Source organism: Myotis myotis, unplaced genomic scaffold (genome assembly GCF_014108235.1).
Source record: "Myotis myotis isolate mMyoMyo1 unplaced genomic scaffold, mMyoMyo1.p scaffold_m19_p_16, whole genome shotgun sequence".
Taxonomy (NCBI): domain Eukaryota; kingdom Metazoa; phylum Chordata; class Mammalia; order Chiroptera; family Vespertilionidae; genus Myotis; species Myotis myotis.
Window position 1 is genome coordinate 50,888,919 of NW_023416320.1, and position 142,575 is coordinate 51,031,493.

Consider the following 142,575-nt stretch of genomic DNA (forward strand, 5'->3'; position numbering starts at 1 on the left):
GCCCCCCCTCCCCCCCGAGTGCACAAACTTTTGTGCACCAGGCCTCTAATATATATATATATATATATATGCCTAAGCAACTATGCATTTTAAACAAGTGCACCTCCATACATCTGCCAACAGTATCTCTGCAGGTACTGGTGATGTGGCGCCAACACGGGACAGCACCGTGGCAGAGTGCTCAGTCATTTACTCAGCCTTTCGTTTGGAAGTAGAACTTATGGAAACAGCTGTGATGACGGATATAATCCTAAGTGATTAGTCCAATCAGGGACCATTGTGAGGTTGGCAAATAATGGCAAAGAAATTATATCTGCAGATGCTGTAACTCTGAAAATACTGCAGCTCTCCTAAGTCTGGGTGGAAAATGCTGGGCAGAAATCAAAGACGTAGACTGTAGATCATCTTCCTACTAAAAACAGACACAGTGTGCATCAGCATTCCTATTTCTTAGAACCCTACTGCCAGCTCCTATGCACTGGCCACTCGGTGGCTGTGGGAAGAAATACCCTCTTGAATTATGGGAAATTTTTGTTACCTTAATGACTTTCTATTAACGAGGTAGCTACATTCTTGGACTGCCTCTCTTCTGAGTTCATCTGCATGGGGCCTTTCAAATAAACTCAAGAGCAGACCAGGAAGAAGTGTGTTTCTGTGAAGTGTCATTCTAACAGGGAAAGAGCTTCATGTGAAAAAAATGGTCTTGGCCCGTGCGCTCGCCGTTTTGAATTTTTAAATATCATAAACCAAACACCAGACAGCCCAGCGTTACTCAGGGGATATGCGTACACAGTTACTCGGGCTGCTGTTTGACTGAACAGGAGATGGAAGTAAAGAATGTGAAGAGTCCAGGAGAAAGAAAAGCCACTTGGTTCTGATGTCATGCACACACACATACAAATAAAAATGAGCCCAGCCACAGGGGCTCTGTGGTTGAGCCTAAACCCATGACCCAAGAAGTCACCAGTCTGATTCCTGGTCAGGGCACATGCCTGGGCTGTGGGCTCGATCCCCAATGGGGGGCCGTGCAGGAGGCAGCCGATTGATGCTTCTCTCTCATCAGTGTTTCTATCTCTCCCTCTCCCTTTCTCTCTCTCTCTAAAAAAAAAAAAAATAATAATAACAATAAAAACATATTTTAAAATAATAATAAATAAAAATAATATACAGCAGGAGATGTGAAATACAAAAATAAATGACCTCGTGTGCTTTGTTTTGAGCAGCAAGCATAGACCTTCTAGGCCACGCTCGCCACTCTCTGAGGACCGCAGCGACAGGCTTGCTGAGGACAGCTGGGTGATGGGGAGGAGGGAGCTCGCTGGCACCGCCAGGACCTCGTGGCCTTCTGAGCACCATGGCCACTGGCATGGGGCAGATTCAGGCCGTGGTTACAAAGCAAGTGTCGTTCAGGAGGCAGGAAATACGGGGGCCCCTCTTACACCGTCAGAGTCCAAGACCGTCAACATCGTTCACACTGTGAACAGCAAATCCTCTTAGTCTGTAAAACTAGTTGAGAGTACAATGGCTTCATTAAAAAAGTGATATCGCAATATGTAATCCTGGCCCAATACATACGGCGAGCTCATAGTTACAGAGGTGAAGTATCCATTTGCAGACATAAGTTATCTTGGAAAACGATGTCCATGTCTCTATGCAGAACCCACCCATCAAATTAAGAGACTATTTGATTTGTCTCAGAATGCTTCGTTTTCTGCCTAAATGACCATCTCCGCCCCCTTCTCTGCAGCAGTAAACACTGCGCTTTTGACTGTTTATCGAAGGAAGGGATATGACAGGAAAGGCATTGCTTTGAAGACAGGGACAGCCTGGCACTCAGCAGCTGGATGTGCAGTTTCCTCAAGTTCAAGTTCCTGAAAAAGGAAATGAAAGAAACTCAACTCTTGAGAAAGCCCCAGTGCCGGCTTTGATCTCAGTTATAGAAGTTCTTGACGGAAAGTGCCTGTTTATGCTCAGGATTCAAACAGGATACGCTGTGGAGTGTCTCACAAAAGCCGAGTGCAGGGCAACGGATGGCTTTGTACTGCTAATGGGAAAGGACTATCTTCTTTTAATATTTGTTAAACTGATTTGAGAGAGAGAGAGAGAGAGACATTAGTTTGTTGTTCCACCTATTCATGCATTCATTGGTTGCTTCTTGCATGTGTCCTGACTGGGGTTTAAACTTACAACCTTGGTGAATTTGGATGATGCTCTAACCAACTGATTACCTAGCCAGGGCCTGTCTCTCTTTTGATTTATTTATTTTTAATATACTTTTATTGATTTTAGAGGGAGAGGGGGAGAGAGAGAGAGATCTTTGTGAGAGAGAAACATCGATTGGTTGGGGATTGAACCCACAACCTGAGCATGTGCCCTGACTAGGAATCGAGCTGGCGACCTTTCAGTGCACAGGACAATGCTCAACCAACTGAGCCACAGCGGCCAAGGCCTGCTCTCTTTTAAGCAACGGCAGAGATTGTTAAGATTGATGTGTCCCAGGCGTTAAAAGGCTCCCAGCCCGGGGGGCCTCCAAGGGGAGCACTGTGGTGGGGCGTCCCCCGGGAGGCCAGGTGGGGGTCCCGCTCTGGCTCTGGGCAACCATGTGGTGTCGCCTCCGGCAAGTCCGTCAGTCCGCCTGGGCCCCAGGTACGTGCCCCATCGGAACATGGTGCATCAGCTGGATGTGCCTGAGGTGCCCTCTGCCCACCCCCATTCCTTAGTTCCTGTGGGCTGAGCGCCGCCCCCGGCCAGGAAACACCGCTAAGTCTCAGCCTTCTCAGAAATAGTTAATAAAAATGAGTAAGAAGAGCCAAATAGAGCCACAGGCCTGTTGCTCAGTGGACGTTGCTGGGGTTCCGCATTTAAGGGAACAGAGTCCCGTTCCAGCCGCCTCTGGGCGCCGCAGGTGTAGGTTCTGCGAGCGGGTCCTCTCGCACTGCAATGTTGTCCTGGCTGCCCTCTGAGGCTTCTGCCGGGAAATGTTTTATTAAACTCGAGGATGGAATTTTTTCATATTCTCTAGGCAAATACTTCTGAGGTAATGGAAACACATCTCAGGACAGTCCCGAGCAGCAAAAGGAAGAGAGAGAGAGAAATAATTCATAAAGCAAAACTCTCCTGCAGACGCTGGAGCGGAGCCTGCTTCTACGGCGCGAGGACAAATCAGAAACAAAAGCAGCCAGTGACTAAGGCAGCAGCCGACCCAGAGGCCTGACTGCTCGGCGAAGTGGTAGGAGACGCGTTCCCACTGCTGCCTTCCCTTTCAGAATCTTTTCTCTGTTTTTGAGAAAACATATGCCATGTCAGGACCATCTGGAAGGAATAACCTTATTCTTGCTTCATCTCATTTTCTTCTCTAGTTCTTTCCTGTTCTCTGCAGCCCAGGGAGGTGGCAGGCCCCGCCGAGGCGGGGAGCGTGCTCACTGCACCCTGCTCCCACCCCACAGGCCCTGGCCCTCACCAATAGGCACTGTGCTGCCCAGCCCCCAGCCTGGAGGCAGAGGCAGGCCCTGGAGGCAGGGGCAGGCCCTGGAGCCCAGTCTCCTACCAACTTAAAGCTATTCAGTTTCATCATCACACTTTTTGTGCATGGGTATCAACTATGCTACTATTGAGTAAATATTTTTCTATAAATGGCTCATTTTTCATTAAAAAATTTTAAATAACAAATGGTATTTTACAAACCAGTTTAACAAAAATAGAAGTTAAACATAAAAATCCATACAATGAAAGCAATACAGCATTTGTTAATTCCCTGAAACTGTGGCCTGATCCTGGCCTCTCTCTTTGCTAACCAAGAAGATTACTAAGATGACAAAGTCATATTCATTTGGAACTGGCTCACTCACCTTGACACATCGGCGGGAGTGAAGAGACTGGGAAGGAGGAATTTCCTCACTCTGTGATCCAAGGTAATTGAATGTCCTGCCTAGGAACCATTAGCGAGCTTCCCAGGCTAAGCAGGGGTGAAACCAAAATGGGAATAGGGTGGCTTTTGCTGACATCATACAAAAGAAATCCATTTCTTCCTCAAGACTCATAATTTAGGAGACACATTTGCAAGCCATCCAGTCCTTCTCCTCACCCAGCATTTACTCCAGCTTCTGCATTAAACACCTCAAGAAGATTCAAGAATAAAAACAAAAATCTTTGTCCTTCATGAAAATCTTAGTTGTTTTAGGAGAGGAAGCAACCACGTTTCAGCAGAGATCAGAGTAATCATTTGTTTGGACGTCAGCTAACTTAGCAACGGCTGCCTTGTGCCCTTTAATAACCGATAGTGGGCGCCTGTGGGCCAGGCGCGGTGTGGCTGTGAGTCCCACGTGGGGCTCGTGCCTTACAGACATTATCGTATTTCTCTTCCTGCCAATCCATGAGGCAGGCACATTGTTAGTCTCCATTTTGGATGAAGGAACTGAGGCTCAAAGAGGAACATAAACAAGCCCACGGTGACACGCCTGGTCACAGGCCTGGGTCACACTCAGGGCTGCGCTCCTACTGGGTGGGGTCACAGAAGTCTGCAGAGGAGCTGAGGACTTAGCCCCTGGGCTGCTCATTCCTCCTGGTTCCTGCCCAATACAGGTTCGTCCTTAGAGAAATGATGGCACCTTCCAGGTTCCCAGCATTTAGGGGCAGTTTTAAGCCACCAGCTGCCTGGATTGTCAAAAGAGGGCCTCTGAGCCCCACCCCGGGTCTACTGTGGGCTGGCGCGGAGCCGGGCAGGGCAGTCAGCAGAGAGGACTGGGGGAGACCCTGTGGACCTGGAAGGAGGCTCTGACCCTGGCCCAGCACTGAGTTCTGAAAACAAGCCAAAGGCCTTGGCGGTCACCGCAGCCCAGCCGCAAGGAGGGCCAGCAACGCACATCATTCCCAGGCATCACCATGGGGACCGAGGGGCAGCTGTGTCCCCAGACCCCTGGCTGGCGCTGAGATATGATTCTGAGTTGAAGGAACACTGACATGAAAAGTGTGGGCTAAGATGTCATGAAGGGAAGGTTAGCAAAAGAGCCCGGACGGCTGGGGAGAAAGTTCAAACGGGGGCAGCAGCCGCGGCTGGAGGCGTCGGTGGAGTGGTGAGTCCGGGGGTGCTCACGCAAGCTGCCCTGCAGGTACAGTCAGGGTTGGAGCAGAGCAGGTGTGGCCTTGCTCCCGGGGACAGACCCTCTGAGCCCTGCAGGCACACACTGCTGTTCCGTGCACTCTCTCCCCACCTCTGAGGCGCACACTGTGTAGCCCACAGCCATGGGCGAGGGAAGGCAATAAATGGGCACACCCACTGTTCATCAGGCAGCCTAGCCCGTGCCCTAGGCTAACTCCTAGCCAGGAAAGAGCAGTGCTTTTAGAAATGAGAGTGCAAACCAGTCACAGCTGTTGGCATTCATAGGTTGTTGCCACGAAGGAGCCAAGAAGATACAGTGGGGCAAGGGTAGTCCCTTCAATAAACGACGCTGCCACATGCAAAAGAATGAAACTGGCCCCTATCACACACCACACACAACCTCCACTCACAGCGACGAGAGGCGGAATGCGAGACCTGAACACATTAAACCCCTAGAAGGAAGCACAGCAGCGAGCTCCCTGGCTGATTCTTGGTGAAGACGTTTTGGATTTGGCACCAAAAGCAAAGGCTGCAAAAAAAGAAAGAAGCCAGTGCGACTCTGTCCCGCTGAAAGCCTCTGCGCCACAAAAGCCATCGTCAACCAGTGAAAGCAGCCGCCAGGAGGGAGGGAATACTTGCAAGCCAGGCGGCTGATAAAGGAACTCGCTTCCCGAACAATTCGCTTCTCAGCCCGAGAACCTTTCCTGCTGACACCTGTGCGGTCAGTCGCGTGTCTCTCGGGTGACAAAGGGGAGAACGCACACATGTGAGTCAGTTCCCCACTGCTAACATCTCAGGATCTTGTGCTGTGAATATTCTTGTGTGGGTTTTTATTTTTATTTTTTTGCTTTTGTTGCTGCTTATAATTATTGTTAAATTTTCATTTTTTTACTGTACATTTCCTTTTTGTTAAATTTTCATTTACATTCCATGTCCTTTTTGTTTTTAAAGTGTTTATTTATAGATTAAACAGTACAATAGACATGTACTGTGTATAAGAAAGGTTAAAAACGGGGTTGTTTGGGGGTCTGGAACGGATTAATTCCATTTACGCTGTTTCTAATGGGAAAAGATGATGCGGTTTGCAAACAGCCTTCCGGAATGGATTAAGATTGCAAAGCGAGGCTCCACTGTATAAGGAACGTGTACAACTCAAAACAAAAAAACAAACAACCTGATTTTTTTAGATGGACAGAGGATTTTAATAGATTTTTTCCGAAGAAGGCAAACAGGTGTCCAGCAGGTATAGGAAAGGTGCTCAGCAGCACTCACCAGCAGGGAGGTGCCAGTCACAGCCCCTGTGAGAACGGCGTCCTCAGGAAGACGGGCATGGCAAGCGCTGGCGAGGATGTGGAGCCAGGGAGCCTGGGCCCTGCGGGTGGGACTGTAAATGGGTGCAGGGACTGTGGAAAACAGTACGGAGGTTCCTCAAAAACTAAAGCTAGAACTTCCACATGACCCCGGTATTCCACCTCTGGGCACTCATGGAAGACAAGAAACACTAACTCAGAAAGGCATGTGGCCTCGTGCTCAGCAGAGCCAGGACTTGCTTCTCCCATAAGAAAGCGGGGAGGAAGTCTTGCCATTTGAACGGCTGGACCGGCCTAGAGCATATTATGCTAAGTGGTCTAACTCAGACAGAGACCTCAAATGTCACATGGTCTCACTCAGGTTGGAATCTTTAAAACAAGCAAACAGACAGCCAAGCTCAGATGGAAGCAGCTGGGTGGGTGAAATGAGTGAGGGGTCAGCACACTCCGCTTATAAAATCAATAGGCCGTGCGTATGTAATGTGCAGCACGGCGACTACAGGAGATAACGCTGTGCAGCATTTTCAAAAGTCACTATGATCATAGATCTTAAAAGTTCACATCACAAGAAAAAATGTGTGTAACTATGTGTGGTGCCAAATAACTAGACATTATGGTGATCATTTCACAACCTATGCAAATATTGGATTATTGTGTTGTACACATGAAACTCATGAAATGTTCTATGTCGATTACATATCAATTTTTAAAGAGGAATATGTCTGTTTTCCAGTGGCTGCCATGAACCCACTGGAGCGCGCGCCCTCAGGACCAGCAGGTGGCCTGCGCCTGCTGTGGAACCCACACCTGACGCTGACGTCAGGCACAGGGGCTCAAGGGCGGGGACAGCTGGGATATGTGAGCCTTGGAAACGGCATTTTTTCCTTTTTAAAAATGTAATTACTGTTGCTATTCAATATTGCTTTATATTAGTTCAGGGGTGCAGCACAGGGGTTAGAGGGTCATATACTGTACACAGTGTCCCCGTAAGTCTAGTGCCCACCTGGCCCCATACTCAGTCATTACAATGTTAGTGACTGTGTTTCCTGTGCTCTACTTTACACCCTGTGACGATTCTGTGACCACCAATTAGTATTTCTCAATCCCTTCACCTTTTCTCTCTCCCCGCAAACCCCCGTCCCCTCTGGCCTCTGTCAGTCTGTTCTCTGTGTCAATGAGCCTGTTTCTATTTTGTTCATTTATTTTGTTCTTTAGATCAATATGTAAATGAAGTCATATGGCACTTGTCTCCCTCTGTCTGACTTATTTCACTCAGCACAATGCCCTCCTTGTTGTTGCAGGTGCAGGATCTCATTCTTTTCTACGGCTGAGTCATACTCCATTGTGTACATGCACCGCTTCTATCTCTGCTCCTCTGTCTATGGACACTTAGGTGGCTTCCACATCTCAGCTATTGTAAAAAACACCTTTGCATTTTTTAAAAATATATTTTATTGATTTTTTAACAGAGAGGAAGGGAGAGGGATAGAGAGTCAGAAACATCGATGAGAGAGAAACATCCATCAGCTGCCTTCTGCACACGCACCACTGGGGATGTGCCCACAACCAAGGTACATGCCCTTGACCGGAATCGAACCTGGGACCCTTGAGTCCGCAGGCTGATGCTCTAGAGATCCACTGAGCCAAACCAGTAAGGGCACCTTTGCATTTTTATGTTTTTAATTAACATGCTCTTATACTTATTTAAAATCACTCATGGTGACATGATCATTGATCTACAAAAATCAGTAACATGTCTGGCATGAAAGCAGCCGTCTCTCATGTAATCAGCCCTCAGCTTGCGGAGACACTCAGATCCCGCTACCGAGGCTCAATACAGACATGGCAGTGACCCCGAGAAATGTAAAAGGGGGGGTGCTCAGATCCTGGCCCGCAGCTCAGCTGTTAGAGCGTCATCCTGATGTGCCAAGGTTGGGGGCTCCATCCCTGGTCAGGGCACGTACAAGAACCAACCAATGATGCATAACTACGTGGAACAACAAATCCATGCCTCTCTCTCAAAAAAGTCAATAAAAGTTTTAAATTTTTTAATGAAGCTGGCAGTATACACACCTCCCAGCAGGCCCCTGACAGGAGGAGCTGCCTCTGCTGACCCCACGCCTGGCCCTGGAGACACAGGGAAGACACAGACATTGGACACGCGTCTCATGTCAGTGACCCCCATCCTCTCCCACAGGACACAGCTACACACACCCAACACGGCCCGCAAGGCCACTCCCGGCGGTATCTCAGACCTCCCTGCTTCGGAAGAGAGTCATGGTGGAAAGTAGTCTGCCCTTGGACAGCGCTGTGTGCAGCAGCGGTGAGGTTTCCACAGGGAGAGGTGTCAGCAGCTGAGACATCGGCAGAGACAGGCTGAGTTCAGGGAAGGGAAGGGCGAGGCCTCGGGCTGACTGGTATGGAGATGAAACGCACGGTCATCGCAGCTGGAGCCAGGCGCTGCCCAGAGGACTTCTACTGATGAGCCCGGTGCCAGGGGCGGGGAGAGCAGGGCCCAGGCCTCCTTGTCTGACTGGTTCCCGTGGCCGTCTGCTCACATGGAGCATGAGTCGGGATTGCTGTGGAGCTGGGCATGATACCAGCTTCATGGACAAGGGCAGAGTGTGAAAATGCTTTTTGCCCTGGAGTCTGAGAATGCACAGGTAGGGAAGCACCCGGGAGACAGGTGCCTGCCGTGCTGACACCCCACCCCAGGGGCAGGGGAGCAGGCCGGGCACGGACCTGGTGCCCCCATGGCTTCTCCTAGAGGCGGAGAGTTAGGTGTTCAAGATAGAAGCCTTTTCTTTTTTTAAGAGAGAGAGAAAGGGTCGAAACCAGTTTGGCTCTGTGGATAGAGCGTCGGCCTGTGGACTGAAAGGTCCCAGGTTCGATTCCGGTCAAGGACATGTACCTGGGTTGTGGGCACATCCCCAGTGGGGGATGTGCAGGAGGCGGCTGATCGATGTTTCTCTCTCATCGATGTTTCTGACTCTCTATCTCTCTCCCTTCCTCTCTGTAAAAAATCAATAAAATATATTTTTTAAAAAAAAAAGAGAGAGAGAGAGAGGAAGGGAGAGAAAAAAATCCATATGAGAGAGAATCATTGGCTCGACTGCCTCCTGCACGCCCCCCACCAGCATTAGCCTACAACCTGGGCATGTGCCCTGACCGGGAATCGAGCCAGCAACCTTTCTGTGCACCGGACAATGCTCAACCCACTGAGCCACACTGACCAGGACAAGATGGGATCTTCAGGGAAACCCAGAGCCCTAATGGATGGTGTTTGTGGCTCTCGCTGTGTCACTTGGGGCGTGTTCGGGAGTCCATGCTGCCCATCCCCTTCGAGCCAGCAGGCACAGTGGCTGCCAGCTCGGGGCTGCTGGGCCGGCCGGAGCTCAGCCCACGCTCAACCGGCACAGGAGACACTCACCCACAGCCAAGAACCCAGAGCTGGCGGAAGCCCGAAGTCCTCAGCCCCTGAGGCAGCTGTCACCATCCTAACAGAATTGGCTCAGCGATCCCCCTCACGTGCGTGTTAATGTGTGTGAATCCTCCACCAGCAGGAGAGCCGGCCTCGGCACCTGAGATCGGGACTCCTCTGCCGCCTGCAGGCTGCTCACTGGGCACGCTGCTCACCTTCCTGTTCCTTCTTTTTCCTGTAAACGGAGGTAAGAATGTTACACACTGAGAGGATTTCAAGGAGAAATAAGTGGGAAATATATGTAAAATTTACAAGGTGGAATGCCTCATTCGCAATCGATATTCCCTAAATGTTTGCCCCACTTGGAAAGCTTCTATAAGGTTCCATTAGGAGAGGAAACTGGCTGGAGTTAAATGTTCCTGGTCTGCAAGTACCAGCTCAAGATGGAGCGCCTGGGCTCCAGCCAAGAGCTCAGTTTCCCGGGCCAGGCCGAGCGTCTGGGAGGCACAGCCAGGGCGCTGTTAGAAGGTCACTCTGGCTACTACTAAACCCGGGACTCCATTTATTTAGCTTCTAATCTTTATTCTAATACCTCTTAATTGGGTGATATTGTTATTTACTTATTACAGTGTCTCAGTTTCCTCATCTATAAAATAGGATCGTTTTGATAATTATGTCATAGGGTAGGCTTTTGTGTGTGTTTTTATTGATTTTTTAGAGAGAGAGGAAGAGAGAGGGAGAGAAAGAGAAACATAGATGTGAGAGAGAAACATCAGTCAGTTGCCTCCTGCATGCACCCCGACTGGGGATGGAACCCTAAACTTGGGTATGTGCCCTGACTGGGAATCGAACCAGCAACCTCTGGTGTGCAGGAGGACACTCCAATCAACTGAGCCACAGCTGCCAGGGCCTCGGAGGGTAGTTTTAAGGGACTGACACATAGTACAGTGTTTTCCCCCTTATCTTCGGGGGATTCACTCCAAGACCCCCAGGGGATGGCCGAAGCCTCGAACAGTGCTGCACCCTGTGCTAGTGCGTACTGTGTCTGTTCCAATTCCTACACACAGACGGTGCAGGGTCGGCTGCACTGAAACCAGGGGCATTGCTGAGTGGCCTGAACACAGCACTGGGCAGCACAGCAGCCCACCTGAGAGCACAGACAGCGTGCAGCCAGAGGCCCCGGGCAAGGGAAGGATTCGGCCTCAGCGGGACAGAGCAGGGCAGCCATCACACGCCAACTCAGGGCAGCACACGATCTAAAACCTCTGAATTGTTTATTCCTAGACTTTCCCATTTAATATTCTTGGACCAAGGTGGACCACGGTCCCTGAAACCTCACTAACTGGAACCACGGAGCGTGAAGCCCAGGGCGGCTGCACTGGAATTGTCACTGTGGCTCTGCTAGAGTTGTTAGTAGTGATTACTAGTGACTTTCTCTCTGTAGCAGATAGAACAGCTTAGGTCACATTGTGTACCTGCCGCACCCAGGGCTTCCGTGGTTAAACCACAGCGGTTTCTCTGCTGATACCGTGACCATTCAGGTGGGCGAGACTCTGCTCACCGCTCAGGCCACAGTGGTCCAGGGAGCCAACCTCAGGGTGGACGCCTCCTGCACCTGCTTCTACGGTTACCATGGTAACAAAAGACCCCCTGGAGGGTCTGATCCTGGCCATTAAATGTTTAGCTATGGGTTGACCTCCCTCCCAGTCCACTGGCTGGAATGGGTCGCAGGACCCCCTCAGATGCCTAGGGGTTGGGGAGCGGGGTCCCCCAATGCCTGGTGAGCAGGGCCTTGGCGCCGGTGAGTAGTGGCACAGTCTGCCACATCCCAAGTGCCTTCTTCAGGAGCGCCCTCCCTTCATGCTGACACAGCGAATCAGCATTGCGGGGGGGGGGGGGGGGGGGGGGGGGGCAGTGTTATTTCACCTCAGAACCGCAGGATGAGCAGCCCTAAGCACAGCGCGGCAGGCGGAGCGGACAGGGCTGGCATCAGCTGGGGGGCGTGTCGGCACACAACAAGGTTGCGGTTTGATTCCCAGTCAGGGCACACTCCTAGGCTGTGGGTTTGGTCCCTAGTTAGGGTGCATTTGATGTTTGTCCCTCTCTCCCCCTTCGTCCCTCTCTAAAACTCATTCTCTTAAATTAAAGAAAACATAACTGTAATTGAGCTCTCTGTATCCTTAAGCCATAAAAAACTTAAAAATAAATTATCTTAAAATCATCTTGAATAATGATACTATAACAATAAAATGGGAGCCATTTCTCAAAAAATCATTTCAGAATAGCTTTTACCTTAGTCATCACAGAAACTATAAATTTGCCATTGATCCCGTTTTATAGGACAAAAAAATGGTTTCCTCCAAGATGAATTGGCTGTCCCGGGTGAACCAGCTGCTTCTCCGTGTCTGAGACTGTTCAGGAAACTGGCTCCGTGGTGAACACGTCTGTGCTGATGGCAGTGAACACGTCTGTGCTGATGGCAATGAACACGTCTGTGCTGATGGCAGCGAACACGTCTGTGCTGATGGCAGTGAACACGTCTATGCTGATGGCCTGCGACTCTGTGTCAGGGTCCTGGAGCCTGGCTGGCACCACAGGACCAGGGAAGCGATCGTTTGCAAACCGAGACCGTCTGCGTGTGCAGCATTGACCACTGCCTGCTCCCTGGCTCTGCGGCTGAGCCCTCAGCACCAGAGCACAAATACCAGGGAGCCGTCACCAACTCCGCCCACGCCCCTTCCCCCGCCGAAAACTCTCCGATGGCGACCGCCCTCCTGACAGAGAACGGTTTGGAACTTCCACAAGATATGTCTTTTCTCTTAACAGCAATGAGCTGCAAACATTTTCCATTTTGCCTTATTTCCTAGCTCAATCTTCAGAAACGCTTGCAAAACTGACTGGGGGGACCCGGCATCTCTCCGACCCTCCTCCCATCCCGTGTCTGCCTGATGAGCCAGGTTTGCAGCGGGGCCTGAGGTCTCCCACGCCCGTCCTTTCCACGCGGAGTCACTGGGCAGAGGTGGCAGCGCTGTTCTGCTGAGGGAACCGGCCCTTTTTCTCGTTCAGCCATCACCACGTGAAACCACTTTAAAGACTTACACATTTTTAAAAATCGCCATTAGAGGAGTCCTGCTGTGCTGAGCTTTGCCGCCCAGAGCCAGCAGCCTCCGTCGCCGGCCTGGGCTCCCGCTCCTGTGCAGCTTGGGTGGCATCTGCTGCCACGGGGGTGCTGGTGCCCCCGACCGCCCTACTTCTCCTGTGCCCCCCTCAGCCAGGTCGCTAGATCTTTTGTCCAAAGTGCACTCACTGTGTGAAGTTAGGGGCAGAGGCCATGTGCATGTGCACCAATGCCGTGTGCATTTGCACACATGCCGTGTGCACAGATGACATGTGCATGTGCACCGATGCTGTGTGCATGTGCAGATGCCGTGTGCATGTGCACACATGGTTTTCTGCAGAGAGGGATGGTGGATCTCAGACGCTGCTCCTCATAGATCGATGACCCCCAAAATGTCTGAGCCCTCGACACCTGCCTGGCTCCCGCTACAGGGCCAGCCAGGGCTCTGCGGTGTCTCCGTGGGCAGTGGAGGGACAGACCTGGACTCACCCAATAGGAGGAAAGAAAGCCCTGTGGGCGACACGCCCGTTACTGTGAGGACAGAACCAGGCACAACGGCCCACAGCAGGACGGAGCGTCTGCTCACAGCCACGTCCGCCCGGGCGGACGAGCGGAGGCGCTGGCTGAGCTGGGCAGGGCCTCTCTCTGAGTGAGTTGTCACCGTGTGGACGGCCGAATCCCTCGACTGAGTGGGATCAGGACCGTTAGGTTAGATACTTGCTTTCTACATGTTTCTCAGTTTTTCCTATTGTCTGGGCCCTCGTGTATTTGGCCTCTTTTAAGACAGAGCCGGAGTGTCCAGGCGCCCTTTGCTCGGGGCCCCGGCGTTGTCCCTGAAAGATCGCTGTGCTGGTCTTAGGTGCTTACGTCTGAATCCAGAAGAGAGGCCGGAGCCGCGCGTTTGTCCTGATTCTTCTATCAGAATCTCAGCTGTTCTCTGGACCCTGAGGACTGAGCATGCTCAGTCCTTCCTGAAGCGATGGAGCAGGGGCCTCCTCTTCCTTGGGCTCCGCAGCGTTTCTGAGCTGTGTGGTTGGAGCAGCTTCCCTGAGCGTGAGCCCCTCAGGCCGGGCAGCCCTGCCCTGGGGGCGGCCCGGGCAGCCACAGTCCCCCTGGAAGTGGAGCCGGTGCCAGTGGTGGGCCTGCTCGCTGGTTTCGGGTGCTGGCTGGGTCCCACGCCTTTCCCCAGAGTTCGCCTGGACGCGGCCTTGCCTATGGGCGTCAGAACACCTCTCCCGGGCGCCTGGCGCAAGCATCTGAGATGCAGGCGCTTAGCACAGACTAGTGGGGCTTCGTCGTCGGTGCATCTAGAAATATCCGAACGTTTCGCACGCAGTGGCCTCACAGGTGGAACATGGCCCTCGTGGACTTGCCTGGCCCTTCTCGGGGGTGTGACCCCTGTACCCAGGCCGCAGTCCTCCCAGCCCTGTTGTCTGATACCCACCGGCGTCACCCGGCGGGGTCACTCTGGTGTCTGTGAAACTTACAAATAGTTTATTTTCTTTCTTAGCCTCACAGATCCCTCTCAGCCAGGAGGAATTGGACTAGATGGCCTTAGCATCCTGTCAATAACCTTTTCCATACACATGCTCAGGAAGCACGCAGCCCGGGTCTTCAAGGAGCCACGGCAGCATCTGGGGGAGAAGCCAGCCGCCTTGCTCTGTGCCCCAGGCAGGCCTGCTGCTGGCTGCTGCCAACTCCTCAATTTACTGCTCCACAGACCAGACGGAATCTGATAAGAGGAGAGAGAGGTGGAGGGGAGGGAGAGGGGGGGAGGGAGAGAGAGAGAGAGGGAGAAGGGGAGAAAGGAAGAAAGAGAGAGGGAGAGACAGCACACAGGAAGTGGGGCTGGAGACTGGAGCACCAGAGGCGATGGGTGTGAGTGGGCAGCAAAGTCATTGCGAGAATAATTTGTTCCTTGCCAGAGAAAAGCAGAAAGTATTTCTTTGGGTAATAATGAACTTTGGTTTATTGATGAATCTATGAGTGTGTGGGCTGTAACCAGGGTAACCGAGTGGGCAGTCTGGGAAGTTCCTGGGGAGACGGAGAAAGGACTCATCTGCGTGTGCGCCCCCACATCGCAGGCGCCTGCGGGACCAGCTCACCTGTGGGCCAGGGAGGGCTGCGGGCAGCTGCAGAGTGCCGCCCCCTCACCCCAGGAGAGGGGCGATGAAGGCAGAAAGGAGAGAAAACGTGAGGAAATGCTAGTGAAGGAGGGCTGCTGGGGAGAGCCTGGGTCTGTTTTTGACGCACACACACACAGCCACACAAGAATCTGTGCGTGACGGTGCGGGGTTGTTCGAGACCGTGGCTCCTCAGCCCCTCATCACAGCCAGTGCTCCGGCACAGGGTCTCCCTGACACCTCACCCTTCCACCGCCCGGGGGCGTCCTGCTGCAGCGGGAGAAAGCCGCCAGCTGCTTAGGCCGGGCTAGCACCGCCATGCACTGCGGACCGACGCGGGCGACCCCGATGAGAGGCGTGGGCTGCTGAAGCAGAGGTTTCCGGGAGAGAACCGGGGCCCAATAGGACTAAACACGTTCCTGGTTGTCACTGACCGACACCTATAGCTGCCTTCCAGGAAGGCCCAGGTGGCCAGCCCGGTGGCCGCTTTTCTGGACAGCCATGACCGACTGCGTCTACGACTCCACCATCCCATTCACTTTAATTCTGTCGTGAGTTCGAGCTCGAAGCTGGAACTTTAATACGACAGGGCTCTCCCAGATTACCTCCTGCAGATGAACTCAGCTAATGATAAGACGGCTGATGTTCGCAGTCACAGTTTCCCGTCCACCGTGGGCGTCATGCTGCAGAAGTTCACGCTGACATCCTCGGAGCTAAAAACGCCAGCCAGCGTGGCTCCTGAAATTCAGGAAAGGTTCTGTCCACATTCTGGCAAAGAAACTTTTTAAAAAGCAGAGAAAAATGTAATATCGGAAGTGGCGGAAGATCTTAAAAAGTGGGTCCTTGGGAACGGATGCCTTTCGTATGTTTGTCGATCTCCACCCCAAGAACAATGGCTCCTCCGTCCCTCGTGGCCAGGACACAGACGCTGGGCTTTCCCAGTCAAAAAGGCCCTCGTACGGTTTAAGGGTGTTTCTGATTTCACCCCTGATCACACACAGATGCGCTGAGGAATCCTCATTGCAACGCCAATTTGAAATACTTTGCTTTCAACTTCACATTCACGAATTCAAAGCCCAGAAAGGAGGCACAGACCAGCAGTGCTGGGTAACAACGCAGCAGACACAGCTACTCCAATATGACACTGAATTTGCTCTTAGCCAAGAGCATGACCAAAGATGAGACCGTGTCACACTCACAGCAGACTTAACTTTACACAAAGGTGCCACGCTGTTCACATTGGTGAGCAATCAATAGAACCATCTCAAAATACAAAAATGGAAACTTGCCAGGAACACAAGGAGGGAGAGAACTCGGCGGCCAGGGAGGAGACGTCGGCTGGTCGTTCAAGAGCCCCTGTGACGCAGGTGTCATTTTAACACAACGAGCTGTCTCCTGCAGAGCGTGCCGTTCAACGAGCTTTGACAGGTGGATGCAAGACATTCTGTCTCCACAAGTTCTCTGATGCCCTGAGCTGTCCATCCTTTTCTTGACAGGACTTGGGCAACCAGGAACCCACTTTCTTGCCCTTGTAGATCCGGCTGCCTTTCCTAGCTCTTACACAGCCGAACCCTGTGGTCCATTGCCTTGTGTCCGGCTCCTCTGGCTCAGCAGGTGATTTTTTAAAATACATTGTATTGATTTCAGAGAGGAAGGGAGAGGGAGAGAGAAACATTAATAATGAGAGAGAATCATTGGTTAGCTGCCTCCTACATGCCCCCTACTGGGGATAGACCCCACAACCTGGGCATATGCCCTTGACCAGAATCGAACCCGGGACCCTTCAGTCCACAGGCGAATGCTCTACCCACTGAGCAACACCAGCCAGGCTCCACAGGTGGTTTCAGGCACCTCTGCTGTGAGGTTCGTCAGCAGGTCGTTTGTTTGTGTGTGCCCGCCATGATTTGTGTACCATTTACCTGTTGATAGACATGGGAGGTATTTCCAGTTCTTTGCTCCCCAGAGTTCCCTTTCCAGAAAAGGGGGACTGTGATGGGGGAGAGGCGCACAGGACTCAGCGTGGAGCCGAGTTCTCCGGGGAGAGACTGGGTGTGTGTCATTATTTCTCCCTAAAGTTTGCACACAGGTTACATTTCCCTTTTGTCAGTATGTTCGGTTTCATCAAAAAGGAAGAAGAATCAAGATAAAGCACCTGAGGCGCATCTTCGGGAAGTGGCGCAGTCCTGGCTCACGGAGGAAGCCAGCTCTGACCCGTGGGCAGCTCTGCTCGCCTCTCCACCCTGCGCCTGGGAAGTGAGGGCAGGACTGTGCCATAGCCCCAGGCAATGGTATTATTCTTGTTATCATTATCATTATTATCATCATCATCATTATTATTATTATAAAATGACAGAAGCAAGTTTCTGCCTTGCCTGAGGCCCTTTGCCCTGGATGCCCGGTGGCTGTGCGCTCTGCTCAGCCGTCAGGAGAACCTGCCCAAGGTGCAGGGGGCCGGCACCTGCAGTGGCCGAGTGTCAGTATCGGCCGTGTCGTGCGGCCCCGGCGGTGCCCCGACGCGGAGCCATTCTGCCCAGCGCGGGACTCCTCGCACCAGGGCCCAGCCAAGGCCTCTGCACCGCGCTTGGGTTCTTCCTCCCACTGGCCCACCGGCCCACCAGGCCCAGCACACTGTCTGCGGGGCCCGCCCCTGCTCCCGCCCTCCCTGCTCCCCCCGCCCGCCCCTCCGCTTATCTCTCGTCCAGGACTCTCCCCAGTGCTGGCTTAGCGTCTGCTAGGACCAGAACTGACTACCGGCTTCGAATGGTGCTTCTGATGAGCAGAACTATGAAAACTAAAAAAAATCCAGACAAGAAGTTGAATGAGATATTTGCAGACACTGAGATTTCTCACTTGAAAACAAAAAACCTCACACAGACCATGCAACCAGACCAGTTTGTTAATATGTTTTTATTGATTATTAGAGAGGGAGAGGGGAAAGGAGAGGGATAGAGAAACATTGATGAGAGAGAAATAAAATCCATCGGCTGCCTCCTGCATGCGCCAAACTAGGGATCAAGCCTAAACCTGGGTGTGTGCCCTAACAGGGGATCGAACTGGTGACCTCTGGGTTCATGGGGCGACACTCAACCACTGAGCAACACTGGCTGGGCACAAACAGTGTTTTTTTTCTATTCGATTCCATTCCCCCATGTAAACAATAGCCAGAGACATAAGAAATACACATTCCTATCCCCAAAAAGTCACACATAGAACAATTAAATCTTCAGAAGGCTGTGTATTTTGCATAGTAAACTGCACATTCTTTCTCTCCTTTACTCATTTCTTCGCTAGATCCAAATTCTTGGTGAGATAAATTTACAAAGGCCCCAGGCATCGGGGCTTGCTGGCGTCTCTCTCGGTCCTGTGTTAATTTGGAATTTCCACGCCCTAAACGGCAGGAGTCGGGTGATTCAGAGAACTCGGGGATTACAGTCAGCAGAGTATCTTTAAAAATCTCCGCATCCATATATTTCATTTATGTCCCAAATATTTACCAAGCCAGCAGCCAAATTACAATGATTTGTGCATAATGGTGTCTGCTCTCAGGCGCTTTAGCACCCAGCTGCCCTGGGACTGTTATAATCACCCGGGTGGCCTGCCGTGGACAAAGTCTGAGGCCGTGCGGAGGATTTGGCTCGGATCCCACGTGTGGGGAGCGGGAGCGCGGGGGTCTTTCCATCACACTCCAGCCCTGGCCGGTGGCTCCTGCAGTTAGAGCATCGTCCTGATCCGCCAAGGCTGTGGCCCCATCCCTGGTCAGAGCACATGGAAGATCAACCAATGATGCAAAAAGAAGTACAGCAGCAAGCTGATCTCTCTCTCTCCCCCTTTCTCTCTCTCCTTTCCTCTCTCTCTAAAATCAACACATAAAACACTGAGAAATAAAATAACTCGCACCCCTCCCCACTCCTGCTTACGAGGCTGTCCTGATACCCGCCGGCTGAGTAGCTGAGGGCCTCAGCCCTCCCTCCCCCTCCTGGTGCCATCGCCCTCTTTCCCAGCAGCTTCCTACCTGGCGCCCAGGAGGGAGACAGCACTGCATTGCAGAGAGAAGGAGGCTGTGCTCCCCAAAAGCAAGTGTGAGCTCAGAGCCCTCCCGTGGCCTGGCCCAGGGACTCCCCCGCTAGGCTGGGCGATAACATCATCCCGCTAAGCTGCACACAGCCACGTGTTTGCCTTTGTGCTGACCTTCAGGCCGAGATGTTGTAAAGCAAACAGCACGTTGCTGGTGGCCGCCCTTCTTCCCCTGCTCCGCGCTAATCTCTCTGACAGCTACTTAACTACTTTGCATACCCGTCATTTTTCCACATTCTCAGCAACACTGTCTCCAACCTTTAAGAAATGTTTGCCTCAAATATTTCCTCCTTGTCTGTTGTTTGACTATTAGCGTTGTTATGGTAACGGGAACTTTGTAATTTGTGCAGAGTTAAAGTATGATTATTTTTCTTTATGACATTTGCATTTTGAATCTTGATGAAATGACTTTGCCCACCCCAGATTTATAAACCTATCCCCCCATATTTTCTCCTAATTCTTTGATAGTTTTACATTTTATTTCACTCTATAATCCACCCTGAGTTCACTTTTGTGTATATTGTAATTTGAATGGGTACTATCGTCCCAAGTGGAGAGCCACAAAATCATTTACTGAGTGGCTACTACTCTCCTCTCTTCCAAAGAGAATGGATACTATTAGTATTCCCATTTTACAGAGGGAGAAACTGAGGCAAACAAAAACAAAATGATGCCCAAAGGCAGGCGAGCGCTAAGGACACGGTCTCTGTGTTGAACAAGCACTGGCTTCCTGAGCCTGGACTTTCCTAATTGAATGCACTGGGGTGACGCTGGGTGATAACATTTACAGGTTTCGGGTATGCAATGCCACACACATCATCTGTACATTGTGTGGTGTGCTCACCACCCCAGGTGGACTTGGGCCTGGACTTGTAACAGTTCTTCTCCAGCTCCGCCAACAGCACCTTTCTTAGGCGGGAAGATCTTTCGGGAGGTGCAGTCACACGCACCTGTCTAGCTGCTTCATGTGACAACCTGCTGTCTTCCCAAGGTCACAGTTAGAGGTACCGAGGACACAAATTGTGTCAGGGCTTGTATTTAAATGAAAGGGACAGTGAGTGATCGGATTTGAGATGCCTCTTGGACTCCAGTGTTTGTTCAAATTCTCCTTCTTCTCCCTGGAGATGTGCAAACGTCCCAGCATCCTGCATGTCTTTGGGACAGAAGCTCCTGGAGTTAGAAACATCCCTCGCATCACTTCCCCTTACTCCCCCATCGGTCCCTTACCCTCTGCACCCGCTCCCTGCCGTCCACATCTGCTGAGCAGACATAACATGTGCCCTTCTCCCTGTTCTTAAGCTGCCTGAGTTTTTGTGCATTTGAGGTTTGAGTAGGAGCTACCCAAAGCCGGCTGCTTTGCTGGACACATGGAGGTCCAGCAGGTGTGTGTGTGGAGGTGTGTGGAGGGAGGTGTGTGTGTGGAGGGAGGTGTGTGTATGTGGAGGGAGGTGTGTGTGCGGAGGTGTGTGTGGAGGTGTGTGGAGGGAGGTGTGTGTGTGTGGGGAGTGTGTGGAGGGAGGTGTGTGTGGGGGTGTGGAGGTGTGTGGAGGGGGGATGTGGAGAGAGGTGTGTGTATGTGGAGGTGTGTGTAGGGAGGTGTGTGTGGGGGGGGAGTGTGTGGAGGGAGGTGTGTGTGTGTGGAGGGAGGTGTGTGTGTGTGGAGGTGTGTGTAGGGAGGTGTGTGTATGTGGAGGTGTGTGTAGGGAGGTGTGTGTGTGGGGGAGTGTGTGGAGGGAGGTGTGTGTGTGTGGAGGGAGGTGTGTGTGTGTGGAGGTGTGTGTGGAGGTGTGTGTGGAGGGAGGTGTGTGTGGAGGTGTGTGTGGAGGGAGGTGTGTGTGTGTGGAGGTGTGTGGGGAGTGTGTGGAGGGAGGTGTGTGTGGGGGTGTGGAGGTGTGTGGAGGGGGGATGTGGAGGGAGGTGTGTGAGGATGTGACCCTGGGTTCGAGTGGTTGGGGAGCTGATGAACTAGCACCCTAAGCTGCACTGGGAGGCTGTGGCCCGCCAGCCTCGCCCGGGAGCCTAGCGCAGGATGTGGTGACCCTCTCACTGCAGTCGCCAGAGCTGCCCGATCTGCGCTGGGACAGTACAAAGCGCTCCCGTCTGCTCCCCAGACTGCAGTGGGGGACAATCTGATCAAAAACATCCGTGCAGCCCTGGCCGGTGTGGCTCAGTGGGTAGAGCCTCCACCTGCGGACTGAAGGGCCCCGGGTCTGATTTCTGTCAAGGCCACTTGCCCGGGTTGTGGGTTGGATCCCCAGTAGGGGGTGTGCAGGAGGCAGCTGGTCCATGATTCTCTCTCATCGCTGATGTTTCTGTCCCTCTCTCTCCCTCGCCCTTCCTCTCTGAAGTCAATAAAAACATATATTAAAAAAACACCTCTGTGCCTACACGCTTTGGGGTTCATCTAGGGCGGGAGAAAGAAGTTATTGCTGATGATGTTTTCACTTTTGTGAGGACGTACCCGGCCACACTGGCTTCAGGGGAAAGCCATCTGGGAAGAGCTGTGTGAACTCCAGCTCCCGTGGAACCCTCGCGGCCACGCAGAGCCGACCTGCACGCCCGAGCTTTTGCTTTTGCCGATGGGGCAGCGGGGCATCTTCTGCTGACGGCACGGATGGTCCTGGTTTTAGTCATTGGCCTCGCTGGGGTGACAGTGGCACCGGGAGCCCCCAGGCTGCAGGCAGACCTCTATGCTCCGTGGTCCTCTTTTCAGACGCGCTGGTCCGACGGTGATTCCCGCCAGGTGCGCCCGGGAGCCCGGCCTTCGAGGCAGCGAGTTCAGACCCAGCTGCCGCTGCCGCTGCCACCAAGGACCCGCTGCTTCCCTCACGGAGGCCTGGCTTTTCCTGCCCCGATGGTTCTCTAGGGATGCAAAGCGGAGGAACCAAAAGTTCAGCAAGTAGAACGGAAAAGGGGAGGCAACTCCCCTCTTGTGCCCACTTGAGATATTTTCCTTCATTAGAGAGAGAGACAGAGAGGAAGAGAGACAGAGAGAGAGAGATACAGAGACAGACAGAGAGGGAGAGAGAGACAGAGAGAGACAGAGACAGAGAGAGAGACAGAAAGGGAGAGGGAGAGAGACAGAGAGGAAAAGACAGAGAGAGAGACAGAGAGAGACAGAAAGTGAGAGAGAGGGAGAGAGATTAAAACCCGTTGGACACGTGGTTTGAAGCTTGGCAGGAGCTCTGGTGCTGCCACCAGCAGCGACCCCCCCCCCCCTGCCCCCAGGCTCCTGTCCGTGGAGAGCGTGTGCTCCTGGGCAGAGAGGCGTGAGCGCTCGTGCTCAGAACCGCCTGGCACAGAACAGATGCCAGATGCCAGCGCCCACCCCAGGGCCGAGGGCTGGCTGCCGGCCTGCGTCCGAGTCACCTGGTCCCACAGCGACAAGCAGTGGGTGCCTCTGAGTGACGCCTCCTGTCTCAGCTGACGGGCCCCGAGTTGGCGGCCCCTGCTGCTCGTGACGCAGGAGCATGGGGCTCCACCCGCTCCGGTCAGCCCCACCAGAGGCCGGGCCGTCCACCCTGGGGAAGCGCAATGTAGCCACGGGGGCCCCAGGCCCAGCCAGCCGCGGGAAGGGAGGCCCAGCCGCGGGCCCGGCGTGTCCAGTGCGGCCGCTGCCCCCAGCGGCCCGAGCGCCCGGCCCGACCACAGCCACCCTGCGGGGAGGATCGGTCAGTGAAGAGAAAGCGCACGGCGCCGGGTCAGGGATGGACACAGCGGCTGGTGGCGGGCACCGCGAAGACGCCGTGATTCCCACCCTCGGCCCCAACTGCCACGTCCCAGGCCAAAGGCCACAGGCTCCCAGGCAGCAGACACGTGGCGGGGACAGGGCGCCAACCGCGCAGAGGCCACACGTTCCAATACCTTCGGCATCACCTGTTCTTGTGTTTATTTATAAATATGATTTCATTGATTTTAGAGAGAGGAGGGAGGGAGGGTGGGAGGAAAAGAGAGCAAGAAACATCAATGAGACAAAAGAACCTCCATGGCTGCCTCCCACACGCCCCCTTTTGGGGGTCAGACCAACAAACCCCGATGTGCACTGACCAGGAATCGAGCCGTGACTCTGACGCTCAACCACTGAGCCACACCAGCCACGGAGCCTGTTCCTTCTAATTGACACTTATGTTCCCGGCGTGTCCCTGTCTCTTAGGTACCGTGACCCGAGGTCAGGACAGGCCCACTAACTGCCTCTCTAACTGCCTGCCAATGCCGCCTTTCCTCGCGCACTCAGCACGCTCCCACTGTGTGTGCAGCCTGTGCCCCTGAAGCAGAGCTGCCTTGGTGCAGACCCTGCCCCGGAGCCGGCGTGGCCCCACAGCACCCAGGGGAGGCCTGTGCAGTGTCCCTTTCCCAGAAGCAAGTGACAGTTGATATTAAATCAGGGCGCCGCCTTCCACTCATCTCTCAGCTGCACGGCAGCTTTCATGGCAAACCTCACAGTCATGGAAAATTACCTGGGGACATGAGGAAAGGAGGTGGGAGGCGGGAGGCAGGAGGCCGGAGGCGGGAGGCGGGCAGGAGGCCGGAGGCGGGAGGCGGGCAGGAGGCATCTGGCACATGTGCCTGTGGGGCATGCGGCCGAGCACGCGCAACTTTCCATCCCTCCACTCCTGCCTTTGCTGTGTTAGTCACGTACATGGGCTTTATTTTTATTTGTATTTTTATTTTTGAATTTTTGAGTTTGTGAAGACCACTCTGTAGTCTCACCTATTAAACTCACTACTGATTCATGCATTCGTTCTTCTCACTGGTCCTTGCCGAGCAGCACCCTGGTGCTCCAGGAGCCTGGAGTCCCAAGGGAAGGTAAACATGCAAACCCACAGCTGTCATGCAACAAGAAATCTGATCTAACGAAGTTCTGTGTGAGTGTGAAGGGGCGGGAGCAGAGGCAAGGAGCCCCGGTCTGCTGGGGAATCGGGGCGAGGTTCGCAGGAGAGATGCATATTGGGGGGAAGCGGGCGAATCGGTGAGAGCAGTGAGGGGCGGCTACGGGGGCACGCTCCGGCAGCTGGGGAACAAGATGAGGTGCTGAGCGCAGCTGGAGCATCAAACAAAACGGGATGGACAAGAGCCTGGACAGGGAGAGAGCGTCCACCATGGGAAGGCTTGCCTCTCATGGAAGTTTTTCATCCCAGGGCGTTGGGGCAGCACCAACATTTTGAGCGAGCGAAGGGTAGAGCCCGCTTGTTTTATCAGATCTGCTCGCAGCATCCGAGAGGCATGAGAGGCATGGGGAGGGAGGACAGCGTAGACAGGGAAGTGGGCTGTCAAGGTCGCAGGCAAGAGATGATATTCAGAGCCCAGCAGATAGTTTCCTCTTTTTAATATTTTTAAATATTTTTATTGATTTCAGAGAGGCAGGGAGAGGTACAGAGAGAGAGAAACATCAATGATGAGAGAGAATCACTGATCAGCTGCCTCCTGCACGAGCCCCCCGCCCTCCCCTACTGGGGATCAAGCGTGCACCCCAGGCATGTACCCTGACTGGGAATCGAACCATGACCTCCTGGTTCATAGGTCAACGCTCAACCACTGAGCCGCACCAGCCAGGCCAACAGGTGCAGTTTCACTGTTTGAGTAGATGGTCGATATGAAATAGTGAACAGAGGAAAGCTGGGTTCCAGTCAGACCTGCTGTTGGGCAGGTGATGTGGCAGCTCCAGGGAGAGAGGGAGAGGGACACCAGGTCCTGTCCTAGGAGACTCACGTCTGAGGAGAGGGACCGACCAGGTTAGCGGCAGGGCACACGATGGGACCAGCATGAAAGGCTCAGGAACAGACAAGCCAGAGCAGGTCCCGATGGTGGATTCACATTCCGATCACCACAAACTGCAGCCTCAGAGGGCCGCAGGGGCCGCGGGCCTGCCACACCCGACTCTGTGAGTGCTCTACGCCCAGCACCTCCAGGGAGGAAGGACCCGGTGCTCTTGCTTGAAACACTCGGGCCAATTACTTCCAATGGCCTCTTTCCTCCCAACGCGGTCCTGACCAACGACGCCTGCGCACCCTCCTGTCCGCTGGCTGAGGAGAGGACGCTAGCCGTTCCCTTGGTGATGATCATCCAAGCCACGCAATTATGTTCACGAAACAAAGGCCTCCTCTGGGGTGACCTTTCCCGAGGCTCACAGGTGGCCGCTTGGGACGCACCTATTCAGATCGCCCGGTTAATGATGAATTTAGCTCCTATTTAACCTGATTGTGAGGAAACATTAACAGATTGTCCATCTTGTCCCACATTTGTGCTCTAGTTAACAGCGGCTGAATATTAACCACCAGTGAGTGATTCAACATGGGGGGGAGGGGCGCGAGGTCACATGAGTGGCAGGTTCAATGGAGGGACGCCTCTCTCAAGGACACAGCCTGGCCTCCCTTGGGTCATTGCGCGCGTGTGTGTGTGTGTGTGTGTGTGTGTGTGTGTGTGTGTGGCTGTGGGAAGACACGTGCCAATGGGGACAGTGGAAGTTTGCATAAATGGAAATTAAGCTAAAGGACTTTCAGACTATCTGAGACAGTTGGAGAACAGATGCTGTCAATGGCCTCTCTTATCACTCAAAAGATGTCCTGTTTTAGACTTTTCCTATAATTCTTTCCATTCAGAGACCTGGTTTTTAGGAGCTGCCAGGCTATCTATCTGGTCCCAGGCAATCTCCGCGGACCACTGTCCTAGCTGTTTTCACTGCCTCAGACATCTTCCCAGAAAACTGGAGGCTCTGAAGGCAGGACCTGCTCACCCCACCCCAGTGCACATGTGGGAGGGGCGAGCTCCTGTGCGCCAGGCTGTCCTGCCTGCCATCCAACTGCCCTGCCCACTGTCAGGGAACTCCCTTCACTCTCCACCTCCAGTTTGCCCATTGGTGAAAGAGGGAATAGTATCTTTGAGGGATTAAATTAGACAATAAATTTAAACAGTGCTCTGTAAACCTGCACTAATTATCAAACAAATATCCTCTAAACCTATATATATAAAAGCCTAAGTGACCGTCTGACCGTTCAACCGTCCAACTGTCCAACAGGTAGCTATGATGTGCACTGACCATCAGGGGGCAGAGCTGCAGTGACTTGGCAGCTCAGTTCTCGGGTGACACACCCAGAACCAGAGAGGAAGGAGCCCGATCTGGGGTACATCACCTGAGAACCACCCTCTTGCAATCCAGGACCGCTTAGGGGATGTCAGAGAGCTGGTTTCAGCCTGATCCCTGCAGGCCAAGTCGAGGGACCCCACCAGTGCATGGATTTGTGCACCGAGCCTCTAGTATATTAATAATGCATGTATTACCAAGCATTACACTCATAGAAGTAAAACCCCTTTTATTGGTGATTCTGACCAGTGAAAACACCCCTCTTCTTCCTAATCGGCGAACCTCCTGGGGAAGGGCTTTCTGAAAGGGAAACATTGGTTTTATGCGACTTGTGTGGTGATGTTGTTTGATCTTCGGTGTTTTCTATATGACAATGCGATGCCACCAGGTACCTCCAGAGCTGCTCCTGCCTGCCGAGGATAACTAGTGTCTGACAACATGTTTCAGCTCAAAGTGCAGTCTGTTTGCTCCCAGGTGCAGAGAACAAGCTGATGGTCCCAGATTGGGGGGGGGGGGGGGGACCTGGGCGAAAAGGGGGAGGGATTAAGAAACACAAATTGGAAATTTCAGAATAGTCACAGGACGTAAAGTACAGCGTAGGAAATACAGTCAGTAATGCTGTGATGATTACATGTGGGGCCAGGTGGGTGCTGGACTTAGGGGGTCACCTCACCTGACCTTTAGAGATCCTGAAATGCGAACGGGGTGAGGCAGAGTCTTCCGAGAAAGCTCTCCTGCCCCTTCCCCGTCCTCCCGGCCACGCTGCTCAGAAAGCTGCTGGTTTCAGTGGCACCCAGACCCCCTGAGGCCGCGTTCTCTGGAGTGGCCTGAGGATCCAAAGCTACAACAAAATCCGAAGTGTGGCAATTGCCTGTGAGAATCAGCAGAGTAAGCGCATTTAAGGCAGGCCAACAGGCACCCTCCCCGCAAATGAATGGGGTGTCCTTAGAGAGGGCCCTACACCTGGACAGCCCTGGAGAGGGGCCCCCATGGCCACGCCCCCACTGGGCCGCCTGCCCCCGTGACCACGCCCCCTCTGGGCCTTCTGTCCCTGAGGCCACGCCCCCTCTGGGCCTCTTGGGCCCCCCAGGCCACGCCCCCTCTGCACCTCCTGGCCCCGCCAGCTCCCGAGAACACAGCCCCAGGACAGAGGCCACCACTCAGAACCGGAACTGAAGCTCCTCCGAGGAAGAGGCGCGAGGCCAGCAGTTTCATCCGTGGGACCACCATCGTGTAACAGGACCACTGTGTGGACGTTTGGCCTCCATATGTGCTATTGAGTCAATTCCAATTTTTTTTAATCCCCAAACCTGGACCGAGTCTGAAATAAAAGTGACAACTGGGTTTACAGCCCGCAGTTGATGATTACATTGACCTAAGGGGGGATAGGGAGGAGGACTGCTCATGGTGCACAAGGACACGGTGGCCGAACCTCAGTGCCTGTCCTGCCGTCTCCCTCCCCTCCACAAGCGGGACCTGCGTGGCGGTGAAGACAGACTCGGGCCATGAGCCCCGCACAACTCCTGACCCAGCCAGCACCCTGCGTATCTGAGACCACCCCCCTTACCCTCGTGAACACGACGTATCGCCTGCCCTTAGCCTCGGGAACGGACGTAACAGAGTAAACAGCAGAGTGGACTGGCCCCGTGTCCACGTTGGCCAACGTCCCCCCCCTGCTCTCCTCTCTCCTGAGGCCCCAGAGCTGCCCGTGACCCACGTTCCCATTTTGCACAAGAAGAAACCAACATTCAACAGGAATAAGTGACTTCCCTTTGGTTCTAAAATGTGCGTTCATGGGCTTTCCAAGAACTTTCTGGTCCTGTTCACTGAACCACCCTGAGGTTTAGAAAACCAGAATAGTCGTTGCTCAGGCCCAGCCCGTGCGGCTCAGTGGTCGAGCATCGTCCCATGCACCAGGAGGTCGCTGGTTCAATTCTCGGTCAGGGCACATGCCCAGCTGTGGGCTCGTTCCCCAGTAGGAGGCGAGCAGGAGGCAGCCAGTGGATGTTTCTCACACCATGTTTCTACTTCTCTGTCCCTCTCACCTCCTCTTTCTGGAATCAATACAAACACACTTTAAAATAGGTACTTGTTGCTCAGCTGGTGGCTAGGAACTGGTGGCTGGTATTGGTGGCCGTGCAGACTGATAGAGGAAAACGAGGTTAAAAGAGCTATTCATGGACTCAGTTGGTTTCAGAACACCCATGTTACAATCACAGGAAGCAGGTGTTTGGTTGGGCGGAATTTGTTCCTCAATGTCTTTTTCCAGGTGCCAAGCCCTGTTTTCTGAGGGAGCAAATTCTGACAGCCTTTGGCTACTACTCAGCTCTTCCTGAACTTGGATTAAGTAGCTACTAATGTTTATTCTGAAAGGAAAGAGGAAGGAGCTAGAAACCAGCTCCCACAGGTAGGAATTCCATATTTATCTCTCTCCGCTGAATTTGTCTTTTGTTCGGGGCTGATTCCTCCCAGGAAGGGATTTCTGCTATTTGCATAACCCATGCATCATCTAGTGGTAACCGGTGGGGACATCCACCCAGGAAAGTAAACCCCGGGGGTCCTCACTGCCGACGGGCACGGTGCACTGTTTCAGTCCACAGAAACCTGCTCTGCCCCGCCCCCCACCAGCCAGCTGGGTAGTGGGTGGGTCACATGGGGAGGTCGGCCAAAGGGCACATGGGCAGTTCACAGGGATGCAAAGGGCTGGGGTCTTCAAAGGGCTGGCATTCTGGTTTCTGGCTCTGGTTCCTGCAGCAAAGCCGTTCATCTCTCCATGCTAACAGGCAGCTCCAAAGGGGGAGGGCGGGCCGCATCTCCAGGTGAGCTCCCAGGTCCTGAGTGCCGCTGCCGGCCAGCTCAGACTGTGCCTTCCTTAATCAGAACAAAAACAATCACGGTTAACAGAGCAGGATTAACATTCCTGCAGTTCTAGCTGGTTCCCCAGCATTCGATTTCTGCCCCTGTCAACACTTTCCTGTCCACCCAGTTCTTCAATCAAACCAACAGCAGCAGCAAGCGCTTCCTACCAGCACCACTGGCCTGTCGCAAGGGTTGGCTGGCTGCTCCCAGAAGAGACAGAATTTACAAACTTCCCTGGGAATTCCCGAGGCTCAAGGGGGCCACAGGAGCCCAGCCAGGAACCCAACACCAGTGTGTCCTTCAGACAATGGAAGGGGATGGGGAGTGCTGGCAAGTGGATTGCTGTCTCCCTGGAGGTGGCTGCTGTCAGTGTCCTGGCCCATCCCCCAGTAGGGACTTGACTCCTTTGCAGCTTCTGCTGGTAGTTCCTGAGCCGCCCCTTGTTGGTGCCTGCGAGCGGCATTACAGTGCGTCCTCATGAACCCTATGATTCCGGTTGCAGGTGAGGTGTGGGAAGCACTGCGTGCTGGGCCAGTGTTGAGCTCCAGTGCAGACAGCACTACGCTTGGGAATGAGCCATCTGGTAGGGGGTTTGATTGACGGGAGCATAGAAGCATAAGAATCTGACTGCGGGGTCTGCTGAGAGAGCTGCGGCCACGGCAGGCGTCCTGGGGCCACAGGCCTCTCGGGGGAGGCCCAGACGCGATGGGGCTGGATGTGCATCCGGCGGCTGGGACACGGAACCGTGGCATCCTCTGCTCATTGCCTGTCCTCGGCCGGGGCGGCCATTCATAAATGGCTCTGAAAACGTGTTCTCCGTGTCTGAGGCTCCACCATCAGCTGCCAGCGAAAGCGGCTCCTTGCCCTTCGGTTCTCTGGGCACGCGCTCCATGACATCAGTCTGTGGGGGTAGTAAGTTACCAGGAATCAGTCCATGAGCCACGTTCTGTGCTTTGCTTTCTTCGTGGTAAAACATGGTCTACCCACTCAAATGTGCACTCAGCAGATATTTGTGAGGATCCGCTCTGTGCCAAGACCATGTGTGTGCGGCCCCTCGGGATTCAGCAACCCAAATGGAGGAATGTCAGCTCTCCAGAAGCTTCCATTCAGGGGAGGGACAGATGAAATGACCTGTAAAATAAACAAAACAAACGATGGCATCACACATAGAGCAACTCTGAGTCGAGGGGTCTGGAACTCACTGAGAAACTCAAACTTCACCTGCGGTCTGGGAAGAGGAGCCAGCCATGAAGATACCGGTCTCACACAGTCTTGCAGCTGAAGGAACAGAGCAGGGAGGCGGGAACAGGGCGTGTTCGGGACAGCCTCCCCCACTGAGGAGCGCCCCCCGACTCCCTGCCGGTTCTCCCAGGAATCGAGGATTGGCAGCTGGCAGCCTCTGCCACTCAGTCACTTTCTGCCTATTCTGAAAATGCCACTAAAAGCAGTGGGAGCACGGCCTTCCCAATAGTGCTCTATTCCCAGAAAAGTGGCCCAGGAAGGTTTTCTGCACTGGCTGTGGGGTATTCAGTTCCCGTTCTGTGCTGCCACCTCGGGCCTGGCCTCCACACCCCCTCTGGTCCTCTCCAGGCCGGAGGGAAGCAGCCTGGGCACATGGCTCCGGGCAAGGCTGCCCCACACGCGGGTTCCTCGGGGCCTCCCTGAAGGAGACAGGAGCAGGGCAGGGCCATCCACGAGAAGCAAGCTCCCACCGCGGGGTACCACACAGGGGACGAAGGCAGGAGTGGGGCCCCCCACCGTGCCCCGTGCCTGGCACATGCACATACACACACATGCGACACTGAAGCTCCCGCTGCCCAAACCCTCCTCGCTGATGCCAACTTCGCCGTGAGGCCACGAGCCCGCGCTGGCATTGCCAGTCAGGAGCACTGGCTTTGTCGAGAAAGTTAGGAACTCAAAAGTTTAAAATTTGACTGAAAAGAAGAAAAAGTCTTTAGGATGTGCACAGTGGGCCAAGGAAATTATCCATTAGAAGTAGCAATTTCACCTAAAAATGTCATCTCAAGACCTAGCCGGCTTGGCTCAGTGGATAGAGCGTTGGCCTGCAGACCAAAGGGTCCTGGGTTTGATTCCGGTCAAGGGCACGTACCTTGGTTGCGGGCTCCTCCCCGGCCCGGGCCTTGATCAGGGCTTGTGCAGGAGGCAGCCAATTGATGTGTTTCTCTCACATCGATGTTCTCTCTGTCTTTTCTTCCCCTTCTCTTCTGCTCTCCCTAAAAATCAATGGAAAAGTGTCCTCTGGTGAGGATTAACCAAAATAACTAAATAAATACTAAATAAATAAATAACTGTCACCTCAGACGTTTGGGTCAGAAAGGAATGAAGCACGAGGCGCTGCCTTTGCTCGGGCCAGGAGTTACCTGAGAGCCAGGATTTCCATGTCCGAAAAGGGAGCTGAGAAACCTGAGTATCAGCAGGGGCATTGAATGATGGTCGTTAAAGGATACTTTCATTTATTTATTTTTAAATGTTTTTATTGATTTCAGAGAGAGAAGGAGAGAGGAAGAGAGAGAGAAACATCAATGATGAGAGAGAAACATCGATCGGCTGCCTCCTGCACGCCCCCTACTGGGGATCGAGCCTGAAACCCAGGCAGGTGCCCTGACCAAGAATCGAAACTTGACCTCCTGGTTCTTAGGTCAATGCTCAACCACGGAACCACTGGAAGGGCAGACTTTTATTTTATTGGTGTAGAATGAGTCATTTAACTAAACGCTGTAGAAATTTTTAGAATGAGTCTGCCATTTTGAATGCTGCTGGATTGGGAACAGCACAGAGTGGGTCTGTGAGTACATGGAGCATCCAGACATCTTAGGGGACAGAGGAAAAACTTAAAAGAAAAAATCAACAGTGGCACAAGGAATATTCTAGTATCTGTCAAATATGACCCAGCAGACACTTTTAAATGGCCCTCACCACACCCTTCCCTTCGATGTGAGCCTCTGGGTAAATTACGGGAGCTGGAGGGAGCCTTGTCTACCAAGCTCCACTGACACCCGTCCCTAGCAGTGCTTGTCTATGCCGATGCATCGAGGGCCTCGCCTACCTGCACCCTCAGGCCCTACCCTGGGCCCCTGCCCTGCCCGTGGCTCACACCTCCTCCTCAGGGAGAGGCGGCGGGGTCCGGCGGCCCCACGTTTATGATGGCCTGGGGAGCCACGAGGCAGCTGAACAACCAAGCGTCTTTGACGGGCAGCAGAGCCTCCCTGTGTAAGCTAGCAATATCTCTAAACATTTGTTAAGAGAAATAACATGACATGTACTCTGTTCACCAGGTATATGTCACCTACAGAGACCATGTAAGTCATACACATTCGAATAAGCATATATGTGTGTAGACTGTATCTTTCTATAGCAGGGGTCCTCAAACTTTTTAAAGAGGGGGTCAGTTCACTGTCCCTCGGACCGTTGGAGGGCCGGACTATAGTTTAAAAAAAACTATGAACAAATTCCTATGCACACTGCACATACCTTATTTTGAAGTAAAAAAAACAAAACGGGAACAAATACAATATTTGCATTTGCATGTGGCCCGCAGGCCGCAGTTTGAGGACCCCTGTTATCCTTAGGGAGCTAGCAAATATTGAATCAAGAGACCACAGGTTTCTAGTTTTTAAAAAAGGAACACAGTGAGTAGAAGCTCTTGGAAAATAAAACATATATATATATTATAACAAAAAAATATACAACAAAAGGTCTTAAAAGTAAATATCTAATTACTGAAGCTGCCAAGGGGAGAAAGAAGGCAGGTGAGAGGAAACGGTAGGAGGCGGAGATCGAGGCTATTTCACAGACAGAACTTGGGATGGAGACTGGAGCACCCAGCACAGCGAACAGCAACAACCAATGGTAACGGGGAAATCTCACAGCACAGAGAAGACCCAAGAGTCTCCAGAGAGAAAAGTCGGTCATGGACTGGGATCCGGTAGAAGATTAACTCTGGGCCCCTGAGGCAACACCAGAACCTCAGGGCAAAGGGGAAACTCATCAAATTCTGTGTGAAAAGGAAAATCAATTGTGCATTCCATACCCCCTGGCCAGCGACTCCCCGAGAGAAATGGTCGAGTAAGTGCCTTTCTAGACATCCACGGTCTGTGAACCTCTAGTTTGAAGTTTTCCCAGGAATCCCTAGAGAATGTTCTCCACCAAAATGAGAGGATAAGCAAAGAGCGAGGAAGACCTGGGATCCAGGAGGACAAGCGGAGACTTCACAGAGAAGTCGAAACGCCAGCCCCAGCCACAGGCCTGGATGGGGAGAGAATGGCTGGGAAATGCCCAGAAGGAAACAAGCAAAGAAAGGCAGGTGAGAGGTGGTTTTGGTTTCTTGGTTTTTTGTGTTTTTGTTTTTTGGTGGGTTTTTGGGGGGCGGGGGGCGATTGGTTTGTTTGTATTTTAATCCTCACCCAAGGATATTTTTTCCATTGCTTTTTAGAGAGAGTGGAAGGGAGAGGGAGAGACAGAGAGAAACACCAATGTGAGAGAAAGGCATCGATTCGTTGCCTCCCACACGGCCCGATTAGGGCCAAGAGCCTGCAACTGAGATCTGTGCCTTTGTCCGGAATTGAACACAGGACCTTCAGTCCGCAGACCAACGCTCTATCCACTGAGCCAAGCCGGCCAGGGTACTGATTGGTTTTTTGATATGTTTGTGAGTAAAACTCCATTAAGGAACCACTGGGAAACTTAAAAAGACTAAGTGTCTAGAACAGGGGTGGGCAAACTTTTTGACTCGATGGCCACAATGGGTTCTTAAACTGGACTGGAGGGCCGGAACAAAAGCATGGATGGAGTGTTTGTGTGAACTAATATAAATTCAAAGTAAACATCATTACATAAAAACTAAGCAAATAAAAAATAAACAATATTTATTTTGGGAGTCAGAAAGTTACACAAAAATCTATAATAATAAAAGCTTAATATGCTAATTAGACTGGATGTCCTTCCGAATGACCTTCCTGACAAAGCCAGGGATGTGAGGGAAGCTCGGGTTCCGGGTGCCAGAGGGAAGCTGGTGCCAGCAGCCGGGGGAAGGAAGGCCTACTCTTGCACGAATTTCATGCATCGGGCCTCTAGTAGAACTATAGTCACAACACATTATGTGAATCATATTACATGATCACAATAATGTAATCAGTGAAAATTGATTTAACCAAGTATTACAGCTCCTAAGAGACGGGAGTAACAAAGGGACCACCCTCGCCTGTGGCACAGGAAGGGGGAGGTATTGCTCCCAGTGGTCATAATGCCATAACGGCCAAAGACCGGTCACCAGGAGGCGCATTGATGGGTCCCACGGCACTGGCAGGACTTGACAACTGGGTCCCACAGTGCACCGGGTCTGGGTCTCATGAGATTTCACATGCTGGGCCCCTAGTTTTACAATAAGAACACAAATGTAGGCAATGGATGAATTGCTAAGTGATTAATTGAAGAGGCAGAGAGTCGGCAAATCTGGGCAGATTAGTGAATTTCTCTGGGACCTGATTTCCCAACTCTCTCTCTCTCTCTCTCTCTCTTTCTCTCTCTCTCTCTCTCTCTCTCCAGGTAGCCACACAAAATGATGTGCAGTTTTCTGCGAAGTGACATCTGTTAAACAGTGATGTGTGGAGCCTGACACTAGCAGGTCCGCTGCAGACACTTGTCTGTAGAGCGGCAGGAAAACCCACCTAGGAAGGGACGGGGAAAGGGGAGTGTGGTTGCTCTTCGCTGGCTTGTGTGTTGGTCTGTTAGTTACACTGCATGAGCTCCAAGCCCTGGAAGAACAATCGTGTCCAAGGAGTTATTAGAGCGAGAAACTGCCTGGGGCCGGGGGGCGGGCGCCTCTGAGAGTGGCAGCAGGGCCTCCTTATTAACACAGTTCACTTTCACTCACTCTGCTTCTGGACGGATTTGGGTTTTACAGTGGAAAGGAAAGATGCCCGGAACAGACCAAACTGAGAAATAAGTGATCAGGAGAAGAAAATCACTCCTTATCTATCGTTGGCATTTGCTTAAGGGTCTGTCCCTTCATGAAACCGTAGGTTCTTGACAGCAGGAGCCGTGTCATCTCTATCTTCATATCTGGGGGTGATACTGAAAATCTTTAACAAAATGTGGGCGATGCTGACTGCCAGGGTGCTGGGTTGTGTGCTGGGGAAACACTGTCCCCTCCATTCCGGCTGCCTGTCACAGTGCCTGGCATAAACGGAGGGATGAGTGAGTGCAAAAACACCATCAGCCGCCCATCCACCAAAGCCCAGCTCCCAGGATGGCCCTGTGTCGTTCTAATATCTCCTTGGACTCAGCGGCCTTGCACAAGGCAGGGGGCGGTACCGCTGAGCCACGTGACAGAGAGCTGTCAGCAATGGGATCAGCCAGCCCAGGGCTCTGTAGCAGTCGCCACAACCTTAAGTCTAATTGAGACTATAATCTCAGCAACAGAGAAAGCCCATCCAAGCTAAATGGGCTCCCATCCCCCCTGCCTGCTCCTCCTCCTCCCCTCTCACCTGCTGCTGCAGCAAAGATGCCTTGATAGCCACCTGCCACCAAAACCTCGCGATTGCCTGTTGCCCCTCTCAGGAGACACCACAACCTTAAGCAGCATGCTGCTGGGACAGAGTCCAGACACACCCCGAGGCTGCCGGCTGGGCTCTCCACAGCTGCCAGGCAGTCAGTGATCCACTGGCTTCTCCGTGGTTTGCTTTGCTCTCCTCTCAGAAGAAAGGATCAGGGGGAAAAAATGAACCACAGTGAGGGAACACTTCACTATCCTATCTAATAAAGACAGAATATGCAAAATGACCGTCACTCCACAACAAAGATGGCGGCACCCACAGCCAATAAAGAGGGAATATGCAAATTGACATGACAAAGATGGTAGCAGCCCGGCCGGGATGCTTGTGTAGTCACCGTGGCCACTCTGGGCCTCTGGGCAGCGCACAGGGCCAGGGTGGGGTGGGACACCTACTATGAGAGGGGATGCGGGGCGTGGAGGGAGCTACAGGAGGGCAGCAGGGCCAGAGCGAAGCCCAGGTCCCGGGTGCCGGAGGGAAGTCAGTGCTGGCAGCCAGGGGAAGGAACGCCTATTCTTGCACGAATCTTCGTGCATCAGGCCTCTAATACATTACAAATGTGTGAAGACCCCCAGGTAGTGCACTGCCTGTGCCCTGCGTGACCCCAGGCCGTGAGGCCATGAGCAGGACAGGAGGACACAGGCAGGGAGAGGTGGGAGCTGCCCAGGCAAAGGGAGTGAGGGGACAGGGGAGGAGACAGGCTGGCTCTCGGGCGGGCGGGAGAAGGCGCATGAGCTTCCACCCACGGGGTCTCAGGTGCTGATGGTCTCTGGTTTTCTTGGAGGTTTGTGAAGATGAGTAGAAAAACAACTCACTTATCTCCTCTGGAAGGAAAAGACTGCGGGGTCCATTTTAATTATTTAAGTCCTGTTTCCATGAAAGACTTGGGCACAGACTGTGCCTTTTCAGCTCCCTGTTAGGAAGAGGCTGGCGGTGTGACGACACAGCAGGAGCTCAGTAATGAACCCCTTAGAGATGACAGAGGTGGAACCAGTGGCTGTTGCTCGAGGCGTCACTGGAGAGGTATTCTAAGAGCCCAGTTTCATAACTTACACGGGAGGAGAGAATGTGCCGTCGCGGGAAGTGCAGAGGCACTGGGGCGCTGGAACAAGGGTGTGCTGATACAGACAGCGCATCCCGTCCCTGAGGGCTGCGGAGAGGCGAGGTGATGGCACGTCCAGGTAGGCCAGCGCCTGGGGGAGGGGGAGGCTGGTCAGGAGTGGTCAGCCAAGCCCTGTCTGGTGTCTCTGACCAGCCTGTGCCCTCATCCCGGGAGGAGCAGTGAGGAGCCACAGGCTGTCCCCGTTCAGGGGCTGTGAAACCCAAGCCTGTTGAGCTGAGTGGCACCGAAACCCCAAGGCTGTAAGGAAAGTTCCGGATCTGGCAGGGAGCAGCCTGTGAACACCTGAGGGGCTTAGGAAGCTGTTCTCTCTCCCAGGCCCAGTGGCGATGCTTCCTCCGGCTCAGAGAGCAGTCCCAGGAGCAGAGCGTGATGGCCAGCACAGGGCTCCCAGCTGAGCCGCAGGCCAAGTCCAGTGCCGGCCTGGGGGTTCTGTGTGTTTCCCAGGGCATGGCCATCGGACGCGGCAGCTGGTCCTGGGCCGTGCCCAGTGCTGTGGATGGAGGACGGCTCGCGGCCAGGAAAGCACTGCTGTAGCTTCACTAAGACACCCAGGAGGGGCTCCGCGCTGCAGCTTGTCCGGCGGCACAGGAGAGGCGGCAGCGCCAGCCATGTGTCCTGCGCTGGTCACCGGACCTCCGGGCCCAGAGCTGCGGCTACTCAAGGAAGGTAAGGACCCTGGTCCAGGCGGCGGGCGTGGTGGGCAGGCAGCTGTCTGCTCTGGGCCAAGAAAGGCAGCTCCGCACCACGCATGTTGTCATTGGTTTCTTTTCCCATAGCTTTAATAGATAGTAATTTACATATAAACTACACTGTACTTTTCAGTATATTTTTATTTATTTCAGAGAAAGGAAGGGAGAGGGAGAGATAGAAACACTGATGAGGGAGAAACACTGATTGGCGGCCTCTTGCATGTCCCCCACTGGGGTTCGGGCATGTGTCCTGACCGGGAATGGAACTGGCTACCTCCTGGTGCATGGGACACGCCCAAACACCTGAGCCACACTGGCTGGGCAGCTACAGATATTTTAAGTGTACGTTGTGATGCTTGGCAGATGTGTACAACCGTGAAACAGTCAAGGTCAGGAGACTGGACACACCCATCACCCCCGAAAGTTCCTCAGCCCTTTGCTCCCAGTCCTCCCCCCGCATCCCTTTGCGTCACCGGGGTCCCTGAGCAACTACTGACCTGCAACCCATTACTACAGTGCAGTTGCATTCTCTAAAGTTTGCACAAATCGTACCATCCGGTACATACTCTTTTTTGTCTCACTCCTCTCACTCAGTGTATCGTTCCATGTATCAAGAGTTCATTCTGTTTATGATTCTATCAAGTTTTCCCATCCAACCTCCTGAAACTTTTACTCCCCCGTGAGGCATCCCTTTGAGTCAAGAAAAGTGTAGGGGGGCACCTGTCGCCATTAAAAACTCAAATCTGCCCCCAGAGGTGCCCACTGACAACTGCTAGCAGTTAGGTGGTCGCCTGCTGTGAGTCTGACCACGGAGGAGACGCCAAGGGAAGAGGACGGAGGTTCCTCTTCTGGGGACTGGAAGGGTTGGAGTTGGGCTGGTCGCACAGAACTGACTCAAGGCTCAGTGTAAAAAAATGATGCGTATTCAGGCACCTGGGTGCAGGTGGACTGGTTCCGAGGGAACAGCCAGTGGCGAATGCGAAAGGAGCAGGCTTCGTATGTGCGTGGGAGAGCTGCCGGCAGCTTCTGCTGGTGGGTACCTGGACCGTGCTGCCCGTTGTAGTTTTAGGGCCGTTTGCCCTTTGTCCTTCCGCTGGCGCCAGGTGCCCTTCCCCTGCGGGCTGCGAAAGGGTTATGGTCTCACAAGTTCCTGTGACATACTCAAGGGGACATGTTTGTGCAAAGCTTAGGCTTGCGAATGAGTTTCCCTTTGACATTTGTTAGATTTTGTAAGACTCAAGCCTTGCGTTCTCCAGTTTACCCTTTCCGGGACCTACCCCAAAAATTTGAGAACATTTATTGACAAAGACATATGTTCATTGCAGCATTATTCACAATGGTTAGGACATGGAAACAACCAAATGTCCCTCAATAGGTCGTTAGGTAAAGAAGATGTGGTACATATATACTATGCAATACTACTCAGCCATAAAGAAAAGTGAAATACTGCCATTTGTGACAACGTGGATGGACCTGGAGATTATTATGCTAAGCGAAATAAGTCAGACAGAAAAGCTAAGAACCAAGTGATCTCACTCACATGGGGAGTAGTAAACTGAAAGCCACAAATGAACAAACAAACAAACAAAAACTCATAGACACAGAAGCAGTGTAGTGGTTACCGGAGGGAAGGGGCTGGGGTAGTAAAGGGTCGAGGGGGTCAACTATATGGTGATGGAAGAAGAATTGACTTGGGGGAGGGGGGCGGGCATACAATGCAATATACAGATGATGTGATTACACACTTGAAACCTATATAATCCTATGAACCAATGTCACCCCAATACGTTCAATCACAATTATTTTTGGAAAGAATATGAGCACTGCCTGGGCAGCAGGAGGTACCGCAGAGGGACTCTGAGTCTTTGCTGCTTAGCGATGCCCGCACTCACTGTCTCGCAGCGCTCTGACGAGGCGGCCTGCTCTCAGGAGCTGAGTAACTCCCGCTGGCCAGGCTCCCGCAGTGTCCGGGCACCTTCCCCTCCACACCCCCTTCCCGTTGGCAGACTGCGGTGCCCACCTCTGCTGCAGGAGCATCGCCTGTGCTGAGACCCACGGAGTCATCCAAGGCTCCTCCAATGAAGGAACAGATGTCCCACCCAGTGGGCTTCCCTGACGGCTTGCCAGCCTCGCAGCATGTGGTCCCAGCAGTCTCCTGCCCACCCGCTGCCTTCTGTACGTTCCTCACTCCTGCTCCGACACCCTCCTTCTGAGCTACAGGGAGGGCAGGGCCTGGGTCCAGCCAGGGTCCCTCCATTTCTCTCCAAATCTACTGTTAGTTCCCAGCGCCTGGGTGTCTCCCTCAGGCCGTTCTTCCTGAGTGTGACTTGTGTAACTGAAAAAAAAACAACGATGGGCAAGCTGCTTTTCTTGACCTTTTGTGGCCAGAAAACAGTCTTATTTCTCGAATTAATGTGGAAGCAAGGTCCTGGGGAAGCAAGTGGGGAAGTAAAACACAGCATTAACCTTTCAAGATATTATCTTAGTACATGCAATCCCTTAATTTTAATGGACCAGAGCCATTGTAAAATGAAATTTAGTAAAATGTTCGCCAGTCTGAGCCGAGAGCGGCAGAGGGCTCACTCACTGGGTCCGCTGTTTGACCTGGGAGCCTGCTTGGCTGCGGTTAAACTGAAAGAGTACTTTGCGGCCTTTTAGACAAAAATCTGAAATTTTTAAAAAAATCGATATTGTCATTATCCAAAACCACTTACCAAGCATCGCATTCCTGTGCTATTTTGAGCCAGGGCTGAGCCGAGAGGCCCCGGACACGCTAATGCCGCCCGGTCCCAGCCCGACAGGAGAGCCTCCGTGCAGAGCAGCCAGGACCTTCCACCCCTGGTTTCCAGGTTTTCAAGGGAGTGAACCCCAAGGCCCCTGCCTGGTGAGGGTCCCATCCACCCTGAGACCCCCGTGTCATGGACACCACGATGCCAAAGGCCTGCAGGCTCCGGAAACCCACCACAAAAGCCACGTCAGTGACCTCCACCCACAAATGGGCCCTCGAGGCCCGTCTGGAAGGTTCAGTCACTCATTCATCGAGGGCTGCGTCCAGGGCCAGCTCAGGCAGAGGGCACAGGAGAGGGTCTCCCCTCACGGATGCGCTGCCTTCCTGCCTCAGCAGCCTCAGCCACACACCCCGTGCGCTCCGACGTCCCTTCACTTTCACACGCCATTCCTCAGCCTGCCTGACGCTTCAGGCCCACAGAGCTCAGGCGCCAGGAATGCCGGCTCAGCCGCCTCTCATATGTATATTAAGGGGTTTTACTGATTTCAGAGAAAGACGAAAGGAGCAGGAAAGAGGCAGAAGCATCAATGAGGAGAGAGATTCATTGATCGGCTGCCTCCTGCAGGCCCCCCCAGGGATGGGGCCTGCAGCCCAGGCATGTGCCCTGACTGGGAACCCAGTCCTGACTGTGACCTCTTGCTCACGGTCAATGCTGGGCTCATGTGCATTGCTGTGCAGGCTGGTCTGTATGCCGGTGGTGGTCACAGGGCCTGCATTTGTCAAAAGTCCTAGAACTGAAGGTTTCTGGGCATAATTACCAACGAAGGTGCCCAGGTCCTATTAAAGGGGTTCCTAAAGAAGGAGTTTGGGAAACTAGTTGAAATCATAGGGCTTCCACTCCTGCTTTTCTCGAGACTTTGGGGAAATCGCTTGCTTCTGTGCTGTCACTCAAATAATCCCTGATCTTCGTCTTCCAGTGAGCCATGGGGACATCACAGCACACGGAGACGCAGGGAGAGCGCACCGCAGCCAGGCCCTGTGAGAACACTCGGCGTTTGCCAACCTCCATCCAACCTCCCCTTCCTCCTCCAGCCCCTTCCAACACCCGGCTTTTCGCTGAAGGATCTGTATTTCTTCTGCATCATGAAACACTGGGTGCTGAGCAGGCCACGCGCCCACCGGCGGGGAGAGAATAATCTCATCCACAGCGAGTGCTCATGATAGAAGCCGCGGGCTCTGGAGTCACTCAGGCCCGGGGCCCAGAAGCAGGAGTGCTCCGGCCGGGCCTTCCCCAGGGGGACTGCGCACCCGCCGTAACCAGCACACCTGCCTCAGCTCCTCTCAGACCCATCCCAGCGTCTTCCATCCCACACCCCCACACGACTACTGGGCCTGCGCTCACCCCGCTTTCTACAGCCTCTTTGTGTGTAGGGTGTGTGTGGGCGGGGGTTGCAGGGGCGTGTGTGTGGTGGTGTGTGTGTGTGTGATGTGTGTATATGTTGTGTGTGGGGTGTGTATGTGTGTGTGTGTGTGTGTGTAGGGTGTGTGTGGTGTGGTGTATGTGTGTGGTAGTGTGTATAATGTGTGTATATGGTATGTGTGAGGGGGTGTGGTCTTTGTGTGGTACATATGTGTATGTGTGTGTAGTGGATGTGTGGTGTGCATGTGGGTGTGTGGTGTGTGTGCTGTGTGTGTATATGTTGTGGGGTGGTGTGTGTAGCGTGTGTGTGGTGTGGTGTGGTGTGGTATGTGTGGTGGTGTGTGTGTGTGATGTGGGTATGTGGTGTGTGGGGTGTGTATGTGTAGGGTGTGTGTGGTATGTGCGTGTGGTACATATGTGTATGTGTGTGTAGTGGATGTGTGGTGTGCATGTGAGTGTGTGGTGTGTGTGGGATGTGTGTATATGTTGTGTGGTGGTGTGTGTGTAGGGTATATGTGATGTGGTATATTTATGTGCTGGTGTGTGTGTGTGATGTGTATGTGATATGTGGGGGTATGTGTGTGTGTGTAGGGTGTTTGTGTGGTATGTGTGTATATGTGTGTGTGTGGTGTGCATGTGTGTGTGGTGTGTGTGATGTGTGTATATGTGTGGTGTGTGTATATGGTGTGTGTGTGCATGTCTATTTGGTATGAATGTGTGTCTGTGGTGTGTATGTGTGTGGTGTGTGTGGTGTGTATGCATGTGTGTACAGTGTCTGTGGTATATGTGTGTGGTGTGTGTGGTGTGCATGTGTGTGTGTGGTGTGTGTGTATGATATGTGTGTGTGCATGTCTGTATGGCATTTATGTGTGTATGTGTGGCTGTGTGGTGTGTATGTGTGTGATGTGTGTATGTGTGTGGTGTGTGTGGTGTGCACGTGGTGTGTGTGTATATATGTGTAGTGTGTGTGTGTGTGTGTATGTGTGGTGTATATGTGTTGTGTGTGTATATGGTGTGTGTAGGGTGTGTGTGTGTAGGGTATCTGTGGTATGAGTGTGTGGTACATATGTGTACGTGTGTGCGGTGTGTGCGGTGTGTGTGGTGTGTGTGTGTATGGTATGTGTGAGCGCATGTCTGTATGGTATGTGTGTGTGTATATGTGTCTGTGTGGTGTGTCTGTGTGGTGTGTGTGTGTGTATAGTGTGTGTATGTGTATGGTGTGTGGTTGTGTATGTGTATGGTGTGTATGTTGTGTGTATGCATGTGTAGTGTGTGTGGTGTGTGTGTCTGTGTGTCTGTGGTGTATATGTGTGGTGTATGTATGTGTATGGTGTGCGTGATGTGTGTGGTGTGGTGTGTTGTATGTGTGGTGTGTGGTGTGTGTATGTGAATGGTGTGTGTGGTGTGTGGTGTGTGTATGTATGGTGTGTGTGGTGTGTGTTTGGTGTGATGTGTGTGGTGTGTGTGGTGTGTGGTGTGTGTTTGGTGTGGTGTGTGTGTGTTTGGTGTGATGTGTGTGGTGTGGTGTGTTGTATGTGTGGTGTGTGGTGTGCGTATGTGTCTGGTGTGTGTGGTGTGTGTTTGGTGTGGTGTGTGTGTGTGGTGTGATGTGTGTGGTGTGTTGTATGTGTGGTGTGTGGTGTGTGTATGTGTATGGTGTGTGTGGTGTGTGGTGTGCATATGTCTGGTGTGTGTGGTGTGTGGTGTGTGGTGTGTGTGTATATGGTGTGTGTGTAGTGTGGTGTGCATATGTGTCTGGTGTGTGTGGGGTGTGTTTGGTGTGGGGTGTGTGTGTGTGTGTTTGGTGTGATGTGTGTGGTGTGTTGTATGTGTGGTGTGTGGTGTGTGTATGTGTCTGGTGTGTGTGGTGTGTGGTGTGTGTATGTGTCTGGTGTGTGTGGTGTGTGGTGTGCATATGTGTCTGGTGTGTGTGGCGTGTGTTTGGTGTGGTGTGTGTGGGGGTGTGTTTGGTGTGATGTGTGTGGTGTGGTGTGATGTGTGTGGTGTGTGGTGTGCGTATGTGTCTGATGTGTGTAGTGTGTGTGCATATGGTGTGTGTAGTGTGTGTTTGGTGTGGTGTGTGTGTGTTTGGTGTGATGTGTGCGGTGTGTTGTGTGTGTGGTGTGTGGTATGTGTATGTGTCTGGTGTGTGTGGTGTGTGGTGTGCATATGTGTCTGGTGTGTGTGGTGTGTGGTGTGCATATGTGTCTGGTGTGTGTGGTGTGTGGTGTGTGGTGTGCATATGTGTCTGGTGTGTGTGGTGTGTGGTGTGCATATGTGTCTGGTGTGTGTGGTGTGTGGTGTGCATATGTGTCTGGTGTTGTGGTGTGTGGTGTGCATATGTGTCTGGTGTGTGTGTGTGTGTGTTTGGTGTGTACTCCATTAGAACAATGAGTGGAGGACTCTGGACACTCATGTAACAATCTCTGGCGGAAGTAACACCGTTTTTTTCAATAAAGGAAGTCCCCAGTCAGTATGTGGAGACAAGTAATATCACTAAGAAAGATGTAGGGTGGTATCTCCCACCCACTTAAAAGGAGCACCGGCTGGTTTAAACTGGATATCCCTGCGGGAATGTTCCTCACGGCTCACTGTCAGCCTATAGAAACGATGTACTAAAGGTCCCCCAGCCGCTCCTGCTCCTCGTCTTGTCTCGTCTTCCTCGGAGCCCATCTCAGAAACAATGTCACGGTGAGGGCTAGCAGGGTAGAAACGCACTGTCCCTGCTCATGTTCTTGAAGCCATAGCTTTCCTGGCATCGGCCCTGGAGCTGCGGAGACCCTGGGGGTGTTTCCAGATCTGGGCTTCCATTCAAGGGAGAACTGGCCGTTAAACAGGAGGGTGACTTGGCTTTGGGTTCATAATCGCAGAAACTTATAAGCTACTGAAGCGTCACAAAACATCCGAGAGACTGACTGGAGTTCACAAATCTATATTCTTTCCACCGACTTCAGGGCTGGGATTGTATTTCTCTGTGGCCTCAGAGTGCGTCACTGTAGCCCTGACGACAAGGGAGCCATTGACTGGGGAACAGAGGGAGGGGGACCGCCCCAGCACCGCAGACGCCCAGCGCCTGTGGGAAACCTCTACGCTCTCTACACGCAATCTGACAAGAGCTCCTTGTGGTGAACAATCCACATTCATCCCCCTTACCTGCGGTTGTCTGAAGACGTATCAGCATGCGAAAACAAACCTCCCACAATGATTTCGGCAGATTCATGGCTCCTTGGCATCTCAGCCCGGTTTTGGACTGAGATCATATTCTCTGGCTGTGAAAGAAAATGTCTGACTTCCCACCATGGGTAATAAAAAGGTATTTAAATTTGTGTTTACATAATTAAATAGAAATGTATGCAATAAAGACACAGAAAATTGAAAAATAGGCATGATTTCCCACCATGTTTCTGAGTTTCTCCTTTTGGTCTTGCACTAAGTTTTTTTCATATTTATGTGTGTCTAGGGTTTGCAGTTCAAAGTCAATAATATCATCTTTTATTCTGAAGTAAATAATAATAATCTTCCCAAAAGCCTTATAAAAAGAACTCCTGATGTGCACAGACATCCTGAGATCAGCTATGTCAGTATCTGGTCCCTGTCAGAGTCTTCATCCAGTTCTCAAAACACCAGCAGGCAGAAGTTGAGCCCAATTCCTCAGAAGCCATTCTATAAACCACTGTGGTTACCGTGTTCCAGGTTATGAGGATCGATGTTACCCAGGTCTCTCCCATCTGTGGGGGAAACATACCCAGAGCAGAAGTCGCTATGCCATTGGGCAGGGTCTTCCTAGTCTGGCTTCAGAAACCAGACCAAGACAAGCATCTAAGTGCCAGCACGACGTCAGCTTGCTCCTGCAGGGACTCCTGGTGGCCCCCGAGTAAGTCCAAATGCTTAGCACCAAGGCCACCAACAATCTGCCCCTGTTTCTTCAACACGTTCGCTCCCACCCTGTGCTTTCCAAGATTGCTCACTCTATAAAGTCAACTAACTCATGTTTCTAAATTGTTATGAAGCCCTTGCGAGGAGCCAAGCTCTTGTTCAGCACTGGAAGTTCATCAGCGCACAGACAGACAGAAATGCCTGCTACATGGGCCTCACATTCCACCGGAGAGAGAAAGACAGCAAATAAATGATTCATTCAGACCATCTCTTTTTCAATCAGCACTCTCACTTATGGCTACCTGTTTGAAATAATTACCAAAGAATAAATCAGCCCTAGCCAGTTTGGCTCAGTGGCTAGAGCCAACGAGCTAAAGGTTGTGAATTCGATTCTGGTCACGGGCACGAACTCAGTTTCACCTTGATCCCTGGCCTGGTCATAGCGTGTTCGGGAGGCAACCAATCGATGTGTCTCTCTCATATCGATGTTTCTCTCTCTCTCCTCCTCCTCCTTTCCACTCTCTAAAAAAAAAGCAATGGAAAAAATATCCTTGAGTGAGGATTAACAAAACTATATAAGTAAACAAGTAAATTGTAACTTTTATGTTGATATAAAATAAACACATTAAAGATTTTATTCCATTCAATCAGTGGGGTAACCATGTGCATTTTCTAACTGATTCAAAAGAGAATCCAAAAAGTAGACCCAAACTTTACACAAAAGAAAACACGACATTATCTTTGGGAAAATTCACCAGAGCCAAGTGAGCAACTTTCACTTTCTGAGATGATATTAATGACTTTGACTTTGGATAAATTGCAACTTAGTTCTGACTTCATCAAGATCCCAAAATGTTGTTTTTTGTTTGCTTGTTTGTGTTTAAAAAGGAGATTGCCTTGCTAAAGTGGTGGGCCTCCTCCAATCAGTAGAAGAACAAAAGCTGCTATTTCCCAGAGAAGGAATTCTCCCTCAAGACAGTAGCAGCCAAATCTTGCCTGGGCTTGCAGCCTACCTGCAGGCCCTGCACACTTCGCTCTAAGGCTACAGCACCCACTCTTCCTCCTCTAGTTTGTGACTTTGTAATTGAGCCTATTCACCACCCTAGACCTTCACATGAGGCCAATATTACCTGTGCTCAAGCCTGCCATCTAGTGGTGGAAATAGAGAGGACTCTGGTGGAAGGGTTTCCCTCCCGGAAAAAAATCCTATATAATAAAGAGCTAATATGCAAATGGTTGTCATGCCCTTGCACCAGAGCTGGGGGACCTGAGGCTGCGCCCCCCTGCCCTGTGGGGCTTGACGGGGGTAGGACCGGCTGGGTCTGGGTCTTGCGCAATTTTGAGGCGCACGCGGGTGGGCGGGGACTTGACTCTGGGTCCCACGGCGTGCCCCAGACTCTGAAAGATGGGAGAGTTTCATATACATTTTACTAATTTTCTTTCATCTCTGACACTTCTATTATAGAGAAAGGGCAAATAGCAATATTAAAATATTTCCTCTAATTAATTCCCTTTTAATGTGCACGAATTTCATGCACCAGGCCACTAGTAAATAAATAAAATAAAAACACCACTTGAGAATACAGCTCTAGAGTAAATTGTCTAATAGTAAACTCATATTTGTCTAAAGTTATGACTACTTTATAAATCACTTTTAAAATAGTGGAGCGAATCTTAAGCCAGGAGTCAGAACATCTTCCTTCTATGCCCCAGCTCTGCCATTATTGAGTTATGGTTCTGTTACAATTCCTTAACCTTTCTTTTGGAAGTTGGGCTTCCCTCTCTTTAAGGTAATAAGACTGTCTTTGATGTTCCTAAATGCTTTGTTATTTCCAATACATTTTATAATTATAATTCTATATGGCATTTGAAGAACTCTTCCATCAAGAAACTTCCAGAAAAAAAGAAAAGTCACTTCATATATTTTTAAAACCTATTTTGTAACAATTTTTTAGAGAAATTTGCAAACCAAATAAAATAAACTTTTTTAAAACCTTATATCTTGCAGAAATAGAACTAATTGATTGGAATTGTATGGGGTACATTTTTCTTTATTAGAAAAGAGGTATTTCTATTATTTGGAAATACCTGGAAATTTAATGATTAGCCTCAAAAAGCACAAGTCCTTCCCTATCTCTGCAGTTGGTGTGACATTATATCAAATGGCCTCTGAGGTCCCTTCCTTTTATAAGACTACTAGAGGCCCGGTGCACAAAATTCATGCATGGGAGGGGGTACCCCTCAGTCCAGCCTGCACCCTCTCCAATCCAGGACCCCTCAGGGGATGTCCGACTGCTGGTTTAGAACAGGCAGTCGGACATCCCTCTCACAATCCTGGACCACTGGCTTCTAATTGCTCACCTGCCTGCCAGCCTGGTCGCCCCTAACTGCCCCCTCCCTGCCGACCTGGTCGCCCCCAACTGCCCCCCCTGCTGGCCCGGTTGCCCCCAACTGTACCCCCCCCACCACTCTGGTTGCCCCCAACTGCCCCCTCCCTGCTGACCTGATCACCCCTAACTGCCCCCTCCCTGCCGACCTGGTTGCCCCTAACTGCCCCCCCTGCCGGCCTGGTCACCCCCAACTGACCCCCCCATCGGCATAGTCACCCCTCACTGCCCCCCCACCAGCCTAACCACCCCTAACTGCCCCTCCCACTGGCTTGGTTGCCCCCAACTGCCCCCCCCCCTGGCCTAATCACCCCCAACTGCCCTCCTCCCCTGCCCCCCGCCAGCCTAGTCACCCCAAGCAGCCTGCTTATTCAATTGTTTGTTTGTCCCTCACTAACCCCCTTGCCCGCCTGGTGGTAGGCAGCCATCTTGTGAGGGTGTGAGGGTTAATTTGCATATTACTCTTTATTATATAGGATAAGTTTTGTTAGTGTAAAAGCTTTTCTGATTACAAATCTGTCTTCTGTGACATTTCATTAGACTTATAATAACATAAAATAATGCGTTTCCTATCTATAGTAATTTATTTTCCTTAGTTCCTACTTTCTCATAGAAATACAGGGTGTCCCCAAAAACTGTACACACACAATGTAACAACTGATAGCTCAATGTTGAAAATGAAATGCATTTTAATAAACACTTTCTTTATAATTATTCAAAGTGTGTGCACATGTTTGGGGGGGCATCCTAGAGTATTTTCAGCATAATAACGTCATTTATTATTTCTACTGGCGAATTTTTCATCATCAGTTCATGTAATCACCATGCAACAGGTCCTGGGATCTCTGCCATCAAGAAAGAAAAAAAATTAAAAGTGGGAACTATTTGGAGGGGCGAAGAAAGCATTGTAAAGCTACTGAGTTTTAAAATACATGTGAATTCAAAAAGATACAATTTCTTCCGGTTGTTGAAAGAACTGAGGCCCGGAGCGGTGCGGCCGAGGGTCTGCAGGGCGGGCGGTGTGTGGCGCGCCCCGCCCTCTCTCCCGGCGCCCGGCACCGGGGGCAGGGATGCTGCTGCGGGCGAGCAAACCGATGCAAAGGACGGTCTCCAAGGTCCGGGACTCAGCACAGCCTCGGCCCCGCCGGGCGTGCCTGGCAGACGCCGCTGGTCCCGGGGGCTGCAGCCCGGGAAGCTGACCCGCCTGCGCGCGAGAAGCGGGTCTCCCTCCGCCAGACCAGCCTCGCTGCAGCCCTCGGTCCGCCAGGAGGGCACCACCCGCGGAGAAGCTCCTCAGTTCCCCTGCGGACAGACGGTGCCTCCCAGATGGGGCGGGGCCTGGCACCCAGCCTCCCGGAGCGCGGGGCGCCGCGCCTACTGAGGGGCCACCCCGCCCGGGCACGGGCGGGGCTCCCACCGCACAGGAGGGAGCTGTTTGGGGATCGAACTCTTGGTTGACTGATCTGACCTCCATGACCCGCTGGAGGGAGCGGCTGCAGCGCCTCCCCTGCGGGGCCGGGGGGAGGCTGCACCCTGCGACGGGTCGGCCCGCTGAGCAGCGCGGCTGTGCCCGCGGGTCCCTCGGCTCCCGGCCTCCGCCGCGTTCTCGCCCGCAGCCCCGGCTCTGCGGGGCCCTGGGACCTCCCGGAGGAGCCCTTCCCCGCCCGGGCAGGCAGAGTAGACACGGCGGGAACAGGTGTCCGGGCTCGAGTCGCCCTGACCGGACGCTCACCTGTGACCGGCACCGGCCGAGGACAGCGTGGGAGTCGGACTGAGCTCTGCAGCGAGGACCGCGCCCCGCCCCCATCACTGCCCCGCACGGCCACGCCAATCACCTGCGGGCCAGGTGGGCGGGCCGAGCTCGCTGCCCGCTGTGATTGGACGCGCGGCCTCTTAAGCCCCTCCCATGAGTGCCGACCCTGCCTCAGTGCTGTGGTTCCCAGGATGCAGACGTTCACTGAAGATACCTTACTGAAATGCGTATTTGATTTAATATAAGTACATTTTGGAACAGAGAGAAATGAGTTGAATGCTCACATGATAGTGTGATGCATGAGCTTTGTAACACCTTAAAAATAATTAATGTGCCCCGGCCGGTTCGGCTCAGTGCGTAGGGCGTCAGCCTGCGGGCTGAAGGGTCCCCGGTTGAATTCCAGTCAAGGGCACATGCCCGGTTTGCCAGCTAGGTCCCCAGTAGGGGGCGTGCAGGAGGCAAACAATCAACGATTCCTTCTCATCGTTGATGTTTCTATCGCTCTCTTCCTCTTCCTTCCTCTCTGAAATCAATAAAAAAAAAATACGTTTAAAAAAGCTTTAAAAAAAATAACAATTAATGTTATAAGTCAGAATTTCTCAAATAATGTTCCAAAGAATACTACTTCTTCAGGTTGTAAAGGCCTGATGTGCCCGAGGAGAGGCCATTGTCCAATCAGGTGTTTGGAAAACACGGTTTCTAGGTCACGCCAAGGACTTCTCGGAGACTCCACTCCGTGATGCTCACTCTATGTCCAAGGGCGGGACCTGCTACCTATTGCACTTCCCAAACCTGTGTGTTCACAGGGCTTGTCACCCCCACCCCAACCCACTTCACAGAGCATCTCGGGATGTGATACCTCTCCGTGAATAAACGTGGTCATGAAACCAGGCTGGGAAGTCACCGGTGAAAAGGTGAAGTGATTTGCTGTTTAGGAGGCAGAGGCTTGCTTGCGTCAGTGATGGGACCAACGATGTTTGGAGGTGGGGAACAGAGGGCTCCTGATGTCTTAAAAAACCTCTTGACATAAGCCACTGGAAGCCCGTTTAAACTCTGATGTGACATTTTCCAAGTGAAAAACTGTACAGTTAAGGCGAAGCCAACGGCAACTGCTATGATGTTCTGGTGACCTCTTGTGGCTCAAAACCAAAATGACCTTTTGAAAAATGAATGCTGGTACCATGAGCATCAAACATTTTGGAGCCTAAGTCACCTTTTTCAATGCTCACCCAAACTACTGTTGGTGTTCTCTCTTCAGGCTGGTGTTAGAGGACACCCCACCTCATATCTTTCTTTAATGGTTGGATCTTTGCAAAAAGCATGCTTTGCTCAGTTGAGCAGAAAATAAAACAATAAAGACAGAACAAAATATAAAACACAGAAAAAAGTAATCATCTTGATGGCTCGGGCAATTATTCACTTCTCTGCAAGTCAGGATATAAAATTTGGATAAAAGCGTTGCCAGAAAGGGGACCAGGACGGAGCGGGTCGGCCCCGAGCTGTTGGTAGTGTGTGGGTTCTGGAATTCGTGTAGAAAAGATTTCACAATATGAGTCCACGTGACATTGAGAGGACATTTATTAAAGCTGGGACAGTGAGACGAGGAAGGGCGTAGGACAGAAGACACAACAGGAGACTGAGCAGGGCTGCTGTGGCTCTTAGAAATGTTAAGGGAAGATAGTGAGACAAGGCACGCTGCCATCAGAAGGGTCATGGGAATCTCTGGCTTCCAGGGCCCATCTCTGGGAAGTCAGAGAAAGGGCGCCCTGGAGACAGGTGGGGTTACCCGGACAAGCTGCTGCTGCCCACTGCTCCCCTTGTTGCAAGTCTTGTGGGCACCTCGGAGTTTAGGGGGGAGGAGAAAGGCAGGGGTGAGATTCCAGGGTCTTTATGTTGAGGGTTTTAAGGGCTTGGAGTTTAGGCTCTCAGGGAGATCTCAGTAGAATACTCATCAGCTTTCCAAGTGCCCTTTCAAGGCTGTGGGCTCCACTGATGGCCAGCGCCAGGCAGGGTTGTATCATCGCAGCCCGCCAGGCTCGCCCACCTCGTTTGGCTGCTTTTCTGGCCTGGAGCTGAAATGCAACTGAGGCCTAGATGTTCTCTCTAGGAGGCGACCTGTATCTGCTGTAAATTGCTCCTCCACTTTTGTTCAGCTGCTGCCTCAGTTTCCCCATTCCATTTGCCAAGGAATTTTTCTACCTTCTTACTATGCTGCCTCAAGAATACGAATTAATGACCTTAAGCTTTTGAAATAAAGTCATCCTAGGATTTTGAACTTCTTACCTGCACTTTATAGTGATACCTATGTAAATATTATGAGTAACAATTGATTCTTTCCTGATGGGATTAAAAACTGTTGCCATTAGAGCAGGTTTTGTTTCCAGAAATGAAACAGGGTCACTAAAGAACAGGGAGACATGTGCTATCCCAGGCCCGGGTGTAATTGATACCACATAAAGGCAAAACTGTTATTTTGTTAAATACGACAGGTGGACCATCAGGGCAAACAGCACATGGCCCGTCACTGGCGGCTCAAGTTCACAGCCAGCACCTGAGATGCTCTGTCATCTCTTCAGGAAGAAGGAATTCTCCCAGCTCAGCAAGGTGCACAGTCCCATCCCTCACCTCAAACTAAGAGCCCTCCTGCCAAAGGCCCCGAAAGCCGGTGAGTCCCAGGACCATCCACAGACGCTCCTGACTGTGAGAAGCAACGGAAAGCAGGCCCCCTCCCCCAGGTGACGAGAATCGGGGAGGGGGGCACCCCAGGTTTGCCTGGAGCGCCAGCCTGAGCCACCCCGGCTTTCTGGTTCCTCACTGGATCCACTTGGATCCGTTGGGGTTTCTTAAACAGCACAGGAGTCGGTTCATGTGCTTTGACCCGTTACCTGGCGGAGGCTTCCCGTGGGCAGGTGTCGGAGGTGTGTTTTGTTCTATTAGAAAAGTTAAGTGCTGGAGAAGTTAAGAAAGGTAACCTTGGGCCCGCCCACCCAATCCCTGCCGTGCTGAGCGAGACTGCTCCCAGCACCCGCTGCAGTGCCCCACCCTGCTGCCCACCCTGTGGGCTCACCCAGCCCGCCGCACTGCAGATGCTGGTCTTGTGGTTGGCAGTTCAGACAGGAGCAGAGCAAGGATGATGGGCCAGGTAAGAAGGTCACCAGGATGGACAAGCCATTGTAGGGAAGACCTCGTCCCCGGGGTGACCTCTCCTCCCCTAGCATATGGCAGGTCATGCGGTTTGGACCCCTGACCTTCCCTCCGTAGAGACAACATCTAGACCTCAGTTGTATCTCAGCTCCAGGCCCAGAGAAGCAGCAAAACCAGCCACGGCTGACATCAGGACCAGCTGCATTGGACAGTGACCCCCTGCCCAGGTGCCGGCCAATCCATCATGAAGACCACAGCCCTGAAAGGACACCCCGGGAAAGCTGCTGAATATTCTACTGAGATCTTCCCTGGGACGTCCCCTAAGGTCTCCACCCTTAAAGCCCATAGGATGGAGGGCCCAGTGAGCTCTCCCACCCAGGAGCATGCCCACCACGCCTTTCCCTCCCCTCCCCCCCCCCCCCCCCACTCCGCCCCCAGGCACATTACCATCAGCTTCCTCACTCCCAAGCTCCAAGATCCCTTCCTTTACCTCTAGAACTTGCTTCCTGAGCCCATGTCTTCTAGAAATTACTTTTTCTACCTCTGTGATTTACCCAATAAATGTTTGGGTCTTAGAGTTTGGGTCTTGATCTGAATTCTTTCCCAGCCAGAACCCAAGTACTGAGGTTGCTGAACCCAGTTCGGTCTGATCCCACCGGTCAAACACCTGCCGCCTACAAAGTCTTTCCCAATGCACCGCAAGAAGGGCAGAGAAATGCCCATCTCAGGTCTGGGCAAAATTGTACACAACAAGCCGGCAACCAAGATGACCAGAGTTACATCAGAAGAAGGTGCTATATTTAAACGCAGAATTTAATGATAATGATTTTTATTTAAGAATATTATTGGTCACTTTCAGAGGATGCGAAGGCACCAACTCGTTATCGGGAAGGTGGTGAGGAACTGAACTGGTGAAGCATTCATCCGCCTCTCTTTTTTTCCTTGTCCAAGAATATTTTTCCATTGATTTCTAGAGAGAGTGGATGGGAGGAAGGGAAGGAGGAGGAGAAAGAGAGAGAAACATCAGTGCGAGAGAGATACATCAATTGGTTGCTTCCTGCACGTGCCCCAACAGTGGCCGGGGATTGAACCTACAACCCTGGCAGTGCCCTGGAAGGGGATCAAACCGGAGACCGTCCATGTGCCGGCCAACACTCTAACCACTGACACACTGGCCAGGGCCTGCCTTTCTTATTTGACTGTAAGCTAGGGTAACCAAGAGTTGTTGAGAAGTTTTCTTTCTATGGAAGTATTTCAGCTAATGCACGAGGAACAACAAGCTGAAGCATCAGCATTCTGTTACTCCCAAGGAACCTGCGTCTGGGTGGTGGTCATCACAGCGCTGACACTAAACACGTAAACCGCGAAGGCGGGACTTACACACCTGGGCCAGTATTCACAGCAGATGGGAAGTGTTCTTGGAAAACTATCTAGCATAAAGCGACCTAGCTTCCAGGTCTCACTACCACCTTATAGAGCGAGAGGCAACAGAGCAGTCAGTTAAATGATGGAATCAGCAAATTCCAAACCGTGGGAAAGTGGGGGACAATGAGCCAGTCACTTCAACAGCAGGCAGCCAAGTGGGAGGGGAGGCGCCCCTGCAAGGGCCTGTAGGGACATATAAACCCAATGTCACGTCTCCAACCAAGAGTAAAACAAATAAAATTTATGTCGAAACAGTTTGAACATTGACGATATTATTTAATGTTGGGAATAACTTCATTGCAATAGAATTGTGATGACATTGTAAAAGAATCTTTATCTTTTAGAGATACCTACAGAAATGATTAAGGATAAAACAATAGGATATCTTGGAGTTACCTGACAATTATTCAGGGTGGGGAGGAGGAGGGCAAGGTCAAAGGTCAGGGAGGCCAAGTGCGGCCACCACCTGTTTTCGTAAATAAAGTTTTATTGGAACACAGTCTCGCTCATTCATTTACGTGTGGCCGAGTGGACTGGTTGTTGCAGAGACAGCCTTTCCAGAGAAAGCCTGCTGACCTCGCCAAGCTGACCCACCGCCTGAGCGATGACTATTGAAGCTGGGGGATGGATTTGTGGGGTTAATCCTGGCATTGTTTCCTTTCATGCACGTCTGAAATGTCTCATAACAAAGAAGCTTAAAACAAAAACAAACAAACAGGAAGACCTGGATTAGGATTCTTCAGTCTGCCTGCTTGGATTCCCAGTCAGGGCACATGCCCAGGTTGCAGGCTCAAACCCCAGTAGGGGGCATGCAGGAGGCACCCCATCAATGATTCTCTCTCATCATTGATGTTTCTACCTCACCCTTCCTCTATCTGAAACCAATAAAAAACATTTTTTTTTTTTTAAAAAAAGGCTCTCTCTGCCCGGGCAGGGGTGGCTCAGAGGTTAGTGTCGGCCTGTCGAGGGGTCAAGGCACATTCCTGGGTTGCAGGTTCCATTCCATTCCCGCCCCCAGTGGGGCAGGTGTGGAAGGCAACCAATCATTGTGTCTCTCTCAAATAGACGTTTCTCTCCCTTTCTCTTCCCCACGCCCCACTCTCTAAAAATCAGTGGGAAAAATAAATATCCTCACTCCTTGTGTGAGGATTTTTTTTTTTAAAAAAAAGGCCCTTGCCTGGCCGGTGTGGCTCAGTGGTTGGGCAGCAACCTATGAAGCAGGAGGTCACAGTTCAGTTCCCCGTCAGGGCACATGCCCAGGTTGTGGGCTGGATCCCCAGGCGGGGCTTGCAGGAGGCAGCCCATCAATGATTCTCTCTCATCATTAATGTTTCTGTCTCTCCCTTTCTCTCTAAAATCAGATTTTATAAAGGCCCTCTCTTTCTTCACACTGCTAGTCACTGCTAGTCCTGAAGACATGAGGACAAATGTGGTTTACATTCCAAAGCTCCACTGGGGGAGGGATGTTTACAAAACATTCAGGTGTTTCTCCTTCCCTGGCAAAGCTGGGGCAGGCAGGGCTCTGGGCACCGCAGCCCACCCCGCCCCCTCCCCCCCACCCCCCAGTGGGGCTCCTGGGCTGATGGGTCATCCAGCTTATTCACTGTTGCCACCAACACCACTGAGCCCTCTGCTCAAAGCCACTGACCCCGGAGGAAACTAGTCACAAAGACCCGACTGTCAGCTGACAGTGACTCCTGTGCAGCCAGTGCGTTTCCAGACTGCAAGGCTCCAGGGCCCAGGACTCCGCTCCCGCCAGACCCACTGACCCCACCTGGGACCCCCAGCCGTCGCCATGCTGGGAAGCGCCGAGCTGTGCTTCAATGTGGACCACGGCTACCTGGAGGGGCTGGTGCGAGGCTGCAAGGCCGGCCTCCTGACCCAGCAGGACTACCTCAACCTGGTCCAGTGCGAGACCCTGGAGGGTGAGCTGACCCCAGCAGTGGCGGGAAGGGCTGCGGGAGGGCTGCCGCGGGGGGAGCAGGGGAGGGTGGGTCCCAGCCGGAGCCCAGAGCGGGTCCGCCTCCAGGGCCGGGACCTCAGGGGTCCTGAGCTTGGACCAGGAGACAGTTAATCTCCGTGTTCAGGATTCTCTGTGTGAAGTGTGCACTTCCTTCCATTACGAACGTAGGGGCTTTGTCACCAGTAGAAAGTCAGTATTTTCAGATGCTGGCAGTTCTGCCGGAGTTTGAAACACCACTTTTTCCCTGTTTCAAAACCTCGGGGAACTGCCCTCCCTTCAGCCCTGGTCTCCACTGTCCAGCAGGAGCACAATACCGTACATATCTTGGTAACTGTGCTGTAGTGTATTTGGTTTCCTTCGAAGTCCCACCTGTTTCCACTCTGCATATCTGTAGATATTATTTGGATAAAGGCATCCCCAAATTGCCCAGGGATCTATGGAAAAGAAAAAAAGCTCCGAGCCTCGGTCCAGAGAACGGCAAGCTCTCCCAGTTCCCCAGCTTCGCTGACAGGAGGGTTTTCTGGGTTTGTCTCTGCTGCTTACAAACAGCACAGCGGCCTGAGGTGAGCCCGCGGGCGCGGTCGGCCTGCAGGTGCCCTGGAGACCTGGGCTCTCGTTCATAATGTGCGATGGTCACGCGGCTCAGTCCAGCTGTTTGGAGAAATCGATGAGCTGTACGTGGGAGAATGTTGTCAGAATGGGAAACACGCTGCAAAGGGACATTATCTGTGTTTTGAAACCAGTGGGTTGAGGTCTGGTCAACATGAAAAGCTGTGCATGTGTATTGTAGACAACGCGGTGAGTTTAGAGATTAGTGTCCACCTGTGAAACCACCACCACCTCTGCCACAAACCTGCCCCTCACTCCACACGCTTCCGCTTCATCTTCATCATCACTATTATGACTGTTATTGCTGGGGGTGTTAAGGACAGGCTCCGGGCTGCTCTGTAGATCCCATGACCTGCTCCTCTTGTAAAACTGAAACTCTCTGCCCTTTGACACGGCCCAGGCCCCCTGTCCGGAGATTATCTCTAAGCTACAATATTTTCAAAACCTTATCGAAGACATCACATGGTGCAGTATTATTATTCTTAAAAACAGCTACTCACTCATTTCGAAACACACTTATAAAATCAGTACTGGGTGTGTCCATAAGAAGGTGCTTTAAAGCTTCCAGATTATTCTAGAAAAAGCAAGAAAGCTGCAAGGATCCAGACTGCAAAAGCAAAGCGGGAGAAGGTGAAGGTGACTTTGCAGGCGGCTGGGGGAGGGGACGGCCGGGGGGAGGGGGACCTGAGGTCGGTCACTTGTGGATGGCCTGACCAGTCGGAGCCGGTGGGGCCCAGCCACCCAGGAGAGATGCACATTTCCTTTCATGGTGATGGGAACAGCAGGAACAGCTTCCAGATGCCAGCTAATGCTGTTGGCTACAAATAATAAACACGACCCCAGCTCCTAGTCACCTCAGCATGTTATATGAGGAGTGGGGGGACTGGGGGGTCTCATGTATCGAAAATCTGCATAAATTGAGGTAGAAAAAAATTAATGGACATGGAAGAATGAGAGCTTCTGAAAGAAGTCATTTGAATAAATTCTATTTAGTTTTCAGTCAAACTTTCAAATGGGTTAAGAAATGCAAATTTAAACGCAGATACAGAAATGTCTTCAGGATACACAACCAGGCGTAGGCAGCTCTCTAAAGAATGCCAAGAGGAACCGCCCTCGGCCTCAGCTGGGGAAGAAGGGAAGATTGCAGACGGGAGACCTGAAGCATGAACCTTCTCAGTGCAATGCACACGGTGCACACGCAGAACGTCCACCTGGTGTCGGGTGAAGGGCCCGAAGTCATCCCTAGAGTCCCACGTGAGGGCCTCTACGTCCTCCGTGGCTTCTTGTCTTTGCATCTCATGTGTCTCCCTTTCTTTCCTCCTAATAATATATTTCCGACCATTTTTGCACAACTATGTTTGAATCCGTGCCAATCGGCTCTTCGCAGAATATCAATGTGATCATGAAACTGTGGGTCATGAGTGCTGAGATCAGTCTAAACACAAGGGTCTCACGTCCTGGGCTAACCTAACCCTCCTGCCGTCCGGATGGAGGACAGGAGGTCTGTGTCCGTAGTTCACTGGAATGTCTGCCTCTGAGCTGGGTTAGGGTCCATGCCCAGGTCTCGTTTGTTCACAGCTCCGTTTTACATAGAAACGGTGCCCCCCTGGTTATGTCACAGGCTATTGGTTGTAAGTAACGTGAATGGCAGCGCACCTGTTGCATCTGAGAGAACCCCAGCCGCCTGCAGCCGCCCTATTGGACAGAAGTTAAGGACTTTGGGATTTGTTTGCTTTTGTATAGGATATGCACCATGAAATGGTGGATAAACAAGATTGGGGGTAACAGCATCACTGTGTGCTGAAGCAGACACTTTCTAGAAAAGAAAAGCTAACTTGGCAAAAATAAGTCCTCTAATCTTTAAAAAAGAAGTGTCCTGATATAAGCATATCGTTTTTTATTGATTTCAGAGGAAGGGAGAGAGAGAGGGAGAGGGGGAGGGGAGGGGGAGGGGAGGGGAGGGGGAGGGAGAGGGGGAGGGAGAGAGAAACATCAATGATGAGAGAAACATCAATTGGCTGCCTCCTGCACACCCCCTATTGGGGATGGAACCCACAACCCGGGCTGGGAATCAAACCTTGACCTCCTGGTTCATAGGTCCACACTCAACCACTGAGCCACACTGGCCAGGCCTCAGCATATTGTTTTTTTTTTTGTTTGTTTTTTGTTTTTTTATTATTAGTTAAGGTATTACAAATGTGTCCTCATCCCCCCCATTAACCCCCAACCTCCCCCCCCCCCACACACACTCATGCTCCCATCCTCCTGTTGTCCATGTCCATTGGTATGGCTTATATACATGTATACAAGTCCTTCGGTTGATCTCTTCCCCTTACCCCCGCCCTCCCCTACTTTCCTTCTGGGGATTGATAGCCTGATTGCTGTTTCTCAGTCTTTGAGTCTGTCCCTTTTCATCAGTCTATGTTGTTCTCTATAATCCACAAATGAGTGAGTTCATGTGGTATTTATCTTTCTCTGACTGGCTTATTTCACTTAGCATAATGCTCTCCAGTTCCATCCATGCTGTTGCAAAAGGCAAGAGTTCCTTTTTTTTTACCGCAGCATAGTATTCCATTGTGTATATGTACCACAGTTTTCTAATCCACTCATCTGCTGATGGGCACTTAGGCTGTTTCCAAATCTTAGCTATGGTGAATTGTGCTGCTATGAACATAGGGGTGCATATATCCTCTCTGATTGGCGTTTCTGGTTTCTTGGGATATATTCCTAGTAGTGGGATCACTGGGTCAAATGGGAGTTCCATTTTTAGTCTTCTGAGGTAGCTCCATACTGTTCTCCACAGTGGCTGCACCAGTCTGCATTCCCACCAGCAGTGCAGAAGGGTTCCTTTTTCTCCACAGCCTCTCCAACACTTGTTGTTTGTTGATTTGTTGATGATAGCCATTCTGACAGGTGTGAGATGATAACGCATTGTCGTTTTGATTTGCATCTCTCGTATAATTAGTGACTTTGAGCAGGTTTTCATATGTCTTTCGGCCTTCTGTATGTCCTCTTTCGAAAAGTGTCTATCTAGGTCCGTTGCCCATTTTTTTATTGGATTGTTTATCTTCCTTTTGTTAAGTTTCATGAGATCCCTGTAAATGTTGGAAATTAAACCCTTATCGGTGGTATCATTGGCAAATATGTTCTCCCATGTAGTGGGTCTTCTTGTTGTTTTGTTGATGGTTTCCTTTGCTGTGCAAAAGCTTTTTATTTTGATGTAGTCCCATTTGTTTATTTTCTCTTTAGTTTCCATTGCCCTAGGAGCATTATCAGAGAAGAAATTTCTTCGGCATATGTTTGCGATTTCGCTGCCTGTGGATTCCTCTAGTATTTTTATGGTTTCCCGTCTTACGTTTAAGTCTTTTATCCATTTTGAGTTTATTTTTGTGTATGGTGTGAGTTGGTGATCTAGTTTCATCCTTTTGCATGTATCTGTCCAATTTTCCCAACACCATTTATTGAAGAGACTGTCTTGACTCCATTGTATGCTCTTGCCTCCTTTGTCGAATATTAATTGGGCATAGTGGTTTGGGTTGATTTCTGGGGTCTCTATTCTATTCCATTGATCTATATGTCTGTTCTTGTGCCAGTACCAAGCTGTTTTAAGAACAGTGGCTTTGTAATACAGTTTGATATCTGGTATTGAGATCCCACCTACTTTGTTCTTTCTGAGGATTGTTGCAGCTATTCGGGGTCTTTTTTTATTCCAGATGAATTTTTGGAACGTTCGTTCTAGATCTGTGAAATATGCTGTTGGTAATTTAATGGGGATTGCATTGAATCTATAAATTGCTTTGGGTAGTATGGACATTTTGATGATGTTGATTCTACCAATCCATGAACATGGTATATTCTTCCATCTGTTTATGTCTTCCTCTATCTCTTTTTTCAGTGTCCTGTAGTTTTCAGCATATAAGTCTTTTACCTCCTTAGTTAAGTTTATTCCTAGGTATTTTAATTTTTTTGGTGCAATGGTAAATGGGATTGCTTCTGTAGTTTCACTTTCTGTAAGTTCACTATTGGTGTAAAGAAATGCCATGGATTTCTTAGCATTAATTTTGTATCCTGCTACATTGCCGAATTCATTTATTAAGTCTAATAATTTTTTGATGGAGTCTTTAGGGTTCTGTATGTACAGTATCATGTCATCTGCAAATAAGGACAGTTTTACTTCTTCTTTTCCAATCTGGATGCCTTTTATTTCTTCTTCTTGTCTGATCGCAATGGCTAGTACTTCCAGTACTATGTTGAACAGGAGTGGTGAGAGGGGGCATCCCTGTCTTGTTCCTGTTTTTAGGGGGAATGGTTTTAGTTTTTGCCCATTGATTATGATGTTGGCTGTGGGTTTGTCATATATGGCTTTTATTGTGTTGAGGTATGATCCCTCAATTCCTATCTTGTTGAGAGTTTTTATCAAGAAAGGGTGTTGGATTTTGTCAAATGCTTTTTCCGCATCAATTGATATGACTATGTGGTTTTTCTCTCTCAATTTGTTTATGTGATGTATCACATTTATTGATTTGCGGATATTGTACCATCCTTGCATCCCTGGGATAAATCCTACTTGGTCATGGTGTATGATCTTTTTGATGTACTGCTGGATCCGATTTGCTAGGATTTTGTTGAGGATTTTGGCATCTATGTTCATGAGGGATATTGGCCTGTAATTCTCTTTCATTGTATTGTCTTTATCTGGTTTTGGGATTAGGGTGATGTTGGCTTCATAGAATGAGCTGGGAAGTGCTCCTTCCTCTTGGATCTTTTGACATAGTCTGAGGAGGATAGGTTTTAGGTCTTCCTTGAATGTTTGGTAAAACTCCCCTGTGAAGCCATCTGGCCCCGGGCTTTTGTTTGCTGGAAGCTTTTTGATTACTGCTTCGATTTCCTCCATAGTTATTGGCCTATTGAGATTTTTAGATTCTTCCTGGTTAAGTTTTGGAAGGTTGTATTTATCTAGGAATATGTCCATTTCCTCCAGGTTGTCTAGTGTGTTGGAGTAGAGTTGTTCATAGTATTTTCTAACAATCCTTTGTATTTCTATGGGGTCTGTTGTTATTTCTCCTCTTTCATTTCTGATTTTGTTTATTTGGGTCCTCTCTCTTTGTTTCTTGGTGAGCCTGGCTAGAGGTGTATCAATCTTGTTTATCCTTTCAAAGAACCAGCTCTTGGTTTTGTTGATCTTTTGTATTGTTTTTTTGGTCTCTATGTCGTTTATCTCCGCTCTGATCTTTGTTATTTCCTTCCTTCTGCTTACAGTGGGCTTTTTTTGTTGCTCTCTTTCTAATTCTTCGAGTTGTAGAGTTAGGTCATTTATTCTCATTGTTTCTTGTTTCTTGCAGTAGGCTTGTAGAGCTATGAACTTCCCTCTCAAGACTGCTTTTGCTGTGTCCCATAGGTTTTGGATTGTTGTGTTTTCATTGTCATTTGTTGCCATGATGTTTTTTATTTCTTCTTTGATCTCGCTGGTGACCCAGTCGTTGTTTAATAGCATGCTATTTAGTCTCCATGTGTTTGATTTTTTTGGATTGTTTTTGTTGTAGTTGATTTCCAGTTTTATGCCTTTGTGATCTGAGAAGATACTTGATATGATTTCAATTTTCTTGAATTTGAAGAGACTTTGTCTGTGACCCAATATATGGTCTACCTTTGAAGATGACAAATGTGAACCCGAGGAGAATGTATATTCTGTGACTTTGGGGTGAAATGTTCTGAAGATGTCAATTAATTCCATCTGATCTAGTGAGTCATTTAGGATTGATGTTTCTTTGCTGAGTTTCTGTTTAGAGGATTTGTCCAGTGGAGATAATGGGGTGTTAAGATCCCCTACTATGATTGTATTGCTGTCAATCTCTCCCTTGATCTTCTCCAGAAGATTTCTTACGTATTTGGGTGCTCCTATATTGGGTGCATATATATTTACCAGAGTTATTTCTTCTTGTTGGACTGCTCCCTTTAGTATTATGAAGTGGCCTTCTTGATCTCTTTTTATGTACTTCACTTTGAGATCTAATTTGTCAGATATAAGTATTGCTACCCCGGCTTTTTTTTCACTTCCATTGGCCTGAAAAACCTTTTTCCATCCCTTCACCATCAGTCTGTGTGCGTCTTTGTTTGTGAGGTGGGTTTCCTGTAGACAGCAAATATATGGGTCATGTTTTCTTATCCACTCATTTACCCTATGCCTTTTGACTGGGGAATTTAATCCATTTACATTTAAAGTTATTATTGATAGAAACTTGTTAGTCGCCATTTTTGTTCTTTACCGCTGCGTTCCTTCTTTGTTTCCTGTTTTTTCTATTTACAGCAGACCCTGTAGCATTTCTTGCATTGCTGGTTTGGTTGTAATAAACTCCCGTAGACCGTTTTTGTCTGTGAAGCTCCTGATTTGACCCTCAATTTTGATTGATAGCCTCGCTGGGTATAGTATTCTTGGATTCAGACCCTTCCTTTGCATGACTTTGTATATTTCATTCCATTCCCTTCTTGCCTGATGTGTTTCTGTTGAGAAATCGGTTGCTAGTCTGATGGGGGATCCTTTGTAGGTAACTTTCTGTCTCTCTCTGGCTGCTTTTAAGATTCTTGCTTTGTCGTTGGTGTTTGCCAATTTAATTATTATGTGCCTTGGTGTCGGTCTTTTCGGGTTCATTCTGTTTGGGACTCTGTGAGCTTCTTGGATTTGTGTGAGTTTTTTCCTCCCTATATCAGGGAAATTTTCTGTTACTATTTTTTCAAACAGGTTTTCTATTCCTTGCTCAGTTTCCTCTCCTTCTGGCACCCCTATTATTCGGATGTTGTTTCGTTTAGCATTGTCCCAGAGTTCTCTTAGGCTCTCCTCCTGCTTTTTAATTTTTTTTTCTAGAAGCTGTTCTGTTTGGGTATTTTTTTCTACCTTGTCTTCTAGCTCGCTGATGCGGTCTTCTGCTTCTTCTAGTCTACTGTTGATGCTTTCTATTGAGTTCTTTATGGCAGTGATGTCGTTTTTCATTTCTTCTTGGTTTCTCTTCATTTCCTCTTGGTTCTTCTTCATTTCCTCTTGGTTCCTACACATATTGTTGAATTGGTCTTCCATTTTTTTCATCCACCTTATGACCATTACTCTGAATTCTTTCTCTGACAGGTTGCTTGCCTCCATTGCCTCCATTTCGTTTACTTCCTTTTCTGATGATGCCTGTTTTTCTCTCATATTTGGGTTGGTTCTTTGTTTCACCATGATTTCTCTTCTCAAGGTGTTTGGTTATGTAGTTCTCTCTCTGCTGCGCTGATTCAAAGGCACAAAATACAACACAACAAGGCACAACGTACAAGGCAACAAACTAAATGCATTCACGATATTAATAACCCCAAATAAAGGTGACCCCCTGAGCGAAGAGAATTAGGGGATATAGGAGAAAAAAGAGAAAAAGATTAAAGAGAAAAATAAAAAACAAAAAGGAGTGCCGAAATGAGATTGGGAAAAGGGAGAGAAGAAAAAAAACAAAAATACAAAAAAAAAAAAAAAAGTAAGAGAATGAAATAGAGGTGGGGAAGAGGCTATTTGTATGGGGAGAGCGAGGGATTGGAAATTAGATATATAAGTAGGGTGAAATTTAGACAGTGGTTAGAAAGAAGGAATAGGTAAAATCCAAAGCAGGAATAGGGTACGAGAAACAGGACAACAAAAGTGGAAAAGTGAGGAAGAGAGTTTTGGCTTAAGGGTAAATGTGAGCTAGAGAGAAATGATGCTAAATGAATGATGAAAATAGTGTGTATAACACTAATCCCAAAATAAAATAAAGAAAAATTAAAAAAATAATAAAAAATAAAATGACACTTGAAAAAATGGTAAAAGGATAGCAATAATACTGGTTAAAAAAATGTAGTAATTAAAAAGGTAAAATCAAGTGATGAAAAAAATAAAAAATAAAAAATAAAAAAAAATAAAATAGGTTCTTAATGAAATGGTGAAAAAAGAATTAAAAAAAAATATATATATATATATATAAAAATATTCGGAAGTGAAGGTGCTTCAGATCTTCCACTCTTCTTTTTGGCACGCCTCAGTCCTGCCCCGCATTCAGGGGAGTGTTGAACTTCCCTGCGATACACTGTCCCTCCGTGCAGTAAACCACAGACCTGATTTCAAGGCAGCTTGTATTTGTTTACCAGACTGCCTTTATTTGTGATCGCAGAAGAGACAGTTCGTGGCTCTGCCTCTGGGTGGCAGTGTGTCTGGATTGACCTCTGAGGCTATAAGTCCTCTCTATCAGTAGGGTTTTTTGTTTTTTTTTTTCCCTCTATGGTATTGGGAACTGATTCAGGAAAGACCACTGCCCAGAGCTGGTTCCTTGCCACTGCCCGCTGTTTCCCAGGCTCCCCAAAAAGAACTTTCCCCTACAGGCTCTGTGAATGACCCCAACTGGGGAATCCCATGCACTGGGTTTAATAATCAAATGCACGGATCTAAGGGGAACTGTAACAAGAGCCTGATAGTTGTGCGAATTCGCAAGCCTCCACCTTCCAGGTCTGCGCACAGTCTCCGCGCGCAGTCTCCGCGCGCTCACTCACCCCTGGCACCAAGCAGCCAGCAGATTGGCAAAGTCCAAGGCTGCTCCCTTACATCCAGTCCAGCTATGGGCTCATTTTTCGTGTTCCCTTCTGCCAGCAGCCCTGTGGGGCCCCTTCCCCACTCGTGGGTCACGCTGGTCCCAACGGCTGCAGACTCTGTGGGGCGCAGATTCCGCCCCGTGCGCGCGCGCGAGCTTGGTCCTCCCTCCAACCCGAACTTCAAACCACACCTTTAGGGGATGTCCAACCTTTCCGTGAGAAGAAGCAGTGCTCGTCCGAGTTCAGGCAGTGACGCTGCTTGAGATCCCTTGTTCCCAGGTTAGTAGCTGGTCTCTGGATGCCGGCAACAACCACCCAAGATGGCGCAGTCTCCGCTGCTTAGCTGGCGCACCACGAGAGGCTTCAGCCGCAGTCTCCAACCGTCCTTTTTTTTCCTGGGGGTTCTCGGTCTTTCCTAGCTGCAGGCAGTCTCTCAGCTGAAAATCCTCTGCCTATTCGGGCTGCATGTTACCCGTTTCAGCTGCTCACCCTTATCTGCTCCAGGACAAGGCACAGGACACGTCCGTTTATACCGCCGCCATTTTTCCCTTAACCAGCATATTGTTTTTAAACCACTTGCAAGGAGCACATAAGGGTTCCGGTGGGTTCGGAAGCGAGAAAAGTCCAGACAAGCCCTGCAAAGCCCTGGCTCGTGTTTGTGCAGAACTGTGTGCGTGTGGCCACAGCACCCATCTGCTCCAGGCTGCCCCTGAGTGACGGAGCTGAGCCGCCGGGGGCCTCTGACTCAGCCGCTCCAGGGCCAGGAGAGGGAGCTGGGCCGGGTCTGCTTGGAGCTGCGTTCTTTACAAGAGACTTGAACCAAACAGCAACAGCGAAGGGTAGATGACCCCTTGTCTACCCAGAGGCCGCGGCCTCTGCTGGCTCCGCAGCGTGGCTCCCCGGAGGTCAGAGGCCGGACCGCAGTGCACGGCCTGCCAGGCGGCTGGCCCTGACCCAGCTGTGCAGGAGCGCCTCCGGCTTCTCGTGGCAGCGCTCTGTTTTCCTCCGACTGTTAGATTATGCAGAAGACTTGTAAGCATCCTTTCCCCTTCGAAAAGACAAGGCGGTACAAGGAGCGCTTCAGGGCTCCGGAATTCAGTAATAATAGTTTTTTCTAAAATAAACGGGTGAGGTGAGAGGACTCAACCAGCCGTCACGGGACACGCGGTCCGAACTGTTTGGGAGGGACGGTGAGGAGCGGGTTAAATCTCACAACAGTGACGTCCCGCGAAGGGGCACGACCTTCATTCCTTTTCAGCGGAGCCTTCATGTGGCAGTTAGTTCTGCAACCCTAGGAAGCGCCTTCTCCCTGCAGCCAAGGAAGTGCAGGTAGAAAGGTATGTTCCTGCCCTGGTTGGGTTGTTCGGTGGGTTAGAGCATCCTCAGATAGGCCAAGGTTGTGGGTTCTATCCCTGGTCAGGGCACATAGAAGAATCAACCAATGAATGCACAAACAAGTGGAACAACAAGTCTCTCTCTCTCTCTCTCTCTCTCTCTCTCTCTAGATAAATAAAAAAAATTTTTTTTTTGAAGTTATAGTCCATGCCCTAAAAGGGCCTTTAAGCTAGAGAAGAAAATAATATCCCTGAAATGCGGTCTCCCTGGCCTACGTCCGGTTTCCAGGGCGATCACAGATTTCTGAGGATGTTTTGTAAATTAAATCGTAAGAATTCCTGGGGCTCCCTGAGGACCCTGAACTGCAGTGCATCTACAACAAGAATTAGTCTCTGCTAGGCTCTTGAATTCCTGAAATAATTCTTCCCATTTCATGGTTATGGTTAGTGGTGTTTGAGATGTGATTCCAAATTTTGGGGGACAGTCGGTTGGAAAATGCCAATGAGACAGGGGTGGGGGAGGGGAGTTGAGCTGGGGAGCCATTCTGGGCCCACGGGAAGGTTAGTGAATTACTGATAAGGAAAACTAAAGCATGTGGGTGGGCTGGAGTCAGCTGGCTCCGAGACTGGACTGCCTGGAGATAAGGCTGGAATTTGGGCTGGAAAGGTGGAAGGGCCTTGAAGGTCTGGTCTCCGGGCTTTGAGGTGCTGAATGAGAGTCAGATACTTGCTGCTTGACACCAGGAGCGGGCTACTTCTCTGGCCTCCGTTCCCCACGAGATGGGGTTATGTTAGGGTTAAGAGACAACGTCTGTTAAAACCGTCCTGTCTGCGAAGAGTCCATTAGGAGGTGGCCACAGTGACAGGCAGCCACCCGGGTTCTGAGCCACAGGAGGAGGGTGAGACTCAGAGGCCATCACGGAAATGCAGGCGATGCGGGGTGGGTGATAAGACCCCAAAGAGGACGATGCTGCATCGCTGTAAGCAGCGGTAAATGAGCGAACACGGGGAAGAAGTCGGGTTTTACAGACATTGATATAAATATTAAAATCAGAGTAATTGTAAGACATGATGGTCAATTCCAATATTTTGGTTGGAAAAAAATCTGGTTTAGAGAGTAAAAACCACAGTTCATAGACAACTGAATCAAATTAATTTGGGTGTAGAGGCTACAGTGAGAAGAAAAAGGAATTAATATTACGGTGGCTTCTGCACACTGGCCCCTCACCGCCGTCTGGTGTAACCCTCACCACAACCCCACAGCGTGGGTTCTATACCCATTTGTAGAGGAAGACACTGCAGAGGGTGGGGGGCCGCAGGGCCTGAGCAGAGGGCACCCTGCACAGGTGCCCCTGGAGGGGCTGCCTTGGCCTCGCCCACCTGGCGAGCGGGTCTGCGCGCTTAGTGAGGCCCAAACAGGAAGCTGCCAGAACACAGATAACAAACTCCATTTTCTAAAACTGATCTGCCCAGTAAATTAATAGATGACCACGCAGCCCTGGCCCTTGTCCTGTCTCACTAGTGATAGGGGAATTCACTGACCCAGGGACTGAGCCCGGAGACCCATTTTCCACTGTGACCCTTAACCTGCATGCCCCTGCACACGCCTGCACACATGTGTGCACACCTGCACACCTCTGCACATGCCTGCACACCTGTAATCCCCTGCACACGCCTGCACACACATGCACACACGCACACACTCCTCTGTGTCTCATGCTCTGGTATTTGTTAGGAGAGCCTAATAGAGGCCTTGTTTCTATTGCTGTTTGGGACGTAATAATCTGATCTAATTGAAAGTGATCCCACAGTTTGGACATTTTTCATGTTCTCATTTGTATAAAAAAGAAAAAACCCTCCACTTGCTGCACAGCTCCTCTGGGGGCGCCAGGGGACGTCACCCAGATTCACTGGCAGAGACTTTCACGCCTGCAGTTAAGAAGCCTGTTTATTCAAAAAAAAAAAAAGTTCCCTGAAAGAGAAGAAGCCACACAGCAAAATAGGAAACTGAATTACAGGAAAATCTGAGAAAGAACAATAGACATTGACCTGAGACATATCCGGATCAAGTTACTATGATTCAAGACTAAAGGAATTCTTTAGACATTTGAGCAAAAGTCAGTCATTTCAGGAGACAGAATAAAGCTGCCCCACCCTGTGCATGTGCTATAGGTGTCGGAAGGGTGTCACAGAGTCCCGAGGGGAGAAAGTGTCCCCCTTCTGCCCCGGGCGTGGCCAAGTCGTAGTTACAGTGTCAGGAAAATAAGGAGATAGTCTAGTCCAGCCGTGGGCAAACTATGGCCCGCGGGCCGGATCCGGCCCGTTTGAAATGAATAAAACTAAAAAAAAAAAAAAAGACCGTACCCTTTTATGTAATGATGTTTACTTTGAATTTATATTAGTTCACACAAACACTCCATCCATGCTTTTGTTCCGGCCCTCCGGTCCAGTTTAAGAACCCATTGTGGCCATCGAGTCAAAAAGTTTGCCCACCCCTGGTCTAGTCTCAAGAACTCATGCTCCTTCCTAAAAGAATTTCTTCACCATGAGGTGGAGCCAACCCAGGCCTCAGAATGGGAGGAGCTATTGTCAGAGGACGCTAATGCAAACACCGAGTCCACTTAGGCACAAGAACCGTGGTTGTGAAATAGAATGTAAACACTGTAAACCCTGGAAGGTAAAAGTAAGAGAGCTGACAAAATCGGGAACTGGGACATGCGCGCGGAAGAAAGCACAACTGTGCTCATTTCCTCTTCCTGTAATTTCGCACGTCGTCCCGTCTAAAGTTAAAATGCGTAGTAAACCTTTTTAAAAAGGGAGCCTGTTTATTCCAAATTGTTTCTCCACAGAGTCTGATTCATCACGTCCCTACCCGATGAGCACCTGGGAAATGACTGAACGCACCCATGTGGGAATATAAACCTGCGTAAAGCAGTGCTGTTTGTTGGCCCATCGTGGCCGGGGCAGGCATCGAGTTCTAAGATGCTCTTAGAGTCGGAGTGCGTGTGCTGGGCCATCGCGGCGCCCATCGAGCTCCGTGAGGCATTTAGGTTCAGGGTCTCCCTGGCGGCCCGAAGGCTTGCGAGTTGTTTTGCTTAAAAGAAACATGTGTTAATGCAAAGAGCACTCAGACCTGTAAAGAATTTTGTGAGTGTATTTGAGCCAAACTGTCCACATATGCCGGGAAGCAGAACCTCAACGAATTGAGATCGTGCTCGGGAGAATGGCGGGTACGTCTGGGGTTTATTCACTGCAGTCAAAGGAAAGGACACAGGTGGGTTCCATGAAACCCACTGGTGATAGATTAAGGAGGTGGGAGAAAGCAAAGTGGGGAGACCTCTGGGATGGGATAAAAAGTGCAATGATGGGCAAGTGCTTCTTTTACACAAATGGCTAAAGGACAGTTTAACATAATTCACAGTTGACAATTACCTTGATAACAATAACAATGAGGGAATGTCCTGGTGCCATTTATTGTGCCCTGAGGGGTGGGGGGTAGGGGGAAGGAAGTTGCAAGTTACCCAGACATCTTGCAGATATGTTATCATAGAGGCAAAAATGGGCTCAGTAAAGATCTAAGTTGATCTTTGTCGGGGAAAATACTGGCCTAGGACATGACTACCCAGCATAACCTGTTTGTAGTTAAATATTTAATTTTCAAACCACCTTTTGTGGTTATTTTAGCTCTTTGAGCTTGCACAACCGCCATGCAGGCCTTCCCTGAACTAGTCAGGTTAGCATATGGCCTCTTTCATCCACACATGTCACATGAGCAAATGTCACGGTTTCTACAGAAATGCCCTGTGTCCCTTCTGCTGGCCAACACACTGAGCATGCAAACTGTCAAATGATAGGAAGATCTGAAAGAAAAGACAAATGAGACATGGCCAAAAGAAGTGTATTTTTAAATTAAGCTAATTAAATAGGTAATTGAGCAAGTAAATTCTGCAGCCGGACAAACAGCATTCCTGACGCATAACCTCCTCCAGATCCTGAGGGGCCCTGGCTGCTGAACGGAATTGCACATTTAAGAGTCACTGCTGCCTCCCTCTCGCCACCCCCACCAGCCGTGCCCACCATGGCTTCCTGTGTCCTCAGGATAGAGGTGCCCTGCCCAGCCCCGCTTGGAACCCCCCTGCTTGTTCCCTGGCTCCTTTCTCTCGCTCCCCCTCGCCCCTGAAGCTCTGGCGACAGGGGCTACGGTGGCCCAGCCGGCCCCTGCACTGACTCACGGCGGCCTTCCTCTCGCTCCTGCGGGCATGGAGGCGCCCCGGGCATGGCAGCCTCCAGGGCACATTCCTAGGCTCCTGTCCCTGTGGACCTGGCCCTCTGTGTCCCCATCACTCAGGGTCCTGGTGTCAATCGCTGGACTTAGCTCACAGTTGGACCCTCTGTTTGTGGTGCCTCGTCCCCCATCAGACTGCGTTTCCTGGGGACAAGGAGTCCGTGTGGTCAGCGCACAGCAGCTGTTTCATCAACGCTGAGTGAAGGCCCATGCGCTGCAGGATGCGATAGAAGCCCGATTGTGTGCTAGGTGGTGCCAAGGACGCCTCTGGTATTCAGATACTTAATAACACTTAAATATGGGTGCTTGGCTGCTAGTGTAACGGCCTGTGGGGTTGCCTCGTGACAGGTGCTGGCTAGAAGTGTCCTCAGGGAACTCGGAAATTCAGACCAGTGAGAGCAAGTAATTCTGCTGAGAACTCAGGCTGCACAGAACAATGGATAACCTAATTGAACGGGTTGGCAATAAAATACAGATTTTAAGTGGCTCTGGAGTCAGATAAGCCTGGCTTAGAATTTGTTCATCATTGTGACCTGGAGCCAATTATTAACCTCTCTGAGCATCAGCCTTCGTATCATTCCTGCCTCCTAGGCTCGCCATTAAGTGAGCTAATACATGCTTAGCATACTAAGCCCTGAGTCACTGGTAACTACTGTTTCACTGTTGAAGAATCCGTTATAATGGGCAGATCTGGGGGAAGCTGGGGCTCCTGGTGAGGGTGGGGCTGGCATTGACAAAAGGAAGGAGGCTGGGGAACACGCCTTGCTGAGGAGGAAGCAACAGCAAGTGGAATTTAATTCAGTAACCTGGCAGCCAAGAACATTTGATCAAAGCTGCTGGCCTGGGCTTGTGGAAACGGTTGATTTTAGGGTCAGGAGACCCAGGTTCGAGCTCTGCCCCGTCTAACCGCATCCTGTAGCCACAGGCTCGGTGTCCTCATCTGTAAGGAGGTGCCGCCTCCCGCACCGCTGGCCAGTTCACTGAGGAACGTCTCTTTTCCACCACGTTGGGCTGGAACCCTAGGTCCTTCTCAGCAGTTTGCCGAGCAGCTATTTCCAGCGCGTGAACTGGCTCCCGGCTCCGGGGAAGCTCCTGGCCATCTCTCGCCGGGTGGTCATCAATGTTCTCCGGCCGCACTAAGAATCCTGGACTCCTGGGTCACTGAACATGAGTGTTGTACCAGAATACCCATGTCGATATGGAGTGGGTTGCTTTAGAGAAACCCACTGGTCTAAATCATGCACAGACCTCAGGCCGTGGGCTGTGAGGTAATAATAATTAACGTGCGTCTGCATGAAGCTCGCATAAATTCAGTGACGACTGCAAAGGCTGTTCCTGTGTGTTCACCGCTAACCGCTCTGGGTTTCGTTGGGTTTCAGATCTGAAAGTTCACCTGCAGACCACCGATTACGGCAACTTCTTGGCTAATCAAACGAATCCTCTCACTGTTTCCAAAATCGACACGGAGATGAGGAGGAAGCTGTGCGGAGAGTTCGAGTATTTCCGGAATCACTCCCTGGAGCCGCTGAGCACCTTCTTCACCTACATGACGTGAGTGGCGGCAGGAGCCCTGGGGCCCTGCCAGCGCGCGGGAGGGCGGGTTCTAGACCTTTCCTGTTGCTCTCATGTCTGAATGCGTCCCGACCTCAGCAACTGCGGGGCTCAGGGGCCGCATCCCACGGTGAGAAACCAGGCTTCAGCGTTAACAGTGTGACCGTGGTGGTGGCCCCTCGGATAAGGCTTGTCTTCCATTTCCTTGTTTCAAACGCGCAGTGGAGCTGATGGGGAGAGTGTGTGCTGCTGGGACTGGCGGCGACACCATGACATCTTGGGGTCACTTGTGGTGGCGCTGAAATACCACAGATTGTTCTTCAGGCCACAGCTGCCCTTCCCGGTCCCCTCGCGACGGATAAGGAGCCCCAGCGCAGTTAGGAGTGTCTGTGTTTATCCTTCTCTGTCCCCAGTGGTCACAGCCTTTCAATGCAAAGGCCCTTCTTCTAAAAAATGCAGAGTCCGGCTGGCGTGCTCAGGGGTTGAGCATCAACCTATGAACCAGGAGGTCACAGTTGGATTCCCTGTCAGGGCACATGCTCAGGTTTAGGGCTCAATCCCCAGTAGGGGTTGTGCAGGAGCAGCTGATCAACCATTCTCTCTCATCATTGATGTTTCTCTCTCTCCCTCTCCCCGCCTCTCTGAAATCAATAAAAATATATTTTAAAAAAACAAATATATATATATGTATATATATCCCCAGCTGGTTTGGCTCAGTGGATAAATCATTGGCCTGCAAACTGAAGGGTCCCAGGTTTGATTCCAGTCAAGGGCACATGCCTGGGTTGCAGGCTCAGTCTCCAATGGGGGGTGTGCAGGAGGCAGCTGATCAAAGATTCTCTCTCATCACTATGTTTCTATCTCTTTCACCCAATACTAAACATGCTTTCATTAGTCCAGTTACTAAATTATATCCAGCACTCAAAACTATGCCCCCCCCGCCGGCTCAGTGGCAAGCAGGGAGCCATGGTCGGCAGCAGCTGGACCGTGTTGCGTGCGTGCAATGTAGACGCCCTGTACAGCACTATGAATACGAGGCCAGGCCCTCGACGGGCTCAGAAAGGCATAAATGAAAATCTCCCTCGCCCCCGACTGGATGCCTCTTTGTGTCCCTGTCTGGAATCCGTAGGCAGTATAGCCACTGGGTTTTTGTGGAATTCACGTTCACTCCTGTAATCAGCAGCACGTTACAGAGCTAGAAAAACCCTCCCAGACACCTCGGAATTTCACGTTATGCGGCCTGGTGTGCTGGCGATTTCTTGGCCAGCATGTTCGGGGTAAAAACCGCCAGAGGCCAGTCCCGCAGCGAGTGCTGCTGTTGGGTGGCCGGTGCCACGTGACATCAGCCACATCTGTGTGGGAGGGTTAGGGTGTTGGTTTAATGTCGTGGGTGTGGGAAGGTGTGGGTTGCCATCTCTACTGCAGGTCCCTGAGTGGGTTACAAGATCTTTCCTTTGCTTTCTCACCGTTCTGGTTAGGCATCCATCGACCACCAGGGGGCATGACTGATCACAGGAACCCCTTCTCCAAAGCACTGCACTCCCCCTCAACTGTTCCCGGAGAGATTGGAGCCTCCTGGACTCTGCTGCTGAGCCAGATGGCCCCTCATTTGATCTTATTGGCTTTATCCTTTTCATTTATTTTTTAAATATATTTTTATTGATTTCAGAGAGGAAGGGAGAGGGACAGAGAGATAAACATCAATGATAAGAGAGCATCATTGAATAGCTGCCTCCTGCACACCCCGCACGAGATGGAGCCTACAGCCCAGGCATGTGCCCTGACGGGGAATCGAACTGAGACCCCCTGGTCCATAGGTCAACACTCAGCCCCCGAGCCTCGCGGCTGGGCTTTCTCTTTCTAATGAAAAAGAAGAACGTGTACTTTTTAAAAAAAAATTTTATTTCATTGTTTAAAGTATTATAGATAGAAGTACATGTGTCTCTTTTTTTCCCCATTGACCTTCCCTGAACGTGTACTTTTTATTTTTTATTTTTTTTAAATATATTTTATTGATTTTTTACAGAGAGGAAGGGAGAGGGATAGAGAGTTAGAAACATCGATGAGAGAGAAACATCGATCAGCCGCCTCCTGCACAGCCCCTACTGGGGATGTGCCCGCAACCCAGGTACATGCCCTTGACCGGACTGGAACCTGGGACCCTTCAGTCCGCAGGCCAATGCTCTATCCACTGAGCCAAACCGGTTAGGGCAGAGCCTGTACTTTTTAAGAGTTGGGTTTTTTTTAATGTATTGGGGTGACACTGGCTTAGTAGAATTACATGGCTTGCAGGTGTACAATTCTATAATATATCATCTGTATGTTGTACTGTGTGCTCACCACCCCAGCCAGGTCTCCTTCCATCGCCATTTATCCTGCTTTATCTTCTTCTACTGCCCCCGGCCCCTCCCCTCTGGTGATCGCCAGGCTGTTGTCTGTGTCTATGAGTTTTTTGTTTTGTTTTAACTTAAGTAGTGCTTTCTACAAACCAACATTTTCATAATCATTAAATGTATTACTTTTTGTTAATCCTCACCCAAGGATATATTTTTCATTGATTTTTAGAGAGAGTAGAAGGAAGGGAGGGAGAAGTGGGGAGAGAGAGACATTGCTGTGAGAGAGACACATCATGAATGCACCCTGAATGCACCTGAGCAGGGCTGGGGATTGAATCTGCGACCCTGCGGTGCGAGAGTGATGCTCTAACCACAGAGCCACACCAGCCAGGGTTATTACATTTATTTATTTTTATTTTTTAATTTTTTTTTATTGATTTCGGAGAGGAAGGGAGGGAGAGAGAGATAGAAACATCAAGTATGAGAGAGAATTATTGATTGGCTGCCTCCTGCATGCCCCATGGGGGATCAAGCCTGAAACCTGGGCGTGTGCCCTGACCAGGAATCCAACTGTGACCTCCTGGTTCATAGTTCGATGCTCAACTGTTGAGCCATGCTGGTCAGGCTATTAAATTTATTTGATGTCCACAACAGCACAACAACCCTACCAGGTGGCACTAATATTACTGACATTTTAGAAATAAGGAAACAGATAAGGACTGTATGTCAGTACCCAGTTCCCAAAGACCAGAGACCAGAGGTAACCACTCATAAGTTTATTGCAGATCTTTCCAAATTTTTTTTGTAAAAAATAGAAATATGTGCGTATAAACAAAGAAATATAAATATGTGTATATATACAATTATACATACACTAGGGCAGTGGTCGGCAAACTCATCAGTCAGCAGAGCCAAATATCAACAGTACAACGATTGAAATTTCTTTTGAGAGCCAAATTTTTTAAACTTAAACTATATAGGTAGGTACATTGTTATTAACTTAATTAGGGTCCTCCTGAGGCTTAGGAAGAGCCACATTCAAGGGGCCAAAGAGCCGCATGTGGCTCGCAAGCCGCAGTTTGCCGACCACGGCACTAGGGGACCAGTGCACAAATTCGTGAACCTTGAAAGGAACTGTGGGCTGCGAGGCTGCGGTGAACACAAGGGCAGGTCTCGGCCCATCCTCCACACCCCCACCCGGTCCCTCCCACCGCGCCCCTGGTCCCCTGTCTGCCAGCAGCCCCACTCCCGCTGCAGCTACTCCCACGCACTGATAGTGCAGGCCCACACCCGCTGACAGTGAAGAGCGACTGGGGCCGGCGCCGCCAGCGGGTGTGAGTGGCGGCTGCCGCCCTGATCGCCCTCAGGAGCAGGGGGAGGTGGAGAGGCCCTCAGGGGCAATCGGGGCCAGTAGCTGCCACTCGCACCTGCTGATGGCGCCAAGCAATCCAGACTGGCGCCAGGCACCAGCAGCAGGTACAAGCGGTGGCTCTGGTGCCGGCAGTGGATGCAAGCAGGGTGGGACTACAGCACGTGGGACAAAGAATTTTCAGTAACCACCAGAGGCTTGCCCCGATGACAGCAACCAGCGCCACGCCTTGGTCTGGCACTCCCGCTCACCTGCTCCACCATCCCTCCGCAGCCAAAGCCTGCATGTTCCACGCTCTGATGTCTGCTGCTGACTCCTGCCATGTTCCGCACACAACCCCTGGTGGTCAGCGCACGTCATAGCAACTGTTTGTTTGGTTGTTCCACTGTAAGGTCTATTTGCATATCAAGGTTCTATATATAGACTAGAGGCCTGGTGCACAAAATTCGTGCCCTGGGCGGGAGGCGGGGGCTCCCTCAGCCCGGCCTGTGCCCTCTCACAGTCCAGGACCCCTTGCTCCTTATAGCCCACCTGCATGCTGCCCTTACTGCTAGGCTTGCTGCTCCTTAGCGCTGCCGCCCCTGCGCTCGCCAGCCATGAGCCCTGCTTCTGGCTGAGCAGCGCTCACCCTGTGGGAGCTCACTAACAACCAGGGGGCAGCTCCTGTGTTGAGCATCTGCCCCCTGGTGGTCAGTGCACATCATAGCGACTGGTCATTCTTTTTTTTTTTTTTAACAGAAGGGCTTGACCACAGGTGCCCTGGCAGTGTCAGATGATCCCTCAGAATGGGGCCAGACCAATCCCGAGGGGCAGGTCCCTGGGCCAAGTGTCCAGGAGCTCAGGCAGCCACAGGGGGCTCTTTTTTTTTTAATATATTTTATTTATTTATATTTTGTTTTTTGCGACTGGTCATTCTTGTCGTTCTGCCTTAATAGTTGCTTAGGCTTTTATTATAGAGATAGTAGGTTTCATTGTTTGTTTTAGAACAAGGAGATCATATTATATGTATCACATAATTCAATTTGTCTTTTTCATGTACTCTATGAAGAGTTTTCTACATAGATTATACAGAGCTATCTTATTCAAGGCATATATTGTGTTCCATCGTGTGGGCTGTGCCATCACTTATTTAACCGTTCTGCCTTTGCCCAGCTAGGTGGTTTCATTTCTTTGCTATTTCATTTAATGCTGCAACAGACTTCATTGTACATATATCAGGCTTCCTTGAGCCAGCACTTCTTTGGGATGGATTCCCAGCAGTGAAATTGCTCTGTCAACGGATATGCGATTTTTGATTTTGATATATACCTGCACATGCTCTCCGTTCTTGTTTCTCTCCTGTCCTCTCGGCTGCTTGTTCTTTCCTGAGCATAAGAAACGCGATTCTCTCAAACCTGTCACACTGGTGTCTTGAGTGAGGCAGGTGAGAGCTGCCCGTTCTGTTCCTAATGGGGTGCAGGCAGGTGACGGTCAGCACTCCGCGCTTACCCCTCTGACGGGCACGAAGAACTGCTTGTTGGTGTTCCCTATGAGCCACCTAATGTCCACAAACGTGGCCAGGAAAGGGCCACCTTGGAGCCATCTCCTCGACGGGAAAGGGTAGAAAAGGCAAGGACGAGGCAGTGATGCCCCCAGAAAGGGGTCGGGGGCAGGTGCCAGGGAGCAGTCAGCTCCTTCACTTCTGCTTGCCCAGCGGGCACCAGAGTTCACCCGACTGTCCCCAGAGAGAGAAGGTGTGTAGCCGATTGAAAAGCACCATCGCGTTCGTGTTCAGGCCCCTTGGAGGCCACAGAGAGGTACTGAACAAAGACCCGTCTTCACGGATATTAGAACCAGTACAGATGGTAGGCGTTCTCTCTGCATGACTCTATTTGAGATGAACGTGCAAAGGGACTTGCCCAAAAGCAGTGGGATTAGTGCTTACCTCCTCGGATACGTAGTGAATATCTGTGAGTGGATGAGCTAACTTGTCCTCTTGTTCACCGTTGTTAATACCAATATATATCAAAGAGTCATTTCACCCTGGCATAAATAGAAATGAAAAGTGCAGAGAGAAAAAGTCACTGCTAGCGGGAGACACTTGGAAAGCTTAATGAGAAATGTGGACCAAATGTATTTCACACACACCCAGTCCTTCCCATGAAAGATGGCTCCTGATTCTGCATGTATGTCCCTGTCCCTGTATGTACCTCCCACATGGACAAGTGTGACTGGCAGACGGCACGTTGTCCTGGTCCTGGCACTGAATTGTCGCCGAGAATGCGGTTGCGTGTTGCAGACCCAGCCTCACAGGTGGAGGGGACCCTGTGGCTCAGTCCTGAGAGGGGGCGGGGCGCGGGGGGAGTCACGGTGCCCTAGGGATGGTCTGCTGTGGCCACGGAGTTGCCAGCTGCTTGCTGTCCAGTCCCCCCTAAGGGACGCCCAGCCGTCCTGAGGCCTCCATGTGACACAAGGGCAGGCCTTTCATGTGCCAAAGCAAGCATCATGGATGACGACTAGCTAACCAGCAGCGTTTCACGTTTAATGAACACATTCCCCAAAAGATAACATGAAGCCTCCTAGAGTTCACAAATCTCAAAGGGAACAGCCTATAAAACAAGGGCCACACAAGGGTAACTCTAGGGCTACAAGATGCAAAACAGAGTGGTGACAAATGTCATGAAATGGGCATAAGTCAGACTTTGAGCGAACATTGCCACAGGTAACATGGTTCATGGTCTGTGGGCATTCCGGTTTTCACACCACACCCGGATCGACAGCCCTCATCTTCTACGAGCAGCAGGTGAGTTTAGCAAGGATTCTATTGACTAGAACTAACTGTAAAACACAGAGATGTAGAAACCTGAGGCTGAGCAAGCAGCATAACCAGGGCAGATCTTTTACACGGGAGATTTGGGGCTGGTCGTTTTCTGCTCCTTTTCCTCCACAGTCCTGTTTACAGGAACTTCTTGCTCTGGGACTGTGGGACCCTCCTTAGCCAAAGCCACTGCCCAGGGCTTTCCCGTGTGTGTGTGTGTGTGTGTGTGTGTGTGTGTGTGTGTGTGTGTGAGTCCCGTGCCCCCAGGTGCGGAGACGCCCCTCCAGATGAGGAGGCCGCTGGCGCGGAGCCCGTGTGCCTGTCCTGTCTCAGGGCCCGGCTCCTCCGCGGGGCAGCTCGGGGTCACGCACCTTCCCCGGGAAGCACTGCCTGGCCTCTCCAGTGGGTGCGTGTGGCCGGGTGCGTGTTCCCCTGACGGCCGTGCCTTCCTCCAGGTGCGGCTACATGATCGACAACGTGATTCTGCTGGTGAGCGGCGCGCTGCAGAAGAAGTCCGTGCGGGACCTGCTGGGGCGGTGCCACCCGCTGGGCCGCTTCTCGGAGATGGAGGCCGTCAACATCGCGGACACGCCGTCCGACCTCTTCCACGCGGTCCTGGTGGAGACGCCCTTAGGTACGATCGTGGGGCCGGCGCTCGCTGCCTGTGCGGTCACTGCCATTGGGAAGTGTGCCCCCATGGCACCGTGTCCCAGTGAGCACAGCACCAGTGGAGAGGGTGCTGAGAGTCGGGGGGCCTGAGGAGCCGTCGGCCCAGCCCTCTTTCCTCAGCCAGACAGGACGCCCCTGCGGTCACCTCGCCATTGGCTCAGCTCCAGCGCCACCCGCTGTGCCCGACCCTGCAAGCACCGCAGGCCTTGTGGCTGGTGGAGCCCTCCCTTCCGAGGTGCAGTTTAGAATCAGCGCCTCCCCTTCCCTGTAGTCGCCGGTCTGCACAGGCTTCCGGAGGGCGCGGGTGTCGGGCGCCCAGGAGTCCATCAGCCCTGACGGCACGGAGATGCCACCGGCGCTGCCCACGCGTTGTTGTGAGGAGGTCTGCACAGGAGCGATGCCCTGCTGATCATCTGGCAAAATAGTCGCCATTTTGGACAAAAGTTTTAGAGAAAAATGCATGTGCCATCAAGTGCCCGGTGCTGCGGTGCAGGTTCCGGGAGGGAGGGGTCTGGCACGGACGCCGTGAGCCTGAGCGGCCCAGCCTGTCCCCCAGGCGCGTGGGCAGCTCGGTGCCCTCCGCCCACTGCAGAGCTCTGACCGCGAAGTAAGACGTAAATAAGTACAACTCCGTGTCGGCACAGAGTAAGGGCACGGGAGGGAAGTGTTACCACTGGGTGGCGGGAGACGGCGGACGTGAGCCTGGACGTGGGCGCTGCCCACGCTGGGCACCCGCTAAGCCCGTGAGCCGCGTGCTGCGCCCGCGCAGCCGTGAGTGCCTAAGGGGCGGTCCGGGCGGTGCCGCGTGGCTGTCCTGCGGGTGAAACCCCCGTGTCCTCTTCGTGAGCAAGGCGGTGCGTTCAGGAGACTCCGCTTGCAGTCTGCTTTTCACTGACTCACCTGTGGTGACTTCCGTTCCAGCGCCATTCTTCCAAGACTGCATGTCTGAGAACACACTCGATGAGCTGAACATTGAAGTTCTGCGCAATAAGCTGTACAAGGTAACTGCTGTCTTTGCTGCACATGCCGTCCTAGCCAGGGCTCTTGTCAGACGCAATGCCCCCCCCCCCTCACCCCCCGCCCCGCTTCCCCCGTGCACGGCGAGGCGAGGCGAGGCCTGTTGGAGCATGTGTGTCAGCTCCCCCAGCAGGAGGTGGCTGAGAGGAGGTCACAGCCCATGCTCTGTGTCCCCAGGCCTGGCTGGAGCGTAAAGGTGGCGATGGACAGGTGGACAGGCAACAGCCGGCATTTACAGGGCGCCTTCTATTAGGCAGAGCTCACCTCTGTCCTCCATTCTGTGAGAGTCCTGGATGCCGGCTAACCTGTCCCACAGTTGTCATCCACTGACAGTGGGCAGCGTACCGAGATGACCAGCTGGCGGGGCGTCCTAGGTGCCACTCGCATAATCTGGCCACTGACTGAACAGTGCCGCCCCGTCCAGGCCTCTCTGTGTAACAGGCGCTGAGTAAGCTCTGTCCTTGCACTTGGACGACCACAGCGCCTTCAGAGCAGCTGAGTGAACGTGGGCGCCACCCTCTGTGCAGCACGCCCTGCTGCAGCGCAGGGTCCTCCCCGAAGCACTGCATTGCAGGCATCGTCCTGGTTATGAGTATGGGCTACAGGAGGCTCCCTGACACAGCCAGCGGAAGGCCCTGTCCAAGCAATGTAGAGGCACTAACCCACTCTACCCAGCTAAATGGTGTGGCTCCTCTCCTCAGACGAGACCAGGGGGCGTGGGGTGAGGCGACGTGGTGAAGCAGTTCCCTAGTGAGTGCAGTGTGAGCTCGGGCCCAGGGGCGGTGACTGCAGCCAGGCCTGCCTTCCACCCCGTGCTCAGAGCCCCCGTGCGCCTCCTGAGCAGGGACCAGAGCGGGAGTCTTTACTGGGCTGTGAAAGGGCTTGGAGGGCTTGGCACTCTTGGTAGAGGAGCCAGAACAGCCAAGTGAGGTCACCGAGATCCACGCAGAAAAGCGATGGTGAGTGGTTTCGAGGTGAGATAAGCATAGCTGTGTTCTTTCGTGGAGGCCCTTCTTCAGCCTGTGCCACAGGCGTTAGTGTGAACACTTCCCCATCTACTCTCTCTCTCCCCTGGGAGAAGTGGTTCGACTCCAGGAAAGCGCTGAATACGCCATGAAAAGCAGATCTAGACATGTCCACAAGGAGCAGATGGTCACCCTGTTGTTTTATGGTCTCTTCCTTTCCAGTCTTACCTGGAGGCGTTCTATAACTTCTGTAAGGATCATGGTGACGTCACAGCAGAAATCATGTGCCCCATTCTCGAGGTGAGAACGCGTCCGTGAAGCGTTCGTGCCAAACGTGTGCTCCCACGTGTTTCATTTCTGTCATCGGACGGATGCTGCCGTGTCGCAGAAGCTCCTTTATCTAAAGTGAAGCGAGCAATGCGTTTTGCTCTCTGTATGTCATTTGATCTCTTCCGTTAACAGTGGTATTTTCTGGCCCTGGCTGGGTAGCGACATCGGTTGCGGGTTCGATTCCAGGTCAGGGCACATACTTAGATCGAGGGTTCTCCCCCTAGTTGGACATATAAGGAAGGCAACAGATCTCTCTCCTCTCTCTCTCTCTCTCTCTCTCTCTCTCTCTCTCTCTCAAATCAGTAAAAACATATCCTTTGGTGAGGATTCAAAAAAAAGAGTGATTTTCCAAGTTTCCTACGTTGAAGAGTTGTTTTAGATTTAGAAAAGAATAACACATAACAATGTGATCGTGCTTGCTGTATAATATGAAGAAAGGTCATAATTAGTGAAAAATTAGTAAGCTATGGCAATTACACGCTATAGGAATCAGAAGAACCCCCAGCTTCCTCCCAGCGAGGGGACATGGCCCCTGTAGAAGCCCTCCCCTGAAGGCCGAGCGTGCACCCAGCTCGGGGGGGTGGGGGGGGGGAGGGACGGACGGGGGAGGGCTCAGCACTGGCTTCTGCTTCTCTGACAGGAGCTATTATACGTCTTAACTCCCTTTGTCGTCAAAGGGGAATCTCATCTGTGCCTGAGACCTCTTGTTTCAAATGTCACCACAAATGCTCGGAAAGCCAGGCACTGAGGGCCTCGGGCATCTGGGCACAGTTGGCATTCAATGCAGCCTCTGGCTGGCTTCCTCAGACACTTGGACTTAGAAATTAATGTATAATTTAAATAAATATGTAACTTACAATAAATATGTAACTTAATTTTTATTGATTGGAGAGAGAGAGAGGGAGAGGGAGAGGGAGAGGGAGAGGGAGAGAGAGAGAGAGAGAGAGAGAGAGAGAGAGAGAGAGAGAGGGAGAGGGAGAGAGGGAGGAGAGTAACATCGATTAATTGTCCCACTTATCTGTTTGTTCATTGGTTGACTCTTGCATGAGCCCTGAGTGTGGATCGAACCCGCAAACTTGGCGTATCAAGACAACGCTCCAACCAACTGAGCACCAGCCAGGGCAGGATAGAATTTAATTCTAAGTTATACTAGTCTATTCTGGGTTTAGAAAAGCCCTGTGAAAACAATTTTTATCCAAAGACTACCTTTCATCATTAGGTTATCTCTTGCTCTGACTTCATTGGTGGGCAGATCCTTGAATATGGATCGATGACTTCTGAATTCAAGAGAAACCTGAGGAGAACTACCCTTTAGGCAAAAGGGCGGGGAGGGGCACCTGAATACCTTCACCTGCACGTGGTGTAGCACACAGTCCTGAACGGCACCTGGCGGCATTAGTTCCCCTAAAGCAGCTCATCCTCCCAGGGTCACAGCTAGAGACACTGCCGTCCCTGTGGGAACGGAAGTGAGCAGCCTGAGAGAGTGTGTCACTGGCCACTCCAACAGGTCTTTTTCCTCGTCTGTCCCACCCAGAGGGTGGGGCTCGATGAGTAAGGAGCTTTTTAAGGTGCATGCAACGTCAGGACTTCTGGTCCCATCACACACATGGGCAGCCTGGCGACCTGGTGAAGCGCTGTCCCTTCTTCTCCTGAATTTAACTACTGGCCGCGCTCGAAGCAGCCACATCATCCAGGGCTCAAACATATGTCCACATTCCTAATTCCCATGGTGTAGAAATGGTTCTTACACTTCACACCAACAAAGTGGAATAGGAGTCACATTGAAACAAAAGGTGTACAGCAGCACTGGGACCAGCCAACACTCAGTACGTGCCAGATACTGTCCTAAATGTCACACACATGGATTCCCCTGGACTTCAACATAGCACAGAGATGAGTAGTTTAGCGTCTATTTTTCAAGAGGGGTAACCGAGGCACAGAGGCCTGATGTCACAGTTAGGGGAGGCCAGGATGGGAACTCGGGCATCCTGGCCCCCGGCTCCAGTTCCTACATGTTCATCCGCCTCTGCACTAACTGCACAATCCTTACCCACAGGAAGGCTGAGCTATGAGCAGGATCACACCGCGTGGGCTGCAGGGCCCCAGAACCCCCCGAGAACGGTCTCTTGGCAAGGACCGCGTAGGACTGAACGCAGGCTGTCACTGGGCCAGTAGGACCGGCTGCTGAGTCCCAAGTTCTCACAGCCATTTCCTGTCCCTTAACCTACCACGCTAGGTTAGGTTTTTCTCAAGCTGCGATAAAAACAAAAATCCATTTAACTGTCTTCATACATTTATGTAGAAATATCAGTTACATGTGGCATGTGATTATATGTTTTTTAAAATATATTTTTATTGATTTCAGAGAGGAAGGGAGAGGGAGATAGAGATAGAAGCATCAATGATGAGAGAGAATCATTGATCGGCTGCCTCCTGCACGCCCCACACTGGGGCTTGAGCCCCAACCCAGGCACGTGCCCTGACCCAGAATTGAACCGTGACCTCCTGGTTCCTAGGTCGACACTCATCCACTGAGCCACACCAGCCAGGCTGATTATAACGTTTCTTGATGTGACCAGATTTGTCAGGTTTATAGCAGCATTAGATCACGTAACCTCCCCTTTATCTCTGTAGTTTATGACGTTCTCACGCATGTGGTCTCGTGCTCTCTCGTGTGACAGGACAGACTCACAGGTGGAGGGTGTTACCTGGGCTTGCATGCGAACATTTGACTGAATTTCAAGACTGTGACTTCATACAGAAAGTTAGCTTGTGTCCAGGGCACCCTTGCTGTCTGTGTGGCTAATGCCACAGGACACAGAGCCCAGAACATGCCGTCTGGTCTCCTGGTCAGTACACAGCTGACAAGCCCAGCCTGCTTCCAGTTCTCCTCACTGTCCTCCGCGGCCCTGGGCCACCCCAGCTCCCTGCGCTGTCCCCCACCCCTGCTCCCCACCGCTGTCCTCCACCCTGCTCCCTGCCTCTGTCCCCGACCCCTGCTCCCTATGCTGTCCCCCACACCTGCTCCCTGCGCTGTCCCCACCCTTGCTCCCTGCCGCTGTCCCCACCCCTGCTCCCTGCCGCTGTCCCCCACCCCTGCTCCCTGCCGCTGTCCCCCACCCCTGCTCCCTGCCGCTATTCCCCACCCCTGCTCCCCAGCACTGTCCCCCACCCCTGCTCCCCACCGCTGTCCCCCACCCCTGCTCCCTGCACTGTCCCCCACCCCTGCTCCCTGCACTGTCCCCGCCCCTGCTCCCTGCACTGTTCTCCACCCCTGCTCCCTGCACTGTTCTCCACCCCTGCTCCCTGCACTGTTCTCCACCCCTGCTCCCTGCACTATCCCCACCCCTGCTCCCTGCACTGACCCCACCCCTGCTCCCTGCACTGTCCCCACCCCTGCTCCCTGCACTGTTCTCCACCCCTGCTCCCTGCACTGTTCTCCACCCCTGCTCCCTGCACTGTTCTCCACCCCTGCTCCCTGCACTGTCCCCACCCCTGCTCCCTGCAGTGTCCCCACCCCTGCTCCCTGCGCTGTCCCCCACCCCTGCTCCCTGCGCTGTCCCTCACCCCTGCCCCCTACCGTTGTCCCCCACCCCTGCTCCCCACCGCTGTCCTCCACCCCTGCTCCCTGCACTGTCCTCCCCTGCTCCCTGCCGCTGTCCCCCACCCCTGCTCCCCATGCTGTCCCCCACCCCTGCTCCCCACCGCTGTCCCCCACCCCTGCTCCCTGCACTGTCCCCACCCCTGCTCCCTGCGCTGTCCCCACCCCTGCTCCCTGCACTGTCCCCACCCCTGCTCCCTGCACTGTCCTCTACCCCTGCTCCCTGCACTGTCCCCACCCCTGCCCCCTGCACTGTTCTCCACCCCTGCTCCCTGCACTGTCCCCACCCCTGCTCCCTGCACTGTCCCCACCCCTGCTCCCTGCGCTGTCCCCCACCCCTGCTCCCTGCACTGTTCTCCACCCCTGCTCCCTGCACTGTCCCCACCCCTGCTCCCTGCACTGTCCCCACCCCTGCTCCCTGCGCTGTCCCTCACCCCTGCCCCCTGCCGTTGTCCCCCACCCCTGCTCCCCACCGCTGTCCTCCACCCCTGCTCCCTGCACTGTCCTCCCCTGCTCCCTGCCGCTGTCCCCCACCCCTGCTCCCCATGCTGTCCCTCACCCCTGCTCCCCGCCGCTGTCCCCCACCCCTGCTCCCCGTGCTGTCCCTTCTCTCTGCTCCCAGCCGCTGTCCCCCACCCCTGCTCCCCGTGCTGTCCCTCACCTCTGCTCCCAGCCGCTGTCCTCCACGGCCCCTGGCCTACCCCTGCTTCCCCCACATGTGAACGGGCGAGAACAGGTGTCCTGACAGCCCAGCTCTAACTTGTGTAGCTGACAGTGACTTGGAAGGAGTCCCAGAGTGCAGTCACCTCCTGCAACAGCAAAAGGCTGTGGCTTCAGAATGAACGGGTGTTTGTAAGGAGGCTGAGGGAAAGGACCGGACTCTGACGTACCTGCACCCACAGGCGCTGCTCGTGTGCCCTCCAGCCAGGGTGTCGGACGCGGACGGTCAGCCTCTTACAGTTCCCATTGCATCTTCTCACCCCCGCAGGCGGGAGGGAGCCAGGCAGAACAAGGGGAGTCACCAGCTACTGGGGTCCAAGGAAATCATCACCGGGAGGGGAACTAGCAGGGCTTCCTGTGAGAAGGGGATCTGTGGCCCCTCAAACGCAGGGAGGGTCTCAACAGGTCGAGTTCTGAGGGGAGCCCATGCAGTGCAGGCTGCGGAGACGTGTTCCCAACACAGACGTGCCTGCTCAGTAGCGCTGTCTGGGGCGTGGCCCTCTCCTGGCGCAGCCTGAGCCGCCCTGACCCCCCCCCCCCACCCTGAGGAGGCGCACTGAGGACCTGCCCATCACCCCACTCCGCCAGGCGCCATGTGGAGGTTTCCTTTGCCAAGGACCGCCCTCTGGCCCATCCTCCCTCACCATGTGAGGCCTGAGAGTAAGACGGGCCGGTGCTGTCCAGGGGCTGAGGCAGCTGCCTTCGGCTCCAGATAAGGCGGCCCGGCCTCTGGCCGGCTGGGAGGATGGGAGGACTGGCCACCCAGCTCCTCGCCCTGGCTCCTCGCTGTGGCCTCTGGGTTTGGGAGGGGCTGTGAGCGGAGGCCGCCCCAGGAGAGCTGACGGGGCAGAATCGCAGGCCCTTCCGGCGGGCCCACCCGACACCTGCCACGGGTCGGGCGCTGGACGTTCAGAATGAACGTGGACAGGACAGGCATGGCCCCAGAGGGTCTGGTCTCAAGGGGAGAGAAACCCAGGCAGATTTTTAAATGACGGGCAGGGGCTCGGGTACCGAGAAGGGTTCCCAGCACCAGCACCGGGGAACAGCCGATCTGGGCTCGGGTGGGGGTCGGAGGAGGAGGACGGGAGGAGGAGGACATGGAGACCAACGGGAGAGAAGGACAAGGTGCGGGTGCCCTGGACGCCCCGCGGGCCGTCTGCCCGGTGCTTCGCTCAGCGGAGAGGACAGGTGAGCACACTCGACCCATCGCCCCACAATGAGGAACCTGAGCCAGAGAGCAAGGTCACCTGCTCTGAGTCAAATAATTCTTAGCTACAGAGTTATATTTACTGCTTTTTAACCTAAAAACGACAACACCCACCTGGCCGGTTTGGCTCAGTGCATAGACTCTATACCATAGAGCATCAGCCTGCAGACCAAAGGGTCCTGGGTTCGGTTCCAGTCAAGGGCACATACCCTGGTTGCAGGCTCCTCCCCGGCCTGGGCCCTGGTTGGGGCTCGTGAAGGAGGCAGCCAATCGATGTGTTTCTCTCACATCGATGTTTCTCTCTGTCTTTTCCACTCTCCCTAAAAATCAATGGGAAAATATCCTCTGGTGAGGATTAACAAAAAAAAAAAAACAAGCAAAACAAAATAATAATCCCACCCAAACCATGGGTAGCACGGACTCTCCTCATGTGAAGAGGCCGGACCCACAGTCAGGGGGCCTGGAGGGCACGGCGTGCACTTTCTCTTCCCAGCGCCCGCTAGGCCTTCCCGGGCACGTGTGCTCTGTCCCGGGGCACCCACCACGCAGCCCAGGCCTCACGCCCGCGTCCAGGAGGAGAGCTGCAGGCTGCTGGCAGGGTCACACACCAGCGCCTGGGAGCTGCGTGGGGTTTGGAGCCAGGGCCTGGCTGCTCGGCAGGCAGCTGCTCAGTTCTCGTTCATAACCCTGGACTGAGCGACAACTAGATGCAGAGCCGAACGGGAAACAAATGGCTGGGAAACGCTTGCCTCCCTAGGGCTCTGTCTCTAGCCTTGAGCAGAGGCCGGGTCTCACTGCTTTCTCTCTTGCAAATTCAGTTTGAGGCCGACAGGCGAGCTTTCATCATCACCCTCAACTCCTTCGGCACCGAACTGAGCAAAGACGCCCGGGAGGCCCTCTACCCGACCTGTGGCCAGCTCTACCCCGAGGGCCTGCGCCTGCTGGCCCAAGCAGAGGACTTCGAACAGATGAAGAGGGTCGTGGACCACTACGGGGTACGTACATGACCCAGTGCCCCTCGCTCTCGTGGGCCCTGGATGCTGCACCCTCCCTGCGGTGCCTCCCTCCCGGAGGGCTGTGAGGTGCACAGGGATGTCTCTGTGACCATTGGGCAGCGCGGTCCTCAGGAGCTGACGCAGCGATTCCCTGGGAACGGCGTCCAGGGAACGTGAGCTCACGTCAGAGCAGGTGGAAGAGCCGACCCAGGGGCCCTTCGAAGCGGCCCGGTAAGCAGGCGAGGGGTCCCTGGCTGTGCGCCCCGGCTCTGGGGGGCAGGATGGAGAGGCCCCACCGCCGCCTGCAGCTCAGGGCCTCCTCCTCCCAGCTGCTCCTCGCTCCTCTAACTCAGCCCTGCAGGCGGCTCCGGACTGAAGGGCCTGCCCATCTTTCCCGGGGCTCCCTGGACGCCTCCGGGACCACGGGAGGCGGAGGCTGTGCCCAAACCTCTGCAACACCTGCTGTGCCCCAGGGGCTGTACGCGGACTCTCTGAACCTGGGCTCCCACCCCCGCACTTGCAGTCCCATGGGGCGCATTCCCTGCACCCCAGAGTGAGAGCTGAGCGTGGAAACCAGCTCCCACGCCCCCTGGCCTGGTGGGGCTGCGCTTGCCATGGGCTGCGCTACCATCCCACCCGCTGTCACTGGGGAAATTTGATATTTCCTCAGGAGGCCTGAGAGTTACAAGAGCATGGCCTCCGGGGATAGGCTTTTAAATAGATGCCGTTTCTGTTTGCTAGGAGCCATATACATTTATGAGAAATGAGAACTTGTTACAAAATAGTCTCTCCTCTATTTCTAAGGTTTACAAGCCCTTGTTCGAGGCTGTGGGTGACGGCAGTGGGGGGAAGTCGCTGGAGGACGTGTTTTACGAGCACGAGGTAGGACCCCCTGGGCATGGATGGCTGTGCCCGCTCCTTCCCCTGTTCTGGGGTTAACAGCTTCTCACGTGGGCTGTGCGTGAGGGCTCCGCCTCACAGCCGTGGTCTCAGAGGGCGGCCCCTGTGCAAGTCCCTGTGGGACGGAGGTGCAGAGCGGGCTGGGAGGGAGGCGGCCCGAACCAGAGCCCAGCGTTCTCCCCATCACAGCCTGCCTGTTGTCACGGGCCAGCCCGGTGGGTGCTGCCCTCCAGGTTTGTCCAGGGTTAGGACGCAGCTCAGACACAGCTGTAACACGTGGGAATTATTCCTGCGGAATTCCACGGAGGGTCTGCGTCACGGTTCCCTAAAAAGGCAGAAAGGTCCATGGGTACTGAGCTGCTCAACAGAAGGACTTATTTGTGTTATATTTTTTACCAGCAATGTCCCCTAGTCTAACACATCCTTCTAGCGCAGTCCATTCATTCCTCCCAGCCACCAGCCCTTCCACTGCAATTGACTGGAAGCCACAGAGAGCCCTGGGATGGACGCTGAGAACCTGTGGGCTGCACAGGCCACAGATGGCGGACCGGCTCCTGTCGGCCCTGCTCTGAGCGCTCTCGGGGCCCAAGGGGCATCAAAACCGCCTCCAGCTCGGCCCTCTCTCCTTCCCTCCACGGGGACAGAATACGGAACGGTCCCATTTCTGACTGCCCCAGTTCAAATATTTTTTTGAAACATTTCTTTTTATCTCCCTTCTACAGAGGAAAACAATCGCCCTGTAAGTCAGGTTGCTGCAGAGCGTTCTAGAAAAGCTCATCAGAGCTGAGTCTGAACGCCAGGGGCTGGGATGCTGCCCTGGAGGGAGTTAGGCAGCTAAAACCTTCCCAAGCTTTTAAGGCTGTGGCCAAAGAAAATTGCTTTCCCTGAATGCGACAAGCCCACAAGCCAGATGCCAAGTAAATGTGGCTCCAAAATCACACACACACAGACACACACACACACACATTCAAAAACTCACACAGAGACACACACACACAAAAAAAACCACAGGCACACACACAAAGACACAGATACACAGACACACACACATACAAAACAGGCACACACATGCAGACACACACAGGCATGCACACATACACATAGACACACACATGTAGACACACACATAGACACAGACACAAAGACATACACATGGACACACACATAGACACAGACACACACAGAGAAATACACATGGACACACACATAGACACAGACATACACAGAGAAATACACATAGACACACACATGTAGACACAGACACACACAGAGAAATACACATGGACACACACATAGACACAGACATAAACACACATACGTGCACACACAGGTCCTAGGAGTCTGCTCAGAGTGCTGCTGAGATTGGCAGATTGCCCTGTGGGCCTACAAACTTGGTCTAAACTCCTGGTGTCCACATTTACTGTTCCAGCACAGCCAGGCTGCCGCTTCCTACTGGGTAACGCCTGAGCTCCGGGCGAGCTGACGGGGCGTGGGCTGACAGGGCTCCCGCCCTCGCTGGGCTGACGGTGCTCCCGCCCTCGCTGGGCTGACGGTGCTCCCTGCCCTCACTGGGCTGACGGTGCTCCCACCCTCGCTGGCCTGAGGGTGCTCCGTGCCCTCGCTGGGCTGACGGTGCTCCCGCCCTCGCTGGGCTGACGGTGCTCCCTGCCCTCACTGGGCTGACGGTGCTCCCTGCCCTCTCTGGGCTGACGGTGCTCCCTCCCTCGCTGGCCTGAGGGTGCTCCGTGCCCTCGCTGGGCTGACGGTGCTCCCGCCCTCGCTGGGCTGACGGTGCTCCCGCCCTCGCTGGGCTGACGGTGCTCCCTGCCCTCACTGGGCTGACGGTGCTCCCACCCTCGCTGGCCTGAGGGTGCTCCGTGCCCTCGCTGGGCTGACGGTGCTCCCGCCCTCGCTGGGCTGACGGTGCTCTGTGCCCTCGCTGGGCTGACGGTGCTCCCGCCCTCGCTTGGCTGACGGTGCTCTGTGCCCTCGCTTGGCTGACGGTGCTCCCGCTCTCGCTGGGCTGACGGTGCTCTGTGCCCTCGCTGGGCTGACGGTGCTCCCGCCCTCACTGGGCTGACAGTGCTCGTGCCCTCGCTGGGCTGACGGTGCTCCTGCCCTCACTGGGCTGACGGTGCTCTGTGCCCTCGCTTGGCTGACGGTGCTCCCGCCCTCACTGGGCTGACGGTGCTCCCTGCCCTCACTGGACTGACGGTGCTCCCACCCTCGCTGGCCTGAGGGTGCTCCATGCCCTCGCTGGGCTGAGTGTGCTCCGTGCCCTCGCTGGACTGACAGTGCTCCCGCCCTCACTGGGCTGACGGTGCTCCCACCCTCGCTGGGCTGAGAGTGCTTCGTGCCCTCGCTGGGCTGACTGTGCTCCCGCCCTCACTGGGCTGACGGTGCTCCCACCCTCGCTGGCCTGAGGGTGCTCCGTGCCCTCGCTGGGCTGACGGTGCTCCCGCCCTCGCTTGGCTGCCGGTGCTCTGTGCCCTCGCTGGGCTGACGGTGCTCCCGCCCTCGCTTGGCTGACGGTGCTCCCGCCCTCGCTTGGCTGACGGTGCTCTGTGCCCTCGCTGGGCTGACGGTGCTCCCGCCCTCGCTTGGCTGACGGTGCTCGTGCCCTCGCTGGGCTGACGGTGCTCCCGCCCTCGCTTGGCTGACGGTGCTCTGTGCCCTCGCTGGGCTGACGGTGCTCCCGCCCTCGCTGGGCTGTCGGTGCTCCCTGCCCTCGCTGGGCTGACGGTGCTCCCACCCTCGCTGGCCTGAGGGTGCTCCGTGCCCTCGCTGGGCTGAGAGTGCTCCGTGCCCTCGCTGGACTGACGGTGCTTCGTGCCCTCACTGGGCTGACGGTGCTCCCTGCCCTCACTGGGCTGACAGTGCTCCCACCCTCTCTGGCCTGAGGGTGCTCTGTACCCTCGCTGGGCTGACGGTGCTCCCACCCTCGCTGGCCTGAGGGTGCTCCGTGCCCTCGCTGGGCTGAGAGTGCTCCGTGCCCTCGCTGGGCTGACGGTGCTCCCTGCCCTCACTGGGCTGACGGTACTCCCACCCTCGCTGGCCTGAGGGTGCTCCGTGCCCTCGCTGGACTGACGGTGCTTCGTGCCCTCGCTGGGCTGACGGTGCTCCCTGCCCTCACTGGGATGACGGTGCTCCCACCCTCGCTGGGCTGAGTGCTCTGTGCCCTCGCTGGGCTGACAGTGCTCCCGCTCTCACTGGCCTGATGATGCTCCCACACTCGCTGGCCTGAGGGTGCTCCGTGCCCTCGCTGGGCTGACGGTGCTCCCGCCCTCGCTGGGCTGACGGTGCTCTGTGCCCTCGCTGGGCTGACGGTGCTCCCGCCCTCGCTTGGCTGACGGTGCTCTGTGCCCTCGCTTGGCTGACGGTGCTCCCGCTCTCGCTTGGCTGACGGTGCTCTGTGCCCTCGCTGGGCTGACGGTGCTCCCGCCCTCACTGGGCTGACAGTGCTCGTGCCCTCGCTGGGCTGACGGTGCTCCTGCCCTCACTGGGCTGACGGTGCTCTGTGCCCTCGCTTGGCTGATGGTGCTCCCGCCCTCACTGGGCTGACGGTGCTCCCTGCCCTCACTGGACTGACGGTGCTCCCACCCTCGCTGGCCTGAGGGTGCTCCATGCCCTCGCTGGGCTGAGAGTGCTCCGTGCCCTCGCTGGACTGACAGTGCTCCCGCCCTCCCTGGGCTGACGGTGCTCTGTGCTCTCGCTGGGCTGAGAGTGCTTCGTGCCCTCGCTGGGCTGACAGTGCTCCCGCCCTCACTGGGCTGACGGTGCTCCCTCTCTCGCTGGGCTGAGAGTGCTTCGTGCCCTCGCTGGGCTGACAGTGCTCCCGCCCTCACTGGGCTGACGGTGCTCCCACCCTCGCTGGCCTGAGGGTGCTCCGTGCCCTCGCTGGGCTGACGGTGCTCCCGCCCTCGCTTGGCTGACGGTGCTCTGTGCCCTCGCTGGGCTGACGGTGCTCCCGCCCTCGCTTGGCTGACGGTGCTCCCGCCCTCGCTTGGCTGACGGTGCTCTGTGCCCTCGCTGGGCTGACGGTGCTCCCGCCCTCGCTGGGCTGACGGTGCTCCCTGCCCTCGCTGGGCTGACGGTGCTCCCACCCTCGCTGGCCTGAGGGTGCTCCGTGCCCTCGCTGGGCTGAGAGTGCTCCGTGCCCTCGCTGGACTGACGGTGCTTCGTGCCCTCACTGGGCTGACGGTGCTCCCTGCCCTCACTGGGCTGACAGTGCTCCCACCCTCTCTGGCCTGAGGGTGCTCTGTGCCCTCGCTGGGCTGACGGTGCTCCCACCCTCGCTGGCCTGAGGGTGCTCCGTGCCCTCGCTGGGCTGAGAGTGCTCCGTGCCCTCGCTGGGCTGACGGTGCTCCCTGCCCTCACTGGGCTGACGGTACTCCCACCCTCGCTGGCCTGAGGGTGCTCCGTGCCCTCGCTGGACTGACGGTGCTTCGTGCCCTCGCTGGGCTGACGGTGCTCCCTGCCCTCACTGGGATGACGGTGCTCCCACCCTCGCTGGGCTGAGTGCTCTGTGCCCTCGCTGGGCTGACAGTGCTCCCGCTCTCACTGGCCTGATGATGCTCCCACACTCGCTGGCCTGATGGTGCTCCCACCCTCACTGGCCTGAGGGTGCTCCCACCCTCGCTGGGCTGACAGTGCTCTGTGCTCTCGCTGGGCTGACAGTGCTCTGTGCTCTTGCTGGGCTGACGGTGCTCTGTGCTCTCGCTGGGCTGACAGTGCTCTGTGCTCTCGCTGGGCTGACGGTGCTCTGTGCTCTCGCTGGCCTGATGGTGCTCCCGCCCTCACTGGGCTGACGGTGCTCTGTGCTCTCGCTGGCCTGATGGTGCTCCCACCCTCGCTGGCCTGATGGTGCTCTGTGCTCTTGCTGGGCTGACGGTGCTCTGTGCTCTCGCTGGGCTGACAGTGCTCTATGCTCTCACTGGGCTGACAGTGCTCTGTGCTCTCGCTGGCCTGATGGTGCTCCCGCCCTCGCTGGGCTGACGGTGCTCTGTGCTCTCGCTGGCCTGATGGTGCTCCCGCCCTCGCTGGGCTGACAGTGCTCTGTGCCCTTGCTCAGGTGAAGATGAACGTGCTGGCGTTCACCAGGCAGTTCCACTGTGGCGTGTTTTATGCGTACACGAAGCTGAGGGAGCAAGAAATGAGGAACATCGTGTGGATCGCCGAGTGCATCTCGCAAAGGCATCGCACTAAGATCAACAGCTACATCCCGATTCCGTAGCCTGCCCGGGCTGCAGGGGCAGAGATCACAAGTGTGAAGAGGATGCTATTGAGCAAAATAAAGGAATTGCGTTAGATTATCGGGGCTACACTGAAGGAAGCCGCGCGGCCCCGCGTGAATTGCAGACATATCTTGTTTTCACGTTTATGTCTCACTCTTCGCCGGCCTAGGGCATGCGTTTTCATTAACCCTTGGGGACTTCCCCTACCATTTGTTGTGTTAAAACCAAATCTAATAAAAGTGTTTTACTCCTGCTCTTCATACTTCTCCACGGGCCCAAATACCGGGTGTCTGTTTTACTGTTTTCCCCCTCACCTGAGGATGTGCTTCAGTGATTCTAGAGAGAGAAGAAGAAAGAAAAACATCGATTGGTTGTCTCCTGCATGTACCCCAAATGGGGAATCAAACCCGCAACCTGGGTATGTGCCCGACCTGGGTGCATAGGACATGCTCTAACCCCTGAGCGGCCATCCGGGGCCTGTTTTGCTCTTTAACTGTCGGTTGCTTCCATCGCCCACAAACCCCGAGCTGTGCGTAGCCCACATGGCCACGTGTGACGGGAAGGCTCCTTTTTCAGGGGCACTTGGCCTGGTGGGCTCAGAAAGCTGCAGCTTAGCATGAACTTCCTGCATGGGGGCAGTGTCAATGTGTCACCTGTGCAGCCTTCTCTAAACACAAGACACAGCTCTCTTTATTACCGTTCCTTCATGCTTTGCCTGAGAAGGAAGTAACCTCACTAGACTGGATTTTACACATGAAGCAGCAGAAATCATAGGGTCCATTTGCAGGCCGTGGATTCTCTATAAACCTTCACTCGAGCCGGTGCCCAGAGCCGCCCAGAGGGAGACAAGCAGTCCACACACTGCTCAAGTCCTTTCTTTCCAACTAAAAGGTTCCAACACAGGAGATCTGTGCTGCTGTTCGGGGCGGGGGGGCACAGGTTGTGGGGAGAAACTTTCCTCAACCTCCAGGTCCTTCTGGCTGGTCTAATAATCACATAGACAGGAGACAGGTGAGCCAGAGAAAATGACGAGATTAAATCCGTATGTATGGGGACCCTGCATACGAGAGAGGCAGACTCAAGGGGGATGTGGGTACAGAAGCCCTGCGCTAGGGATGAGGCCAGGCATCCTGGGGAGCTCACAGGGTCATTGCAAGACGATGAGAACGGGCGTGCAGTAAATAAAGCTGCCCCGCCAGATAGGTGAGTGCATCTGAGATTGTCGCTGAGAACCTGCTATGGGCAAGGCCCCTAATTCAGTTCTAGGTCAAGGGTGAGGAACGTCCAGCCAGCGGGCTGAATAAGGCCCTCGAAATCATTTGGTCTGGCTCTGCCAAGGCATTAGGGGTGAGCTAATTAAATGTTTGACCAAATATAGCAGGCCAATCTTTAAGCTGATGATTTTGTATGGCCCGCGAATGATGCCATAATATCCAAATGGCCCTTGGCAGCAAAAAGGTTCCCCACCCCTGCGTTAGGGACTTAAAGGGAGGGCAGAAGTTTCTCTTGGTCCTGAAGCTAAAATTGCTTTATCTCAAAACAAGCCACAGAGCACATCATGGTGTCTGGCTCTGAATCCCCAAAGGGGTTTCATTAGTAACTAGAGGCCCGGTGCACAAAATTCATGCATGGGGGTGGGGGGAGTCCCCTCAGCCAAGCCTGCACCCTCTCCAATCTGGGACCCCTCGGGGGATGTCCGACTGCTGGTTTAGGCCCAATCTCCGGGATCGGGCCTAAACCGGCAGTCAGACATCCCTCTCACAATCCAGGACCGCTGGCTTACCTGCCTGCCTGATTGCCCCCAACTGCCCCCTCTACCAGCCTGGTCACCCCCAACTGCCCCCCCGTCAGCTTGGTCACCCCTAACTGGCCCCCCTTCCTGCCTGGTTGCCCCCAACTGCCCCCCTGCCAGCCTGGTCTCCCCCAACTGCCCTTCCCCATTGGCCTGGTCACCCCCAACTGCCCCCCCTGCCATCCTGGTCGCCCTACACAGCCTGCTGTTCAGTCATTTGGTCATCCCTCACTATCCCCCCCCTCCCCTCCGCCAGTCTTGTCACCCCATGCAGCCTGCTGTTCAGTTGTTATTGTTACTGTGATGGTGTCCTGGACAATTTGCATATTCCTCTATTATTACTATAGATAGCTCTTACCATCTACCACTGAAAAGATACTGTCAATCACGTCAGAAGCCACAGGTAAGACACACGGGAAGGATACAGACACTGTCTGTTTTGTGTTCATTTCAGGAGGAAATGAAATTCTCCTTGTTGGATTCATCTCATTCATTTTGAGTCATTTTTACTCCAGCAAATGGGAGCGTCTACTTCCTGGTCCTGAGCACAGCTGTGAGGGATGCACGCCATGCACAGAGGGACACATATGCAATACGCAGGGCACCACTCTGAGCGCTCCTGTCCCTGTTTCCCAGCACTGAGGCCCAAAGTGTGGGGCTCGGCTGCTGCGTGGCTCTCAGTGGACAGGCCTTGTACTAGTAATAGTAAGTATGGAAGGGGGTGCAGAAGCCACACCCAGCCCGCCTGCCCTCAGCAGTGTCCTCGGTTACATCATCACTCCGTCTGCCGCCGCGGCCCCTGGCTGCAGTCTCCCACCCCTGCCTCTGACAACTCACTCTTACAAACTATTAGAGTAGAAGCACTGCCCACTTTATTCAGTGAGTTAGCATGTACTGGGCACTTCCTGGGCACCAGGCCATATCAGGTCCCCCGCAGGCACCCCGCTATCGCTGGTCCCTTTCAGATTTCCAGTCACAGAACAGGCTTCCTTGGAGCCACGCCCATCCACGCCCTCGCTCTACGTGGGCCTTTTTCCACTTGATCTTCACGTGGCTGGCTCCTTCCCTGCAGGTTTTAATGTCACTGTGTTGCCTTCTTCAGTGGGCACCTGTCCCACCTTTGGGATTGTACACAGCAATCTTGCATACTCACCTCCTCACGGAGGTCCTCCAGGCTTAGGGGACACCTTGTGCTGGTCTCTGTCGGATGCCCTGCTCTTCACCTCATAATTCTTACCGAGTTTATAACCATGAGCAGGTTTGTTTGCTTGGTGAGGCGCGCTCTCTCTGCAAGTCCGAGCTGTATTCCCGGGTCACCGCTGTGTCAGCCTGGGCACTGAGTGAATGTCTGCCTAGTGAATGAGGGCAAATCCTCCGCCCGGGGGGTTCTGTGAGAAACCATAGGACCGCTAAGAGAGACACTTGGCATTTTTAAGAGTTTATTTGAGCAAAAATCTATTCCCTTGGACAGCTCCAACAGGAAGTGGTTAGAAGTGTCCCGGACAGGAGCCGGGAGGAGTTTCTAGAGAAAAGGCGGAAGCAAACCAGGAAAGTGTCCCATCGGCTGTCGCTTAAGCGCCGTCTGACTTGGAAAAGCCCTGGCGGCTGTGGGTAGTGGCTGTTCTTGAGTTCTGGTTCCTGCCCCGAGACGCCGACGGGCTCACCTATCGCGCAGGGCAGGGTTGGGGTTCCTTACGTGGCAGCTGAGGCGTGGGAGGCGCTGCGGTCCCGCAGCCTCCTCGCTCAGTTTACTTCACAGGAGGAAAGGCCAAGACGTGACTCGGCAGGGATCTGTCACATCCTCAGGGGCACAGACATCTCCGTGCCAGGAAGACAGAAAAGGCCGCAGCGCTCTCTCTGTGAAAACAGGACTCCTAGGAGGCAGGCGCTGAGTGTCCGGCTCCTGATCTCCGGTCCTACAGCATCAGGACATGGCGGCAACCACCACGCTTATGGAACAAATACTAGTAAGCGCAGATGCAGGCAAGGATGGTATGGCCACCCACCCTGCCTGGGGACCGAGGGGGAGCGTGACGCACAGCTTCCGCGCCCCGGGAGCAGAACAGCAGGTGGGGCTCGCCGCCTGCAGGCACGCCTGGCCCAGTGCTCACGTCAGCCCGGGCCAATCCATCGCAGGAATGTGTCAGCCAAGAACCACGTACCTAAATGGAGCCCACAACACAGGTCCCCACAAAGGACAGGCCGCAGGACAGGTAAATCCTCCAGCCTTGCTCCAGGGGGCCCTGCACAGCAGGATAACCTGACTAATGGCTTCATTTATTTGCCTGTTCCAACACTGACAGGTCCTGGAATTCCCGGAGTCAGAGCACATCACGGGCTGGCTCATTCCCTTGTTTGTGGGGTTTATGAAAGGGGGAAAGACCACTTAATCATCGAGGCAGATGACTCTGCTGTGCGCTGTCTGTTCCCTCAGCTCGTGACGTTCTCTCTCCTTCTAAGTGTGCGCAAGGTGCGGAGACAACAGCAGGAGCCCGAGTATTCGATTTGGGCAATGAAAATTAATGAGTGTGTTAAGGGGGGAAAAATAAATGCTCTTTAGAAAAAAGGAGAGAGATAAAAATCATTTCAAACAACTGCAAATGACATCCACAGTCCCCGCCATCGCTGAAATCAGTGTCGGTCTGTCCACCAGGCCCACGCACACGCCACACGTCCCATCAGCCACAGAAGCACACGCGGACGGTATCCTGAGCTGCAGGAGGAGGGTCTCAGGTTGGCTGAAGTAATCGTTGGGGGTTCACACTGAGTACACACTCGCTGTGGGCGCTGTAGGTATTAGGTAGCACGTAGGCATCTTTTCAAAACAATGTTCTTTGCTTAAACATGGAACTCGGGGAGAGAGGGAGGCCGTCCCGACCCAGCGCCCTCAGGTTCCAGTGAAGCCTGAGGCGCACAGACTAAGCGCCAGTGGGTGCATGGAGACTATGAAACCTCTAGTTCCGAGACCCTCCCGTGAAGAAGGCTGGAAACACGCTCACCGGGGAATGCGGGGTGTTCCCTCCAGGGCACCCAAACAACGCATCTGCCAACGTTTCCCAAACGCATTGCTCCAGCCACAGCAGACACGCCCCGCTCAGCCAGGCCGACAGCCCAATCCTCGCATGAACCTCAGGAAGACACCCACACGGACCCGGCGAAGGCCCCCCGGAGGCGAGGGCCCCTGGACGTCCTGCTTATGGCCCCACTGGTCCTCGGGCGTCCTGGCTGCGGACCCATCACAGGCGTGGAGAAGTATGTCAGGGCTTCCTCAAAGGCGTGATCTGCTTTGATAGCTTAAATAGCCAGTGTGAAGTGACCTCAGAGGTGAGTTTTCTCCCCACTCCACCTCCCGGATGACAGGCTGGCCCCTGCCGCCATGGGGGTCCTTCCCTGCCACCTCCGACGCCCGATGTCCCGGTCAGACCCTTTGCTGTGCTGGGCGGGCTCAGCAGGCCGAGGCCTCACAGATGAGCCCTTCAGATCGTGGTGGCTGTCCAGCACGCACGCACGTAGCTCTAAGGAGGCCATCGGTTAGAGCAGAAGAGCCTTTCTGGGAAGACATGGGAGCCAGGACTTGAACCCATGTCCCCCAGTTTCCAGAACTTTGTGGACATTGACAAGTCACTGAACTTGCCGTTCCCCCTCCTGTGAAAGTGAGATTATTATATCTATCCTAAGATTGCTGTAGGATGTAGATGAAATAATAGGTTGAAATGCTTAATATACAGCCTGCACAAAGCAGGAGCTCCGACCATGTTCTGCTCACATCTCCTCCGGGACTGACATGAGAGACTTGTGCAGCGGCCTCTGTCACCGCTGGGAAGCAAGGACCATCTCCTAACTGCCTTGTTTCTCCATCCGTTCAGAACACAGTGTTTGCTTAAAAGAAGTCACACGTGCTTTCCAAACAATATGAAGCATATGCTACTGGACACTGACATATAAAGATAGATGACTAAAATAATTCCCAGCTCACAGTTGGCTAAAGATTAACTAATTCTCATAAATGAGGCCCATCGCCTTCCCTGTCAACCTGCACAGCACTGTCTGGTCTGTCTTGTATGGTCATGTCTCTGTTTCCAACCCAAGGCCTCCCTCCCCAAGGCCTCCCTCCCCAAGGCCTCCCTCCCCAAGCCCTGCACCGCTCCGACTCCCGCCCCTTCCTCTCCAAGTCCCTCAGCCTCCTGTCTGTCTGCAGCGGGGCTCAGCCTGAAGCCCCGCCTCCCCTCGGTTTCCGGGGCCTCATCCCTGTGTACTGGGTCTCCTCCCACCACACTCAGCTCCGTCTTACAATAAGCCCCAGCAGGAAGTCAGATGGATCCCTTCCCGAAGAGAAGCCTCTGTGCTGGACAGAACTCTTCCTGAGGGAGATCCCTCCCTCCGCCCGCCCTCCATTGCTTTGTGTTTGTTTTCATAATTTCTATATTTTAGAAAGTCACCTGTGGGGTCGCCATGTCTGGGCGGAAGAGGGTCCCCAGGACCTGGGCACCCTGCCTAGTCCTAAGGGACACGGCACCTCCCTGCACAGGGGGTGAGGGCAGCCACAAGCAGTCGCACTGGGACGTGCGCCAGGCCTCTGTGCCCTAACCCTCCCTCCAGCAGCCACCCAAGTGCCAGCAGCCCCCCACAACCCCCCACAGCCCCCCACAGCCCCCTACAGCCTTCCTTTGGGTGCCGTGTGTGTGAGCGCACAGTGAATAGTTGTGGGGTTACATTTATAGCTGCCTTTCTATAAGCACTAAGTTAGGCAGTATCTTTCATTACCATTTCAGAATAGAAAAGGCACAAAAAAGACGGAAACAACAGTAGCACCGCTTTGCCATGGGGCCAGGCTGAGTGAGCCCAGGTGCCGGTCTTTGAAAAGGCTGCAGCCAGGTCCGTGCTGGCTTCCTGGTGGCACTCTGTCATCCCCCCCTTCTCGCTGCCGCTGTGATAGGAGTTATTTTGATGACTGTTCCCCAGCTTCTTCTATTGAGTCTGCTGGTTGCTCACCCTCGGGAGCCATCAAAGTGACCGGTCCTGAGGGTGGACTTGGCCGTGGCGAGGACAGCCCATTGGCGCTGTGCGGGCAGCTGCGCTTGGACTCAGTGGGCCCTCAAGGCTTTATCTCCTATTTCCCCGGAGCTGAGGTTGCTGGGTTGCCGGGTACGGAAGACACTGAACGTGTTAGTGTTCTGGGCGACAGGAGGTGCTGGAGCCAAGTCAGCCCTCGCTAAGTCCTCCAATCCATTTGAAATGACGCTCCTTGGGGGCCTGGGGTGGTGGAGGTGCCGTGGCCACGCTGCTGCGGGAGCAAACCACGCCTCTGACTCCTGAGAGCCCAGCGAGCGGGCAGGGTCTCTTCCGTGGGCCTGCTCCCAGCTGGGAGTCAGAATCCCCTCTGCTGTGGCTGGATAAATGCTGCTCTGGGTTTCCTGACATACAAGGCGATGTTCACCAAAGGCCACACAGCTCTCAGCCTCGCGGGCGGGGGGGGGGGGGGGGGGGCACAGCGGCGTCCGCTGATGAGGAGAGCTGCTCTGGAGCTGCCGGGATGGGAGCGGCAGGTACTCCACCCGCCTCGTTCTCCTTGGCACTGAGGACACGGACCTCTGCTCTGGAAAGAATTTAAGCCAAACCCTTTGCTAGCTGGACATGGCACGTTAAACTTGAAGTGAAAGTCATTTTCTTGCAGGGAAAAATATATCCTTTTTATGAAAATAGGACACCTAAAAAGAAAAGGAAAACTTGACTTAACTGTGTTGATATGGTTTGTAGAAAAGATTACTGCCCAGCTGGTGGGGCTCAGTGGTTGAGCGTCGACCTATGAACCAGGAGGTCAGAGTTCGATTCCTGTCAAGGGCACATGCCCAGGCTGTGGGCTCCATCCCCAGTAGGGGGCATGCAGGAGGCAGCCAATCAATGATTCTCTCTCATCGTTGATGTTTCTGTCCCTCTCCCTTCCTCTTGGAAATCAATAAAATATATATAAAAGGAAAGGTTACTGTGTGTCTGTCTACCGCTTCTCTGCTCAGTCGACGCCTTCGGGCGCTGTCCAGCCTGTACACAGAGGCCTTCCCCATGTGAGTCTACGAGCATCGTTAGCCGCAGCCGGGACGGCCAGGGGCTCGCACACCGCCCGCTCCTTGTAAGTGGCGCTTCGGTTAGACTCTTGTCTTCAAGTGGAAGACGCTGGCGCCAGCTCCTCCGGATGACACGCAGAGCGAGGCTGAAGGGCTGCTCAAAACTCAAGGAGGGCAGGTGCCAGGCGACGAGGGTGGAAGTCAGGCAGGGCCGGGAACCGCAGGGCTGGCGGCGCTCCTGCCTGGCCGGGGACTCGGGCAGCTGACTCTGGAGAGCCTCGGTCTCCCTCCTCTCAATGCAGTTTCCAGGTCTGCCCTGGGTGGTCGGGGCAGGGAGGGGGGTCGTCAGGGCCGCGCGGGAGTCAGGCGACCAGCCAGCCCGGCTGCACGGGCTCTTACGGGGGCCTGTCCTCAGCCTCCAGACTCCCGCAGCTGCACAGCAATCACTGGTTTCCCTGTGTTTCCCTTTTTAAGTCAGTGAATAGTTTCCACACTTTAGTGAGAGCCTGCGGTGCCGGGGAAGGCGAAAGTCCAGGGGGGAAAGGGAAGTCCTCCCTCAGACGGAGACGCAGCCGCCGAGTGGGCAGTGGCTTCGATGGCAGCAGGCTGGCCCGCCTGGTGCCTGTGCGGGAGGCACTGAAGCTCTAGGGAGGGTCAATCCACACCCGCCTCCTCGGCAGGGGCACTTGCCAGGGGAAGGCGAGGTAGGTCCTGCCTCTGCAGGAACGGTCTGTACCTGAGAGCTCGCCCTCCAGCAGCGAGGGCCTCCTCAGGGCACAGCCCTGCAGGGCGGAGGGGGCAGCCCAGCTCCCGAGTCCAGCACAGCTGAAGTTGTGAAATCTGAAGAAGTTGACAAAAGTGAGACTGGAGAGAGGCTAGTTCTGAAGTTTCTGTTATGCAACGTGCAGGCGAAGGGAGAGGGCCCTTCAGTGGGTGAAGGGGTTCTGCTCTGGGGAACTGGCAGGATCCATGGAGGCTGGTTTGGAGCAAGGATCCATGGAGGGGGGAGTGGGAAGAGGAGAGCAGCTGCAAGGCCATGAGGAAGCCGCCGCCTCCACACGTCCAGCTGGGTTTCTGTCCTTCACCGGCCACGGCTACTGTGTGCCCTTACTACGGAGAGGAGCCAGGAGCGAGGCCGCAGAGACACACAGGCCCTGAACGTGAGAGTCCCAGACAGCAGCCCGCTCCTGCCCGCCCGCGTGCCCAGGCCCTGCTGTCCTCCACCCTGTGACCTCCATCCTGGCCGCGGGCTCTGCATCAGGAGGGCTCGCCGCCACTGTTGTGCCCAGTGAGCTGGTCTGCGGGACGCATCCCTGGGCTGGAGGTTAGGAGTGCAGGGACCGAGCCAGGAGAGCCAGCGGGAGCCTGAGGGCCTGAGAGAGGGAAGCTGCAGAGCCAGAGCTGCCAGGGTGGGAGAGAGGCGCCTCCGGAGCAGCAGGAGGGCCGCCCCACCTCGGTCCTGCCCACCATGTGCAGGAGCAGGAGCAGGAGCTTCCGGTCAGCAACCTCAGCTTGAAAGGTTGGCTTCTGTGCGGTTGGACCAACCCACATAAAACCTCGGTCCATGCTGACATTTCACCTTCGCCATCAGAGGGATAACTCTTCAAGGAAATGCAGGCGCCCTAGCCGGTTTGGCTCAGTGGACAGAGCATCAGCCTGCAACGGAAGGGTCTCAGGTTTGATTCCAGTCAAGGGCATGTACCTGGGTTGCAGGCTGGATCCCCGGCCCTGGTTGGGGCGCATGTGGGAGGCAACCAATTAATGTGTCTCTCACATCGATGTTTATTTCTCTCTGTCTCTCCCTCTCCCTTCCACTCTCTAAAAATCAATGGAAAATATCCTTGGTGAGGATTGACAAAACAAAAACAAAAACGAAAAGAAAGAAATGCAAGCAGCCCTGACCCGTGTGTCTCACTGGGTGAGCATCACCCTGTGCACCAAAAGGTTGCTGGTTGGACTCCCAGTCAGGGCACTGGCTGGGTTGCGGGCTCCATCCCCAGTAAGGGGCATGCAGGAGGCAGCAGATGGAAGTTTCTCTCTCCCTCTCCTTTTCTCTCTCTCTAAAAATTAATAAAAAAAATCTTTTTAAAAAAATAAAAATGCAAGCATTTGGAAATCATTTTCACCACTAAAACAAGTTAGGGAAACAGTCATTCCCAAATAAGAAAAATAAATACATTACAATGAACCCTAAGAACTTGCCCTCTAAGTAGGTTTCAGGAAAATATTCTATGACTGAGTTAGGGGCCAGAAAAGCCTCCGCCCGTGTCTTACACTATTTACCTCCTTTCTTTAAAAATCCTTGGGTACACGCGGCCCGGGGTCTGATGCCACGTCCTTCCTGTGCACGGGCTGGCGCCCAGCCTGAGCCCCCTGCCGGCCGCTAATGCCGTGGCTGAGTCTCTAGATGGCTCAGACCGCCCTCCGCCAGCCATGTACCCCTGGAGGTTTCTTTTCGTCCTGCTTTCCTGGGTTCTGACGTGAACCCCTTCAGCATCTGAAACTAACACACAGCTCGGCCATGTCCTTCAACACCCTCCACTTTCCTCCGGGAGACACAGCCCATCCTCGCTGGGAATGTGGAAGGGCGCACTGGAGAGCTGGCAAGAAGTAGTGCAGGGAGGGGCGGGTGGTACCGAGGCCGACCAAGCCCCGGTAACCTCCGCAATCTCAGAATCTCAGACACGACGCGCTGTTCGGCGATGAGCTCTGATTCTAACGACCAGCACTATCGTTTTCAACTTCGCTGAACATTTCCTACTGCGTTTTAAGGAGCCTCGATACTTGTGAAATGCAAGGCAACTCTCTTAAGATGTCAGAAATTCCTCCACCCACTCTGCCTTGTTATAAAAACAAACAGCAGGAAAGCATGAACGTCTGAGCTGGATGCTGACTTGCTCACGTCTAGGTGCCTGGTTTGGAGGAGAGTCTAAGACAGTGGTTCTCAACCTGTGGGTCGCGACCCCTTTGGGGGCCGAATGACCCTTTCACAGGGGTCGCCTAAGACCATCAGAAAACACATATATAATTACATATTGTTTTTGTGATTAATCACTATGCTTTAATTATGTTCTATTTGTAACAATGAAAATACATCCTGCATATCAGATACTTACATTAAGATTCATAACAGTAGCAAAATTACAGTTATGAAGTAGCAACGAAAATAACTTTATGGTTGGGTCACAACATGAGGAACTGTATTAAAGGGCCTCGGCATGAGGAAGGTTGGGAACCGCTGGTCTAAGACCATCTGAACTGCCGCTGGGGAAGAGCCGCCTACTGCGCAGATCCCCGGTGGCGGAGCCCCTCCCACCGGCTCCATGGTGTATGTGCATAGCTTCCCGCGAGCCTCACAGCCACCTCGAGGATGGATGTGACCACACTTGTCCATCGTGTGGCCCTGCTGGCCGGTCTCCACCTCTATCTGGACACTGTCCTTCTCAACCTGTCTGTGTCCCTAATTCAGGAACTCTCTGGCTGAACGTCCTCTCCCCCTGCAGTGCGAGCTCTCGTGTGGCTGCAGCTGAGGCGTCCTCCCTGCAGGCAGATTCCCCTGCATCAGCCCACTGTCCCCTCCGTCCATCCTGGTGCAGGACTTGGCCCTGTCAGACCATGGCTGTGCCTCCACTGATGGGGCTGGGTGGAGACTCAGCAAGGCCATTTCCGTTCGAACACAAGATAAGGAAGCTTTGCCCCCTCCACAGACACGTGCCCATATCCAGAGGAGAAGTGACGGCATGACTTCTTTGAGGTCTTTCGCTTTCCAAAACCATATCTCTCCGATCCAGCCTTTAAGCTCATAAAACATTTAGCCATAAATCACTAATTTCTTCCTAGAGGACTTTACACAAGTTTAGTCGTTGAAGCCATTTCCTGTATAACTTGGGTGCTGTTGGGCTCTTGCTGGCTCCATGGTGATTTCTGCAGAGCTTGCCATCAGCCTTCCAGAAAGCCCGAACCAAGAGCCGGCCTGGCATCCCGTGCGACGTCAGGAATTGTGTGAGCCAGAGCACTTCTCAGCGAGGAACACAATGCATGTTTCCTGTGAGCAAAAGAAAACATTACCTTTTGCGTTTCTGCGCGGTATTTCTTTTTAAAATGCACGCTGCTGTGATAAGATTAGGACCGACGCTGAGGAATGCAGGTGGAGCCCAGAGCACGCCCCTGGCTCAGGGACGGGAACACGCAGGAACACCCTGTTCTGCAGCAGCGCTGGCGTGGCCCATTTGCTTAATGAGTTCTGTTGGTGGCACAATGCTGAGTGCATTATAGAAATTGAGCTTTGACGCTACAGTACCCTGTGAGATTCTCAAATAAAATCCCAAATAGGCTAAGAGACAAAGTCTGTTCTTAATGCAATTCAGGGACCATTCCCATGAGGCAATGGGCTGTTAGCAGCAGTCAGCCATGTGACGCGATGTTCCACGGGGGACACTGCAGGTTTTGCCACTTATCAGACTGTCCTAAGTTCTCCAGGGGGAGTGACAGCTATTAAGTTTCTCACAGAATCTGTTCGATACCATGCCACCACTCCTCCTAACGACTCAGAGAAACCAATAGTCACTAGAGAAGCTGACACTCACTCGTCTGGTCCTCATTTACGCATGTAATGAAAACGGTTGCACACCTACGCTCACTGTTTCACAGATTTTTATGGAGCATTTACCATGTGCCACATACTAGACATGGAAAAAAAACATAGATATAGATATATAGATATAGATATAGATATAGATATAGATATAGATATAGATATAGATATAGATATAGATATATCTGTGCCTGCCTCCAATTTTAATAGTCTCACTAGGCCAAATCATGGCTATTACATTTGTTAAATAAATTAGAGGTCTTAATTAATTTAAAATAAGGTTAACTACTATTTATCTTGTGTGAGGAGCTGAGAAAAACAATTTATCTTATTTAATGTAATATCTCCTTTAATTCTCATTTTTAAAAACGGCAGGTGTTAACCCCAGTGTGCAGTTGATGAAACGGTTTAAACCAAGCAATCATCCTCTCTCATCACTAAGGGGCCATGAGGCACTGCATGTGATCACTTTTGCCCGTTAAACCGCTTTGGGCTTAAAGCAGAATAACTGGTCCAAGCGTCTTCAGTCAAAGCACGTTCGGCTGAGAAGCGTACGAAGTCCAGACGAGCAGTCCCAGGGCTGGTTCCAGTCCTCAGCTTCTCGGTCTGAGGATTCTCTGCTCTCCACGGGCCTCCCGGCTCCCACCTCAGGACCAGGTGGCCAGTGCGACTTCAAACCTCACGTCTTCGCAGGGCAAAGTCCAAGGAAGGAAGGGATGGCGAACTTGCTCTGGCTTCTGTCTCTGAATCGGGGAGAACAATCTTGCTTATAAACTCTGCATCCGACCCTTCCTGACATTCCGTTGGCAAACACCCCTGAGCCAAGCGCCGGCTAGGAGCACAGCTTACAGGGATTGGCTAGGGTCACCTCTGGTCCACCCCTTGAAGCTGGGAGTGGTTTGCTTTTTACCTGAATAAAACCAGTTGTGACCAACAAGGGAGAAGGGGCAACCAGTCGGCTCTCCCTCCAGGGCCAGGAAGCTCCCCAGTCCCATGGAATAAAGAACTTTCCAGCTTGCCACAGACATGTCACCGTCCATAAGACGTTAACCCGAGAGACATTTTGAACAAGCACTTAACCTAAAAACGTGGGACTGAAGGGTGAGAAAACTACAGGACATCTGGCCTGGCCAGCTGCTCAGTGGTGAGAGCACTGCCTGCTAACTGACGGGTCTCGGGTTCACGTCCACCAAGGGCACGCACCTGGATCTCAGATTCCCTGCCCAGCTTGGGGCTCATGTGGGGGCAACCAATTGATGTGGCTCTTTCACATCACTGTTCCTCTCTCTCCTTTCTCCCCCTCCTCTCTACCTTCCACTCTCTCTAAAATCAATGGAAAAAATATCCTCCAGTGAGGATTAACAGAAAACCAAAAGCCTATAGGACATCTTGTTAGGTTTTGCACCTTGTGTAGCACATGTAAATGTCTGACACAAAATTTAACTGGGAGGGGCCCACTGCTGAAAGGGGAGAAATATTGGCCTAAACCATGATCCACCAGGACATTCTGCTTTTGTTTCAAAACAATTTACATTGTTAGACAAAGATTTATATATCAAACTCTTTCAACACTTTTCCTTTAAAATGTATTAGGAGTAGCCTTATCAATTCAGATTTCTTGACTGACTTAATATTTATTTTTTTTAAATCTTTGCAAATCTGGGTGCCCCCTCCAAAAAATAAAAATAAAAGTCTTTGCAATGCGTGTTTTTAGTTCTTTTTAAAAAATATATTTTTTTAATTGATTTTAGAGAGAGGCAGGGAGAGAGAGAGATAGAAACATTGATTTAAGAAAAAAACAAACATTGATCAGCTGCCTCCTGTATGGCCTCCTCCTCCCCCAGGGACCGAGCCCGCAAACTGGGCATGTGCCCTGACTGGGAATCGAACTGTGACCTCCTGGTTCATAGGTTGACGCTCAACCACTGAGCCACACCAGCCAAGCTTTAGTTCTTAATGAATTGAAAGTTAGACATCTAGGTTAAGACAGCAGACCAAAGAAACATATTTTTAAGCCTCTTCTTCCAGAATCCAACTGAAACTGAAATAAAGGGGGCGGGGGGAGAAGGGAGAATAAAGGAAATTTTAAAATAAATACCTCGTCCTGGCTGGGTAGCACAGTTGGTTAAAACATCATCCCAATACATCAAGTTTGTGGGTTTGATCCCTGGTCAGGGCACATATGAGACTCAACCAATGAATGCATCAGTAAGTGGAACAACAACTCAATCCCTTTCTCTCTCTCCCTTCCTCTCGCAAAAAATAAAAATAAAAATCAATCAATCAATCAATGAAAACATATCCTCAGGTGAGTATTTTGAAAAGTGAACCAACCATGGAGCAAGTGTTGGCAGCACCTTCCGGCCACCCCACCACACACGTACACACGGGTGCCTAACACCCACGTTGGTGAACAGCTGTCTACCCACCTCCTTTCTGATCTCAGTGCTAAGTGAAGAAAGGGGGGACATGTCCTCACTTCGCCCCCAGACGGTAAAATTACTGAAGAAAAACACAAGGATGGAAATGACCCTGTAGGTTTGGAGCAGCCTGTGTCTGCAGCCTCCTCTCTTGGGTTCTGGGCGCTGAGTTTGGAGGGTGGTGTGCCCTGGGGAGCAGAACCAGACACGGAGCTTCACCAAAGCAAGAAGGGGGCGCTCGGCAGGAATGAAACAGCCACATACGAGTTGAAGTGGTGACTGCGGTGCGGGTGCCTGTGAACGGACCCCGCAAGTTGTGAGAATGTGTCACGTGACAATCTGCTGTCCCCTGGCTCTCATTGGTCCTCATGGCCACTGCCAGAGGGTCCATTCTCTTTCCTAGTTGCCTCGTGACCCTTTATTCTTCTTCCGATCTCAACAAAATCGCCACTTCTGGAAAAAGAGAGAGGAAACTTCCTGGCTAGCAAGGTTGTCCCGTTAGCGGCCTTCCGCCTGTGTGAAGAGCCCTGGGAAAGCGCCCCCTGTGGGCGCTCCACGGACCCTGAAGCCAGCAGTAAGTGCACAAAAGGAAAGGAGGCCAGGATTTCGCGTCATGGACAGCGGACTTTCGGGAGAGTCTTCTTCTCAGTGTCCCATGTGTCGCCTGTGAGAATGACCTGACATGGAGTTAAACATCATGGTGATGGGCATGCAGTGTGCCCCGTGCCCTGGCCCATCACAGCACCAAGGGCAGACCTCTGACTCCCTGGTTGCCAGTCACTGCTGGACACAACATTTCTCTCGAAACTGAACCAAAGGTCAATAAAACAGAGAGATTCAAGAGAAAAGCAGCATAATTGGGACAAAAAAAGAAGGAAAGGCAGCTGGGAATGGAGCTGCCCCAATGCCTGGGACTTGTTGGCTCAGTCTTCCTTAAAATACGGCACATTCTGGCTCTAGCTGGTGCTGCTCAGTGGATAGAGCATCGGCCTGTGAACCGAAGGGTAACGGGTTCGGTTCCGTCAAGGGCATGTACCTTGGTTGCAGGCTCCTTCCTGGCCCAGGCTCTGGTCCGGGTTCGTGCAGGAGGCAACCAATTGGTGTGTTTCTCTCATGTCAATCTTTCTCTCTGACTTTCCTTCTCTCTTCCACTCTCGCTAAAAATCAATGGAAAAATATCCTCGAATGAGGATTAACAAAAAAAAGTTAAAAAAAATATACAGCACATTCTTTAGCAAGTTGCCCTTTCACTGGGTAAGTGAATATAGGAGGGTTTCTGCTACTTAAAGCCAAATCCCACTGGATGAATAAATGTCTGTCCTTTGACCTCCATCAAATTTCTTCCGTCTGCCCAAGCCGAGGCTGGCTGTCACATCCGTCGCTTAGACCCCGAGGAGGAGCTCAGGCTGTGAGCAGTAGAGACAGAACACTCGCACTGAATGCTGCCTGCACCACTTCTTAGTAGGTTTCCAGACAATTTACTGTCAAGGTTTCCATTTCCTCCGCTGTATGTTGGGAGAAATGGAAACTATCCTATATAATAAAAGCCTAATATGCAAATCGACCAAACGGCAGAGTGACGGTTGGCAGGGGGCGGGGCCGGTGAGCAGGTGGTGTCAAGCCAGCCAAGGCAGGTGCCAACAGGCAGAGGGAGGGATGGCAATCAGGCGACCGGTGGCAGCTAGGTGATGGGGGGTGCGGCCGGCCACTCACCAGCTGGTGCCATCCCCCAATCGACCCACCAGTCACCTCCCACAGAGGACATCCCCCAAGGGATGTCAGTTGGACATCCCCTGAAGGCTCCCGGACTGGGAGAGGGCACAGGCCAGGCTGAGGGATCCCCCCCCCGCCGCCCCCCCAGTGCATGAATTTTCGTGCACTGGGCCTCTGGTAGAAATGATATCCCAAGCATCTGATAAGTTAGTAAAGGCTATGGTTACTAGTTAAAGCTTTTGAACAAACAAAAGGACAACTTTTAGAATGAACTCTACTTTCCTCTTCTTTTCTTTTTTTAAATATCTAACTTTTTTAAAATCCTCACCAGAGGATATGTTTATTGATATTAGAGAAAGAGGAAGGGAGAGAGAGAGAAAAAGAGAAGTATTGATGGGTTGCCTCCCGATCCCTAATCAGGCAGCAAACTCACAACCTAAGTATGTGCCCTGATGGAGTATTGAACCTGCAACCTTTCAGTGTTTGGGACGAAGCTCCAACCAACTGAGCCACGGGGCCATGGTCCTTCCTTGTTTCCATCTGTATTAGATTTATAGAGGGAGGCAAGGAATACAATACAACACCACATAAATCAAGTATATTAAATGCAGTAAGCCCAGTAGGGACCCAGCACCGGCGAGAGCCCTCCGCCCTTGTTTCCTGCCAGCTGCCTGTGGAGAGGCCCATCTTCTTGGATGGTCAGTGGACTTTGTAAACTTATTTTTGGTGAAAGGACCAGCAGTGGTGTGACTGGCAGGGAAGCGGCTCCAACAGAAGCAGCAGGACTCTCCCATCCTCCAAGAGGGAGACTGCTCTGGTGCCAGCTCTCGAACCTCATGGACCATTGAATCGCCTCCCCCATCAGAGCGGCCTCCTCTCTCGCTCTTTCCTCAGAACACCGCTGTGTAACCCAGTGCACACTGCCTTCCTCTCCTGCTCGGAGCTCCCAGGGTCCCTGACTTAGCCAGGGCCTCTGGCCAGCATTTCAGTGTGTTAATTGCTCTTCCCATTGGAAGATGGGGCAATTTGCTTCCATCATTCTCTAAATCTCCTCTGGCTTCTTCGTTAAATCTTTCCCACCTCCCCACTGAAAGCTGGACCCTCCAGCCATCGGTCCCAATGTTGTGCCGCTCTGTCCCGCTTCCCTCCGCACTTGCCTTGGGTATCACACTGTTCCCAAGCCTTCAGGTGCCCACTCTGTGTGGCCCACGGCTCCTGCGGGCTCTTGTGCACCTGCAGCCCCTGGTCTCCAAGCTCCACTCCTATCTGTCTACTGCTGTCATGTTTGGATTCAATTAAAATTCCCACCTTTTCCACTTGATGACACAGCAAAAGGTGGTCTTACCTTTTACTGAATTTCTATAGTAACCATAGTTTTCCCCTAGAGTCACTTACTAAATACTACCAAGACATTATTTGCTTATAAGGCACAGAATCACAGTGATTTCGAGCCATAATGCTCACTTTTTAGGTGGAAGAGGAAAGGACACGTAATTGCAGAGAGGGGGAGGTGGGTGCCATAGCGGGTGAGCACAGAGGTCAGACTCAAAGCTAGGGCTCTTCTCCCAGGCTGTCAGCCTCTTTAGGATAGATTATATTACTCATCTCAAAGCACTAAGGGGGGTTTAAAGGTGATCAGTGTTTTAAAAGGTATTTGCTGATCGAAGGGTTTAATGAATGGTGGACACATCAGGGACTACAGGGCGCCCTAAATGTAAAGGAAAATGTGTTCAGAGAGTCTACTTCATGTTTAAATGTCAAGGAATGAACTGGCACACTGTTGAAGTTGAGAGAAATAGAATCAATGGCCGTGGAAGGTCCCTGAGGAGGGGATGGAAAGGGGCTGGGTGGATGCAGGCAGCTTTTGAAAATGGAGGGAACACTTTGTCCTGACATTAGAGGAAAGAGTATTAAATCGGCCTCAGAGCAACACAGAAGCCCTGATTCTCTTCTCCTTAAAAGTACTCACAGGCTGTGTCCACACCCACCACAGCACAGATGCTCCTAGCACCGGCTCATTCCTGGGGCCCCAACCCCAGAACCATCCATTCCAATGGAAAGAAAACTAGATTAACACAGAGGTTCCATAGCTGTGATCCCAGGAAAGAAAGCTGGAAAAGACAAGCTGTTCAATATAGTATGTACTGTGGAATAAATGGGGCAGGGGGATGGGGGAGGAGGGTAAGAGTACATGGTAAGTTCAAGGCTGGCACATTCTGACCTGATTAAGAAAGCCACAAAGAATAAAAACTGAATCACTGGTTTAAAATAAAACTCGGAGAACCAAGATGGCGGCATAGGTCAACGCCGGAGTTTGCTGCTTTGAACAACTACTTCAAAAGTGAAACCAAAAAACGGAAGGGACATCACCCAGAACCACAGGAACGCTGGCTGAGTGGAAATCCTACAACTAGGAGGAAAGAGAAACGCATACGGACACTCAGAGGAGGCGCAGTGCTGAAGTCAAATTCTGAGGTGCGGAGTGCGCGAGCGGGCTGGCGGCGGAGGGCGCGGTTGGCGTTTTCAATCGGGAGGGAGTCGCAGACTCTGAGCTCCAGATCCGGGCGAGTCTTTAGGGACCCAGACTCAAACGGGAGAAGCGGGACTGTCTGGCTTCGGTCAGAGCGAGTGCAGCTTTCTCTCTGAGCTTTGCAGCGGGTGCTGGGACTCAGAGAGGCAGAGCCCCTGGGGACAGGACTGAGAGCCGCCATAACTGCTCTCTCCGGCCCACCCTGTTGATCCTGTTCTACCCGCCCCGCCCAAGCCCTGCACACAGGCATTTGCCGGATAGCCTCAGGCAAAGGCTAGATTAGCACCTCCCTAGAGGACAGAAGTTCTCTCACTACTGACACAGCTGATTCTCATAGCCACTTGGCCTAGAGGTCAAACCCTCCCTGGAATTAGCTACAACAATCAAGATTTAACTATAAGACTGCAAACAAAGACCACTAGGAGGTGCACCAAGGAAGCATAACAAAATGCGGAGACAAAGAAACAGGACAAAATTGTCAATGGAAGATATAGAGTTCAGAACCACACTTTTAAGGTCTCTTAATAACTGTCTAGAAGCCGCCGATAAATGTAGTGAGATCCTCAAGAAATCTAATGAGACCCTCGATCTTATATTGGGGAACCAACTAGAAATTAAGCATAAACGGACTGAAATAACGAATATTATACAGACTCCCGACAGCAGACCAGAGGAGCGCAAGAATCAAGTCAATGATTTGAAATGCGAGGAAGCAAAAAACACCCAACCAGAAAAGCAAAATGAAAAAAGAATCCAAAAATGCGAGGATAGTGTAAGGAGCCTCTGGGACAGCTTCAAGCGTACCAACATCAGAATTATAGGGGTGCCAGAAGATGAGAGAGAGCAAGATATTGAAAACCTATTTGAAGAAATAATGACAGAAAACTTCCCCCACCTGGTGAAAGAAATGGACTTACAGGTCCAAGAAGCGCGGAGAACCCCAAACAAAAGGAATCCAAAGAGGACCACACCAAGACACATCATCATTAAAATGCCAAGAGCAAAAGATAAAGAGAGAATCTTAAAAACAGCAAGAGAAAGAAACTCAGTTACCTACAAGGGAATACCCATACGACTGTCAGCTGATTTCTCAACAGAAACTTTGCAGGCCAGAAGGGAGTGGCAAGAAATATTCAAAGTGATGAATACCAAGAACCTACAACCAAGATTACTTTATCCAGCAAAGCTATCATTCAGAATTGAAGGTCAGATAAAGAGCTTCACAGATAAGGAAAAGCTAAAGGAGTTCATCACCACCAAACCAGGATTATATGAAATGCTGAAAGGTATCCTTTAAGAAGAGGAAGAGGAAGAAAAAGGTAAAGATACAAATTATGAACAACAAATATGCGTCTATCAACAAGTGAATCTAAGAATCAAGTGAATAAATAATCTGATGAACAGAATGAACTGTTGATTATAATAGAATCAGGGACATAGAAAGGGAATGGACTGACTATTCCTGGGGGGGAAAGGGGTGTGGGAGATGCGGGAAGAGACTGGACAAAAATCGTGCACCTATGGATGAGGACAGTGGGTGGGGAGTGAGGGCGGAGGGTGGGGCGGGAACTGGGAGGAGGGGAGTTATGGGGGGGAAAAAAGAGCAACAAATGTAATAATCTGAACAATAAAGATTTAATTAAAAAAAAATAAAATAAAATAAAATAAAATAAAACTCAAAATATAATAGAAGATGTACCTTTCTGCCCTGGCCAGGTGGCTCAGTTGATACACCAAGTGGTTGCAGGTTCTAGTCCTGGCAGGGCACATACCTAGGTTGTGGGTTCCATCCCTGGTGGGGGCACATGTAGGAGGCAGCCTATCGCTGTTTCTCTCTCACATCAATGTTTCTCTCTGTCTCTCTGTCTCTCTCCTCCCTTCCCCTCTCTCTAAAAACATATCCTCAGGTGAGGATTAAAAAGAAAAGATGTACATTTCCCGTTAGTGCCACAGGCATGGCTTGAGATGATCTTCTCCTTGTTCATTACCTGCTATCGATGTAAAGCATCCCCCACCTGAACATGCAAAATGCCCCTGGAAGGCGATTGTATGAACTGGGAGGCATAGGAAACCCAGCACCAAAGGCAGGAGCTCTGCAACCTGCCTACATTGTCCGCCTGCCTCTCAGCCGCTAGCCAGCCACTCAGGGCAGAGGATCAGGCCGCCTCCAGCCAGCGCTGGCCAATGGGGCCCAGGACCACCTCCTTCAGGGCACTGGCCAATGGGGCCCAGGACCGCCTCCTTTAGGACCCTGGACAATGGGACTCAGGGCCGCTTCCAGCAGGGCACTGGCCAATGGGGCCCAGGACCGCCTCCTTCAGGGCGCTGGCCAATAGGGCCCAGGGCTGCCTCCAGCGGGGCGCTGGCCAATGGGGCCCAGGGCCGCCTCCAGCAGGGTGCTGGCCAATGGGGCCCAGGACCGCCTCCTTCAGGGCGCTGGCCAATAGGGCCCAGGGCCGCCTCCAGCGGGGCGCTGGCCAATGGGGCCCAGGACTGCCTCCAGCAGGGCGCTGGCCAATAGGGCCCAGGGCTGCCTCCAGCGGGGCACTGGCCAATGGGGCCCAGGACCGCCTCCAGCAGGGCGCTGGCCAATAGGGCCCAGGGCCGCCTCCAGCGGGGCGCTGGCCAATGGGGCCCAGGACTGCCTCCAGCAGGGCGCTGGCCAATAGGGCCCAGGGCTGCCTCCAGCGGGGCACTGGCCAATGGGGCCCAGGGCTGCCTCCAGCGGGGCGCTGGCCAATGTGGCCCAGGACCGCCTCCAGTAGGGCGCTGGCCAATGGGGCCCAGGGCCGCCTCCAGGGGATGGAGCCCACAACCCAGGCGTGTGTTCTGACCGGGGATTGAACCGTGAGCTCCTGGTTCATAGGTAGAAGCTCAACCACTGAGCCTGGCTGCTGGGCCGGAGGCATCTCCTGGGAAAACAATCTTGAGCTCGGTGCTGGGAGGGTTAGTCTGTCTCCCATGAGCAGAGGGTGGTCGTCAGGGACAGCAGGCCAGAGGCTCCCGGAGGCCCACCCAGAGCCCCACGTGTGTGAGTGCACTTTAGCACCCTGGTGGGCCTCACGAAATCCCTGCTCCGAATATGTTGATGAGTAAAAACCTAAGCCCCAGCCATACACAGATACGCTCTTGACCACGTCTTCTCCCCTTTATCCATTGCAACTGAGTTTTAAAATTCTACAGACACGCCGATTTCTGAATTGTCCTGCCTACATTGCGTGGGTCTCTGAAATAATGCAGTGCTGTCCTTCGTGGCCCCCCCTTCGTATAACGTAGCCTATTTTCAATCATTAACAAAACATAAGCGATGCAAACAAGTAACTCAGTGTAAGATTCCTTGTTTTTTAATGATTATTAAAATAATCATTCAGATGGAAACAGGCATTTCCAAGAAGACGATACAATAGCCAAAAGCCGGACTTCACTCCTCCCCAAACCCATTCTCAGTTCTTTTTTCTGAAAACATATTTTATAACCTGTATGGTTGCTTCCGTAATCCTAAGTAACATAGGACTCTGATTCTCAAGTATCTCAGCTTTAGAAAGTGGCTATGGACTTACTCTCACTTGTGCAACCCCCTCATCCTCCCATTTTTTATCATCAAACTTTCAAGGAGCAAAGTATTTGCCTCTCATTGGGCTCCTGGAACCAGTGAACAAGGCGAGGGAGTGGAGCCTGGTCACGTTCCTGTCCCTCGTCCACTCATCCCCGTGGCCTGGGTCACAGGCAGCAAGACTGCACCGAAGGACAGGAGAGGCCTGGCCCCATGGGCACAGGGAGGGAGGGTCCCCAAGGCCAGGGCTCTGACACGTGCTGACTTGACAAGGCAAAGCTTTGCTCTGAGGGTCTCCACAGCCTGGTGAGCTTGGAGCACACCCCGAGCCCCGGAAGTAAATTACTTCCAAATTATCCTCTAAGAGGAAATAAAAATGTTCATGCTTTTGCTTCCGTTGTGGGTCAATTGGCCATTTTCTGGCCAATTGCATCCTGGAAAACCCACTGATAATTCTGTGTAGATGCCAACCACACGGCCAGGTCCCCAGCGGAGCCATGCCTCCCCTCCCGTCCAGAGAGCAAGGACCTGGGAGCAAGGGGAGGAGGCTAGAAAGCTCGCCTATGGCTAGAAGCAAAGTGAAATAAGCCAGACACAGAAAGACAAGTATTGCATGATTCCTCTTACATGAGGTGCCTAATAGTCAAATTCCTAACATCGAAGAGCGAATGGTGGGAACCAGCGGCTGGGAGGGAGGGGGAATGGCAGTTAGTAATCAACATCTTAACATTTCATCTCAGCAAGAAGGACAAGCACTAACAATGGGCTGTGTAAACCGGTGCCTCTCACCAACAATTCTGTGCTCTGAACATTTGTTAAGAGGCCAGAGCCCATGTTTACTGCTCTTATCACAATAAAATGTGTTAAAAGAGTGAAATATTTAACTCATGAAAAAAAAATAGGAACAAAGTAGACGCAGGGGCAGAGTTGGCCGACGAGGTTTTTTTCAATTAATCTCTCACTTGCCTGACTGCTGTCCGGAGGCCCAGAGGGGGAGACCAGGCCCTGGCCTCCCGGCAGGTGTGTGAGCGCCTCTTCCCCCAGCAGGGGGGTGGGCTTTGGCTAGGTTGAATTCCATTTCCCAATTCCTCAGTTAGAGGGACCATCAGAAAGACTCTCGTGTGAGATTTAGAGATCACGCTGACCAGGAACACCCGAGCTTGACCAAACTTTAGTCAAGGCCTGTGAGCCCTCTTCCCACCTCGGCCTTGTCCTGGGCCTGCGCAGTGCAGCATTTAGCGAGAACGCCCGCCTCCTCCATGTCAAACCAAGTTCCTCTCAGTAATGTTCCATGTGCGAACCCTCGCTCAGTGCATCCCTCTGGCTGTAACCCCCGCTGTCTCTGCTGTGCTAGGAGTTGGGCTCAGGTCTACACGGAATTCTCTCTCCCCATGGCACTAGCTCAAATAAAACCATCTCGCGTTTTTCACAAGTGTTCTATGCAATTTTTCTTTCACAACATACATCGTCTTACCTCCTTGCTGTAATGGTCACGTGTCTGTGGCTCACCTCTTGGGCATGAGCCTGGCCCTGCTCCCTGGTCATGAAGATCCTCCTTCCGCTCCCCCGACTCCTGAGCCAGGTGTGTGTTTAGCTCCGTGATGAAGGGCCCCAGCTTCTGCAAGACATCTACTCCTTCAAGGCTAACGATCGTGAGGACAGACGAGGACTCCGTTCATCCTTTGGGGCTCCAACTCAGGCCTGTGGTTCCAGCAGGTTCTTGTTCTCCCCACCTTTGCGCCTGCCATCCCTTCTGAATCACCTGATCTTTGTCTTCCCAGCATCAGGCTTGGGAACAACCTTAATAAACACTCTTAACCAGCTCCCATAATCGCATAAGGTCAAATCTCTAAACAAACAAATCCTTTAAATTCATGTAGGTATGTAGTTAGAGGCTCAGATATAGACAAAGATATAAAGATAAATAATATAGATATAGATGTAGATAAATAGACAAAAACATAGATACAGATTACCTAGTGGTTCTGCTTCTCAGAGCAATGCAAGGAACACAGTTTCTATAAACTATTAAAGTTAAGCAATGCCCTAATTGGTTTGGCTCAGTGGATAGAGCATTGGCCTGCGGACTGAAGGGTCCCGGCTTTGATTCTGGTCAAGGGCACATGCCCGGGTTGCGGGCTCGATCCCCACGGGGGGCATGCAGGAGGCAGCTGATCATTGATTCTCTCTCATCCCTGATATTTCCATCTCTCTCTCTCCCTCTCCCTTCTTCTTTGAAATCAATATATATTTTTTAAAAGATGCCAGTTATAATCCCCAGGGCAACCATTAAGAAAATAACTTTTAAAAAAGAGTAAAAGAAAGAACAAGCAAATTTAAATGGTACACTAGAAAATACCCATTTAACACCATAGAAGGAAGTAATGAGGAACAGAGAGGAATAAAAAAGCACAGAGAAAACAAATAGCAAAATGGCAGACGTAAGCTCCACCTTATCCGTGTTATTTACATTTCATGTAAAAAATGCTCTGATCCAAAATGCAGACACAGGTAGAATGGATTTTTTTAAGAAAACATGATGCAATTATAACAGCCTATAAGTGACACGGTAGATTGTTAAAAGTACAGAAAGACCTAGAACTGTAATGAAAACAGTATCCACAAAAGAGCTGGAGAGGCTAAGCAAATTAGACTTTTAGAAAAAATTACTTCTAGACAGAGAGACATTTCATAATGATAAAAGCATCAACTTAGTAGGAATAAATAATAATTATAAACTATAAACACCTAATAACTGAGTCCCAAATACATGAAATTAAAATTGACAGAATTGGAGGCAGAAACTGAAAATTCAAAAATAGTTGTAGACTTCAACAACTCTGCTCTCAAAAATTTATAGAAAAAAACTATAAATAAAATAATCAAGAATATTAAAAACTTAAAAAATATCATCAACATACTTGACCTAACACCCATCAACAACAGAAGATAAATATTTTCAAGCATACATGGAACATTTTCTTGGGTAAATCGTATGTTAAGCCATGAAATAAGTATTAATACATTTTAAAAGACTTAAGTCATACAAATGGAGTTAAATTACAGTTAAAAAACAGAAGGAAGCCACAGTAATCAAGACTGTGTGATGTTGGCAAAAGAATTGACAAATAGACAAGGAACAAAGTTGAGAGCCCAGAAATAAAGCTTTATATTTTAGAAAAAAGAAAAAAAGCTTTCTTTTTTTACAAAGGTGGAGGAAAGGATAGTCTGTTCAACAAACAGTGCTGGGTCATTAGATATTCACACACACACACACACACACAATCATCTCAGACCTTCATCTCAGACCATACATAACCATTAACTCAATGAATCCTGTGCTTGAATATAGGGAGTAAAATAATACAACTCTATAGAAGGATATATAGAGGAAAATCTTCAAGACCATGTGTTAGGCAAGGATGGAAAGCATGGTTCATAAAAGAAAAAACTGTTAAATTAGACCTCAGCAGAGTTTAAAGCTTTTGCACTTCAAAAAGCACCGTTAAGAAAATGTAAAAGACTCTGAGCTCCAGATACAGGCGAGTCTCTAGGGACCCAGACTCAAACGGGAGAAGCGGGACTGTCTGGCTTCGGTCAGAGCGAGTGCAGCTTTCTCTCCGAGCTTTGCAGCGGGTGCTGGGACTCAGAGAGGCAGAGCCCCTGGGGACAGGACTGAGAGCCACCATAACTGCTCTCTCCGGCCCACCCTGTTGATCCTGTGCGACCCGCCCCGCCCAAGCCCTGCACACAGGCATTTGCCGGATAGCCTCAGGCAAACGCCAGATTAGCACCTCCCTAGAGGACAGAAGTTCTCTCACTGCTGACACAGCTGATTCTCATAGCCACTTGGCCTGGAGGTCAAACCCTCCCTGGAATTAGCTACAACAATCAAGATTTAACTATAAGACTGCGAACAAAGACCACTAGGGGGTGCACCAAGGAAGCATAACAAAATGCGGAGACAAAGGAACAGGACAAAATTGTCAATGGAAGATATAGAGTTCAGAACCACACTTTTAAGGTCTCTCAAGAACTGTTTAGAAGCCGCCGATAAACTTAATGAGATCTACAAGAAAACTAATGAGACCCTCGATCTTATATTGGGGAACCAACTAGAAATTAAGCATACACGGACTGAAATAACGAATATTATACAGACTCCCGACAGCAGACCAGAGGAGCGAAAGAATCAAGTCAATAATTTGAAATGCGAGGAAGCAAAAAACACCCAACCGGAAAAGCAAAATGAAAAAAGAATCCAAAAATGCGAGGATAGTGTAAGGAGCCTCTGGGACAGCTTCAAGCGTACCAACATCAGAATTATAGGGGTGCCAGAAGATGAGAGAGAGCAAGATATTGAAAACCTATTTGAAGAAATAATGACAGAAAACTTCCCCCACCTGGTGAAAGAAATGGACTTACAGGTCCAAGAAGCGCGGAGAACCCCAAACAAAAGGAATCCAAAGAGGACCACACCAAGACACATCATCATTAAAATGCCAAGAGCAAAAGATAAAGAGAGAATCTTAAAAACAGCAAGAGAAAGAAACTCAGTTACCTACAAGGGAATACCCATACGACTGTCAGCTGATTTCTCAACAGAAACTTTGCAGGCCAGAAGGGAGTGGCAAGAAATATTCAAAGTGATGAATACCAAGAACCTACAACCAAGATCACTTTATCCAGCAAAGCTATCATTCAGAATTGAAGGTCAGATAAAGAGCTTCACAGATAAGGAAAAGCTAAAGGAGTTCATCACCACCAAACCAGGATTATATGAAATGCTGAAAGGTATCCTTTAAGAAGAGGAAGAGGAAGAAAAAGGTAAAGATACAAATTATGAACAACAAATATGCATCTATCAACAAGTGAATCTAAGAATCAAGTGAATAAATAATCTGATGAACAGAATGAACTGTTGATTATAATAGAATCAGGGACATAGAAAGGGAATGGACTGACTATTCTTGGGGGGGAAAGGGGTGTGGGAGATGCGGGAAGAGACTGGACAAAAATCGTGCACCTATGGATGAGGACAGTGGGTGGGGAGTGAGGGCGGAGGGTGGGGCGGGAACTGGGAGGAGGGGAGTTATGGGGGGGGGAAAAAAGAGGAACAAATGTAATAACCTGAACAATAAAGATTTTAAAAAAATAAAAAAGAAAAAAAAAAGAAAATGTAAAGACAAACATGCCCTGGCCGGGTGGCCCAGCTGGTTGGAGCAGATACCAAAAGGTTATGGGATCGGGTTCAAGTCCCAGTCTGGACACACGCCTAAGTTGTCAGTTCGATCCCTTGTTGGGGCTTGAACCAGAGGCAAATGATCTGTTTCTTTCTCACATTGATGTCTCTCTCTCTCTCTCTCTCTCTCTCTCTCTCTCTCTCTCTCTCTCTCCATCTCTCTCTCTTTCTCTTCCTCTCTGAAATCAATAAAAACATATCCTCAAATGAAGCTTAAAAAAAGAAAAAGACAAACAATAGATGGGAGGCAAATATTTTCAAAACATGTTATCCAATAAAGAACTTATACCCAGAATTTAGAAACAATGCTTACAACTCAATACTAAGAAGTAATCCATCAAAAATGAGCCAACATGAACAGACGTTTTCTAGGGAAGATATATGAATGGCTAACAAAAAAATGGCCCCGGAAAAGATGCTCAACAATGTCTGTCACTAGGGAATGCAAACTGAAATCCGTGGGATGCCATTTCCCACCCACCAGAAGGGCTATAAAATCTGACAGGCAAGCCCGGGTGTTTCAAGGAAGTGGGCCAACAGGGGCCCTCCTGCCTCGCCCGCAGGAACGTAGCACAGAGCAGCCATTTTGGAAAACAAGCTGGTCATTTCATACCACCCAGCAATTCCACTCCTAAAGCCCTAGAGAAATGAATATATATATACTAATAAAAGGGTCATATGCTAATTAGACTGGGAGACCTTCCGGGTGTCCTTCCAGACAAAGCCATGGTGGTGGGGCCGAGGCAGAGGCTGTTAGGGGCCATCAGGCCAGCAGTGGGGAGCAGTTGGGGGCAAGCAGGCCAGCAGGGAGGCAGTTGGGAGTGATCAGGCCAGTGGAGGGGGCAGTTGGGGGCAAGCAGGGCAGCGGGGGGGGGCAGGGGAGCAGTTGGGGGCAAGCAGGCCTTCGGGGGAGGGGCAGTTGGGGGCAATCAGGCCAGCAGGGAGGAAGTTGGGGGCAAGCAGGCCAGCTGGGGGGCAGGTGGGGGCAATCAGGCAGGTGGGGGGGGCAGTTGGGAGCAAGCAGGCTGGTGGGGGGGCAATTGAGGGCGATCAGGCAGGCGGGGGGGGGGGCAGTTGAGGTTGAGCCGGCCAGCGGGGGGGCAGTTGGGGGTAAGCAGGCCAGTGGGGGTCGGCAGTTGAGGGCAATCAGGTTGGCGGGTGGGGAGCAGTTGGAGGCGAGCGGGCCGGTGGGGGGGGACAGTTGGGAGTGAGCAGGCCAGCAGGCAGAGTGGTTAGGGGCTATCAGGCAGGCAGGCAGGTGAGTGGTTAGGAGCCAGCAGTCCCAGATTGGGAGAGAGATGTCCCAAATTGGAGAGGGTGCAGGCCGGTCTGAGGGACAACTGCCCCCCCCCCATGCACAAATTTCATGCACTAGGCCACTAGTATATATATATATATATATATATATATCTGAATATAACCTAAGAGTCCATGAACTGATAAACAGATGTGGGTGGGGGGCGAGACATGGCATATCCATGAATGAAATTCTATTCAGCAAAAATAGAGCAACCTTTATGAAAGAAGCCAAACAAGAGAGACCACTTACAATGTGGGGCAAAAGTAGGTTACACTTGTTCATATGGAAAATAATACAATAATTAATAAATACTAATATAAGAATAAACTCTGTTTCACATACAACTGTAAACCTACTTTGCCCTGCCTGTATTGGGTATAAGTTCTAAATTTGGGATATGAGTTCTTTATTGGATGACATGTTTTGAAAACATTTGCTTGTTTTGTATGATTCCATTTATATGAAATGTCTAGAAACAGCAAATTTACAGACAAAGAATAGATCTGCGGTTGCAGTGTTGGGGGTGGGGCCGGGAACGACCTTTGAGCACGCCTGAGGGATCTCACTGGAGGCACAGCTGCTCTCGGTCCCAGCAGGTCCCAGGTGGGCCTTCCGCAAAGGAGAACTGATGGGCTGAGGGGGCACCAGAGCTTCCAGGAAGAGCAGACGCCAAGCTGATGCCACATTCCTTCCAAGTCGACATTAGAATGCACCGCCTTAGCCTTTGGCGGGGATCTGATAGATAAATTATATAGAAAGTAAGGATCCCGTTAGACTGAGCAAGCCAGGGCCTGGATGGATCAGGCCCTTCCCAGCCTCCGCCTGTGTCAGCTGCACAGCCGCTAAAACGTAGAAATCCAACCCAGGAAAAGGGACAGCAAAATGGGGGTGGGGGTGGGGGACCCTGAATACAATTAAATTTCAAAGTCAAATGACTGAAAAATACCTGGATTTATTTTTACTTAGGAATGACTAGACTACGTTTTCGGCCTCAGGCAAAATAAGAACTTGGAGACAAAAATCAAAGTGAATTATACAGAAAGTAACTGGATGGGCATTTGAGAAGCTCCTAAAACAAGAACTCTGCCCTCCACTGAGGTTCTCAAACTTGAACTTCCCGGGATGAGGCAGGGAGGTTGGTCTGTAGTTTGCCTGGGGATCTGGCCAGCAGTCACTGTAAATGTACAATTTTATGGCACCACTCCCAGGCCCAGCTGCCAGGTGAGGAACCCAGCGTGTGCACAGACCTGTGAACTCATTACTTACTGATTTTAATAATTTACAGACTGGGGACAAAGGCCACTTCTACCAACAGTGATTTTAAAGTTAGAGGACATTCAACAAGCTTCCCCTGACCTTTGGCTTCTGGTTAAATAGTGCCTGTTCGGATTTTCACACTGCGTGGGCAGAAAAGCCTCGTTTTAATCCATTAAATTTTAATGAATTGAGTAAAAACCGGAAATTATCTTCTGTTTTATTTCTCTCATTTACATACTAAGGGGCCCTTCTCATACAGGAAATGGTGTTCAATATGTTTTGCTCAACTTTAAGCATTTTTCCCTGATCCTGTTCTGTTTCTAGCATTTATAGCACACCAAATTACATTCGTTAATTCTACCTTATTCCTCAGACACTGATGGAGTTAGGGACTTAGCTGGTAGGTGTAGCATTAAAACGCACAGTAGTCTTGTACACGGGGTGGGAAAAGATTGGTAACTAATCAAAGTCAATTATCATTTGTGATCTCCTATTTTGGCTTGGATCCAACACCTACAGCTGTAACATCTCAATATGTATGTCACACAGAGAGCATGTTTGCACAGAGGAAAAAAATGGGGGAAATTATTTAAAACTGAAGATCTGAAAGCTTTTCCATTACTGGTTCTGTGTGTGACATGCTGGCAGAGCTCCCACCAAATGAGTAAGGAAAAGACACCTGCCACAAGGTGGCCAGGCCAGGAGAAACATCTGCACTTGATGGAGATGTAGCCAGTGCACTGGTGAAGCACCACCATAGGCGAGGGAGGACACGGAGAGGGAGGACACGGAGAGGGAGGACACGGAGAGGGAGGACACGGAGAGGGAGGACCCTGAAGGGAGGGGGAGGGAGGGAGGGAGGGAGGGACGGAGGGAGGGAAGGAGGGAGGAGAAAGGAAAGGAGATCCAATCCATCCTTCACTGTTAATTAAACTGAACCCTTCACATTCAGGAGTTCTTCTGGGAGAGTTTTCATGGTGACTTGTAGGAATGTTTTGAGGGAAATGGCCCATTTATGAAACCACTGCTGTAAAACAGCACATGGCTGGTGCGTCTGAGGCAGGACTCACAATTAGGCTGACGGAGAGGAGGACAGGAAGCAGAAGGGGAAGCAGCAGACTAGCAAATGCACTTTTCTTCTCTGAAATCGGCCTTGAAACTTCCCTGCATTGGAGAGTGGGACCGCGGCCAGTTTGGCTTTGGGATCACGAGTCCTCATTGTCTCTGGCACAAAGATATTGGGTGCAGCCCTACTTTTCGTGTCAGTCAGGATCACATGCAGATCAAGTGATAGGAGCTCTGAGTGGCTTTAAAAAGATGGTCATCGTCTGTCTTGCTCCAGAGGGAGACGGAGGCCGCTGCCCTCAGTGCAGCGACGCCGATGGTCACAGGCGGCTGCCAGGCTCAGGCGGAGCTGCGGCCTCACAGGTAATTTTACCAGGAAACTTGTGGTGATTCTCCAGCCCGAGGGGTAGAAGAGCTGAGGGTCAGCCCACCTGCTTTTAATTCTTGTCCCAACTAAGATCCTTAGTATGAAATAACTCAAGTTCAAGAGTTCCCTAACCAGCCGCAGGGAAGCTATTTCAGAAGAGCCAGCTGTTCTAGAACCTTTGGTCCTACTCCCCATGGCACCCGAATTCGAGTCATGCGGGCACTGTACCCTCTGCCCAGGAGCCACTGTCCAGAGAGCCCACGTCTGCAGGTGGCAGCTGCCAGGACAGCACACGCGCCAAGAGGGCCTGGGTGCTCTGTGACCCATCAGAAGACACCAGCCGGGCCAGTCGGATTCCTCCCTTCAGAAATGAGAACCAAAAAACAGGCAGAAACAGTCAGGGCTGCAGGTGTGCAAGGTTCCAGAACGCAGCCTCCCTGTGCAGGAGACGCTAGGACAGAGCACGCATTTACAGAGTAGACGATGCCAGCGGTGATGGCGCAGGACTCACGGGGTGTGCGTGCGTGTGTGTGTGTGTGTGTGTGTGTGTGTGTGTGTGCTTTCTACACGGTTCAAGAATCAGTAAACAAAAACACAGCAGGCCTAGTGAGTTGCCCATGGTAAAGCAGCAGGGAAATGTGGTGCGAGCTTTCAGGAGCTGTTTTATAAATAAGGAGGATGAAATGCCATGGCATTCTTTGAAAAAACCTTGACCTCCAATCATGAATCAGCAACGACACAGCGTTAAACTGCAACCGACTTCCCTGGAAAATTAACCGAGTCCTCGCACTGGCCAGCGGCCTCAGGAGGTCAGGACCCACGACGGATATGAAGGTAACAAGTTCCAGCGGGTGGGAACTCAGAATCCCTTCATAGAAAAACACCAAAGCTCACTCTTTTTTTCTGCACCAAAACAGCAAATCTTTAAAGCAGAGAACAGTGCCAATGTGGCTGCGTATGTATTTTGAATGTTTATCTTGTAGATTAATTTAGTGTGTTTTTCATGTTTCCCAATATTTCCAAGTGAGTAGTATTCCAGGAACTATCCTAGCTCAGCCCTCTTCCTTCCTCCTGGCTCCCCGCAAGCTGGCAGCTGCCTCAGGGCAGGTCCAGAGAGCAGGGCAGGAGAGCGGACCCACCTCCCGGCCTCATGGAGGAAGTGAGCAAAGCAGCAGGCGTCACCAGACAAGACAGGGCAACAGGCTGCCACGTGTCAGGGCTGCTCGGCCGTCTCTGGGGGACTCCTCTCTGAGCCCGTGACAGAGGCAGGCCCGGCTCCCAGCCTCCCAGACATTTGGTAGGAAGTTTCACTGACTTCAGGGAACCCAGGGCCTCATTGGGCTATGAGATAGACTTAAAATCAAGTTCATATTTGCACAAGGTCAGGTTTGCTCTGCTGCGGGAGGCAGGCAAAGGAGAAGAGCTTCCCAGCGCCAGGCCTGTGACCAGGAAAGGTCAGACACACCAACCAGGAAACTATTTTTGAGACTTGGACTTGGAGAGGCCAGCTGAGCTCTCTGCGAGCTATTTAAAACCTGCTCTCCATTCTCCGGCGGCACTCGGTCTTCTGATTACATGTTTATGGGGAGCCCTTAGAGACGCGCACGCCCGCTTGCTGCTGGTCACCTTCACCGTGGAGGCAGGCGCCAGCGGAGCAGTGCCATCCGTGCACTGGGGACTGCAGTCAGCCAAGGCACACACCAGCCCGCCTGCCAGCAGCAGAAAGCAGGGCTTAACATCACAGTTTCATGTGGAGGACGAGCATGGTTCACGTGTAAATCAACGCGACACGTAACTCGATGGCTGTGTGGCTTCCGAAGCAGTGAAGGGAAGCCTGGCACCTGGGACTAAAGAGACAACAATCCTCCTCCGTGACCACCCGCACTTACCATTAAACAGCTGCCAGGTGTTGTCAACTTCAAGCTGTAAGACTGAGCCTGCAGAGCTGGGGGTGATAACAGACTTTCAAGCGCAAGAACCAGAGTTTGCCATATAAGTATGGTATCGGAGCAGGAAATGGATATGTCTTATTTTGACTGAATGCACACACAATAACGTTGTTTCTCTAAAGCATCTGAGAATATTTTCTAAACACATGCAGAGGAAAAGAGAGATAAATATCCCAGTGTCAGTCTCCCCCAGGAATAGAACGCTAGGGAAAATGTGCGGGTTGGGTAAACCGCATGACCCTCCTTAAGGTTTCAGTAGAAACCCTGTTGCATTTACCATTCTTTGCTTATTGCCTAACTGTCCCGTTGGGCCATGAGCTGCCTGAGGGCAGGCACTGTCTCCCATGCATTTTTGCGTTCACAGTGTCTAGCACAGAGCCGGAGTCAAGGGCTCGGACAGCAGAGCCGGAAAGCCACGGTGGGGTCTGAGCCCTACACTCCTTAGCTGGATGCTCTTCCCTCAACTTCTTTCAGCCTCAGTTTGTCTGCAACACACAAATACTAAAAGTACCTAACGTTCTCCTGATGTGAGCATCAGATATGATAGTTCATGTTAAATTCCCAGCAATGAGCCTCATCCTTATCACCATCATCGTTATTACTACACTAGAGGCCAGGTGCATGACATTCGTGCACTCGGGGCGGGGGGGTCCCTCAGCCCCGCCTGTGCCCTCTCACAGTCCAGGAGCCCTCGGGGGATGGCCAACTGATGGCTTAGGCCCACTCCCCAAGCTGTCTGTCGGACATCCTTAGCACTGTCGTGGAGGCAGGAGAGGCTCCCGTCACCTCCACTGTGCTCACCAGCTGTGAATCTGGCTTCTGGCTGAGTGATGCTCCCCTGTGGGAGCTCAGTGACCACCAGGGGGCAGCTCCTGCTTTGAGCATCTGTCCCCTGGTGGTCAGTGTGCATAATAGTGACTGGTTGTTCAGCCATTAGGTCAATTTGCATATTAGCCTTTTATTATATAGACTAGAGGCCCGGTGCATGGGGGGGTTGGGGGTGTCTCTCAACCAGGCCTGCACCCTCTCCAATCTGGGACTGCTTGGGGAATGTCCGACTGCTAGTTTAGGCCCAATCCCGCAATCCAGGACCACTGGCTCCTAACCACTCACCTGCCTGCCTGCCTAATGCCCACAACAGCCCTCCCCTGCAGGCCAGTTTGCCCCCAACTGCCCTCCCTGCCAACCTGATCTCGCCCCCAACTGCCCTCCCCTGCTGGGCTGATCGCCCCTAACCCCCTTCTAGCCTGATCTCTCCCCTAACCACCTGCCAGCCTCATCTAGCCCCTAACTGCTCTCCCCTGCCAGCCTGATCTCGCCCCTAACTGCCTCTGCCTCGGCCCCCATCACCGTGGCTTTGACTGGAAGGAAATCGGACATCCGGACCATGGCCGGTTGACCCAGTCTAATTAGCATATTACCCTTTTATTAGTATAGACTAGGGGCTGAGTGCACAAATTCATGCACTTTGAAAGGAACTGTGGGCCGAGAGGCTGCGGTGGGCACAGGGGCAGGTCTTGGCCCATCCTCTGTGTCTCTGGTCCCCTGTCTGCCAGCAGCCTCGCTTCCACTGCCACCGCTCCCATGCACTGATGGTGCAGAGCAGTTAGGGCTGGTGCCAGCAGCAGGTGCGCAGGAGCAATGAATTTTCAATAACCACCAGAGGCTTGCCCCATGACAGCAACTGGCACCCCACCTTGGTCTGGCACCCCCACTCACCTGCTCCACCATCCCACCATGGCCAACACCCACCATGTCCCGCACATGCCCCCTTGTGGTCAGCGCACTTCATAGTGACCAGTTGTTTGGTTGTTCAGTTGTTCTGATTGTTCCGCCATTTGGTCTATTTGCATATTAGCCTTTTATTACATAGGACTAGAGGCCCAGTGCACAAAAATTTGTGCACTTGGGCGGTAGGGGGTCCCTCAGCCCGGCCTGTGCCCTCTCACACTCTGGGACCCCTCAGGAGGTAACGACCTGCTGGCTTAAGCCTGCTCCTGGGTGGCAGAGGGCAGGCCTAATCCCTAGGTGCAGCCCCTGGTCGGGCTCAGAGCAGGGCCGATTGGGGAATTGGGGCGCTGCCCCCTGTCATGCACAGAGCAGGGCGGATTGGGAGGTTGCGATGCCACCCTCAGTCAAGCTCAGGGTAGGGCCGATTGGGGGGTTGGGGCACCGCCCCCTGTCACACTCAAGGCAGGGTCGATGGGGAGGTTGCGGCACCACCCGCTGTCACACACAGAGCAGGGCCAATCAGGGGGTTGGGGCGCTGCCCCCTGTCACGCACAGAGCAGGGTCAATCAGGGGGTTTGGGCGCTGCCCCCTGTCATGCTGATCCCGGTGCTGGGAGGCATATTACCCTTTTACTATATAGGGTAGAGGCCTGGTGCATGGGTGGGAGCTGGCTGGTTTGCCCTGAAGGGTGTCCCGGATCAGGGTGGGGGTCCCCACTGGGGTGCCTGGCTAGCCTGGATGAGGGGATGATGGCTGTTTGCAGCTGGTCACACACCCTTCAGGGTGGGGGTCCCCACTGGGGTGCCTGGCCAGTCTGGGTGAGGGGCTGAGGGCTGTTTTCAGCCTGGGACTGAAGCTCCCAACTGCTCCTTTTTTCTTTTCTTTTTTTTTTTTTTTATTCTGAGCCAGCTTTACCTCTGAGGCTCCAGCTCTTAGGCCTCCGCTCCTGAAAGCAGGTATCTGGTTTGTTTAGGTTCTACAATCGAAACTCTGTATCAACTCCAGGTCTGAGATCCCGGCTAGCTGAAAGCTGGTTTCTGGAGTTTTGTTTAGCTTCTATTTTTGTAACTATGTTTCAAACTGCCAGCTCAGAGGCCTGCAGCAGCAGGCGGGGAACGTTGGAGTCCTCCGTCACTGAAGCAAGCAAGCCTCATGTTCGCTTCCAGCTGCCTGGCTGCCGGCCGCCATCTTGGCTGGCAGTTAATTTGCATATTGCCCTGATTAGCCAATGGGAAGGGTAGCGGTCATACGCCAATTACCATGTTTCTCTTTTATTAGATAGGATTAGGTGTCTGGCACAAGCGGACACTTAGAACATCATTTCCTTAATAGTTTCTTTCAGTCAAGAACTTTTTGCTCAGTGACTCCCCACAATAGGAACGTTGTTGCCCATCATTCTTTCTGTTGAAAAGCCTCTTTATCCTTTGAAGACCAAATGGTTTTCACACATGTGTGAGTGGCCGGTCCAAATGTTCTGGAAGCAGAGTCAGGAGGACAGTCCCCAGGGCTGTCGTTCGAGTGGGGCTCCATGGAGGACGCAGAAGCACCACGTGCAACAGTCCCCTAAGTGGAGCGCTTCCCCTGACAACGGGAGATGACGTCATGTGGTTCCTACCCTTCCATAGCCTCTGGGAGCTTGCACTTCCAGAGCTTACATGCTGTTTCTGTTTCTGTTCTCTCTTTGACGCAAAACGTGTAACTGACCTGGTTTCCTCACCCTCCAGTCACCTCCCCACCTGCCACCGGGTCTGCAAGGGATGCTGGTGCCAAACAAGGTGACTTAGAAACTGCCTCTCCACAGGTGACTGAACTCCCCAAAGGGATGAATCTGAGCAATGATGCAGGTGCCACCTGGGAGGGAATCCTTCACAAAATGAAGAGGGAAAGGCTCAGGACGCCACGAAGCAGGCACTGTGGGTGGAGCCTCCCTCTGACCCAATTTCCGTGCCCCTGAGGGAGACCTTGACCCTGAGCAGCAGCAGTGGTGACCCCAAAATGGTGACCCAGCCGCAGCCCTGGACAGGGAGAACCTGCAGCCCAGGGGCAGAATCCACAGCCCACATCGGGGAAGGGGGGACGCCCCGAAGCAGGGACCAGCCCTGAGGGCACCCTGTGAAGTACCCATGGGCGGTGCCTCCCCAGGATGTAGTGGGCTCCTGGGGCAATTTATAAATATTTCTCTCTTTTCCGTGTCCAGCGCGGCTAGAGAGAGGTCCGGTTCCTGAGTAGGGGCAGCTGGGGATTGAGAAAATGAAAGAAAGAGACAGACACAGAGATAGAAGGAAAAAGCTGGGGCCGGGTGGGACAGCTGTCCTCTGATGGAGAGACAGTGACCCAGAGACAATACAGCGAGTTTATTTTATACAGCAAAATACCAGGAAGTTTTACTAAAGCCCAAGACAAAGGAGATTATGTGCATTCTTGTGGCTTCTTTGTCATCGTCCCTTCTGGGTGGGCCCAGATAATCATCATGTTTGTTCCTGGTGCTTGGCTGGATTTAGATAATGAAACCCACCCCCTGATGCCTGAGCTGAAGGCCAAGCTGACAACACCTGCCTCTGGCAAGGTATGTTTCCAGGGTGTGGCTCTGCCGGGCACCGGCACCGCTGGATTCAGCTGACAGTCAGCTCAGGGGCCTTTCCCAGGTGCTGCCTACAGCAATTAGGAGGCAGACAGAGGACAGCCAGGAGTAGAGCACTTGGTGGGGTGCAGGTGGTCCTCCTGGGAGCCTCCCCTGCCGGTGGCATACACCTGGGGGACAGGGGTGCTCAGGTGTAGCCTCTGGGCTCAGCAACCATGGCAGCTCTGCCTCACCCTCTGTACTTGGAGCCAGCAGGCTCCTGAGAACCCAATGCCCAGCTCTCAGAGTAGAACTAAGCGGGTCACCTTTATTTTCGTCAGAGAAGTGAGAACATAGGTGGAGCTAACGATGAGAGAGGAAAGTCTCAGAGCCTGGGGAGCTGGCTGCAGGCAGCTGGGCTCCCTGCAAGTGGTCTCTTGGAACCAAAGCAGGAGGGACAATGTGAACCAAACCCCGGGGTCCCCTGGGGCCATGCCACTGGGCTCCTGCCAATGGGCAGTGAGAAAAACCTCCAAGTGCCACTTCCAGACCCATGGGAGGGCCTCGTTTTCCCTGCCATTTCCATCAAGACCCCAAGCACTTGCTAAAGAGGACAGCCTCACCAGAGAAAAGGAATTAGTCCCTGAGTGACTGTGGTTCCCCCTGCCCCCAGATATCCTCCTTGGCTAGGACATAAGTGAACTATAATAAACTTGCATTGTGTTAAATCTGCAAGTTTTGAGAACTGCTTGTCACAGCAGACAGCTTGCCCTACCAGATAACCTGGTGCGGAATAGTAAGAGTGTTAGGGTTGCCAAAGGAAGAACACACGAGGGGCCAAAAAGAGGTAAAGAATTATGAATTTACTAGAGGCTTGGTGCACAAATTCATGCACCAGTGGGGTCCCTCGGCCTGGCCTGTGGGATAAGGCCGAAACCAGCTCTCTGATATCCCCTGAGGGGCTCCAGATTGCGAGAGGGTGCAGGCCAGGCTGAGGGACCCCACCGGTGCATTATTGGGGCCGAGGATGGACTGCTGGAGGGCTCCAGGGCATGTCCAGTCCGTCTTGCTCAGTCCCGATTGGCCGGACCCCAGCAGCAAGCTAACCTATCAGTCAGAGCGTCTGCCCCCTGGTGGACAGTGCACATCATAGTGAGCGGTTGAGCGGCCTTAGCAAAAACTTTATCATTAGCATATTATGCTTTGATTAGTTGAACGGATGACTGGACACTTAGCATATTAGACATTTATTATGTAGGATTAGGTCATCTGGCTACCAGATGGGCTTAGCCCCCAAATGGCGCCAGCCCCCAGGGGTCGGGAGGCAGAGGTTTTAAAGCACTCTAGGCTGGCATTTTCTGGGCAGAGAATTCTCTGGGCTGGGCTGGCCTGGATCCTGGGAAGGTCTGGAGGGGAAGGATAATGGTCCTAGCAAGTGGAATGTGGTCTAAGCGAAATGGAATGTCAGTTGTGAAGTGGCCTAAAGGTTAGTTCTCAGGAGGGGTTATTCATCCAATTATTTTATCAGACCTAACAAAGAGGACTTCAGCTACAACAGGAGAGCCTAGGAATTGTTACACACACTAGACCCCAAGTCCTCCCAGCGGTCCCCTCCTCCTGTCTTGCTTTGTGCTACAGAAAACATCACTAAGTTGTATCACAGAAAAGAAAGGCAACTCCTCTCCTTTTTGTAGACACCAGGCAAAGAGAATCAGAAATTAAATATATTAGAGCAAAGATAAATTCTAAACAACACTACCCAAACAAGAGTAAGGGGAAAGGGATCGGAAGACAATCCACTTACTATGTTAATAAATAAAACAAGTGCTCACAAGAAGATAAGAAAACCAACAGAAGAAAAAGAAGGGGAGAGAAAGACAGGGACTAGGAAAGGCAAGGTCAGGAAAAGAAGAAATTCTGAAAGCATCAGGCAAAAAAGATCCCCTGAAAAGGGAAAAAACATTGAGGGACAGTACGACCCAAGACAAACCCCAGAGGGGAAATAGATGAAGACTTCTAATGGGAAAAAGCAAAAAGCTTAGCCAAGATGTCAGAACATCAGATAGACCTCCAAAATCTGAGAGAATTGCAGGAGAAACAACACAAAAACAAAAGGCTGAGATGGGAAGCCCATGTATGAGAACTCGGGGCCTGATGAAAGCCACCGAGGTGTGGAATATGTACTAAGCCAGTGTGGTCAAAACAAAGGCATATGAGACAGGGTGTGGTGCACAATTCCACAGCCCACAAGATGTCCCACTCCCGTGGGCACGCAGGAGCCAGTGTGAAGGGAAGCAGCGGGCAGAAGGCCGGGGCTCTGTGCCCAGCTCTGCACTCAAAGCAGGCTGGCTGTTCCCGACACCCTCATTCCCCAAAGATACTGTTTACCATGGAAATAGCTAATTTTTAAGAATGAATCCAACATCTTATTTCTCTTTTCTTAAGCTTGGAGAAATCATTTATAATTGAATATCCCATCGATTTTATTTATCTTAAATTCAAATTTAGATTTAGCATTTTTTATTTAGACTATGATCTAATTAAAAACACTACTTCTACCAGTTTATGCACCCTTGCTCCCATCTGTAAAAAGGAATCTGACTAAAGTTATTTATATATAGTGGGATTAGTAGTAACTTTTTAAACTTTTTTACTTTTTAAATATTATTTCACTTCTTTAGAATGATTCTATGTTAGTAAAACACAAACAATGTTAGAACAAAAAATTTTCCATGCACTCCTTAGCCTGTGTTTTTTTGGGTGTTGGGGTTAGCTCTACTCACTGTTGAAATATCAAAGTATTTTACACAACCAAACAGCATGCCCTCAGCAAAGCTGGTTGGTTTATAGTCAATGGACCATTTGGATCAGCTCTCTACCCCAGTAGAGCCTGCAGCAGTTTTGTTTGTTTGTTTGTTTTGTTTTGTTTTTGGATTGCTTTTTTGTGTGTGTGGGTTTTTTTATGCTAGTATAAACCTTTTTATTTATTTATTTATTTATTTATTTATTTATGTAAGTATGTTTTAATTTCTTTATTGGTTAAGGTATTACTTATGTGTTCTTACACCCCCCCCCATTGTCCCCCCCACCCCACCCCCAATCATGCCCTCACCCCCTTGTTGTCCGTGTCCATTGGTTAGGTTTATATGCATGCATACAAGTCCTTTGGTTGATGTCTCCCCCTTACCCCCACCCTCCCCTACCTGCCCTCTGAGGATTGACAGTCTGATCGATGCTTCTCTGTCTCTGGATCTGTTTTTGTTCATCAGTTTATGTTGTTCATTATATTCCATAAATGAGCGAGATCATGTGATATTTATCTTTCTCTGACTGGCTTATTTCGCTTAGCACAGTGGTCGGAAAACTGTGGCTCACAAGCCACATGCGGCTCTTTGGCCCCTTGAATGTGAATCTTCCACAAAATACTGACTTCTGCTCATGGGCCACAAAGTTTCAGCCACACTGTACATGCGTGCCCGCACGTGGTATTTTGTGGAAGAGACACACTCAAGGGGCCAAAAAGCCGCATGTGGCTTGTGAGCCGCAGTTTGCCGACCACTGGCTTAGCATAATGGTCTCCAGTTCCATCCATGCTGTTGCAAATGGTAAGAATTCCTTCTTTTTTACCGCAGTGTAATATTCCATTGTGTAGATGTACCACAGTTTTTAATCCATTCATCGGCTGATGGGCACTTAGGCTGATTCCAAATCTTAGCTATTGTAAATTGTACTACTATGAACATAGGGGTGCATATATCCTTTCTGATTGGTGTTTCTGGTTTCTTGGGATATATTCCTAGAAGTGGGATCACAGGGTCAAATGGGAGTTCCATTTTTAGTTTTTTGAGGAAACTCCATACTGTTCTCCACAGTGGCTGCACCAGTCTGCATTCCTACCAGCAGTGCACAAGGGTTCCTTTTTCTCCACAGCCTCTACAACACTTGTTGTTTGTTGATTTGTTGATGATAGCCAGTCTGACAGGTGTGAGATGGTACCTCATTGTTGTTTTGATTTGCATCTCTCGGATGATTAGTGACTTTGAGCATGTTTTCATATGTCTCTTGGCTTTCTGAATGTCCTCTTTTGAAAGGTGTCTATTTAGGTCCTTTGCCCATTTTTTGATTGGATTGTTTATCTTCCTTTTGTTAAGTTGTATGAGTTCCCTATAAATTTTGGAGATTAGGCCCTTATCAGATATGACATTGGCAAATATGTTTTCCCACACAGTGGGTTTTCTCGTTGTTTTGTTGATGGTTTCTTTTGCTGTGCAGAAGCTTTTTATTTTGATGTAGTCCCATTTGTTCATTTTCTCTTTAGTTTCAAGTGCCCTAGGAGCTGTATCAGTGAAGAAATTGCTTCGGCATATGTCTGAGATTTTGTTGCCTTTGGATTCTTCTAGAATTTTTATGGTTTCCTGTCGTACATTTAAGTCCTTTATCCATTTTGAGTTTATTTTTGTGTATGGTGTAAGTTGGTGGTCTAGTTTCATTTTTTTGTATGTATCTGTCCAATTTTCCCAACACCATTTATTGAAGAGACTGTCTTGACTCCATTCTATGTTCATGCCTCCTTTGTCAAATATTAATTGAGCATATTGGTTCGGGCCAATTTCTGGGTTCTCTGTTCTGTTCCATTGGTCTATATGTCTATTCTTGTGCCAGTACCAGGCTGTTTTGAGAACAGTGGCTTTGTAATACACCTTGATATCTGATATTGAAATCCCATATACTTTGTTCTTCTTTCTCAGGATTGCTGTGGGTTTTTTTTTTATTATTCCAGATTAATTTTTGGAAAGTTAGTTCAAGGTCTGTGAAATATGCCATTGGTATTTTAATGGGGAGTGCATTGAATCTATAGATTGCTTTGGGTAGTATGGACATTTTAATGATGTTGATTCTACCAATCCATGAACCCGGTATGTTCTTTCATCTGTTTATGTCTTCCTCTATCTCTTTTTTCAGTGTCCTGTAGTTTTCCATGTATAGGTCTTTTACCTCCTTAGTTAAGTTTATTCCTAGCTATCTTAATATTTTTGGTACAATGATAAATGGGAATGCTTTTTTTTAGTCTCTCTTTCTGTAAGTTCACTATTGGTATATAGAAATGCCATAGATTTCTTGGCATTAATTTTGTATCCTGCTGCATTGCCAAATTCATTTATTATGCCTATAATTTTTTGATGGGAGTCTTTAGGGTTTTCTATGTACAGTATCATGTCATCTGCAAGTAAGAACAGTTTTACTTCTTCTTTTCCAATTTGGATGCCTTTTATTTCTTGTTCTTGTCTAATCACAATGGCTAGTACTTCCAGTACTGTGTCGAACAGGAGTGGTGAGAGGGGGCATCCTTGTCTTGTTCCTATTCTTAGGGGAAATGGTTTTAGTTTTTGCTCATTGAGTATGATGTTGGCTGTGAGTTTGTCATATATGGCTTTAATATGTTGAGGTCTGATCCATCTATTCCCACCTTGCTGAGAGTTTTTATAAAAAATGGGTGTTGAATTTTGTCAAATGCTCTTTCTGCATCAATTGATGTGACTATGTGATATTTATCTTTGTAATACACCTTGATATCTGGTACTGAAATCCCATATACTTTGTTCTTTCTCAGGATTGCTGTGGGGTCTTTTTTTATTCCAGATGAATTTTTGGAAAGTTCGTTCAAGGTCTGTGAAATTTGTTTATGTAATGTATCATGCTTATTGATTTGTGGATATTGTACCATCCTTGAATCCCTGGGAAAAATCCTACTTGGTCATGGTATATGATCTTTCTGATGTACTGCTGGATCCGATTTGCTAGGATTTTGTTGAGGATTTTGGCATCTATGTTCATGAGGCATATTGGCCTGTAATTCTCTTTCATTGTCTTGTCTTTATCTGGTTTTGGTATTAGGGTGATGCTGGCTTCATAGAATGAGCTTGGAAGTGTTCCTTCCTCTTGAATTTTTTGGAATAGTCTGAGGAGGACAGGTTTTAGTTCTTCCTTAAACGTTTGGTAAAACTCCCCTGTGAAGCTGTCTGGCCCCAGGCTTTTGTTTGCTGGAAGCTTTTTGATTACTGCTTCAATTTCTTCCATAGTTACCGACCTATTGAAATTTTTAGACTCTTCCTAATTGAGTTTTGGATGGTTGTATTTTTTAGGAATATGTCCATTTCCTCCATGTTGTCTAGTTTGTTGGAATAGAGTTGTTCATAGTATTTTTTAACAATCCTTTGTATTTCTGTGGGGTCTGCAGTTATTTCACCTCTTTCATTTCTGATTTTGTTTATTTGGGTCCTCTCTCTTTGCTTCTTAGTGAGCCTGGCTAGAGGTTCATAAATCTTGTTTATCCTTTCAAAGAACCAGCTCTTGGTTTCATTGATCTTTTGTTTTGTTTTTTGTGTTTTCTTTTGTTTGTTTGGTTTGGTTTTTTTGGTCTCTATGTCATTTATTTCTGCTCTCATCTTTATTATCGCCTTCCTCCTGCACACCCTGGGCTTTTCTTGTTGCTCTCTTTCTAATTATTTAAGTTGTAGAGTTAGATGATTTACTACCATTTTTTCTTGTTTTTCTTTTGAGGTAGGCCTGTAGAGCTATAAACTTCCCTCTCAGGACTGCTTTCACTGTGTCAGATAGATTTTGGATTGTTGTTTTTTTATTGTCATTAGTTTCCCAGATGTTTTTAATTTCTTCTTTGATCTCTTTGGTAACCCAATCATTGTTTAATAGTATGCTATTCCGCTTCCAAGTGTTTGAATTTTTTGGATTGTTTTTATTGTAGTTTATTTCTAATATTATGTCATTATGGTCTGAGAAAATGCTTGATATGATTTCAATCTTCTTGAATTTGGGGAGACTTTGCTTGTGACCCCATATGTGGTCTATTTTTGAAAATGTCCCATGTACACTTGAGAAGAACATATGTTCTGTGGCTTTGGGGTGAAATGTTCTGAAGAAGTCAATTAACTCCATCTGATCTAGTGAGTCATTTAGGATTGCTGTTTCTTTTTTTTTAATATATTTTTTATTGATTAAGATATTACATATGTGTCCTTGTCCCCACGTTACCCTCTACCCCCCCACCCCCCCCCCGCTCATGCCCTCACCCCCCTCGTTGTCCATGTCCATTGATTAGGCCTATATGCTTGCATATAAGTCCTTTGGTTGATCTTTCCCCCTTACCCCCACCCTCCCCTACCTTCCCTCCAAGTCCCGACAGTCCAATCAATGCCTCTCCGTCTCTGGATCAGTCCTTGTTCATCAGCTTATGTTGTTCATTATATTCCCCAAATGAGTGAGATCATGTGGTATTTATCCGCTCTCCAGTTCCATCCATGCTGTGGCAAATGGTAAGAGTTCCTTTTTCTTCTTCCTCTTCTTAAAGAATACCTTTCAGCATTTCATATAATGCTGGTTTGGTGGTGATGAACTCCTTTAGCTTTTTCTTATCTGTGAAGCTCTTTATCTGACCTTCTATTCTGAATGATAGCTTTGCTGGATAAAGTAATCTTGGTTGCAGGTTCTTGCTATTCATCACTTTGAATATTTCTTGCCACTCTCTTCTGGCCTGCATGGTTTCTGTTGAGAAATCAGCTGACAGTCATATGGGTACTCCCTTGTAGGTAACTGACTGTCTTTCTCTTGCTGCTTTTAAGATTCTCTCTTTATCTTTTGCTCTTGGCATTTTAATTATGATGTGTCTTGGTGTGGTCCTCTTTGGATTCCTTTTGTTTGGGGTTCTCTGCGCTTCCTGGATTTGTAAGTCCATTTCTTTCACCAGGTAGGGGAAGTTTTCTGTCATTATTTCTTCAAAAAGGTTTTCAATATCTTGCCCTCTCTCTCCTTCTGGAACCCCTATAATTCTGATGTTGGTACGCTTGAAGTTGTCCCAGAGATTCCTTACACTATCTTCATATTTTTGGAATCTCTTTTCTTTTTTCTTTTTCGGTTGGGTATTTTTTGTTTCTTTGTATTTCAAATCTTTGACTTGATTCTTGGGATCCTCTTGTCTGCTGCTGGATCTCTGTAAATTATTCTTTATTTCAGTCAGTGTATGCTTAATTTCTAGTTGGTCCTTTTTCATGTCCTCCATGGTCTCACTATACTTATTGAGGGATTCATTAAATTTATCGGCGGTTTCCATAAAATTCTTGAAAAACCTTATAAACGTGGCCTTGAACTCTATATCCAATTGTTTGCTTTCCTCCATTTCTGCCATTTGTGACCTGTTTCTTTGTCTCCGCATTTTGGCAGCTTCCCTGTGTTGATAGAGTGGCCCTGCGCGCCAGGTGTCCTGTAGGGCCCAGTAGCTCAGCCTCCCCAGTTACCTGGGGTGGACACTCTTGGTGCACTCTTGGTGCCTTGGTTGTTGTAGAATCACTGGGAGGAATTGACCTCCAGGCCAATTGGCTGTGAGAATCAGCTGTGTCTAAAGTGGGAGAACTTCTGTGCTGAAGACACCCTTCTGGGGCAAGACTTGCTTCAGTGGGGCTTTGGTGCTCACTGAGTCTGCCCCCTGAGTGTGTCCCTTATGGATCTGAGGAGTTGCAGTCTGGATGGTCCCCCTCTGACCACTGGGTACAGTGGCTCCTGGATCTAAGGAGGTGCTAATTCAGCCTCTGCCTGAGGCCACACAGCAGGAGCCACGAAGAGGCTCAGCTGTGAAGCAATGCAAGCCGCTGCGGGGCCTTGGGCCTTCTCTTGGAAGTTCCGGGTCTGCCTGGCTCGGCTGCAGTTAGGTACATTCACATGCAAAAGCCTCTGCCGCAGCCTGGGTGGGGCGGGGTCTCAGGGAATCCAAGGGCGGATCAAGGAGCTATGGCTGATTCTCCGCCCGGAGTCGCGGGTCTCAGTGACCCGCTAATTGCTGCAAGCACCTCTGAGGGAAAGCCGCCTTCAAGTTCGCCCGCTGCCGGACAGACCAGCTTCTCCCTGTATGAGTCCTGGGTCCCCAGAGACTTCCCGGAACCGGAGTTCAGAGCAGTCGGGAGCTTGTGATTCAAAAAGACAGCCGCGTCCCCAGGTGCCACCCCCTTTCCTCGCGCGCGCGAGCCGCCGTACCTCTGCACTTCACCTCCGCAGCGCCTCTGGCTCTCAGCGTGCTTTTCTTTCCTTCTAGTTGTAGAATTTATACTCAGCCAGCCTTTCTGTTGTTCTGGATGATGTTTGCTCAGTCCTTTGCGGTAATTTTCAATTGTTGTGTGAGGTGACAATTTCCCGGTGTTTACCTATGCCGCCATCTTAGTTTCTCCTGGATTGCTGTTTCTTTGCTGATTATTTGTCTAGAGGATTTATCCAGTGATGTCAGTGGTGTATTAAAGTCCCCTACTATGAATGTACTGTTGTCGATCTCTCCTTTGATATCTTCTAGGAGTTTTTTTTTTTTTAATGTATTTGGGTGCTCTTGCATTGGGTGCATATATGTTTATCAGGGTTATATCCTCTTGTTGTATCGATCCCTTTAGTATTATGAAGTGGCCTTCCTTATCTCTTGTATGGTCTTCACTTTGAGGTCTATTTTGTCAGATATAAGTATTGCTACCCCAGCTTTTTTTTTTTTTTCATTTCCATACGCCTGAAAGATATTTTTCCATCCCTTCACTTTCAGTCGGTGTGAGTCCCTTGTTCTGAGGTGGGTCTATTGTAGACAGCAAATGTATGGGTCATGTTTTTTGTCCATTCAGCCACTCAAGGTCTTTTGATTGGAGCATTTAATTCGTTTATGTTTAAAGTTATTATTGAAAGGTACTTGTTTGTAGCCATTTTATTTTTTGTGCCTGTGCTCCTTCT

At 51.5% G+C, this 142,575-nt stretch overlaps 1 protein-coding gene and 1 long non-coding RNA gene across 3 annotated transcripts; both read left to right on the plus strand.

Moving 5' to 3' along the window:
• Window positions 1-33,116: 33,116 nt before the first annotated feature.
• On the plus strand, window positions 33,117-41,700 carry LOC118670550. Of its 2 annotated transcripts, XR_004972377.1 has the most exons (4): window positions 33,117-33,408; window positions 34,650-34,728; window positions 37,095-37,445; window positions 41,174-41,700. It is a non-coding gene; the product is annotated as an uncharacterized LOC118670550 (long non-coding RNA). The 2 variants fall into 2 exon arrangements; XR_004972376.1 differs by lacking the exon at window positions 34,650-34,728.
• A 14,119-nt stretch (window positions 41,701-55,819) lies between these two features.
• On the plus strand, window positions 55,820-94,940 carry ATP6V0D2 (ATPase H+ transporting V0 subunit d2). Its single transcript, XM_036337463.1, has 8 exons — window positions 55,820-56,126; window positions 72,358-72,529; window positions 79,487-79,665; window positions 80,622-80,701; window positions 81,905-81,982; window positions 88,359-88,535; window positions 89,340-89,417; window positions 94,507-94,940. The coding sequence occupies exons 1-8, from the start codon at window positions 55,997-55,999 to the stop codon at window positions 94,666-94,668; spliced, it is 1,056 nt and encodes a 351-aa protein (XP_036193356.1). The 5' UTR covers window positions 55,820-55,996; the 3' UTR covers window positions 94,669-94,940.
• Window positions 94,941-142,575: the final 47,635 nt, after the last annotated feature.

Coding starts and splice junctions, on each gene's coding strand:
- ATP6V0D2 (XM_036337463.1), top strand. CDS start 55,997: ATGCTGGGAAGCGCCGAGCTGTGCTTCAATGTGGACCACGGCTACCTG. Junction 79,666..80,621: donor CCTGGTGGAGACGCCCTTAG/GTACGATCGTGG, acceptor CTTCCGTTCCAG/CGCCATTCTTCCAAGACTGC. Junction 88,536..89,339: donor GGGTCGTGGACCACTACGGG/GTACGTACATGA, acceptor TCTATTTCTAAG/GTTTACAAGCCCTTGTTCGA.